This window comes from Arachis hypogaea, chromosome 1 (genome assembly GCF_003086295.3).
Source record: "Arachis hypogaea cultivar Tifrunner chromosome 1, arahy.Tifrunner.gnm2.J5K5, whole genome shotgun sequence".
Classification (NCBI taxonomy): Eukaryota; Viridiplantae; Streptophyta; class Magnoliopsida; order Fabales; family Fabaceae; genus Arachis; species Arachis hypogaea.
The window spans coordinates 100,820,498-100,961,991 of record NC_092036.1 but is presented as its reverse complement, the minus strand read 5'-3'; the positions used below and the strand labels follow the sequence as shown (position 1 = coordinate 100,961,991).

General features: G+C 34.4%; 15 protein-coding genes, 2 non-coding genes and 1 pseudogene across 20 annotated transcripts in view; 6 read left to right on the top strand and 12 right to left on the bottom strand.

The window, feature by feature from the left end:
- The window catches only part of LOC112703398 ((S)-8-oxocitronellyl enol synthase CYC2), a 1,387-nt gene extending 1,294 nt beyond the window's left edge, over window positions 1-93 (bottom strand). The window contains exon 1 of the mRNA XM_025754825.3: window positions 1-93. This exon is cut by the window's left edge and continues 1,294 nt beyond it. The gene's annotated coding sequence lies outside the window, so the exon portion shown is untranslated.
- Window positions 94-8,565: 8,472 nt separating this feature from the next.
- LOC112703390 (acetate--CoA ligase CCL3) lies at window positions 8,566-11,867 on the bottom strand. The gene is made up of 3 exons (XM_025754815.3): window positions 11,467-11,867; window positions 10,107-10,694; window positions 8,566-9,642 (listed from the first exon to the last, which is right to left on the bottom strand). The coding sequence occupies exons 1-3, from the start codon at window positions 11,677-11,679 to the stop codon at window positions 8,746-8,748; spliced, it is 1,698 nt and encodes a 565-aa protein (XP_025610600.1). The 5' UTR covers window positions 11,680-11,867; the 3' UTR covers window positions 8,566-8,745.
- Window positions 11,868-45,339: 33,472 nt separating this feature from the next.
- Window positions 45,340-52,447, top strand: LOC112703351 (calmodulin-binding transcription activator 5-like; annotated as a pseudogene).
- A 491-nt stretch (window positions 52,448-52,938) lies between these two features.
- LOC112703364 (small COPII coat GTPase SAR1A) lies at window positions 52,939-54,611 on the bottom strand. The gene is made up of 3 exons (XM_025754785.2): window positions 54,207-54,611; window positions 53,882-54,013; window positions 52,939-53,525 (listed from the first exon to the last, which is right to left on the bottom strand). Exons 1-3 carry the CDS (start codon window positions 54,333-54,335, stop codon window positions 53,205-53,207), a joined length of 582 nt encoding a protein of 193 aa, XP_025610570.1. The 5' UTR covers window positions 54,336-54,611; the 3' UTR covers window positions 52,939-53,204.
- A 1,446-nt stretch (window positions 54,612-56,057) lies between these two features.
- Window positions 56,058-59,093, bottom strand: LOC112703375 (small COPII coat GTPase SAR1A). Its single transcript, XM_025754798.3, has 3 exons — window positions 58,742-59,093; window positions 58,510-58,641; window positions 56,058-56,679 (listed from the first exon to the last, which is right to left on the bottom strand). Exons 1-3 carry the CDS (start codon window positions 58,868-58,870, stop codon window positions 56,359-56,361), a joined length of 582 nt encoding a protein of 193 aa, XP_025610583.1. The 5' UTR covers window positions 58,871-59,093; the 3' UTR covers window positions 56,058-56,358.
- LOC112714751 (small nucleolar RNA snoR83) lies at window positions 57,359-57,482 on the bottom strand. The gene has a single exon (XR_003159345.1). It is a non-coding gene; the product is annotated as a small nucleolar RNA snoR83 (small nucleolar RNA).
- A 566-nt stretch (window positions 59,094-59,659) lies between the features above and the next one.
- On the top strand, window positions 59,660-60,410 carry LOC112703382 (large ribosomal subunit protein eL29z). The gene is made up of 3 exons (XM_025754805.2): window positions 59,660-59,778; window positions 59,874-59,977; window positions 60,092-60,410. The coding sequence occupies exons 2-3, from the start codon at window positions 59,876-59,878 to the stop codon at window positions 60,173-60,175; spliced, it is 186 nt and encodes a 61-aa protein (XP_025610590.1). The 5' UTR covers window positions 59,660-59,778; window positions 59,874-59,875; the 3' UTR covers window positions 60,176-60,410.
- Window positions 60,411-61,685: 1,275 nt separating this feature from the next.
- LOC112703358 (dihydrolipoyl dehydrogenase 2, chloroplastic) lies at window positions 61,686-67,152 on the bottom strand. The gene is made up of 15 exons (XM_025754779.3): window positions 66,575-67,152; window positions 66,221-66,367; window positions 65,921-66,055; window positions 65,649-65,757; window positions 64,898-65,022; window positions 64,511-64,636; window positions 64,348-64,428; window positions 63,710-63,772; window positions 63,549-63,623; window positions 63,388-63,466; window positions 63,142-63,242; window positions 62,805-62,918; window positions 62,534-62,647; window positions 62,293-62,364; window positions 61,686-62,072 (listed from the first exon to the last, which is right to left on the bottom strand). Exons 1-15 carry the CDS (start codon window positions 66,887-66,889, stop codon window positions 62,025-62,027), a joined length of 1,704 nt encoding a protein of 567 aa, XP_025610564.1. The 5' UTR covers window positions 66,890-67,152; the 3' UTR covers window positions 61,686-62,024.
- Window positions 67,153-79,256: 12,104 nt separating this feature from the next.
- On the top strand, window positions 79,257-91,594 carry LOC112703332 (uncharacterized). Its single transcript, XM_025754739.3, has 24 exons — window positions 79,257-79,569; window positions 82,131-82,211; window positions 82,546-82,645; window positions 82,752-82,836; window positions 82,950-82,999; window positions 83,518-83,597; window positions 83,860-83,919; window positions 84,742-84,841; window positions 84,931-85,008; window positions 85,252-85,319; window positions 85,416-85,484; window positions 85,582-85,659; window positions 85,753-85,848; window positions 86,997-87,067; window positions 87,336-87,413; window positions 87,519-87,612; window positions 87,708-87,806; window positions 88,705-88,922; window positions 89,011-89,125; window positions 89,626-89,757; window positions 89,833-89,940; window positions 90,024-90,133; window positions 90,212-90,313; window positions 90,406-91,594. The coding sequence occupies exons 1-24, from the start codon at window positions 79,525-79,527 to the stop codon at window positions 90,929-90,931; spliced, it is 2,643 nt and encodes an 880-aa protein (XP_025610524.1). The 5' UTR covers window positions 79,257-79,524; the 3' UTR covers window positions 90,932-91,594.
- Window positions 91,595-92,353: 759 nt separating this feature from the next.
- On the bottom strand, window positions 92,354-94,022 carry LOC112703342 (uncharacterized). Its single transcript, XM_025754761.2, has 2 exons — window positions 93,839-94,022; window positions 92,354-93,561 (listed from the first exon to the last, which is right to left on the bottom strand). The coding sequence occupies exon 2, from the start codon at window positions 93,486-93,488 to the stop codon at window positions 92,703-92,705; it is 786 nt and encodes a 261-aa protein (XP_025610546.1). The 5' UTR covers window positions 93,489-93,561; window positions 93,839-94,022; the 3' UTR covers window positions 92,354-92,702.
- A 2,241-nt stretch (window positions 94,023-96,263) lies between these two features.
- LOC112703310 (outer envelope pore protein 16-2, chloroplastic) lies at window positions 96,264-99,241 on the bottom strand. Its single transcript, XM_025754711.2, has 7 exons — window positions 98,620-99,241; window positions 98,479-98,530; window positions 98,297-98,374; window positions 98,114-98,145; window positions 97,942-97,975; window positions 96,988-97,055; window positions 96,264-96,671 (listed from the first exon to the last, which is right to left on the bottom strand). Exons 1-7 carry the CDS (start codon window positions 98,752-98,754, stop codon window positions 96,528-96,530), a joined length of 543 nt encoding a protein of 180 aa, XP_025610496.1. The 5' UTR covers window positions 98,755-99,241; the 3' UTR covers window positions 96,264-96,527.
- An 83-nt stretch (window positions 99,242-99,324) lies between these two features.
- Window positions 99,325-101,598, top strand: LOC112703317 (DNA-directed RNA polymerases II, IV and V subunit 9A). Of its 2 annotated transcripts, none has more exons than XM_025754728.2 (4): window positions 99,325-99,463; window positions 99,826-99,901; window positions 100,309-100,464; window positions 100,941-101,598. In XM_025754728.2, exons 1-4 carry the CDS (start codon window positions 99,435-99,437, stop codon window positions 101,028-101,030), a joined length of 351 nt encoding a protein of 116 aa, XP_025610513.1. In that variant the 5' UTR covers window positions 99,325-99,434; the 3' UTR covers window positions 101,031-101,598. The 2 variants fall into 2 exon arrangements, with proteins under 2 accessions (XP_025610513.1, XP_025610506.1); XM_025754721.3 differs by having other exon boundaries at window positions 100,306-100,464.
- Window positions 101,599-105,271: 3,673 nt separating this feature from the next.
- Window positions 105,272-105,343, bottom strand: TRNAH-GUG (transfer RNA histidin (anticodon GUG)). Its single transcript has one exon. It is a non-coding gene; the product is annotated as a tRNA-His (tRNA).
- Window positions 105,344-105,506: 163 nt separating this feature from the next.
- On the bottom strand, window positions 105,507-107,355 carry LOC112703302 (probable bifunctional TENA-E protein). The gene is made up of 3 exons (XM_025754703.2): window positions 106,918-107,355; window positions 106,390-106,607; window positions 105,507-106,000 (listed from the first exon to the last, which is right to left on the bottom strand). The coding sequence occupies exons 1-3, from the start codon at window positions 107,071-107,073 to the stop codon at window positions 105,685-105,687; spliced, it is 690 nt and encodes a 229-aa protein (XP_025610488.1). The 5' UTR covers window positions 107,074-107,355; the 3' UTR covers window positions 105,507-105,684.
- A 171-nt stretch (window positions 107,356-107,526) lies between these two features.
- Window positions 107,527-110,009, top strand: LOC112703292 (ubiquitin-conjugating enzyme E2 32). Its single transcript, XM_025754687.3, has 5 exons — window positions 107,527-107,841; window positions 108,428-108,559; window positions 108,689-108,773; window positions 109,162-109,325; window positions 109,410-110,009. Exons 1-5 carry the CDS (start codon window positions 107,734-107,736, stop codon window positions 109,857-109,859), a joined length of 939 nt encoding a protein of 312 aa, XP_025610472.1. The 5' UTR covers window positions 107,527-107,733; the 3' UTR covers window positions 109,860-110,009.
- On the bottom strand, window positions 109,951-111,996 carry LOC112703284 (UPF0481 protein At3g47200-like). The gene is made up of 2 exons (XM_025754677.3): window positions 111,849-111,996; window positions 109,951-111,496 (listed from the first exon to the last, which is right to left on the bottom strand). Exon 2 carries the CDS (start codon window positions 111,474-111,476, stop codon window positions 110,196-110,198), a length of 1,281 nt encoding a protein of 426 aa, XP_025610462.1. The 5' UTR covers window positions 111,477-111,496; window positions 111,849-111,996; the 3' UTR covers window positions 109,951-110,195.
- Window positions 111,997-114,299: 2,303 nt separating this feature from the next.
- LOC112703272 (aldehyde dehydrogenase 22A1) lies at window positions 114,300-120,069 on the top strand. 3 transcript variants are annotated; one of them, XR_003154537.2, is made up of 15 exons: window positions 114,583-115,063; window positions 115,162-115,205; window positions 115,494-115,598; window positions 116,108-116,235; window positions 116,514-116,636; window positions 116,759-116,912; window positions 117,379-117,482; window positions 117,581-117,659; window positions 117,861-117,956; window positions 118,103-118,240; window positions 118,553-118,768; window positions 118,943-119,134; window positions 119,268-119,411; window positions 119,496-119,807; window positions 119,931-120,069. XR_003154537.2 is itself a non-coding variant. In XM_072200939.1 (14 exons), exons 1-14 carry the CDS (start codon window positions 114,952-114,954, stop codon window positions 119,652-119,654), a joined length of 1,794 nt encoding a protein of 597 aa, XP_072057040.1. In that variant the 5' UTR covers window positions 114,300-114,951; the 3' UTR covers window positions 119,655-120,069. The 3 variants fall into 3 exon arrangements, 2 of the variants coding, with proteins under 2 accessions (XP_072057040.1, XP_025610450.1); XM_072200939.1 differs by having other exon boundaries at window positions 114,300-115,063; window positions 119,496-120,069; XM_025754665.3 differs by lacking the exons at window positions 114,583-115,063; window positions 115,162-115,205 and having other exon boundaries at window positions 116,019-116,235; window positions 119,496-120,069.
- Window positions 120,070-122,725: 2,656 nt separating this feature from the next.
- Window positions 122,726-128,914, bottom strand: LOC112703266 (uncharacterized). The gene is made up of 13 exons (XM_025754650.3): window positions 128,486-128,914; window positions 128,045-128,231; window positions 127,754-127,826; window positions 127,248-127,395; window positions 127,047-127,156; window positions 126,611-126,751; window positions 126,389-126,530; window positions 126,161-126,304; window positions 125,547-125,707; window positions 125,354-125,428; window positions 124,481-124,619; window positions 124,124-124,393; window positions 122,726-123,354 (listed from the first exon to the last, which is right to left on the bottom strand). Exons 1-13 carry the CDS (start codon window positions 128,771-128,773, stop codon window positions 123,226-123,228), a joined length of 2,007 nt encoding a protein of 668 aa, XP_025610435.1. The 5' UTR covers window positions 128,774-128,914; the 3' UTR covers window positions 122,726-123,225.
- Between the last annotated feature and the right edge of the window lie 12,580 nt (window positions 128,915-141,494).

The window sequence follows — 141,494 nt, the reverse complement described above, 5'->3', positions numbered from 1 at the left end:
GTAAATACCTAAGTGGAGAAAAGCCAAGCGAAGTACAAGGAAGTCCAACTCTTTACTCCTTACTTCGCACTTCGCAGCATAGAAGAGATAAGGAGCAGAGACCAGAAACAGAAAGTGTAGCCTTATAAATTATAATCCTTTTATTATTATTAGGAAAAGTCTAGGGGTCAGCAATTTCAATGAATTTTGGCCAGCATGTAACCAGCAGAAAAATATGAGTTATTGGATGAAAATTCACACCAATCTCACACCATCAAATCATCATTGATGGCTAGTTGATGGCTAACAATCTCAAAAGTTGCTGGCCCCTAGCATTGCTCTTATTATTATTATTATTATTATTATTATTATTATTATTATTATTATTATTATTATTATTATTATTATTTGGGGGATGTGTGTGAGAGCCGGAGGGAACTGGGGATGAAGATATAAAAAAACATCTGAATTTGTTATGAAGTGAAGGTCGTTTTTCTTTGTAGTTGTTGCCACAGCATACCTTTGTAAATTTTTTGAGGCCCCTTATCTCAACTTTTCACGGTATCATAAGTTCATAATTTTACAAAGGAGTGTGATGTGATTAGGATCAGGTAGAAATTTTTTATTTATTATTATCAAGGAGCACTTACCAAATCAGTTCGAAATTTTTAAATTTATACATTCTAATATCTCAAGTTTTAAAATATATAAAATAATTTTTAATTGTTTTTTCTATTAGATAATAGTAATACAATTTCCTTCATTTTCATTAGTTACGTGAAACATATATTCATCAAGTGTTTATGTCTGTGCTACAGTCCTTTAAAATTTTAAAGTAATATTTTGTATAGTCAAAAGTAATATATGGGCTCATTTATTTTAAACTATTTATATTTTTTGAAAAAACAGTATCTTTTTAAAATTAATTTATAATTTATTTAAAAAAAAGCAACGTGCAACTTAAAAGACATAATTAGATTAGCTGTGGATTCTTTTATCCACTAGTTTTTTTAGTATATAAAAATGGAAGTACTCTTGATTCAACATCGTTCGTTTGTTTTGTTCCACTGGAACTTAGTGTTTCGGGACAGAAGAAGGGTTGATAATCTAAATAATACACGATAAAATTCGAGTTGATTTTTGTTTTTTCAGGAACAAGTATGAAAGAGTAGTAAAAATTAATAAAATAAATTAGAACAATTTATTAAGTATCTTTTTTATAGAGAAAGCGAGAAGATAAAATTTGAGCGGTAAACAATAGTGAATTTTGTTGGAATTCATAAAAAAAACTATTGCAAGAAAAAATGTATTCTAGGATACAATACTAAATTTGTATAATTCAAAGAAAAAAAATGATTGGTATGCTGTTTTTTTTTAAACGATTTAAGATCCCTTAAGTAGATTTTGTATATAAATAATTAAATTTAAGAAATATAGATCAAAATTTTAGAAATTAAATTAAAATTTACTAATTTAAAAATAATTATATATAAATAATTTAAGAGGGACTATTTTAAATTTTTTTAAATTTTACAAGAAATTATTTTGGGATTATTTAAATGTTTGAAGATTGTTTTGTACTTCATTTTAAAGATTAATTTGTCCAAAGCAAACACGTGAACATTTAACGATCACATGCGTGAGTTACCATTTCAGCCATTGTTGTCATTGACTAACGAAAATAAATGTTAGAGACTGTGATACGGCAGAATGACAACTAATAATAAACAAGAAGATAAGAATTGAAATAGAAAAAGATGAATTGAAATTAAAAATAAAAAATAGAAAACAAAAAATAGGTTGAAATTGAATATAAAAAAAATCACTCTACTTTCTACCTAATTTCTTCATACAATAAGAAAGAGACTTCTCAACCTAACTTGTCCACACCATAGTTTGAGAATTGAATCGAAAGGTCTCATTTAACCTACCTTCTGCCCAATTCCAAGGTAGCGTTTGTTTTCATGTACTGAGACAGAGACTGAGAGACTGAGACTTAGTATCGTGTTTGTTAGTTCAGAGACTGGTACTAAAATTTCTGTCTCTGTCTCTAAAATTTCAGTATTTCAGTACCTCCAAAAAGTAGGGACACAGGAGACTGAAATTTTTAGAGATGGAGACTGAAACTTTAATAACATTTTATACCTAAAATACTTTTATTTCAATTAATTAATTCCAATTTTACCCTTTGTGTAAATTAAATTAGAGTTTCATTCTTGTTTCAATTCCTGTCTCCCATTTTGCACCAAACAGAATACTGAGATTTGTTTCAATCCCTGTCTCTTAGTCTCAGTCTCTCAGTCTCAGTCTTTCTGTCTCTATCTCTCCACCAAACGCTACCTAATATGTAACAAAAGAGGAACTCATTCAACCTTACTTGTTCATACTATGGTTTTATCACGAAATCAAAAAATACTTTGTCACTTCTCTAATCTCTCTGTATGATGACTACAATATTTTATGAGATATTTATAATCTCTTATTATGTTAAAACAAAAAAAAATTCTAAACTCACAAACGTAAAATCTAATTTAGTAACTAAACAAATAAAATTAAAATATATTAAATTAAATTGATTATTCTAAAAATATAAGCTAATAAATTTTAATAATACTTAAACTTTTTATATTACGAACATTTGAAGTGCATATTAAACTATTTTGTGCATTTTAAAATTTGAGAATTATAGATATTTGTCTATATAAAATATGTGCATAAATGTATATAGAATGACTGATTCACAACTGGCAACTTATAGTTTATTATTGTTGTTCTCCTTTTCACATAAAAGATAGTCAATTTTTTTTCTGTAATCATGATTATACTTGCATGTGTATTTTTCATTTATTTATAAAAAACAAGGATAAAGATATATATATATATATATATATATATATATATATATTCAAATTTATCTTTAATTCGTGAGCTTTAAATTCAATTAATTATTTATGAAAATAAATTTTTGTTTTGGTATTTTATTTTTACAAGAAATTTGATTTCTTTTGCTACGTGCTTTGATTATGTTAAAAGCAAATTCATAATTGGAGATTTAGATAAAAAAAAAAGAAAAAAAAAGTTATTATAATTGATTCTAGTGTGTTAATTACTAATACTTTAAATTTTAGTTTTATTATTATTATTATTATTTTATATGTGAATTTATTTGTAACTTCATCCTAAGTCTAGGTGCATGATTATAGAGAAACATTTAACTTTATTTTACAACAATGACAAAAATGAGTTAAATGTATAGATGAATTTTGGTATTGTGAATAATGAGATGATTGCTTATATTCTGGCGTCATGTTTTACGTTATTTATCTATTATTTATAGTTAAAAGCTAATAAATTTTATTCTAGTATACTTAATATTCAAGGTTATGACAATTAATTCAAACGGACTTTGTCAAAAAAATTCTAGATAAGAGAAAATGAACATGTTAATTTTTGTGGTAATTACTGTTTTTAATTTTCATAACTGTTCAATTGTCTTTTTAAAAGGTGCGGTCAAATCTTCAATTAGTTGTTTGCTTTGTTCTTCTATTATTGTCTTTATCTTGTTGTTTGGAATTTTGATTTACACTTATTGTGGGTATTTTATTTACGTTATATGTTTGTTGCTGTTTAGTTTTCCTTGCCTATAGTACTGTTGCTTCTTATTGTTTTCTTTAACTTCATTTGTCCTAGTATTCTTATTTTGGTCTATAAATATTATAAATTTTAGGCCTTATATGTTCTTCCTCTTCTTTGATTCTCAAAGATTGTGTCTTTGATTGTGTTCTTAGTCATTCTCTTAAATCTTTGTGAACATTGTCATGGACTATAGTGGCCATCTCTTGTGAACTTTGCACTTATTTGATTCAACTTAAACTTGTTTCGATCTACTACTTCATTTTTTCTTTTATTGTTTTTATCAAAGTTTCTTGATTCAAATTTTCTTGTTATAATGTAGTTGACTCTCTTTCTAGCACACTTCATTATTTTTGTATATCATTGCTTTATTATGATCTTACGCATCCTTCCAAATTGTTGCGAACCTCATTTGTGATGTTACCATTTTCTTCCTAAGTTTTGTATCATTTTGGATAAACTTGAGCTTGTTTCGATATCACGTGCGATTTTTAGATATAACAAGCGATACGCTAGTTTTTTAGGACACAGCTTATCAATGCCGAAATTCGAAAAAAGTTGTAATTCTAAGGTTTGACATAAGATTGTTGCTACCATGGATATAGACAACAGAACTAAAGAAATTATGAAGTAAGATTGTATTTTGAGGAGATTGACGAACAAAGTAAAAAGTACTTTGTATATCTGAGTTGTTAAGAGAATGAGAGTAGATGAATGCCAACCGTATTGTTTTAACATAAACTTATCTTGTAACTTTTGCACCTCATTATACTTGCCTCATATTGGTAAAATGCTAACAGCATGTAAGATTTTGCATATTGTAACAATTTTCGAGGGCAAAAATTTTTGTAAATGGGCTAGAATGTAACGTCTTGAATTTTTTTTGAAACATTTTACATATAATTTCTTTTATTACTATTCAACCATCTAATTTTATTAAAATTCCTACATTACCCTTATTTTCTCTTCCCAGCCCTAACCCTAATTTTATCCATACTAACCCTCTTCTAACACACTCTCACCTCAGAGAGAGAGGGGCACTGGTCTCGTGCTGCCGTGCCTTGTTTCTATCGCCGAATAGCATCCATTGTCGCTGCGGTTGCTTGGGTCATCATCGAAGGGAGCCGTTGCTAAACTTGAGAGAGCAAATGAGGGAGCTTCTTAGAGAGAGAAGGGGGTTCGTAGAGGAGAAAGAACTGCGACAAGGGAGAAGGGGGCCGCCTCCATCGCGGACAAGCTATCACCATTGAGGCCGCCACCTTCTCTATTGGGGTCGCCGTCATTGCTGAATGACGAGAGAGAATTTGAGTTGGCCAGAGACGGGAGGAAGAGAGAGTCGCGATGGAGGAGCTGTTCACCATCGTCGTGTTTGCTGTTGCCATCAACGGAGCTCGTCGTCAAGGGAGCATCATCGACGTCACTGCTAATGAACTATCTCAGTCCCTGTTTTGGTCTTACTCAGCCTCACACCCCCTTCATTTTTGTCTCTAAATTAGCACCATTTTTCCTTGTTCTGACTCCATTTGTGAAACTATAATACTTCTACCTCTAATCTGCTGTATTTTGTTCTTTTCTTACATGCTCTTGTTTTAATTGCAATAATATATGTCTCTGTTTTAGTACTATCACTCTACTTTTGTTGTGTTTCTGCTGTAAATTATCTTGAATACTGGTATTGGTGCTGTCATAGAACAGTTAGAGATGTTGATGTTATGATTACATCTGTGATGTAGTCATGGAAGTTGCTGCCACCGTCTCGGTCCAAATTCTATGCTCTTTCGGTCCATTCTATTCCAACCTCTCTCACCTTTTAACTTGGCACTCCGGGTTCGGTTTCTTTGATCCCTTAAGACCAATTTGTAAGTAGGCTTTATATTTATAATTATTTGGCTTTATATCTATAATTATTTTGATATATGCTGCTTGAATTATGACTATACTTATAATTTAACAACAAAGGATTTGAATTTGATTTTAATAATGGATTTATTAGAACTAAATATTTATTTGTATGAAAATTTAGATTTTCAATCTGCACATGAGACTGTATACATGTTTGATGACGTTTTGTATTATTTTAGAATATTCAATTTTATTTGAATATGTGTTTTTGGAACATTGAATTATTATTGATACTCACTTATATACTCTGAATTTGTAAAGTATATTCGACATTTCATATGATTGAAAAAGATTTTTGATGAGAAAGTATTATTTGATTTGATTTGATACTGTATGTATTTGAAAGATCAAAGATTGGTTGTCATTGAAATTATATGTTTTGAATTGGTTTGGGAGGCTCGTATTAGAAAATTGTAGTTAACGACGGTTATGACGTTAACCTAGATGTATCTGGCTCTGATCTCAACTAGTAAGGGCGTTGCTAGCCTAACGTGTAGGCCACACGTTGGATCTGTTATTCCTTACGAACACACGAGAGGAAAGGGCTACCCTTATAGGTGGAGTCGCCCAAGTGTGGACTTTTGATTTTATTTCTATTTGAGAACTCTCTAATTGATTCACTTATTACTATCAATTACTATTTTCTAATTAAAGTTACTTTGATAATAATGTTTATATGATCTCATGTGGATTATAGATGTATTGTCTAGTCACTGAGTTGCAAAACTCACCCTATTTTTCTAAAAATATTTTTCAAGAATAAAATACTTGACTACGTGAGATTTTCTATTCAAGAGTCACGATCTGCAATAAGTACCTATTCTTTCTCGAGTTCCTAGATGTATATACTCCATATATCACAGGCAGGATCCAACCATTCTTAATTATTTTAATTTTGTTAAAAATGTACAATTATTTATTTTAGAACTTGAAAAAAATATTTGTAACTTTCTTATTCAACTTATATTTGAGACAGTTAGGCTTGCTAGGAGACTATTTTTCTGAGCGCTGGTCATGACTTATTTTGGGTCGGGTTAGTTCGAGTTGAAGGTAAAATTAGAACCGAACCAAAATTCAATTGGTTCGGATTTACGTTTTTTTGTATATGTACCTTAACCAAACCAAACCGATTAAGAACGGATTGGTTCGGTTCGAGTAATTGTATACCCAATGAAACAGAAATTAAAAAAAAAACAAAATTTTTATTTTAAAAATTTTGTAAGTACAATAAACATATAAATTAATAGAAATAATCAAAACATGTTAAACATATTAAACATCAAACACATTAAAAACCAAACAAATTAAACACTAAACACATTAAAATCCAAACATGTTAAACAAATAAACACCAAACACATTAAAAGCTAAATATAAAAGTGCAATGGAGAGAAACTCAAAATCATTAAAAGGCATATATATATATTTTAAATTTTTATTTTTTTATTTAGTTAATACATAGTTGGGTCCACGGATTGATTTGAATTCGGTACTCCTAGAACCGTTATCCGAACCAATTACTAGAAAGAGTCATTGGTTTGGTTCGGATCGACCCGATTACCTATGAGTTCCAGAATCAATTTAATTAATTCGATTCGGGTTCGGACGGATAATCGGATACCCGCTACCCGTGCTCAGAGGATATAATTAAAATAAAATTGGTAAAAAAATTAATCAATAAAAGTTATTTTTAAACTCTTTTTTCTTTGAGAAGTGCTACACATAAAAGTCATTTTTGTTTACAAGTCTTACAAGTTGAACTTAACACGCGCGTTACTGAATCATCTTCACGTGTTTTATCTTCGTTTCCTTTTTTACGAAAAAGAAGAAGAAGAGACATAGAGAAAGAAGAAGCACAAAAAAAACGTGAAAACGGCGTGAATATAAATGACTTGTATGGAAAAGCGTTCTCTCTTTGTCTTCGATCTCCTTCTGTTTTTTCTCGATTTTCATAGTTTCTGAAATCAAGTTTTGAAATTGTTTTGAAGATGATGGAATTTCAGAAATACACTCGAACGATTACAAAAATACATCCAAACGATTACAGAAATACATCCAAAGGATTACAGAAATATACCCAAACAGTTACAGAAATACACCCAAAGGATTACAGAAATACACCCAAAGGATTTAAGAAATACACCCAATATAGGAGGAGACAATATATTTCTTCTTGAAATCTTTTAATGTTTTGCTGGTTAAGGATGAGACACATGACAGAGACAATCTAGAAAAAAAATTTAGAAGAACAGTAAAACCGTACCTTGAATAATGTATCTTCGTTTTTCTAGTGATTTTGATGAAGGAGAAAGAGAAAACGAAAAGTGAAGAAAAAATTTCAATAAAAAAAGAGGGAGGAAGAGGTGGTGTTTATGACGATGATAACGAGAGAGAAAAATTACGAAAAAGAAGAAAAAGAGACACGGAGGAAGAGGAAGAAGAAAAAGAGGAAGAGGAAGAGGAAGCACGGAAAAAGAAGAAAAAAAAAAGGCACAAAAAAAACGTAAAACAGCGTAAATATAAATGACTTGTATGACTTATATTAAAAATCACTTGTACGTGGAGAATTACTCTTTTTCTTTTGTTTAAGTTATCACCAGCCAGGCGCTCCCTTCCCATATACCTAGGTCATGGTCAAGCAAATTCTAGTATGCAGAGAGGATAACTTTCAATCAATAAACTAGTGCCCTGTACCTCCCATGTAATTTGGCCAGCTTGCTAGATTGATTATCTAATACGCAATTGTCATTCCATTTTTTAAAAATTTCCCGAGTACACCGGAACTTCGAGAATCGAGATGTTAATTGTTACACGACATTGCCGAAATGCCTTCAACGTTTATTGAAAAACAATTTATTTGTTCTTGATTCTTCTCCCTCGTGAAATAATATGGAATTTATCGTTTAAGTCAAGCAACTGTGGGGTAGGGACAAGAGTGTTAGTTAAATTAAAACTCTCGGTGATTACTAAACCATTATTATATATAGTTCATAACAAAAAAATTATTATTTTCAATACTTAAATACATAACTTCTTAATTTAAACTTATCATTTTCAATAAACTTACATTTATTATTGTTATTATTATTATTATTACACGAGTTTAATTTATAAAAGGTGTACACTAATTATTATGACAAAGAAACCTTAACTAATTAGTACATTCTTGAAAACACAAAGCAAGGACTAATAGCAACGTTTATTTCGTCATGATCTCTGTTATAATGTGACTTACAACTTGCTGATCTTAACAGGTCCCATCTCTTTAGCCTTGGCCCTCAGCAAATGCTTCTGAATCTTCCCAGTAGCTGTCTTAGGTAAGGGTCCGAAAACCACTGATTTTGGGACCCAATAAGCAGGCATCTTGGCCCTACAGAACTTCATTATATCCTCAACAAGACGCTGCTCGTTGCTAGCATCCACTCCTGGCTTCAATGTCACAAAAGCACAAGGAGACTCACCCCATTTCTCATCTGGTCTTGCAACCACTGATGCCTCAAGAATTGCAGGGTGTGTATACATAACATTCTCAATCTCCACACTGCTGATATTCTCAGCACCCGAGATGATTATGTCCTTTGATCTGTCCTTGATTTCTATGTATCCATCTGGGTGCTTTACGGCGAGATCACCCGAGTGAAACCATCCATTTGCAAAGGTCTCTTCATTGGCTTTGGGATTCTTTAAGTATCCTTTCATCACAACATTGCCACGCATCACAATCTCGCCAATGGTTTTGCCATCAGCAGGAACAGGTTGCATTGTTGTTGTGTTAACCACTTCTAGGCCTTCCAAGCCAATGTACCGAACCCCTTGCCTTGCGTTGAGCCTGGCTTGGGTTTCAGGGGGAAGCGATTCCCACTCTGGCTTCCAGGCACAGACTGTGGAGGGGCCATAGGTTTCTGAGAGGCCATAAGTGTGAGTGACGCGAAATCCTCTTTGGGACATTGCGGCCAGAACAGAAGGAGGAGGAGCAGCTCCAGCTGTATTAACATGAACAACATGAGGCAGAGGAAGGATGGTGTCTTCGGGTGGTGCATTCACTATTGTATTGAGAACCACTGGTGCTGCACAAAAATGAGTCACTTTGTACTTGGCAATGGCTTCATACACTGCCTTAGCTGCTACCTGGTTAAAAAACACAAAAAAACTATTTGATATCAATATCCATAACAATAATCTCAATTAGCTAGATTTAAAGAAAACAATAACTATATGTATATCATAGATGCAAAACAGCATAGGCACAATTTTCAACTAGCATTAGTGATAAGCTTAAACTAGAATCAATAAGGCATGTGTAACAAGTTAACTTCATTTTATTCTGGTAGAAACTCATGTGCAATTGTCTTCATACGAAGTTAATAGTTGAGAATCGTTAGATAACAATTTATTCAAACTTGTCAAATCACTTAACAGTTCTCCGCTATCAACTTCACACGAAGACAACTGCATCTAAGTCTTCATCATGTTTCCCTCACTCAAATAAAAGCATTAGACATTCCCTCACTCATATTTGAATGCAATTTACATTCAAGGACATAAATTCGTGGAAAACGACACATTTTGAAACAGAAAGAATATTAGTTTACCTGACGAAGGCATATGTTAGTACCACATAGAGCAGCAAGGGTCCAAGTGTAGCACCAACCATTGCAATGAAACATAGGTAGTGTCCAAAGATACACAGCTCCTTCATTCATTCCCCAAATAACAGCACCACTTAGAGACATAAGATATGCTCCTCTATGGTGTAACACCACACCCTTAGGACTAGCAGTTGTACCAGAAGTGTAACCTAATGCAATACTTTGCCACTCATCCTCCGGGGGTTTCCATGCATATCCAGGGTCACCACTCTCAAGAAAATCCTCATATTCAATTGCTCCTTTTCCCTTAGCATATCTTAGTTGCTTAGGATCACAGTTCTCATCACCAATCACAACTAAAAGTGGAGGCTTGAAGCCTTTGGTTTTATCAGACCATATTTTCAAAGCTTCCTCTGCTAAGGTAAAGAACTCTTGATCCACAATTACCGCTGATGCGGAGGAATGACCAAGAAGGAATGCTATGGTGGATGCATTCAACCTAATGTTAACAGGGTTCAATACTGCTCCTGCCATTGGAATTCCAAAATGAGCTTCATACAGAGCTGGAATGTTGGGTGCAATAACAGCAACCTGCTTTCACATTGGTATAAGAAATTAAACTTGGCATTAGTATTGATATTGATTAATCATCAACGAAAGAAGAAAAAACACGACAACGGAACGCCAGCATGGAACAATATCGGGTAAATTAGGATTATATAGTGCTTCCATTAGCATTAAACATTGGACTTTTAGAGTAGTGTGATTATTATTCCAAGTCTTAGTTGTTGAACTTTCATTAAGGATAATAAATGTGCAGAACATGTTCGCTTTATCAACTTTATTTTCTAAAATGTTACAAATTTTAAAAATTAAACTTATAATTTATAAATAATTTATTACAATGTTATTTAAAAGAAATGAAAAATATTATTCGATCAGTACTTTTTTCTTCAATACTAACTAATTTTCTATTTTTTATGCTAAAAATTATAGTCTCAATTATTATTTAGATTAGCTCTTAAAAAATTACTGCAATACGGTACAACAGAACAGAGCTATTTGTTGATCTCTTATCTATGTAAACATTGATGTTACCTAGATTATTTTTTTATTTGTATTTTTTTATATAGTAGGAGTACATAAAGAGTACATAGTATATAAAAAAATAATCTAGGTAACAATTGATAAAAAAAATTGCGGCAAATTGACATACTATTGATTCCGTGAACACTAAAAATAAGAATTTACCGGAATGAGATGACAAAATATAAATCCGAGCAAAGCAAAGCGAAAAGCGAAAATCTCACAAACTGTTTATGCAGAGAGAGTAAAGAAGTTGAAGTTAAGAGAGAATACTTACGGTGTTGCCGAGACCGATGGAACGATTGTTGAGAGCAGATGCGAATCGACGGCAACGGTGGTAAGTCTGTTGCCACGTGTAGCGACGGGATCCATGGATGAGGGAGGCTCTGGTGGGGTGCACCTGAGCTGCTCTCTCCAGGAACCACATCGGCGTCAACGCTGTGTAGTTGGCAGCGTTCTTGGGCAATTCGTCTATGTCGCGCGCCACCATCGTCGCCTATGCACTGCACCTCGCTCTTGCTCTTTCTTTTTGGCGCTCTGTGTGTGTGTGTGTGATTTTTTGCAAGTAAAAATGATTAAGACAGAGATGAATGGCAAATTGATTGTTAACTCGTTATATATATATGAGAAGAAAATATTTCTTTGTTTATTATATTATCGGCGGCGTTGCCATGCTGCGGCTTAGAATAAGTATGATTTTTCATTATATTGAGAAAAATATTCAAAGGATAAGTGAAATTAATAGTTAAATTAATTAAATTATTTAATAATTTTTAAATATTAATTTTATTATATAAGTAACTAATAAAAATAAAAGTTATCATATATTATTTTTACTTGTTATGATGTTTTGTTTATTAAAAATATATACTAAAATTAGGTATAAATATAAAATATATTAAAAAAATTAAATACATATATAATAAATGATTTTAGTATAAAAATTTTTTTTTATATTATATTACTGTATAAATGGATTTTTTTGGCCATGTCAAGTAATAAAAAATGGTAATTGATAATCTATTTTAATGACTACATAAAAATAAAAATACATATATTTAAATATTTTAAGAATGACACCTTTAAAATGGCATGATGCCTATTTATTTATTTTGGTGAAAAGTATGATAGCTATTGGCAAATCTTGTTATTACTTTCATTTAGGGGTGGCAAACGGGCCTAAACCCGCCGGGCCGGCCCGCATAACCCGCCAAATAAGGCGGGCTGGGCTGAAAAATTGGGACCGCCAAATAGTAAAAGCCCGCCTAACCCGCACCGCTTAAACCGCGAGCTTTGGCGGGCTTTGGCGGGGCGGGGCGGGCTTCCCCGCCGGGCTTGAGATTTTTTTAGCCTAGGGTATTTTTACAATTTTTTTACCAAAATCCAACTTTCCCCAACCCAAACTTACAAAAGAATGAAGATGAAAATTGAGTATTTTGGATTATATTTATTTTATTTTAGAGACAATATTTATAATTATGTCTTGGATTATCTTTATTTTATTTTGGGAACAATATTTATAATTATGTTTTGGATGAAAACTTGGTTTATAATTATATTTATTATATATTTATAATTACAAAGATTTTAATGTTTGTGAATATAAAAATTATAATTTGTTTATACTTTTAGAAATTATAATAGTTAAAAGTAAAAAATAGGAGAGATTTTTTTATGCCTTTATATATATTATTTAATAGTTAAAAATAAAAAAAAATATAATTTGGCGGGCTTAGCCCGCCGGCCCGCCAGCCCGCCGTTAGGCGGGGCGGGCTAGAATTTTGGGACCGCCTCATTAGACGGGGCGGGGCGGGGCGGGCTTCCCCGCTTGCCATCCCTACTTTCATTCATGATAAACGTAGTTTATCAAATTTATATTTTACCCTTTTACCGAAAAAAAAATTATATTTTACCCGTAGTTATAATTTTCCAACTTCACCAATCCATTTATATATTGAAAACAAAAATATTATTTACACGTTAAAATTAGTTATCAAAATTAATTATTATAAAATTATGTGTAAATATATATAATTTAAATTATTTTTAATATGTATTTTATATTTTAATATATATTTTATTTTAATAATTAATTTTAGTAACTAATTTTAATATATATAACATATTTGTATTAAAAAACACTACTTACTTTTTTTTGAAAAAGAATTTTATGGGTTATTGCCTAAGCAAAACTTAGCGCGTTTTATTGTAATTTTTAATTATATTGTTGTGATAAAATAGCCTAAGGTGGATACCCATTTTTTATAAGACTTATAGAAGCTTATGTCTCTGATGATATTACACACAAAAATAATAAACAATTTTCTCTTTTTATATTTCTTTATTTTATATTTGTTACCACTTCTTTATTTGTTTATTTAGTTATTTTATAACACGTTATCAGCACGAAACTCTAACGAAATTTTAGGAAGATTCCAGGTAACAAATTTTCATTATGTCAAAACTCTCCCATCTTGAATATAATGCTTTTGATATATTTAAAAATAATTATTTATTATGAATATAGATGCTGAAATCCATCTTGATTCGATGAATCTTGGAGATACCATTGAGGCTGAAAATAATACATCCCAAAAGGATAAAGCCAAAGCCATAATTTTTCTTTATCATCATCTTGACGTATGATTGAAAAATGAATATCCCACATTAAAAGATCCAGCAGATCTGTGGAAAGACCTTGAAGAAAGGTACAATCATCAAAAGACGATGATACTTTCTCAAGCCCGATATGTTAGAGAAAATTTTCTCGACCTTTCATGTCTCGAATGTGCTCCTGCAGCAGCAGTATCGAGAAAAAGAATTTAAAAATATTTTGAGTTAATCTTGCTTTTTCTTGTTGCTGAACGCAACAATGAGTTACTTTTGAGAAATCATGAAGCGCGCTCAACTGGTGCCGCCTCATTTCCTGAAGTAAATGCGGCAAATCATTACCCCAAAAGAGGTAAATGGCAAAATTTTAGTAACGAGAAAAATTATGGAAGGAAAATGAATTACGTTCACAAAGGATCTCACTAGAAGTGGGATAAAGAAAGAAACAATGGGTAAAGTATATCAATTGAGGATAAATGCTTCCGTTGTGGTGGAAAGGGTCATTGGTCACGTACCTGTCGTACCCCAAGGCACCTAGTTGATCTTTATCAAGCATCCATGAAAAAGGATGACAAAAGAAAGGAAACAAATTTTGTTTCAAATGATAAAAATTTCACCACTCATTATGATGTATCTAATTTTTTTAAGGATTCTGAAGGAAATATTGACTATTTGATCAATGATGAAATAGTTTGATATGTGTATGTGTTTGTTAAGTATTCATGTGAATAATTTTACTGTGCATGTACTTTTACTCATTTTATTATTATCATTTGTCTTTGAAGAAAAATAACAAGGACATATTCTGAAGATATTTGCCTTGCACATAGTGCAAGTTCACACACTATTCTTAAAAGTGATATATTTTATCCATCTTGTGCCAAAAGAGGAATATGTTAATACTATTATTGGCTCAGAAAATGTGATAGAAGGCTCCGGAAGAGCTATAATTTTGTTTCCTAGAGGAACAAAATTCATAATAAATAATGCACTATTGTCTACCAAGTCTCGAAGAAACTTGTTGAGTTTTAAAGATATTCGGCGAAATGGATATCATATTGAGACTATGAATAAGGAAAATCATGAGTATTTATGTACCACAACTCATGATTTAAATAAAAAGGTTATATTAGAAAAGTTACCCTCACTTTCATCTGGATTGTATTATACTAAGATTAGCGCAATTGAATCAGATGCCATTGTAAACTAGAAGTTTACTAACCCAAATGATTCATAACTTGGCATGATAGATTGGGTTATCCGGGAACAACCATGATGAGGAGAATTATTGAAAACTCTCACGGACATTCACTAAAGAACCAAAAGATTCTTAAATCTAATGAATTTTATTGTGCTGCATGTTCTCAAGGAAAGTTAATTTTAAAGCCATCACCAGTAAAGATTGGATTTGAGTCCCCTGAATTCCTAGAAAGAATTCAAGGTGATATATGTAGATCTATTCATCCACCATGTGGATATTTTAGATATTTAATGGTCCTGATAGACGCATCTTCGAGATGGTCACATGTGTGCTTATTATCTTCTCGCAACTTGGCATTTGTGAGATTATTGACTCAAATTATTCTATTAAAAGCACAATTTCCAGAAAATCCAATCAAAGCAATTCGTCTTGATAATACTGGTGAATTTACTTCCCAAGCTTTTGATGATTATTGTATGGTTAATGAAATAAGTGTTGAACATCCAGTAGCTTATATTCACACACAAAATGGGTTAGCATAATCGCTTATTAAACGCCTCCAATTAATTGCTAGACCCTTACTTATGAGAACAAATCTTCCAACCTCGGTTTGGGAGCATGCTATTTTACATACCGCAGCACTTATTCGTTTGAAGCCAACGAGTTACCATCAGTTCTCTCCTATGCAATTAGCTTTTGGCCAACAGCCAAATGTTTTCCATTTAAGAAATATTTGGGTGTGTGATATATGTTCCCGATGCACCACCTAATAGCACCAAAATGGGACCCTAAAAAAGATTGGGGATATATGTTGGATATGATTCTCTCTCTATAGTGAGGTATCTTGAGATACAAACTGGAGATGTATTTAAAGCCCGGTTTGCAGATTGTCATTTTGATGAATCAAAATTTCTAACATTAGGGGGAGAGAATAAGTTTCATGAAAAGAAACTTAATTGGAATGTATCATCCTTGATGCATTTAGATCCTCGATAAGGGCAATGTGAACTAGAAGTTCAAAAGATTATACATTTGCAAAGAATAGCAAATGAATTGCCTGATACATTTTTCGATACAAAGAGAATAACCAAATCTTATATACCAGCGAAAAATTCTCCAATTCGAATTGATGTCCCAGTTGGACAAATTGCCACCAAAGCAAATACATGCCAGAAGTGTCGCAGGCCTGTTGGTTCCAAAGACAAAAATTTTTGAAAGGGAAAAGAGGTAAATACTATTCCTGTTAGAAAATACATAGTAGAGACACCTATAGTTGTCTAAAATTCTGATATAATTTTAACGCCAGAAGACGTTCAGGTACCTGAAAGTTGTGAAAATGACGAGATCTCGATAAATTATGTCTTTACAGGAGAGAAATGGGACCAAAATAAGACAATTGTCAATAAAATATTTGCATATAACGTGGCATTAAATATCATACATGAAAGTAAGGATCTTGAGCCAAGATCAATCGAAGAATGTCGACAAAGGAATGATTGGCCAAAATGGAAAGAAGCCATGAAGGCTGAGTTAGACTCACTTGCAAAACGTGAAGTCTTTGGACCTGTAGTCCGTACACCAGAAGATGTAAAACCTGTTGGATGCCGGTGGGTATTTGCGAGAAAATGAAATGAGAAAAATGAAGTTGTGCGCTATAAAGCCCGAATTGTGGCACAAGATTTTTCACAAAGGCCCGGTATAGATTTGTTGGGAATAAGACACCATTCCCCCTTGAGAAAACACCTTTGACAGAGAAATAAAATAGACACAATCACAACACAAGAATTTAACGTGGAAACTCCAATTACCGGAGAAAAAACCACGGCCGTTGTCAAATGACAACCAGAGAATATCACTATGTGAAAATTGTTACAACACATAGACTTCTTTCTCTCACCGGCACCCCAGTACGCCCACACTCTCTCAAAGCAAATATCTAACTACACCTCACAACACTCTCTAATCAAAGAGTACAGAGGAAAAGAAAAATCAGATACAAGCTTAAAGTGTTTCTGACTGGTGCAAAAACAAATGGAGAACTTAGCCTCATATTTATAGCCTAGGCCACCCACTCCATTTGCTATCCTAAGCAATGTGGGACTAATTCAACCAAATCCTAACAAGATTATGAAGAAACGTATTTCCCTGTAGTGGATGCGATAACATTGCGTTATTTGGTCAGTTTATCTGCATATCATAAACTGCAGATGCATTTAATGGATGTGGTAACAGCCTATTTATACGGCTCATTAGATCGGGATATCTATATGAAAGTCCCTGAATGACTAAAGATATCTAAACCATCCGATGAATATTCGCAAGGGTTATACCCAGTCAAATTGCAAAGATCTTTATATGGTCTAAAGCAATCTGGACAAATGTGGTATAATTGTCTTATTGAGTATCTGGCAAAAAATGGATTCAAGAATGATGATATATGTCCATGTGTTTTCATAAAGAAAACTGCATTTGGATTCATTATAATTACTGTGGAACTCCTAAAGAGATTTCAACAATTATAAAAACTCTAAAAGAAGAGTTTGAGATGAAAGATCTTGGAAAGACTAAATTTTGTCTCGGTCTGCAGATCGAGCATATAAAAAATGGGATCTTTATTCATCAAGCAACATAAACAGAAAAGATCTTGAAAAGATTTTATATGGATAAGTCACATCCCTTGAGTACCACAATGATCGTAAGATCTTTGGATGTGGAAAATGATCAATTCCGTCCTAAGGAAGAAAATGAAGATATCTTTGGTCCTGAAGTACCCTATCTTAGTGTCATTGGAGCACTAATGTATCTTGCTAATAATACACGACCTGATATATCATTTGCTGTGAATTTACTAGCAATATATAGTTCCTCTCCAACCAAAAGACATTGGAGTGGAATCAAACAGATCTTTTGATATCTTCATGGAACGACTGATATATGATTATTTTATCCCTATGGATCCAAGTCACAATTAGTTGGCTATGCAGATGCTGGCTACTTGTCTGATCTACATAAAGGGAGATCTTAAACAGGATACCTGTTCACATATGGTGGTACAGCTATATCATGGAGGTCCACGAAATAGACGATAACAGCAACCTCCTCTAATCATGCTGAAATACTGACGATTCATGAAGCTAGTCGCGAGTGTTTTTGGCTGAGGAGTCTGATTCAATATATTCTGTCATCATGTGGACTGATTGATCATAAGATAGCTCAAACTGTCCTGTTTGAAGATAATACAGCATGCATTGCTCAACTTAAAGGCGGATACATCAAAGGTGATAGAACAAAGCATATTTCTCCTAAATTCTTCTTCACTCATGATCTTCAAAATCAATGGACAATTGATATCCAACAGATCCGCTCAAGTGATAATCTGGTCACTCCCAAAATCCTCCTTTGAAAGATTGGTACATGAGATTGGGATGCGTCGATTTCGAGATATTAAATGATGTCGGCAAGAGGGGAAGATTGTACTCTTTTTTCCTTGGTCAAGTTTTTTTCCCATTGGGTTTTTCTTGACAAGGTTTTTAATGAGGCAGTCTCTATCACAAAGGATATTGTACTTTTTTTCCTTCACTAAAATTTTTTTCACTGAGTTTTTCTTTAGTAAGGTTTTAACGAGGCAATAATCCTAAATGATCATTCAAATGGGAGTGTTGTGATAAGATAGCCTGAGGTGAATGCCCATTTTTCACAAAATTTATGTTTCCAAAGAGAATCTTATTTAATGTAGTTTGAAAAACTACTATTATATACGCCCATAAATAGAGGCTTATGCCTTTGATGATACTACACACAAAAACAATAAATAATTATCTCTCTTTTTATGTTGTAATACTTCTTTCTCTTTCTTTATATTTCTTTATTTTATATTTGTTACCTCTTATTTATTTATTTATTTATTTATTTTATAACATATATCTATTAGACATAAATTTTTGCTTCTTAGTTTAGTTATCTTTTACTTTTATAAGTCAAAGATTATTAATAATAAATATAATAATAAAAAGTAAATATTTAATTCACACAATCACAAAGGTCGAATAAGTGACAAACATTTAATTTAATTTAGTCGAATTATCGATTTATTCGTCTATCTATATAAATGTGAATTTTTATAAAATAATTTATTAACCAATAATAAATTTATTAACAATTTTAGTTCTTAATGGATTGGATGAGAATACAAGTCAACAACACAAATAAATAAAGAGAAAAATAAATAAGTGGCAAACAAGTTTGGTTAGTGCCTTAGTGGGCTTCTCAAATATCAGCTTCAGCGGTTGTTGTCCACAAATTTGAAAGAGATTCGTTTGTGATGTGTGTATGGCGTTATGCCGTTATCTATCTCTTTACCTAAAAAAATGTTTGAGCACTGACCTTCACCCAATTATCCCTAGTCTTTTGGAACGAACTTGTTTTTCTACGCCATACGAAGTTTGGGTAATGTTGGGCCTAAGTTGGGCCTAAGTTGGGCCAGGACATTTTTTCTACATTTGTTCAGGTTATACAATCATATATCTTTATGACAAAAAAAATCATATATCTTTTCTTATATCTTCTTTTTTTTTTTGGCCAAACGGATTAAACAGCCCCAATCCTAGGCATTATACTCATATTTCACACGACCACACAACACATTCACATATATTACCATGGGTACTATGAATTTTTAAACAACAACTAACCTCAGCTGAGATTTAAACCTGGTACATCTTAGAGTAAGACAAATATAATTGCCACTCAACCAAACCTTGGGTGCATCTTATATCTTCTAAACACAAATTCACCGTTAATCGAAAACTAAATATGTAAAATCTACCATATTCAAGACCCAAAAAATAAAAAATAAAAAATAAAAAATAACATTAAATGCGTCTTTTTTCGAATTTTATTGTAGTTCTGGACGCAACAAAAAAAAAAGAAAAGAAATATTATTGATGTAATTTGTAATTAGAATTAAAACAAAGTGAATATCAATGTGGAATAGAGAGAAGTATTAAGTTAAGGAAGTCTCCCACCCGTGAATGCTAACGTGATTCGGAAAAAATAAATATTACAATGCTTTATAAAATTAATATGTTATTATAAGTGTAAAATATAAAAAATATGTTTTTAAATTAGAAATATTCATATAAAATATAGAAAATGATAAATTAAATTGTTTAATTAATAAAAAGTGTATTGCTCTTACTTAATAAGAACCGATTAAAGATGAGTTGAGTTTTTTTTCAGAATTTATTTTTCACAAAAAGTATAATAATATTTTTGTCTAATATTGACAATTAGAATATTTTGAAAATTTATGGGTGAATTTAATATGCGAAGAGCGTGTTAGCATAGTGTCGTTAGAGTGAGCTAGAGTTTCTCACCAACGTGAATGCTCTTTGACAACATGCGAGAGGTGTACTGAGTAGAGATGCCAATCAGTAATCACAGATTTCGTCGCAGACATGCTGCTCAGTAATTGTATATAACTTTCGCGGAAATTTTCACATGTTTTTAAGAAATTGCATAGTCCTGTGCAACACAAAAATGGCATATTTAAGTTATATTTGCATACAGAAGACATAGTCTTTTTCTAAGAAAAAGTAACATAGGTTGAAGCTCTTTAAATTGAGCTCAACCCTCTTCACGACAATAAAATTTGGAGAAGAGAAGAAGTTAGTTCGTTCAGAGAGGAATTTGGGAAGGAGAATCTTAGAAGAAGAAGAGAATTAGTAAATGTGCTGAGAAAAAAAAATAAGAGTGATTTCATACATTAAAAAAAATATAAATTTGTATTGACTAAAAATGGTTCATAATTATATGGTATTCGAAAAACATATTAGCAATTATTTGAATCATTCAATTTATGTAAGTTGATAAAAAAAAATTTATGTATTTAAATTTTTTAATTTTAATTAATGTTATTTTTTAGTGTTAGATGATGATGATATAGCATTGTTATTTTAATATTATTATTTTTACTTGTATTTAATATTATTTATTAAATTTAATAAATAATATAAATATTTTTATTTCTTCAGTATAATATTATTTTATTTTATATTTGTAATTAATAGATTTAATAAATAATTTAAAATATTAATAAATAAATAAATATTATTATTAAACAAATTTCTAATACTGTATTTTAATAAATTTTGATATTTTTTATTTTTAAAAATAAATATTTTATTTATTTTTTAATATTTAAATAAATAAATGTTGTTTTATTTATGATTAGTAATAAAAATATTAATAAATATTTTTTATTTACACCAATAAATAAATAATATAAACATCGGAAAAAAATAATTTTTTTCGGTTACTCGTTACAATAATTATTTGAGGATAATTATTATTATATTTTTATTGTGGGTTTATTAAAAGTAATAAATAATATAATTTTTAATAAATAAATTTTTTAGTTAGGTATTTACATTATTAAATAAATAGTATAATATAATATTTTTATTCTATTTTATATTGATGTAAATTAGTATAATAAATAATTATTTGTTATAAGCTTCATTCATATAAACTAATAAATATATTTAGCGAATGAATATATTTTTGTTGTACCAGCTTAACAGGAATTTTATGATTCCTAAACTTGATCCACCGTAGACGTGGATTTTGATGGTAGAAGATGCTTTACAAGCAATGAAATTCTACCACATTTCGAGAATCGGGGATGATCAGGAAATTTTATCCTTTACTATTTGCTCTTGTGGAAAAATGGAGACCGGAGACTCACACCTTTGTATTGTCGGTGAGGGAGGTTATCGTTGCATTGGAAGACGTGGCTCATATATTTGGCCTACCTGATTAATGGAGAAGTTGTGAGCGGCTGAACAGATAGCAATCAAGAATTCTTGCAGAGTCAGAGCATCGCAATTTTCGGCAGCAAATCCATTGTGAGTAGTTCCTCCAAATTTTTTGTTTGCTGGGTTCGACCCTATTCGCGGATAAGTCCACAACATATGTCCACGCGAAATATCTATCGTTGCTCCGCGATTTTCAGCGGATCCACACTTACAGTTGGGGACAGCATGTCTCGCGCATCTTTACAAGACACATGTCATGCATCATGGTATGATACTAAGGAGATAGATGGCCCTCTTAATCTTTTGTTTGTTTGGACACGGGAGCAAATGTCGTGTATTGCACCCGTTCTGAGGCAGTACCTTCCAGCGGCTGACGTACCAGTTGCTCGAAAGTAGCAGTTCCTATTTTAGTTGTGTATTCTATTTATGCTGCATATTTGAATGACGTCACATTTTTTAAATTTTTCAATGTTATGTTTGCAGGTTGAGTCATTCCGAACGATCCACAGTGTGGTTATCTAAGACCGCAGCGACATTTAGGCAGAAAATTGACTACATGGACGAGGTTAATGTTTTTGCTTTGTGTGTGTTAATATCCAATACTAATATTATGTTTTCAATTTTCTAATAACATGTTGCAGTTTGTCTGACGGCTGTACAAAGGATTGATCATACCCAACAAGTTATATGGACACCTTGAGGTGTGTGACACCGTTGCTCTATTATTGACGTTTAAGTCTGTCACATGAGACCCTATGAACTGAGTAATGCGTCAGTTTAGGTATGCACAACCCGTCCCGGAGCTAGCAAAAGTCATTCTACCGGAAGAGCATTGCATCACTATTCACGGAGTGCAGCTTCATGACGGGAGAGTTTTATATGCGGAATGGGACAATTGTCGTAACACTCAGTTGCGAGATCTGCACCCCCTTCCGACTTGGGACTTTAGACCATCGGCTGAGTACCGTAATTGGTACATGGGTTTGTTCAGGCATAAGGTAAAATTGTTAGAGCAAGTTCCTCAGTATCCGCCTCAGCCACCAGCACCATAACCAACAGCACCTCAAGGACCACCTCAGTATGCAGTGTTTGAACCGTTTTCTTATTATGGAGCATATCAACTAGACCACAGTTAGCACAGCCGACACAGTAATCACAGACACCATAGCTAGTCCAGTAACCACGACGAGCCCAGCCGTCATAGTCAGCACAGCCATCACAGCCAGTCCAAAGACCATGGCGAGCCCAACCGTCGCGGTCAGCATAGTGGGCATAGTCAGCACACCCGTCAGGGTCAGTCAACCAGCAGATTAAGCCCACACAGCACATTCAGCCCAGACGGCAATGGGTTGACTTTCCGCCGATCCAATCGCAGATTCCCGTTGATGGGGATGGGAATGATCATATATAGCAATGGATTGATACTGCTGTGGGTCATTTCCAGATTTAAGTACTATCCCTTCACCACCAAAGTCTGGTTGACAGGAGTCTGCTTCTGATCGCACTTCAAGGCAGGTGTGAGTGATTCCTGACAGAGTGGTTTCTTCGCTTCGCATATGGTATTCGATACTGCTCGTCTCGATCTACCAGATACTGGGCCGAGCACTTTTGAGCATGAAGTTGTTGGAGAGTACAACCCCAGTGCATCTGCACCGACAGAGGCAAGTGGGTCAGCCACCTTGGATGTCGGTGATTCAGTTCGGAGTCATCCATATAACCTACGGACGGAAAGTAATCCATCTGATAGGTTTACTTCGTCGTGGTTCGGTCAGTGCACGATGGGCAAAGGACTTATTTGGATGCTTGGAAATAAGTAATAGTAATTAAGTTTAATGTAATTTTTAATTAATCTTTTGTAAGTTTACCTTATCGAACTTTAAGTTATGGTTTTAGAATTAAGTTAATGCAATTTTTAATTAATCTTTTGTAAAGTTATTGTATCAAATTTGAAATCATCTCAAAAACTGTCAACTGTAACAACTCACACAAGTTAACATCTAACTTAATAATACAAACACAACAACCCACATAGACATTAAATTATAAAATTAACTTAAAAATACAAACAAGACGAACCTCAAAAATATTAATTGATAAAATTAACCTAAACATACAAACACGATCAACAAAGATCTAGGGACCATCATCATCACCAACTCCACTCGGTCCAACACGCTGAGGACATCGACTCCGACTATGACCCTGTATACCACAGAGATAGCATATCCGTGGACCACACATTTTTCGTGAATCCATTTCATTCAGGTATTAGGTCAATTTGGAACGAACTTTAGACATTTACCGCAAGGCAGGATTAGCGACCAATGTTGGTCCCAGATAAGCAAGCCATGTCTTTGAATCGCTTAATGGTACAAACTCAAATCTGTGGACCTTACAAACTTCTGTCATCTTATACACATCATTCATATACAACTGCCAATCGAGATGCTAGTTAGAACAGCAAGTAATAACATGGCAACATGGTAGTCATTCCACTTGAAAGTGCCCACAATCACACATCTGCCGTGCAAGATCAACTGCCAACACCTTTTCATTAGGCATTTTACGCACCTTAAACACCTCATTTCATTTATCAAATTGGTGCACAACTATATTTCCAGCACATTGCATGTTTGCTTCTATCCGCTGTTGTGTAAATACATAGTAAATAAATCCAACACGCTTGCGATCGTGAGCCTCAGCACACTTCCGCATAAATAGCTCGTTTAACCAATAATATGTTGCTTGGACGAGTGCCAACACAGGGAGGTTTCAGGCACCCTTTAGCACTAAATTATACATTCAACAAAGTTCGTCATCATGTGGCCCCATCGATGTTCCTCGTCAAATGCCAATACCTAGTTTCTAAGTCTAATGGCATTACACCACCGGGCATATGCCTCGCCTCATTTTTGTAACCTCTTATAATTGATGTACTCCTCCACCATCCTTGAATACCCTATGTTGACGACAACTTTTTGCAAATGCAAAACTTTGAATGCTCTTAAGAAGTTGCTACCGATGTGCCTAATACAAAATATTCACCATGCTTTTGGAGGTTGCCAATCACCTCCGAAACGATTTACTACTGCTCGGATTGACTTGTCAGTCTGAGATTATACTCATGTCATCTCTTCTAACAACATGCCTTCGTAAATTACTGAGAAAAAAGTGTCACGCATCAGCGATCTCCCCCTCCATGAGGGAAAAAGCGATAGGCATAATATTATGGTTCCTATCTTGTGCAACAGCAACAAAAAATGCACCTTTGCATTTTTTGTAAAGATGTGTGCCGTCAACCTGAACCAGAGGCTTGCAATGCTTGAATGCTCTAATACGTAGATTGAAACTCCAAATACGTGGTGAAATATCCTGACACTTTCTGCCTCCTCATTCGCGTTGTACAGGAGTTATGTTTCTATTTGAACAATCGAACCAGGCATCTTCCGAACCATGACCAAGAACTACCATGGCAAAGTTTGGTAAGAATATTTCCAACCATCAAAAACTTTGGCTATGGACTTCTGCTTTGCCAACCAATAAGCCTTTCGGTAACTAATGGTGTAATTGAACCTTGACTGAACTTCCGCAATTATAGATTTTACCTTGATAGACGGGTCAGTCTCAACCATTGGCCTTATAGCCTCAGCAATTGTGTCCAAGTCAAACTTGAAATGATCCTGTAAAATCATTTCCATGGTGCATGTGTGCTTACCATTATATCTGCGTATGTCCCAACAACCTTTTTTTATATCAAGCTGGCTCGGATAAGCCAGTCGCACCCACGCCCATACGTCTTGCATTTTGCACAGAACGTTTGTGGCTCAGACTCATACATATTGTAGTCGACTCTTCTAGAGATAGTGTAACTTCTAATTACTGCGATGACTGACTTTCTAGAATTATATTCCATTCTGATCCTGAACTCCCTGTCCTCAAGATCAGCAACACCTACACAAAATAAAAATCGTCACTCATTGATCCATCTAAAATATAAATTAAGAAAAATGTATTATTCACTCATCACGTACCTATGTTTGCATATTCAGAGAATTCCGGTACATGCATGACGTTAAGATCCAACTTATGCATAAAAGGTGAAATATCCGTCGGTTGACTAACTACAGGAAGACCACTACATTCTCTGCTGCTGCCTCACCTCTTATATCACCATCCCTGTCTTCGTCGCCGACTTCATAAGTAGCTTCGAAGTCCTCTTAGCTATCATTGTTCATTCCTTCGTACACTTCAGCTCTATTATTCTCTATATCTGAATCATTTTGAATCACATCTTTCTGTATATTTTCAAACTCAACATACAGCTCAATCTTTAGTTGTTGCACTTGTAACACCTTATATTTTTAAAACTTTAATTATTGTTAATTTATTTTAAGTTATGATTTATTTATTAATTAAATTGAACTCATTATTTTTAGATATTATTTTAATAAAGTAATTAAATTAATTTGATAACTATTTGAATTTAATTAAATTCAGATTCTTATATATATTTTTATTATGATAAAATATTTTACATAATTGAAACTATAATTTTAGTAATTTATAAGTAATGAAAATTATATATATATATATATATATAATTTGATTAAATGATATTTTTAATTTAAAAATAGAGTTTAGTTAACGATATTATTATCAAGCTCGATATCCGCCGATATGAGTAAATATCGGTATTCTTTGGTGAACTTAGCTTTGCTAATGATTTATCGTATATCTTTTATCATTATGTTACCGATCTCATATATATTAGTAACTCATATATATTCTTACTTGTGTTTTAATATATCCAACTTTCATAGTTATCCGTTTAAGATATTTATAGTTTGAATCGTTGACTTAGTAGCCTTAACACGCGACACCCAATCCCTCATTAAACACATCATCACTTATCATTAATCATTATCATCAATCAGCCGTGCATGCTTCCTTTTTGGAGAAAGAAAAGAAAGGAAGGTCGTGAGAGAGAGAATGAGAAACCATGGAATATCCAACCTTCGGTGTTTGATTTTTTGAGCTTTGTAATTCCAATAAAAAATTTAATCCGATTAAAGTGTTCGTATCTTTCTCCTCTTCACGTTGACGTCACTTTTGTTCGGGAGAAGTTGCCAAAGGGAGCCACTGAACCTTCCATAGCCGCAGTCATGAGGAGCGTCGCCGTCGAGCTGCCGCGAGAAGAGTCAGACGAGATAGAGAGAGGACGCGATGGAGAATAGAGTAAGATGTGGTGGTTTCCTTCACCACCGTTGCAGCCATCAGAGCCGTCAAGAGCCGCCACCATTGCTATTTGAGGCTGATCGGAAGAGTGGAGATGATGGTGGCGCTACTGCGTGTGACAACAAGCGGCTGTGTTGCCATTGAAGCTCTATGCCGCTGTTTTGCTCGTCAAAAATCATCACCAGAGCTGCACCTGCTCTATTCCTTGGTTCTTCTTTAAGTACAGGTTGAGTTTCGGTCCTTGCATGTCATGTTTGGAGTTGTCGTTGTTGTTGTGAAAGCGATATGGAGCTGTGGTTGCAGCTGCCTCTATTGTTGGACAAGAGAAATAATGTTTTTAGATGCGTTTGGTTTTATGGGTTCAACTATTCCAGGTAGGAGCGCTTTTCTTAAACTTATTTTACTTTTAAAGAATTGTTATAAGATGAAATTAATGCAAAAAATGTATGTTTATGATTTTCGTAAGTCTTATGGACTGAAATGAGTTGCTTTGACTAAATGTAATTGCTTGTCTGGTTAGTTATCGTTGAATTGGGTTTTCTTGAATTACTGAAAGTGATTTAATACCGGAATTAGTTTAATTTTGGAAAAGATTTGATTTTAGAAAAGATTTAATATTGAAATTTGGTTTGATATTGAACCCGATTTGATATCGGAATTTGGTTTAAAATAATTTTGAAAAGGATTTGCTATTTGAAAATAAGTGATAAGGGTTTGAGGGATATTTGGATAGGACCCTTGAAGGATGGCAAGGTCCGAATTTTAGAGGAGATGCTACCCAAATTTTTATAAAAATTGGAGGCTTCATTTGAAATGGTTATTTAAAAAGATTTGGATTTAAGGATTATATGGTTTGATTTATTTAGAAAAGAATGAAGCTGAAATTGGTTCTCGTTTAAGTGATTTGGTTTTGGTTTATATGATTTGATTTTGATTCCGAATCGATTATGTTTGATGGTGAATATGGATGGAATGAGATTATGATAGATGTTGTGAGGACGGTGGTTTTGTCCCACTCACGGATTTGGCAAGTTGAAGATGAAGGACTCCCTCTCTTGCTGTGATGTGAGTATGGGGAAGGTGGAAATGCACGCTCCTTCGTATTATTTTTCCCACATCTTTCTTTGGTTTTAAGGTGGAAATGCACACTCATTCGATGTGGAAAGACACTCTCCTTCGTAATTCCTCTAGGAGAATGTGGAAAGACACTCTCCTTCGTTTGTGGTTCTCCGGGGATATGCAATCTAGAGACAATATCCGGGTTAGCTACCAGATGTGTCGAGTTTTGGCGATTTAACCGATACGTGAGCTCACGGTCAGTAGGACAGGCTCATAGGCATGCATCATACTGCATTTGTTTGCTTTGTCTGGGTGTGCTTAAGTGTTTTAGTTTGCATATCTGATGATTTTTATCTAATATTTATTTGTTGTACTTACTGTAATTGCTCTCTGATTGTGTTTGACTTGCATTATTTTGTACCTATGATTGATTCTGTTTTGTGATTGAGTGTTGATGGTGATTTGTTTTGAATTGAACCGTAGGTCGAGTTGATTTGATTTTGGGGCAAAGGCCAAGTTGATTTAATTTGGATTGGAGGCCGTGATTGGTTGGATCAGTAGCAAAATTTTGGTTAAAATATTTTCTTAGTAAGCGGTGAAATGTGTGGAATGTTATTTTGCATAAAATTTTTACAAGAAAAATATGAGTTTTAAATTTGGATAATGAACTGACGATCACTGCGATTGAAAATAATTTTATTTAAAATATTTTCTTATAACAATTCTTAAACCCTCAACTGAGAACCAGTGAGGACGATGTTCTCAACCTCCTACAGACTTCTCTTTTCAAAACCAACGAGGAAGCTTGTGGAATTTTTGTTAAGTTTTTAGATGCGCTACTTCTGTTTGTATACATATGTTATAAATTTTCCTCGCCTTTATTATTATAATCTTGTAAGAGGGATAGGAGTTATATATTTTGTATGTATATTATATTTATAAGCTACTTGTGTAAGAAGTTTTTTATATATGTATATGCATATTTGTATTAGTGAAAACGAGCTTTCGGTTTTTTCAAATAAAACAATACGATTTCGAGTCAAAGGCTCTTATTTTATTATTAAATATATGAAGTCATTGTAATACTTTTTGCTATTAGAGTGGCGTAGGCGAAAGCGTGACATTCTGATACTAAGGGTGTTACAGCACCTGAGTCTATCGGTGAATATGGAACATATTCTACATACTCGCTTCGTCAATGATCGGCAATTCGGCATAATATCAAACTGTATTAGACCACCAAAAACTATAACGGGATTTCGGTACAGAATACTGCTCACTCTCCTCAACATATTGTTCTCCATGCTTTGACAGAGACCGTTCTGAAGCTCCATGAACGTCATGGTGCATGGAACCACAAACAAAAATGGATTCTCACACGCAAAACTCACTCCATCATGAGTATTTCGTATAATCTCACCGTTGTGATATATCACCAAATTTGCAGTACCCTCCATCATACCAGAAACACACTCAAACAACTCTCCTCTTCGCAATGAAATGGTTCCGAACTTTGCCTTATATAGGGAGAGCATTCAACATGTAGACCACGTGTTGCATCGCCATCAAATAAGAGAGCGACACGTCGCCATCACGCCCTCTATGTACTGAGTCAACACGCCCTCCACGTATTGACAGCACGCCCTTACGTGTTGCGTCAACACGCCCTCTACGTGTTACAGCTGCCCAACTGACACGTCACCATTCTACAAATACACTAAATATTCTCAATAAAATACACTAAATATTCTCATTTCTATTGAAAATACCAATAATATTTTTATATGAAAAAAAATGAGCCAATTTTTTTATATTATATAAAATAAATAAATAAAATAAAACAAAGCTGAATAAAATTCCCGCACAGACACAGTTGGGGTCTTTGGGAGCAAATTTAGGCTAAACCTACAATGATAAGTACAAATAGTTAGTTTCTACAGTTATGGAAATGCGGTACCAAAAAAAAAAAAAAAGTTATGGAAATTGTGCTTGCGTGTTATCAAATGCGACGTAACAATGAATCCACTAGATTGTTCAAAAGATGAAAATAATTATGGTAATTCAGTTGGACACGACCGATTATAAGTTCTAAAAGGATCTATTATAATCCAACGCGTGCTACCCGTTTATGGTTAAGCTCGGTTGAATCTTGAAAACACGCAAATAGTAAAGAGATTGATTTTTTATTTTAAGATAAATTATATATATATTTTTTAAAGTTTAACAACAAATTTAAAAATATTTTTAAATTTTTATTTTGTTTCAGTTTCATCTATTTTTAATTTACATCAAATATATTTTTCACAGTTAAATTTTTAAAAAATTTAAAATTAATCTAACAAAAATACATAAAAATTATACTTAACTTATTTACATTAAAAGTTATTTTTATGAAATTGTTGTTGAATTAGTCTTAAATTTTAAAAAATTAATCATCAAAAAATATATTTAATACAAATAAAAATTTTGAGACCAAATTAAAATAAAATAAAATTTAAAAATATTTTTTAAATTTTTTATCAAATTTTAAAAATAAAAAATATATATTATCTATATAATTTTTATATAATATAATTATTGACTTAACATACATATTATAAATTATAAATTATAAATTAAAATTTATTAATTTTTTATTATATTATATAATGTTTTTAATTTATTTTATGGTTAATTTGTTCCCGCTCATATAAAATTTCTGGTTACGCCGTTAAACTTAACATATTAGTACTGATCAAACAGCTGCAGAAACAATCAGTTTGATGAGTTCAATCTCTTAAATACAGTGCTTTACTAACTAGAGGACGAAGTACGAACCCAAAAAATTAAAACATAATAAAATGAGCATCTCCTAAATAATCACAGATTAATCTCCTTATCCCATATCCAAAAAATAAAATCTGGACAAAATAAAATGAGCAACATACTTTAAGATTTTAATATTTTTGAACTTTTTTTTATAATAACTTCATATAACTAAAATAAACAGTATCTGAAATAAATTTTAAAATAATTTTCTTTTAAGTATATATACTAATATAATTTATTAAAAAATTGTATTTATTTTTGTTTAAAACCTTGTTTAATAATTCATAATTGAAAAAAATACATTTAATTGTTATTGTCATATGAAATAAAAAAAATTAATATTTTTACAGAGAATGCATAAGAAAATATGAAAGAATAAAATTTAATTAAAAATAAATTGTAACTTTAATTTGTTTGGATTATCTTAATTTTTAAATGAACTAACTTATTATTTTTATTTAACCCATATTTATTACAAATTTATTATATATTTATACATAATATAATTGTTCATACCCTGGCCCAATACCAAGGCCCAGGCCCAACTAAAAGGCCTAATCTAAAGGATTAAGCCTAGCTAAGCGCCGCCTTCCACATAAGAAGTCGGTGCCATTCACGACTTGGTCTGAAGAGGTCGGATGTGGGATTAGCTGGCAGATGAACACTCATTCAAATGAGTAACTGCCCCTAAAATCTCTCTAACCGCCTCATAAAGCCATATCTTAACCTCCCCAAGATAATAGGGACGGTTACTACCCTAAAGATACGGCACTACACCAACGGTGGTTATTGGCTCACCTCTATAAATACACTGACACCCCTCAGGTATCTCTAAGTCCAATACTCTCTAAGACCTGCTTACACTCTTGCTAACTTAGGCATCGGAGTGTCTTTGCAGGTACCACCCCCCATTCACACGCGAGCACAAGTCGGACGGAGCCTCCCGAGTTGCGGACCTACCTGGAGTTCTCCTCCATCATACGCTTGGGCCGCCAAACGCCATCCTTAGCATTAATCTCCGGTTACCTACCGTAACATTGGCGCCGTTGCCGGGGACCCGAGAGATCATTCAACGATGGCGGATAGATCCCACGAAGAGGGCCATGTGGAAACAGATTCTGAACAAGAGAATCTGGACATGGGTAATGACAATGAAGACACAGCCCAGCAACAAGATAACGACCAACACAGAGAGGGTACCTCCGGAATGAAGAATCTGAAGGTAAACTCCTCAGAAGGACGTGAGTCCGAAAAGGGCGGACCATCCCATGTAACTGAATTAATGGGACTAGTCCATAGCCGCCTGGAGCAATTGGAACAAGAGCGCGAGAGGCAAAAGGAAACCGAAAGGTACCTTAAAGAGGAGATGGAACGGCAAAAAGAGTTAGAAAGAAAACTCTTGCAGCTAGAATCCTCCCTCAAGAACTCCCGCGATGAAGGAGAAGACCAACTCCCGGGCGGAGAAGATCCTTTCAGCGAGGACATAATGAGGGCAAAAGTTCCAAGGAACTTCAAAAGCCCTGATATGGACCTCTATGATGGAACTACGGATCCAAAGCATCATCTTAGCAACTTCAAAAGTCGGATGTATCTAGCTGATGCCTCCGACGCTACGAGATGCAAGGCTTTCCCGACCACTTTATCGAAGGCAGCGATGAAGTGGTTCGATAGCCTCCCCCCGAGATCCATCACTAGTTTTGAGGACCTCTCAAGGAAATTCTTGACGAGGTTCTCAATCCAAAAAGATAAAGTAAAACATGCACCGAGCCTCCTGGGAATAAAACAGGAGGTCGGAGAGTCTTTACGAGCCTATATGGAAAGGTTCAATAAGGCATGTTTAGAGATTCAAGATCTGCCGACAGAGGCAGTAATAATGGGGTTAGTCAATGGACTTAGAGAAGGCCCCTTCTCACAGTCCATATCTAAAAGAAACCCCGTTTCTCTAAGTGATGTACAAGAAAGGGCCGAAAAGTACATCAATATGGAAGAGAATGCAAGACTAAGAGACTTGAGTTCACGGCCTGGACCTACTTCCTCCTCTAGGGAAAGAGAAAGGGAAGTCAGGAAAAAGGAAGAACCCGGTCTCGAAAGGCCCAGAAAGTATCACTCTTATACTCCTCTAAAGACTTCTATAGTGGATGTATACAGAGAGATTTGCAACACTGAAAGGCTGCCACCCCCAAGACCTATCAAAAATAAAAAAGGGGGAAGCCGCAGCGAGTATTGCGAGTACCATAAAATATATGGTCACTCCACCAACGACTGTTACGACCTCGAAAATGTGATAGAAAAGCTGGCTAGAGAAGGTCGGCTTGACAGATATCTCATGGAGAGGTCGGACACCCATGGAAAAAGAAAGCGAGACGATATGGACAGAAGAGATCCACCGCCACAGACTCCTGAGAGACATATCCATATGATCTCAGGAGGATTTGCGGGAGGCGGAGTCACTAAATCTTCTCGCAAAAGACATCTCAAGAGAGTTTATCAGGTCGGGGAAGAAACACCCGACCTCCCCACTATCTCATTCACAAAAGAAGATGGGCAAGGGATAATCCCCGGGCATGATGATCCCGTGGTGATAACCATGATCCTAGCCAACGCCCATCTCCACAGAACCCTAGTAGACCAGGGAAGCTCGGCGGACATCCTCTTCAAGCCCGCCTTCGACAAGCTAGGGTTGGAGGAAAAAGAATTGAGAGCTTACCCCGACACCCTATATGGGTTAGGGGATACGCCAATAAAACCATTGGGATTTTTACCCCTTCACACCACCTTTGGAAAAGGGGAAAAATCAAGGACTCTGAGCATAGACTTCATAGTCATCGATGAAGGGTCAGCCTACAATGCCCTAATTGGCAGGACTACCCTTAATCGTCTTGGAGCAGTGGTATCAACTCCCCACCTTTGCATGAAATTCCCGACTCCAGGAGGAATAGCAACGGTAAGGGGAGATCAAAAATTGGCAAGGAAGTGCTATAACGAAAGCCTAAATCTGAGAGGGAAGGGCAAAGAAGTCCACACTATAGAGCTAGGCGGCGCAAGAACCAGAGAAGAGCTACGACCCCAGCCGGGAGGAAAAACCGAGGAGATACAAGTCGGAGAGGAGGAAGGAAAAAACACTTACATAGGAGCCAACCTAGGGGAAACCCTGAAACAAAGGTTGGGTGAACTCCTAAGAGCTAATTCCGACCTCTTCGCCTGGAAGGCTTCCGACATGCCCGGGATTGATCCCGAGCTCATGTCTCACAGGCTCTCGGTTTACCCAGGATCCCGACCTGTACAGCAAAGAAGACGCAAACTCAGCCCAGAAAGGGCCTCCATAGTAGAAGAGCAAGTACAGGCGCTCCTGGAAGCCGGCTTTATCAGAGAGGTCAAATACCCAACATGGCTAGCCAATGTAGTGCTAGTCAAAAAACAAAATGGTAAATGGAGAATGTGCGTCGACTATACCGACTTGAATAAGGCATGTCCTAAGGACCCTTATCCCCTACCGAGTATTGATACCCTGGTGGACTCCAGCTCAGGGTACCAATACCTATCGTTCATGGATGCCTACTCGGGGTATAATCAAATCCCGATGCATGAACCCGACCAGGAAAAAACATCGTTCATCACACCAAAAGCCAATTACTGCTACGTGGTCATGCCATTCGGACTGAAGAATGCAGGAGCCACGTACCAAAGGCTGATGAACAAAGTGTTTTCCCCCCATCTAGGGAACTTAATGGAGGTATACGTCGACGACATGTTAGTGAAAACCAAGCAAGAAGTCGACCTCTTAACCGACCTCTCACAAGTCTTCGACACTATAAGGTTGCATGGGATGAGACTAAATCCCGCAAAATGCGCCTTCGCAGTAGAAGCAGGAAAATTTCTAGGGTTCATGCTAACACAAAGAGGGATTGAAGCCAATCCCGACAAATGCAGAGCCATCCTAGAAATGAAAAGTCCGACTTGTTTGAGAGAGGTTCAACAGCTAAATGGCCGACTTGCAGCCCTCTCCAGATTTTTGGCAGGATCGGCACTAAAATCCCTTCCACTATTTTCCCTATTAAGGAAGGGATGCCAGTTTGAATGGACTCCGGAATGTGAGGAGGCGTTCCAAGAGTTCAAAAAATTCTTAAGCCAACCTCCTATCTTAACCCGACCAGAACCGGGAAAAGACCTCGTCCTATACCTATCCGTCGCAAACAGGGCTGTCTCATCAGCCCTGGTCAGAGAAGACGAGGTCGGGCAACACCCGGTCTATTTCACCAGTAAGGTCCTACAAGGTCCTGAGCTAAGGTACCACAAACTAGAGAAGTTTGCCTACTCCTTAGTGATAGCCTCACGAAGGCTACGACCTTACTTTCAGGCTCACACAATAAGAGTTCGTACGAACCAGCCCATGAAGCAAATCCTCCAAAAGACGGATGTTGCAGGGAGGATGGTTCAGTGGGCGATAGAGCTCTCCGAGTTTGATTTGAGATACGAAACTCGGACTACAATTAAAGCCCAGTGCCTCGCCGACTTCATTGCAGAATACGCAGGTGAACAAGAGGAAAAACCGACTACATGGGAACTCTATGTAGACGGATCCTCCAACAAAACAGGGAGCGGCGCAGGCATAATATTGGTAGATGGAAAAGGAACCCAGATAGAGGACTCCTTAAAATTTGAATTTCCGGCTTCAAACAATCAGGCAGAATATGAAGCCTTGATTGCAGGATTAAAGTTAGCAGAAGAAGTTGGCGCCGCAAAGGTGATGATCTACAGCGACTCACAAGTGGTGACTTCCCAAATAAGTGGAGAATATCAGGCAAAGGACCCCAATATGAAGAAATACTTGGAAAAAACCTTGGAACACCTAGGGCACTTTGCGGAAACCGAGGTCAAGCATGTAACTCGGGATCTAAATAGCAGAGCTGACGCCCTATCCAAGTTAGCAAGTACCAAACCCGGGGGGAACAACAGAAGCCTGATTCAAGAAACCCTCCAAGAGCCCTCGGTATCAAAAGCAGAAGATGAACGAGAGGTACTTGAGGTAGTCGGCCTAAACCTCGGATGGATGAATCCCTTAGTCGAATACCTAAAATTCGACATCCTCCCTAAAGAGGAGAAAGAAGCTAAAAAGATCCGAAGGGAAGCACAACATTATACTTTGGTGAAAAATGTCCTTTATAGAAGAGGGATATCAACACCATTGCTGAAGTGCGTACCGACCTTAAGAACCGCCGAGGTGTTGGAGGAAGTACATAGTGGGATCTGCGGAAACCATCTCGGAGCAAGGTCGCTGGCCAGAAAAGTAATCCGAGCAGGATTCTATTGGCCGACCTTGCAGAAAGATGCCACAGACTTTGTGAAAAAATGCCAGCCATGCCAGATGCATGCAAATTTCCACGTGGCTCCACCAGAAAAGCTCATTAGTATAACTTCCCCCTGGCCTTTCGCAAAATGGGGAATGGATTTGTTAGGTCCTTTTCCCCAAGCACCAGGGCAAGTTAAATACTTAATCGTGGGAATAGATTACTTCACAAAGTGGATAGAAGCAGAACCATTAGCCACTATCACCGCTCAAAGAAGTCGCAGGTTCCTCTACAAAAACATCATCACAAGGTACGGGATACCTTATTCCATCACCACAGATAATGGAACCCAATTCACCGACGCCACCTTCAGGAGCCTGGTAGCCAGTATGAAAATCAAACATCAATTCACCTCGGTAGAACACCCACAAGCCAATGGGCAAGCCGAGGCAGCTAACAAGGTCATACTGGCAGGTTTGAAGAAAAGATTACAGGAAGCAAAGGGAGCTTGGGCTGAAGAGCTCCCTCAAGTGTTATGGGCTTATAGGACAACCCCCCAATCCGCCACAGGAGAAATACCCTTCCGACTAGTATACGGCGTGGAAGCCATGATTCCTATAGAAATCAGTGAGCAAAGCCCAAGGGTAATTCTCCATGATGGGGTCGGAAATGTACAGGGGCACAAAGAGGAACTCGACTTGCTCCCCGAAGTCCGAGAGAACGCCCAGATAAGAGAAGCGGCATTAAAGCAAAGAATGACTACCAGATACAACAAGAAAGTCATTCGAAGAACATTTGCCGTAGATGACTTGGTCTTAATCAGAAACGACATTGGAGTCAACAAGTCAGGAGATGGAAAGCTCGCCGCAAATTGGAAAGGGCCATACAAAATCAAGGAAGTGTTAGGGAAAGGTTATTATAAAGTAACCGACCTGCATGGCACTGAGTTACCAAGGTCGTGGCATGCTTGTAATATGAAAAGGTACTACAGTTAGAAGCGAACTCTACTCCCTGATGTACTCTTTTCCCAGCTTCATGATTTTTTCCCGAAAAAGGGTTTTTTTCTGGAGAGGGGTTTTTAATGAGGCATCATAGTAGAGGCTAAGGGAAAATATGCTGTCAAGACCCTTAGTAGCAAAAAGGTACCTTCCCGATTAATAAAGATCTTTTTTATCACTATATTTCTCTTAAATATCCTCCTCTATTTCTTATAAGTCTTTCTACGAAACGCGCCGACTTAAGCTCGACAAAGCGTGAAAATCCCATGAATCGACCTAACATGGTCGTCAGGATGAAACGACGAGGTACAAGTCGGTGTAAAGAGGTTATACAAGCTGATCGTATTAAACTCGGAAACTATCCGACTCTTAAGTCGAAAGGAAATCCGAGTAAAACAAACTCGAAAAGAGCTCCGAGTAAAAGAAAACCGAGCTCCGAGTGGATGAAAAACGCATCGCAAAAATAACCTAAGTCATAAAAACTCACTAAAGCAAAGTTGAGTATAAAGGATAACAAAAGAGACATGAAAACCTGAAAAGTTTAAAGTTTGCATACAAGCCTTTGCACGAAAAAGGCTCGAGAAAACAATGCAAGCTAACAAAAGGTTTCTCCGAAAAAGATCAAACATATTCAAAACAGAAAAGCATGTGCACGCGTAAAGTAACTTAAACCCTTATCCAAAAAAGGGCACCTACTTCGATTAGAAAACCCTTATCCAAAAAGGGCATTTATTTTGTTTAAAACCCTTATCCAAAAAGGGCACCAAACAGATCATTTTGTTTACGGCCTCAAAAGGCCAAGAAGCAAATTGTTCACAACCATCAACGAATAAATAGAAGTTTAAAAAAGGGGGGACCCACAGGCCGGGCCCCCATATAGCCACAAAAATAAAGAAGTCATTTTTTGGACGGAGTAGAGGAATCACCACCACCAGGAGGAACACCACCAGGACCGGGAGGAGGAGCCAAAGAGGAAGTCGGAGCGGGGGTTGAAGAACTCGGAGCATCTCTGGAATGAAGAGGAGACTCTATAATCCTCTGCCCCCGAGTCTTTAGGTCTGACTCGGAAAGAACCTCGGGAGCAGGAGGATCAACAATGGCGCCGTCAATCACCACTTTGTCAGGATGAAGTGGAGAAAGATCCAAGTCGGGGGCTATAACCCTAACCTGCTCCAGGAAAATTCTCCAAGACTCCTCGGCGCCATCGGCGATAGAGTCCTCCAAGTCAGCATAAGCATTCCGAGAGTTCAGCAAATCCTTCTTCACCTCCACCATATCTTTAAATAGGCTTTGATAGCTCTCCTGGGCCGCCTTCCTCAGATTCACCTCCATTGTGCATTGGGCTCGCAGCTGGCTCTCCTTCTCCCGGAGGTCATCTCTCTCCTTCCTCAACTTATCCCTCTCCTCCTTTAACTCCCTCTCATGTTTTTCAAACACGAGAAGCCTCCCCTCCAGCTCCTCAACCTTAGGGGAAGTCCCCAAGGAGCTGAGGGGAGTCTTCTCGAATATATCCAAAAGTTTGCCACAAACTCCCGCCGCCCTAAAGCTCTCCTCGGCCAGAGCGGTAAGGTGGTTCCGAACAGAAACATCATCCATACTTATAAGAGGATAGATGTTCTTTCGGACGAATGCAAGAGCATCCGCCTTAACACCACCTTCCCAAGAAGGGCCAGACTCTGAAGTCTTGCGCTTCTTCTTCTCCGGCTCGGAGAGTAGTTGGGCAGAAGGGAGTGGTCGAGCCAAACTTGAGGAGGAGATGATAATAGGTTGAGAGGGAGTACCAACATTTCTAGGAGGAGGAGGAGGAGGAGGAGGAGAGACGACCGCCTTGCCACTCCCGGACCTAGCCCGGGACTTTGCCTTGGCTTCCTGCACCCTCTGGTAGGACTCTTGAGCATTCTTTTTTGCCATATCTACAAAAGAAACAACCAAGTCACAAGTCGGCAAGATACAAGTCGGTAAAATACAAGTCGGAAATAGGGAATGCATGCGCTACCTATGCAAGACTGAACAAAAGTCGACGTCCCCTGAAGGATTTTTCTCGTATCTAAGTATGGGGCCCTCCCCCATGCTTCTCGGAAAAACCCCACAATGGCCGCCTCCACCTCGTCTAGGTCATCTAGACCAATTTTTTCACAAGGGGTGGCCGGCAGCCAGTAAAGGGGAAAGCGAGGGGAGGAATGCTCGTCCAGAAAAAAGGGGTGGTGACCCTCTACAGCCTGAACCTTGAAGAAGAAGTTTTTGAAGTCATGGAAAGATTCGTCAAAAAGGGTGAAAATCCTCCGACCTTGAATGGCTCGGAAGGATACCCATTGTTGTTTGTTGTTTAGCCCACTAAAGGGCTTAGTCATATGGAAAAGATAAAAGAAGATTCTCAAGGAAGTCGGGAAGTCCAGAGCGTGGCTTATAAACTGGTAAATCTTCAAAAAACCCCAAGAATTGGGGTGGAGTTGAGTAGGGGCAACCTTACAGTGGTGCAAAACGGATATCTCGAAATCTGAGAAAGGAAGAAAAACACCCAAACGGGTGATCATACACTCATACATGAAGAAAAAATGAGGGGCCGCCTCATTAACTCTCCCAAAACAGACCCGGTCTTCAGGACCCGGGATTATCAGTTCATATTTGGGCTCGTCCTCGTCCGAAGTACAGAGCCTATGATGAGTACGAAGGTGAGTGATGAACTCAGCGTCGACCAACGGTTCCTCCCCAAGGACCGTATCGTCAACCCACTGAGAAAGAACGTCTACAGAAGCCATTTTTTATATAAAGAAAAGTGGCAGAAAACCTACAAAAAGGAAAAAGGAAAAGAAAATCAAAAAACACGGCCACTAAAGAAGAGAGATTCGAAACTAGAATCTACGGGCCAACCTATCTACTCGCAAAACAAAACATGCAAACAAAAAGCATGACATGGAAAAAGCAAAACTAACCTTTATCCGAAAGTGAAGGTTGGAGAGAAACAGAAGTCTTCGAACGCAAGGATGTAGTACGAACAAGATAAGGAGAAGTTTGAAGGATTGCAGAAACGGAAAATGGAAAGAGAGGGAAAGTATTTATAAAAAAGGCCAAGGGGCATAATGGTAAAAAGCGAGGCAGTCATTAATGAGACTGCACCGTTACCAAAGCCCTCAATCCCTAAATAATCCCTCAAACGGACACGACGCTTGAATTGACGTAATTGTCAGAAACTAAAAGTCGCGAAAATCACGTCGGTTTCCAAGATCCGTGTTCTTTCAAACAAGTCGACTACGCACCCGAGTTGAATACTTGAACCCAAACTTTAAAGAAAATTTGGGCTCAAGTAGGGGCACTGTTCATACCCTGGCCCAATACCAAGGCCCAGGCCCAACTAAAAGGCCTAATCTAAAGGATTAAGCCTAGCTAAGCGCCGCCTTCCACATAAGAAGTCGGTGCCATTCACGACTTGGTCTGAAGAGGTCGGATGTGGGATTAGCTGGCAGATGAACACTCATTCAAATGAGTAACTGCCCCTAAAATCTCTCTAACCGCCTCATAAAGCCATATCTTAACCTCCCCAAGATAATAGGGACGGTTACTACCCTAAAGATACGGCACTACACCAACGGTGGTTATTGGCTCACCTCTATAAATACACTGACACCCCTCAGGTATCTCTAAGTCCAATACTCTCTAAAACCTGCTTACACTCTTGCTAACTTAGGCATCGGAGTGTCTTTGCAGGTACCACCCCCCATTCACACGCGAGCACAAGTCGGACGGAGCCTCCCGAGTTGCGGACCTACCTGGAGTTCTCCTCCATCATACGCTTGGGCCGCCAAACGCCATCCTTAGCATTAATCTCCGATTACCTACCGTAACAATAATTATTCCACATTATTATTATTATTATTATTATTATTATTATTATTATTATTATTATTATTATTATTATTATTATTATTATTAACACTACTTGCTATCAATATATTGTAATACACATTATATATAATGAGTTATTTAAACATAATTTTTTTATATATAATATACTAACATATACTAATTGACTAACAGTATACATATTACATATATTACTAATATATTATTTTAAAAAAATTGGGGACCATGACCATTTTAGGTGCCCATAAATTCGTCACTCGCTAAGTTGGAAACCATATTTATTTAAAGGAAATATATATATAATTAAGAGACGATATCAGGCATAATATAAAGGAATTTTATTAGAGAATATTTTAAAGAAATTCTTTAAGCTGCGAATACTTGTTAGGATTGAGAATAAAATAAGGGAATTGAAACGTATTATGTTTGATTATTAGATATTAAAATTAAAATTTTAATTTCAGCACATAAAATTTTAGTTTTTTAGTATTTTAAAAAAATAAAAACACAAAAATTAAAATTTTTAAGAATAAAAATTAAATTTAAATAATATTTTTTAAAATATTTTTATTCAACTTTTAAAATTTTAAATTTATTTTTTTGTGTGAAATTAGAAAAGAGGATAGAAGAGAAAAAGAGGGAAGAGCCCACGATGTGGAGAGTCATCGTTCTGGTTGTCGTCATGTGGTGCGAAGAGAGAGAGAAAAAGAAGAGAAGAAGCTAGAGAAGGAAGAGAAAAAGAAGATTATTTTTATTTTTTTATTTAATATTAATACTTAACTTTTTAATTTATTTTTAAGGATATTTAATTAATTTTGTTTGTTTTAGTTTTTATATTTATCTTGAACTAAATATAATACTAAGATGTAATTTAATTTTATACATTTTATATCAATATAACATAAAGACAGAAATTATTTTTAATATAGAAAAAGAGATGGTGTTTTGGTTGAATATTGATATTTGAAGTGTATTACAGTACTTTAAGCAGTGTTTGGTTGTTGTCTCAAAAAAATAGAGACATAGACACAAAGACACAAATACACATGAACACAAAGATACACAAATTTTATAACATGTTTGGTGATAATACACAAGACACATGTATTTAATTCAAAAGTCTATTTTATCCCCAAACTAAAACAACTCAAGTGTTAAAAGATAAAGGACAATGGTTGGAATTTTAAAAAATAATTAGGGATAGAATTGGAAAAATCTGTGTCTCATAGATTGTGTCTTAGTGTCACAGCTTGAAAGAGATACACTAAATACATGTCTTTAATGTACATCTGTGTGTAACCGTGTCTTTTAAAATTTTATGTCTCAGCAAACAAACGGTGTACACGTACCACCGTGTCCATGTCTTTGATGGACATGAACATTAACCAAACGGATAGAAATCATTCAACACGTTCCCATGTGATGCAACACGCTCCCCATGTATTGGCCAATATGTTGTCATGTGTCCAACACGCTCCCCACGTGTTGGCCAGAATGCTGCCATATGTAGGGGTGTCCATGGATCGGATCCGATCCGCATATCCGCGGTGTTTATCCGAATCCGATCCAAAAATTGCGGATATGGATCCGATCCGCAAGGCTTTCGGATCGGATCGGATCGGATCCGCACACTAATCGGATCGGATTGCGGATTTTGTGTTGGTATCCGCATATCCGCGTATCCGCAAAATTAAATAAATAAATAAATAAATATTCTTTTTATGTTTTATTTTAATTAATAATTATCATATATGTTATATTATTTTAATTTATTATTTAAAAAAGTATGTTTAATATTATTTTAAGAGTAAACATATTTAAAAGAATAGAAAAAATGAATTTTATTGATATTTTTTTAATAAAAATAAGCCTTTAAAAATAATTTTGTGTTTTGCGGATATATCCGATATCCGATCCGATCCGATCCGCAAATGTGCGGATCGGATCCAACCTTAAAAGTTGCGGATATTGGATCCGATCCGATCCGATGATTTTAATGCGGATCGGATCGAATTTTTGGCCATATCCGATCCGATCTGATCCGCGGACACCCCTAGCCATATGTCCAACACGCACCCACGTGTTGCAACACGCTTCCCACATGTTGACTTCTCTTTTACAACATCCAAAATTTTTTTAATCTCATTTCTAAAAAAAACACAAATTTTTTTAATCTTATTTAATAATTATACTAAATAATCTCATTTCTTAAAAAACCACCAAAATTTTTTCCACACAAAAAAATCAGCCACATCAATCTTACTCTCTCAATCTCTAACTCTCACTCTCTTTTTTAAACGCAACCTTAAGAAATTAAAAGAAAATAATTTTTTTATAAATAAATTTTTAATATAATGAATGCATTAATATCCTTTTGTATGTCAATTTTAAATAGTATTGTTTTGATACTTAGTAATAAAAGTATTGTTTTGATTGGTTAAAAAAATTAAACCAATGACAAAAAGAGAGGTAGTGGTACTCAATTTGACTAATGAAATTTGTAATTTGATAGTTAAAATTATAAAATTGGACTTCAAAATTTATAATCGTAATTCACATTAATTTATGAGTTGATATCCGTTAACAGTGTGTTAATTTTATACATTAATATGTTATGATTTGAATTCTTCATCCAGGTTTCATGTAATCGAAATCTATTAGATCTTCTAAAAATTTAAAGATTGTTCTCAAAGTCCTAATTTTTCCAAATTAAACTTATTATTATCGTTTTCATGAAGATGTTAGAGAAATAAACAAATTTTTAAGAAGATATAGGAGATTTCAATTATATGAAACTTAGACGAAGAGTCCAAATTTTGGCAAGTTAACATGTAAAACCAACACATTATTCATAAAAATTAACTTAAGAACTAACACGAGTTATTATTGTAAATTTTAAGTCTAAATTGAGTCTATTATAATTTTAGACGTCAAATTGAACTCGACTTCAAATTTTAGAGACTAAATTAAATATAAAACCTAAAAAAAAGTACTTATCAAGAATATAAGGAAAATAAAATAAATATTACTCTAGTTTGTATTTAATTAGGACATTTAGGACACTAGACTTGATGTTGTTAGGGCACGATGAGAAATTCTTAGGTCTGCCTTACATATAAAATTTTAAAATAGAGATACTTTATATTTTTAAAAAATAAAGAGAATAAATATTGTCAATCTTATTTTAATAATCTTATTTTTCTTATAAAGTTTATTAAATATATAATATAAAAAATAATGTATAGAATGACACTATTATTATCTATAAATAAATAAACACATAAATATCACCTCAATATTAATTTCTCGGGCATATGCATATGGGTCCAATAGACAGAGGCGAAACAAAATCTCATATTTTGCTTCGTTCATTGCATTCTACGTAGAAGAATCATAAAATACACAAAACCAGTCAATTGTGTTGAAGTTTCATTGGTTTTGTCTTTTTTTGGCACTTTCATTTTAATTCATAAACTTGATTTAGGATGTTGATGTGAATAAGGGTTTCTGGACGAAAAGGATGGTTTGGAAAACAAACGGGGGCTATTTTGTTTTTCAAGCCTTTTTTTCATTCCTTTTTATTAAAAATAAAATATATCGTTCCACTAGGGTGTTTTTATGTAGCCTTTTTTTCCGCTCCAATAATAAAACTATCATGGAAATATGTTCAAAAGAATGAATAGGAGATAAAAGAAAAGTTTTAATCGGTTTGTGAAAAAATATTTAGCTTTTTTTTTGTTTTAAAAATTCTAATAGAAAAAGTAAAATATATAAAAAAATAGTCTTAATTTTTTCTTTCAAAAGATTAACAAAAACACAATAAATTTTTTTTATATCTTTAAAGAAAAAAAAATAAAAATATATAACCTGTATGGAAAATTAGATACTATTACACCAATGTAATAAAATATATGACTTATATCTATATATAAAAAAACACTAAAATACATTAAAAATTAATTTTTCATATATTTGTGAAAATATATGTATTATTTATTTAATTTATTTATTAATGTATATTTTATATTTTAATATATATTTTATATTAATATTAATTTAGTGAGTAATTTTTGTATCTGTGTAACATGATTATATAAAAAATACTATACTCTTACACCAATATAAAGTTTTGTTTTTTTTTTTCCACCTAATTATTCCCCTACCAAATCAAACTCGAATTGATTTTGAATGGTGATACAAATTTATTTATTCTGTTAACGTGTAACACCAAACATTATATAAAAATAAAAATCAATTATTATTGAGCAGCCGGTCAAGAACAATATATCTATTTATTAATAATATTTTCAATCCTACTCCATATAATAATAAAAATAAAAATAAAAATAAAATGCATAATGTGATCACTATCTTCTGAGTTGTGAGTGAGACAGAAAGGAGAAAACAGCTGACTGGAGAACAGAGTGGTGTTCAGCTTCGTCTCCACGATCATTTCTCTCATCCTTCTTCTAATCCCAATTCCCAACACACGCTTCTCTGTAATCGGGTAAAGTTAACACCTTTTCCGTTTTTTCTCACTGCCCTTTTTAATATTTGATCACGCTGTTTGCGAATTTTGATCGGGTTTGTTCTTTGTTGCTGCTCTTTTCTGTTGTATCTGCTGAATTCTTCTTCTTTAATGCTGTGAGGTAATTTAACTGCTGATTTTTTGGTGACATAAAAAGGTGTTTGGAATTTCGCAGAGGCTTATATGATGATGGCAAATAACTTTGCGGGCCGGTTGGTAGGCTCAGAGATTCATGGATTCCACACATTGCAAGGTACCCTTTTTTTTTATGTATACCCTTTTCCCCTCTCTTTTTATTTTATTTTATGAATCTTGAATTATGCAGTATGCTTTGTTAGTTTGTTTAGCTAAGATATGTTGTTTCAGTATAGTTCTGAAAGTTACCATCATGTTCTCTGGATGGTTAAACAAAGTTTTAACTTTCAATGTTTGTTTTCTGATCACATGTATGAGCAGTTCTTGTTTTGTTTTTTACCTGGTACAAATGCATCCATGCAAGTTTGTCACTTTCAAATTTCAGTATAGCCTTGGAATGAAAAAGACAGTTAATTGTGTCTTCAGTTCCACCGTGATTATGTTTCTAATACTGTTTGGTGTTGGGGTTGTTGTGACAACAATCCTATTTGTTTCTCGTGGTAAGATATAGTGTATTATTACCTGTTAGTACAGAGTTTATTAATTTGGTGAGTTGAGTCAGATGTTAAAATCTTTGTCTTAATATGGAGGGCTACAGAGAACATTATCTTGATCCCAAGATGCAACAAAACATGTGTGAACTGTGAAGTCTTCTACCCTAGAAATATTAGGTTTTGATAGGCCTCCTCATTAGAAGGAACTAATAGATGAATCTAAAATCGTGGATACGGAAAGTGGCTTTAAATTTTTGTTAAGTATGATTTTTTGGCATAGAAACCACCATTTTTTCAAGATTTGGATAAAAGAAAACTAACAATTTATATTTACGCCATTCACTTCTCTCTTGTTTGCTTCCCATAGCAAATCTTATATGGAATACCAATTGTTTGGCTACTGATATATTAATCGTCTCTTTTTTTTTTTTTTGTCATTGTGAAATACATAGACTTGGATTTGGGAAACATAATGGAGGAAGCAAGAACCAGATGGCTTCGTCCCAATGAGATTCACGCCATACTTTGCAATTCCAAGTACTTCACAATCAATGTCAAGCCAGTGAATTTGCCCACATGTAGTTATCTTTGCCTGTCGCAGTGACCTGATATTTCTGAAATGGATATGCATAGTTTTCATAAATACTTACGGCTGATAGAAATCTTTCCATGTTAATCTGCATAGTTTCTAAAGATTTGTAGTCTTCGTAGTAAATTTTGTGAAATTCTAGATGCTCTGATTCTTGTTGGAGTCTCACTGTGAATAGTTTTCGTTGCATGTATGATGTATCTACTAATAAATTTCATGAGTTATTTTGCATTTAAGAGAAATCTCAAGTAGTAATGTTATATTATTATTGGAACTACTACTTTTGTGCAAACAGGTGGTACTATTGTATTATTTGACCGCAAGATGCTTAGGAACTTTCGGAAAGATGGGCACAACTGGAAAAAGAAAAAGGATGGTAAAACTGTTAAAGAAGCTCATGAGCACTTAAAGGTAAGTAATTTCATTTTCTGATTGTTTAAAATGGTGTTAACTTGAATTTTGTGCGGGCAATTTGTACAAAATATTTTTGGATGAGAAAATTTGACATTTTTTTGGTTCGCATGGAATGTGAAGGCAATACATGAGCATCAAGTATTTTGGTTAGGTTAAATCTTGAATTAAACAAGGCTTTCAGGATCTCAGTTTCTACTATACCTGTTCTCTTGTAACTGTGTTCAATTTTCTCCAAAAGTGCTAATATTTATTATGCATTTGATAGACCTAGATAGCATACATAGAGGTACTGAAGTAACTAATTCAGTCTTAATTGATAGATAAATTTGTCTCTGCTTTGTATGTTGTGCAGTTTTGGACTTCATACATAATTATTTTCATTCAAATTTTTATCATTATTTCGGGTTAATATTTTAGTAATTAGTACTGAACTATTATTTCGGATTATTTTCTTATTGTGATTGTAATAAATTGAGTCATTAATGTCTTATCTGATATCTGACAAGCTTTATGGTCATTATTTTCTTTTCCCCATGAACCAGGTTGGTAACGAAGAAAGGATCCATGTCTATTATGCACATGGACAAGATAACCCAGGCTTTGTTCGTAGATGTTATTGGTTACTTGACAAGTATGTATATTAATAGCTAAGCTAACTCCTTAGTCCCCAATTCAACATGTTATGCATGTCCATATTTCTGAACTATGATTTAGTAATGGTCCTTCTTTAGTTATTGTAAATATTGGTTAGAGCAAAGACTTATAGTAACTTTGCAAAAATTAATAAGACTTACATCTGTTATTATTTTCCTTTCAGGAGTTTGGAACACATAGTCCTTGTTCATTATCGTGAAACACAGGAGGTATCATTTGCTTTGTTATTTTTCCTTTATGATGTTTTACACGTCACAGACCATGGTTAAAAAAAAAGACCATGTAAATATATCATCATTCACTTTTCTGATCCCGAGCCATTAACCTGGTTTTACTTAATTTGAACATGAGCGGATTCTCCACACAATTTGTCTATAAGAAATTTGTTATGGCAACAATGTGAAAAAATACACTCAACTAATATTCCATCAATTAGTTTCAGTTTGTGGATGATTCTTAATCTAAATACATCTTTGTAATCAGTGATAGACTAATGTTTAAGGTATCATTTATACCTTGCCATTTGATCATGACAAGGAATATAACCTGGATTTGCACTTGTTTTTGCATTGTGGTGTGGTTTATGATACAGTTGCAAGCTTCTCCTGCCGCACCCATAAATTCGCACTCTAGTTCTGGCTCTGACCCAAATGCCCCATGGATTTTATCCGAAGAAATAGATTCCGGGATCAAAACTACAAATGCTGGTGGTGAAAATTTACTTTTTTGTGATTGTGGTCTTATCTTCTTAAAACATATATTGATAGTAGATATTAGTACGAAAGACATATCCCATTAGTGTTTTATTTGAAACAATTATCTCTTAACTTTGAAGATTTTAAGGGATGGTTTGGAAACAATAAGTAGCAGAGTTATTAATTCAAAGGAAAGAATATGTGCCACGTCCATTACTCTACATGCTGCACATTTTTCTTCATTTTTATTTATTTCATGATCCTTTCTGCATGTTGTCCATTTTGTACCCATTCGATCTTTTATGATTTTTTTTTCCTTTCAAAAAATTGTTGATGTCTAGTTTTATAGAAGTTTTTTGATAAAATGAATACATTAGTTGTCTTTACTTGACAAGGTAATATCCTAATCCCGATTGGTGATTAGCAGAGATTAATAACAATATAACCGTCAAGAATCACGAGCAAAGGCTTCATGAGATTAATACACTTGAATGGGATGACCTAGTGGTTGCAAATGATCCTAACACGTCGACTATTAATGGAGGTAACTGATTGTCCTTTAGCACATTGAAACCTTGTCTAGAAAGCATCGTAATATTTTTTAACTTTCACTTCCTTTTTTAGGAGGCAAAGTTCCACATTTTGATCAACAGAATCAAAGTAATCTCAGCAATGTAAGTTGATATCATCTTCATTGTTCTATTGTTTTGAATAGCTCTGTATTTTTTTTCACAGTTTGTTTCTTTTGGTTAACTCATGGCTGGGACAATTGCTCCCCAACCCCTCCCCACTTCCTTTCTTTCCTTTTTGCGGCGATTCTTGCTTTGTATTATCTGCTTAGCCTGCATAGTTGTTTTATCAGCAGGTAGCCAACAATCTTTCTGCAGAAATCCCTTCTTTTGATAATCTAACGCAACCAATTGCTGGGAGTCACACTTTTCCGGAGAATCTTAATCTTCAGACAGACAATCAAATGAATCCAAATGAGCAGATAAATCATAATGTCTTAGTTAATGGTGTTTCCTTGGACACTTTGGGCAATGGTGGATTGCAAAGTCAGGATAGCTTTGGAATGTGGGTGAACCATATGTTGTCGGATTCGCCATGTTCAGTAGATGAGTCAGCTGTTGAATCATCAGTGTCATCCATTCACGAATCATATTCATCTCTAGTAGGGATGATAAGCAAACTTCTTTGCCAGAACAAGTATTTAATCTCACTGATGTGTCACCTGCATGGGTGCCTTCTACTGAGAAATCAAAGGTTTGCTTTGCTATTCTCATCTACCTACTTTACTAGCCATCGCTTTCTGGTAAAATGTATTTTTCGTTTAACACTAATTTATTATCTGCTTTCCTACTTTATACATCATTCTTCTTCCATTTTGTGCAATCAATCTTAAATTCTTATAGAATTTATTATCTGCTTTCCTACTTTATACATCATTCTTCTTCCATTTTGTGCAATCAATCTTAAATTCTTATAGAACTCCCAAGCTATAAAGCAAGGGTTAATTGTCGGGTGATCGATCAATGTGTTTACCGCCCTCTATTTTGCAAATTGTTTGACTTTCTCTAAGTTTGTTTACTTGTTGCAGATCCTCGTGACTGGATTCTTTCATAAGGATGCTGACCTTTCAAAGTCCAATCTATTGTGTGTCTGTGGTGATGTAAGTGTTCCTGTAGAATGTGTTCAGGTTGGGGTCTACCGATGTTGGGTACCTCCACATTCTCCTGGATTTGTGAATCTCTACTTGAGCTTTGATGGCCATAAACCTATCAGCCAAGTTGTTAATTTTGAGTATCGTACTCCTATTCTGCATGATCCTGTGGCTTTTATGGAAAACAATGACAACTGGGACAAGTTCCAATTCGAGATGAGGCTTTCTTATCTACTTTTTACCAAAAAGAATAGTCTTGATGTTTTCTCGTGTACAGTATCACCTAAGAGACTAAAGGAGGCGAGAAACTTTGCCATCAGAACGTCGTTTATTTCCAATAGTTGGCAATACTTGATGAAGTCAACTCAATACAACAGAATTCCGTATTCACAAGCAAAAGAAGACCTATTTGGAATTTCTTTAAGAAGCAGACTAAAGGAATGGATTTTGGAAAGAATTATTTTAGGCTGTAAGACTACTGAATATGATGCACAAGGCCAAAGTGTAATCCATTTGTGCGCGATTCTGGATTATACTTGGGCTGTTTCCCTATTTTCATGGTCAGGCTTGTCACTGGATTTCCGTGACAAGCTTGGGTGGACAGCTCTTCATTGGGCAGCATATTATGGAAGGTAAAATGGTTAAACGACCCAATTCTTTAAACCCCTGTCCATGCTTCAACTACGTTGATCTCCACATTTTTTACATGTTTATAACCAACTAAGTACTTTTGTTTCTTTCCACCCTACACAACCAGATATTAACATTATTTGAATTCAGCATGACTTTTGGTAAATTTAATGAAAACTTTGTTGTTTATTTGATTTGAAATTTGTGTTCGTTGGTAGGGAGAAAATGGTTGCAACTCTTTTGTCGGCTGGGGCAAAGCCAAATTTGGTTACAGATCCAACTCCACAAAATCCTGGTGGACAAACTGCTGCTGATCTCGCATATATGAACGGTTATGATGGCTTAGCAGCATATCTTTCAGAAAAGGCTCTGGTGAGGCAGTTCAATGACATGAGCTTAGCTGGAAATATCAGTGGCCAGCTAGAAACCAACACAACTGACCCAGAAGATCCTGAGAACCTTTCAGAGGACCAGCTGTACCTGAAGGATACATTGGCAGCTTACCGAACAGCTGCTCAGGCAGCAGCACGCATACAAGCTGCATTTAGGGAGCATTCCCTAAAACTGCAAACTGAAACCATTGAGCTTTTGACACCAGAGGCTGAAGCACGCAAAATAGTTGCAGCAATGAAGATTCAGCACGCCTTTAGGAACTTCGAGTCAAGGAAAATGATGAAAGCTGCTGCTCGCATTCAGTACACATATCGCACATGGAAGATTCGCAGAGAATTCCTCAACATGCGTCATCAGGCAATTAAAATTCAAGTAAATTGCTGCTCTTCCTGCTCCATTTATTTCATGTTTTTGCAATTTACTTGCAAGAGAATGACCATATATATACAATACAGGCTGCTTTCCGGTGCTTTCAATTGAGGAAGCATTATCGTAAAATTTTGTGGTCTGTCGGGGTGGTCGAGAAAGCACTATTGCGTTGGCGTTTAAAGAGAAAAGGTTTGCGTGGGCTGCATGTTAACAATGCCGATCAGAAGGAGGAAGGTGATGGAGAGGAGGAATTCTTTCGAATTGGTAGGAAGCAAGCTGAAGAGCGTGTTGAGAGATCTGTAGTGCGTGTGCAGGCCATGTTCCGTTCAAAGAAGGCACAACAAGATTATAGGAGGATGAAGCTGGCCCTTAATCAAGCAAATGTAAGTGACTAATGTATGCAAAGATTATTGGTGATAGGTTATGTTTTACATGTGTATTGACGTGTATATTTCGTTTGTGCAGCTGGATCGGGAATATGAAGAATTCCTTGGTACGGAAGATAACATGGAAATTTAAGACATAGGTTCTCAAAAAAAAAAAAAAAAGAAAAAAAGATAGGTTCCTAAAATGTTGGGAAAAGATTAAAAAGGGTCCTTGTTTTTTCTTTGGATGCAGCCAACACCCCAAGACAATTGACAAACTAGTAATGTGTAAGGGGAGGTTTGTGCTGTTTTTGTATATTGTATAGTTTCTAGATTACCTAGGGTAGATATAAACCCTTTGACCCTTTGAACAAGATATATACTCAAGACTCAAACAACGTGCCTTCCCAAATTTGAATGGAAGGAATAGTAATCTAATCTATCATTCTATCTTTCATACTGATTCATGTGGTCCTTGTTTGCTGCATTAGTAAAAAAGACCTGTGTTTGCGCTTTGCAGCGAACATAGCTATCATGATTTTTAACCCCCAAAGGGTAAATGACATGGCATTTGTGCAGATGATCCAAAAGTGAAAAAGGCAATGGTTAAGGGTGCATTATTATGACTGAGAAAACGTGTTTATTTCTCTTTCTACATGTCCTTTGAAAATGTAACAAAATTTCCCAGTTTAGCAAGGGTATTCTCCTTCCTATTAGGGGAAAAAAAATAATTCCTAGTTTAGCATAGTAAGACTAAGTTTTCAAATAATGTTTTCCCTGAGAATGGAACCAAATTCTTTCTGAAATCATAAAACTCCTCTATCACTATCAGCATGTCTCTTATCATACTGGAACCATGCAGTTAATTACTCTCCGAATGAATTGATCTCTGAAGCTCTGCCATTTCACATTCTCATTCTACTCAAAGCATATATATAGATGGAGCCATTTCACACATTCAAAACACACTATTAGATAGGCAATTTTAGTAACCAATATAGACAGAAACACAAGCTTCTCAACCCCTACCAAAAATAGAAACAAGCGAGTCTCATAACTAAGTACAAATAAAAATAGAAAACATTATAGTATATCCAATTTACATGAGACGTCTAAAACGTACAACTGCTAATGTTGAGATTGCATCAGCACCATGAGAAGTTGAGAACCAAACCAGGAGCACACTGCACACTTGTGGTCTATTTGTCTTCCCTCTACTTAATGTACTGAGAGAGCCACTTGAAGCCTTCACCATACCCCATCTTGCGGACGATACTGCACATGAACACCTCAAGAGGTCTGACTCCAGTGTCTGCCAGATTCACATTGCCCTTGCCAGTAGTGAAGTTACTCAGTCCCATATTATATCGCAATTCTTCCTCCGATGCTGCATAAGGTATGTCAATCTTGTTTCCCAAGATAAGAAAAGGTACATTTGCTAGTGACTCATCAGAAAGAAGGGCATCCAGCTCCCTCTTTGATTCTGCAAACCTCTCCTTGTCATATGCATCTACCAGGTAGACTACAGCATCCACCTACATGGCATCAACTTCAGAGTTAACAGGTAAATTCACACGAATTAGGAAACTACAAATGTTATTGCTTGGGAATGGGAACAAATACTGAATTGACACTACACAATAAACATTAACGACTCTTGCAATGCACCATGAAGACCATAAACAATCTAACAATCCTACCAAAATTCAATGCCATGGGGTTCATGTATACTAAATTGGACGTTCTAAATGCATGTTTTGAATCATATAATGAATGATCTTGCACTTAACCCTACCATGTCTCTCTACTAAGGCAGTAAAAACCTGTGTCTCGCATTCACAGACATAAAAATAACAGAAGAAAATTTTATTTCTAATAAAAGTTAACAAACCTTAGCATAATAATCCTTCCAGACCCTGCGAGCAATTTGATGGCCACCCAAATCAAAGGCCTTGAATTTTATCTTCCCAATACTCAACTCTTCAGAAGTTGGATATTGAGTAGGCTGATGCTGAACTAATCTCTGCAAAACTCAGGTTTTCTTAATCACTACAAGAAGGTATTCATCACACCAAAAACATAAACAAATAAAACGAAGATAATCAAATAAATTTGATATTTTTCGATCGCAGAGAAAACAATAAAACTAGATGCAGGATAAGATCGAAAAAGGAGAAAAGGGACGAAATAATAATAATGATAATAATAATAATAACCTCGTCTTTGAGCATGTGAAGCAAGGTGGTCTTCCCAGCATTATCTAACCCAAGGAATAAAATCTTTGCCTCTTTTTGCCACAGACCCAGCGATGCAAGAACTCCATAGAACCAATCGACAAGAAACATTTTTTTTTCCTATAAAAGATTAATAATTCGGTGGAAAAATAAACAGCGATAAAAATCCGCCGCCGACGAGTTCGTCGGAAACTCCAACCGGCGTAGCCAACAGAGTAAGCTAGACGATGATATTAACTGAGAGCGATAAGATGAATCAACAAAGAGAGAACAAGAAAACGCAACAGAAGAAAACGAAATCAGTGATTTTTTCTTCTTCCTAGGTTACTTATTTTCGCTGATTTTTTTGTGGAGTTTATTTATTTATTTATTTTTCACTCAATTTATAATACTGAATACCGGCGTAGCCAGTGAAGTAGGCGGGAAGCTTTCGTGCGGGCAGGTTGTGGAAACCGGAGTAGCCAGTCATTGGGTGGATATTCCAGTTGTGGGTATTTGATTGGTTAGTACGCGTCATTTTGATTTGTTATTTGAAACATCCGTATGAATGTAGAACCAACCGCTGGGTTTCTGAGTCTATTGGCTTCGCTATAGAAAAAAAAGCTAAGGAAAATAAATAAATAGAATTTCTAGATAAAATTTACAAAAATGTTATTTGTACACTAAAATTAGTCTTTAAAATCAGCCACTAATATATATAAATATATGTGTGGTTTAATTTATTTTCAATATGTATTTATATTTCAACATATATTTTATACTGATGATTGACTTTAGTAACTAATTTTGGTGTATATATAGCATTACTCAAAAATTTATTATCTAAAAAAAATCTAAACAAAATAACCGTGTAAAATTTTTTAGAATATATATATCAAAATTAAAAGTTAAATAAAAATGTAAAAAATTAATTTTTTAAGATAATTATTTATATAAAATATTTTTATATAAAAATAATAATTAATAATTATTAAATAATTTAATATATTTAAAATTAATTTGGGTTGATAAATTGAGTAATTAGTTCATTTTTTTTGTTTTTTTTTTTTGTTTTTTTTGTTTAAACAAGTGTTTAAAAGTTTAAATTTTATCTTTTATATATGACAACTCTTTAAATAAAATTTATATTGGTCACCAAAAAAAAATAAAATTTATATTGATGACCGATTAATTATTGACATATCGACCAAAGTACATAACTGTCTTAATCTTAACTATTATGTTCACATTTCATGTGGATAGCACCATTCACAGGCATGGCAATAAGTCAAAAGTCAAAACTTAATAAGACATCAACAAAGAATGGTGGATGACAATTAAACTTGATGAAAAACCGAAAATGGAAAAGGGTAAGACAACAAAGTTAGACGTATGTGAAAATTACTTGTATGTGAATGAAAAGTACTTGTGGAATCCCGGCAAGATGAATCACTTGTACGAAAAGCACTTCTATATATTCTTTCCAACGGGTAAATGAAGTATGTACAGTTGCAGCCTGATTGTGTTCCAGCCTCGGAGGAATTAATTGAATTGATTCTACAAGCTATGTTTTTGCATGTGACCTGTTTGCATGTAATTTTGATGAGGCACTATTAAATAAAGTAATTTAAATAAAGTAATTATTGTGTTTTGGTTTTGCTATGATCATTGTCTCCATGAATATGATGCACAACCAATAATACTTCAATACATTACAACAAAAGGCGATTAGTTATTCTATTTGGCATTTTTGTGTGTTTTACTGTTTTAGTCATCAACTCAATTTCAGAACATGCTAACATGCGAAACGATGTTGATATATTAGATTTCTCTCTATTTCAAAATCAACAACACAGAGTGGAATATAATTTTTTTTTTCTTTCTAAATTTATTGGTGACTTCTCTGTTTCTCCTCGGTCATACCACCTTACAACAGAATCCAATGTTTCAAAGGAGAATGAATATGCCCCAGCCCACAAAAGAATCCCTAAGGATACAAATTGTAATCCATAATAGTACTGCAGTTGTATCAAATAATCCAATTAAATCCAAATCACCAAAACCAAACAAAGATAAAGCCTCTTCTGATGTAACTGCAGACAGTGAGTGCTTGTTTGTTAACCTGGGAAAGGGGAAGAAAAATGATGCACAGGCTCTACTTTATATATTGAGAGACCCATTTGAAACCATCGCCGTACCCCATCTTGCGGACAATGCTGCACATGAACACTTCAAGAGGCCGAACATTGGACTCTGTAAGATTGACCTTTCCCTTCCCCGTGGTGAAATTGGTCAGGCCTAGATGATATCGTAGCTCTTCTTCCGAAGCAGCATATGGAATGTCAATCTTGTTGCCTAGCACAAGAAATGGAACATTTGCTAAGGCTTCATCTGAAAGCAATGCATCCAGTTCCTTCTTTGATTCAGCAAACCTCTCCTTGTCATAGGCATCAACTAGGTAAACTACAGCATCAACCTGTAAAGACAACATACATGTGATGTCACAAGCAATAATAATGAAAAAGAAAAAGAATTATTATTATGCAGCATTGCAGTCATCGCAGATAAGGCATGGCACACATGTTTCCGTATAGTGAATACATCTATCCAAGAGCGCTTGTTCTTTGTTGATAAAGAGATCACCAACCTCAAGAGGTCAGATTATAGCACATTTGACATGCAAGTAATGCCAGACGAGGCAAGGAAAGATGACTGAATCACAACCTGTCGATGAACATGGTGTGCTGACAGCTGATTTATCTAAACGCTATTAGTCCCTTAAATTATTTTCTACAAATAGTTTAATCCTAAATTTTAAATCGTAGTACACTACTCTCTGAATGTATAAACTCATATCAAGTAAGTCCCTTTTAGGGACAAAAAATAATATGAAAAGGACATTTGATGATGTGTTTTATAATTCATATGCAAACTCACTAAATTTCAGAGAGTAAACCGCAAGGGCAGAATGTCGGGGAGTTGGATCATGTTAATAACCTAAAATATTAAAATAACTGCTTCTTGGAATACTTCAGTAGGTTATATCAATTTATTAGAAAATCTAACAACTAGATGGTTATAGTTCCATGCATCTCATTTATTCCTCCTACTCTTCTGTGTGCTCTTCTATATCCAACTGATCTGGAAGAACTTGGACATATTAGGAAAGCCTAGTAAAATACATTCTGCAAGTTTAAAAGAGTGTTAACAAGTTCAATTTCCACTGTCAGTATTTGCCTCCCATGAATCAGAAAAAACACAAAAGGTTCCACCTGGGATTATGAAGGCATAACTGGCTGAATCAGGAAAAACATATGAATATCAAGCAAGTTGTAAGTTGGTTACAATATATATTAAAGGTGAGTTTGGTTTAGGGTATCAAAATAGTGAATTTATAAATTGGATTTTCATATATATGAAAATACGGTAAACAGAGAATATTTTAGAAGCTAAGCTAACTTTTCAACTTATAAGAAGAGCTGAACATTTTTTTTTTGTGTTGGGGGGATGTGAGTTCATAAGATAAAACAAACTAATAAACAGAGTCCAACAAGTGAAAATTAAAGCAGAAAATATTGCAAAGAGCCATAACCTTAGAAAATCAACCAGTTATTTTCCGTTAGAATAGATGAGCATTATGTCTTGTTGTAAAGCATGTCTACATGGATCAATCTACATCATTGTGTCCTATCAATAGATAAATAGGCTAAAAAATTTCAAATGTCCCAAGAAAGTGAGGGCAGCCAGAAAAAGAATTCAAGAAAAGCTGGTCTATGAATCTATGATGAGGAAACCAACCAGAGTTAGAAGTTAAAAGAAAGGCATTAGCCAATCATATCAAAAGCAATTGGTATCCAGGCTGAAGATTAGCACGTCTCAGGCTTCAATTGAAAATCAATCTAAGAAGCACAATTGCTACATCACATCCAACTGAAAAGGAAATTCCACTACGGCTCTAACCAAAACACTTGTAAACCATGCACTCTCTGGAAACAACATAATGCGGATAAAATTTAAGCTTAGTATGTTTCTCATCGAAGATTTGACAGGAATCTCTACACAAATAACAATAAAAAACAACAAATCTGCACATAAAAAGCAGGATATGCATGCATCATATAGACATCTATATTAAATGACAACCAAGTACACATTAATCCCTATTATAAATACCCTCCCGCAAGCCACATAAAGATATCCCATTTTCAAAAACTAAAAGCATTTTAAAGCTGCATTATCTTAAAATTTTTTATTTGAGAGAGGAAAAAAGTCAAAAATTGATAAACACAAAGGATTGATTAATGACCTTGGCGTAATAATCTTTCCAGACTCTGCGGGCAACTTGGTGACCGCCCAAATCGAAAGCTTTGAACTTGATCTTCCCAATGCTCAATTCCTCCGAAGTGGGGTGTTGGGTTGGTTGATGTTGAACTAATCTCTGCAATGACATGGAAAGAAAAATTAAATTTCATTTTTAAACCATTCAGAATCACACACAAAAAAAATTAGGAGAGAGGGAAATTGTTTGATGTTGTTACCTCATCTTTGAGCATGTGAAGGAGGGTGGTTTTTCCGGCATTATCGAGACCGAGGAAAAGAATCTTAGCTTCTTTCTGCCAAAGACCGAGGGAAGCTAGAATGCCGTAGAACCAGTCAAAGAGAAACATGGTTTTGCTTTCAGCGTTGAGATCCAAAGGGAAAGTGGGAAATTGAGAGAAAGTTGTGTATGAATCTGGGGAGAAGAGAGTGTCACAGATCGCTGCTTAGTTCACGAAATTATGTGAATGACAAAAACGAAAGGAAGCCACGCGATCGATGAGATCCCACACCACCATAAGTCCTTAATTGTCTTTTCACATCTTACATTTGCATTTGCTACCCCCATTAGCCAATTACCAATTTGCCACCAATACAAATCATCCGCATGTCCTGCTCTGCAAATTTACAATGCGTATTTTTTTTTTTATGGTATTTGTTTAAAGCTATAGTAAGGGTGTATCAGTGTATGACGATGGTATTTTAACTTTTAAGTTCTACATTCTAATTAATAAAAAACAAAAATAGGCTTCTTACTATTAGTTTTTCAATTTATGGATTTTAATTTCAATAAATCTATTATATATTACTAATTTTACAATAAAAATATGTCATATATTACTTCTTTTATTATAATTAAACTTAAATTTTTTTTCCAATTAAAATTAAATATGTCATACATTAATCCCAAATGGGCTATATTCTCATAATATTGTTATGGACAAAAATCTAGTAATGTATGAAAATTTGTTGGGCTTGGATTAATGGATGAATTAAGTGCATACTACAAACATATTAAAAAAATAAGTTTTTTACAAAGCTCTTTTTTTTAAATATGATTTTTAGGCGTCTTCATATTTTTATTTGACATAAATTGGGCCTAACTATCTGTCTCCGGCCCGGAAGGGCATTATTGTAATTAAGAAGATAAAATGTCCTAGGGTTTTCGCTCACGTATATAAACATCCCATTTGCTTCGTTCCTAATTTCCTGTTCCGCAGAAAACCCTAGAGCTCAGCACTCCCTCTGTTTTTTCACGGTTCGTTTTTTCTTCTTCTTCTTCAATTTCTCTGCCGTAATTTCTCACCCATTTTCTTCTCCTTATTTCTAATTTGTTCTGTTTTGTGGATTCAGAGATGGCAAAGTCGAAGAACCACACAGCTCACAACCAGTCCTACAAGGCCCACAAGAATGGCATCAAGAAGCCAAAGAAGCACCGCCACACTTCCACCAAAGGGGTACTGTTCTTTCCTCACCCTTTCTTATTTCAAATTTCCCTTTAAACATTCTCAGTTAATCTGTTTCCATTCATTTTTGTTCTAATAATATTGTGTTGTCGGCAATTACTGTAGATGGATCCAAAGTTTTTGAGGAACCAGAGGTATGCAAGGAAGCATAACAAGAAGAGCGACGAGGGATCCGCTGAGGAAGAGTAAACTGCTACTATCGAATGGAGCTATTAGGGTTTTTCATTTAGATTCCTTATTCAAGCTCTATATATGTTTTGGTGTTAACATTTTGTTTTAATCTAAATTCAGTAGTATAGTTCAATTTTATGGATACTTATGGGTTTTAATTAATCCAGAGATAATGATGTGCTTTGTTGGTGATTTCTGTTAAAGACCATTTAAAGTTTTTCAGTGAAATATTTAGTTCCATGTGTTTTTCTCCTGTTTGATTGTTTCACTGCCGTAGAAATGCGGATATCAGAAGCCATAAGCAAAAGTAGTGGGTTTCTAGGGAAATGTATTTAGGCATAATTTAGCTTTCATCGAATCTAAATTAACAAGCTATGAATAATCCTTTGTTATAATTTTCAGAGTCTTGTGATATCTCCTCCTACTCTTATAATATTATGAAGAATAAATTACCAACAAATGCCGATAAATATTTCCATATAAGAATAAAAAGATCCACGGAAGAGAGCTGTGCGCCAAGAATACATTAACGCACTAATTGTGTAACCAATGTCTGGGCTCCGTGGTTATAGTTATTTTATTCGTACATTTATTAGCATCTGAATCTTTTATGGGCACAAATAGTAATTTATTGATATTATGGAATGATCGTAGAATGGGTAGCGTGGCAAGCATGTCATAGGTTTACTCTGCAAATCTAATCTGGCATGTCTTTATCGGCTTCCCACTTTTTCTGTTACGTTTTATCATAAAAGTTTATTCGCGTTAATATCGACTACAGAATGATTATCAAAAAAAAGTTCCCGACTACAGAATATTTGTATCCGGTATTCCGATGTCTACCTGTACTAAGGGCCATTTTTCATTTGGAAATTTAATCTTTTTTTCTCATGTTGATCATCATTAGCGATCTTGTTTAACTTTCGAAAAAATATTCATTACGGATTTTTTGACGACTTGACATAGCTAGATCGAGAAGAGTTATTCAAAATTAGAGGGTTTGTTAGCATTTAATTTTAATGTAAATGAAAGGAAGGATGGAATAGCAAGATAATAAAAGAATGATGAAATGGTCTAAAATAATACTACTCAGTACATGGTAACATTTTTCGGTAGTTCAAAAGCGTTTTGTAAACTTCAGCGTTTACAAGAAGAAAAAGTAGCCAAATAAAAAATTAAAGGGTTCAACACAAACCACTTCAGCGAAACTTAAACGTGCTTTTTACCTTTGAAACGCAAAAACAAAAACACAATCTAAACGTTAGTTGTTTGTCAGGTTAAACAGAAATAAACTTTTCTTATTACTTTTTAAGGTTGAATTCTGACAAGGCTATGATTTCGGGGCTATCATTGATCATTTTGGAACGGGAGCAAACTTCATTCTCTTCCCAAGCCAATTAATAATCGATAGTAGATTTGGCAAATCTATTCGAGCCCACGAAAACCTAGAATGGAACACGTTGGGAGCTAATTAGTTTGACGAAGATGTCGATCGGGATTAATTTTATCAACTAGTTTGGCCAAGTACTTATGAGGAAAAAATGGGTACATTATTTTTGGGTGCAAAAACCAAGAGCTTTGTAAAGTATACCACTCTAAAGAAGACTATAATTATGAGAAGCAAATCAGTTTGAGAAATGCAACATTGAAGCTAAGCATCTCTGGAATGCACTAAAAAAACTAAGAAAAAGTGATAATACTACATCTAATACTCCGCGGCTATTCATTCCATGGCTGTCCGTGGTCTCCTTCCAGCGGTTCCCTACTACAGGCTTCTGAATGTGCCCAAGTCTTCCGCTTGAAGATGAGTATTCCGGAGGTTCCTAGTACAAGCAAATTTCTTCAAAATTTATACTTTTGGGGAAGATTACACTGCAACTGGTTCACTTACTGGGATGGAAGCATGTGCTTTAACCTGCCTCAGTAATTGAAGATGGCGTGTATCAATTTACAAGATACAATAAACTAGCTGTGCATTAATAGAATTTAACCTTAAATTCACCACTTTCAGAAAGAAGTTTAGATTGAAAACCATGAACAACTTGATGCCTATCTTCACATTTTCACCATTATAAATTAGGTATGCTGGAATGGTCATATGCTTAATATGATGTTTTAAGTAAAGGATAGCTCACCTTTGCTGACTTGAACAGCTCATCAAGAACCTCTGACAAAGTTGGATGAGCATGAACTGCAAGTTTTATGTCCTGCATTGTGGCGAAATATGATGAAATATCAAATAAACAGTACGACAGCAAAACACATGGTTGGCCAATAACACGAACATTAATAGACTAAAAACTTTATTGATAACAAAATGTGGTGGGGGAAAAAAGAAAAACTCTAAACTAAAAAGTCAATCTGAACAAATTTTACCTGAATACGTGTTCCTAATGCTATTGCATTTGATGCTTCGTGGATGAGATCTGCTGCATGCAGACCAAAAATATGAACACCTAGTATCTCTCCATTGTCAGGTCTATATATCAACTGCATTAAAGCATAAATGACAGTTAGCAATGTGTAGCAAGTCTCACACAGAGACAACAAACTTGTTCAGCACCGCAAGTTATAACTTAGAAAAGATGTAAAACTTATCTATCATTTCGTACGCAAATAGCATCAAAGAGAAATACAGAAGTAGAACCTTGGCAAGTCCCTCTCCTTCATTTTCTGCTAGTGCCTTTGTGTTAGCTTTAAAACTTGTTTTGGCAACACTTACTTCAAAACCCTCTTTTTCACCTTTCTCCCTTGCTTGAGGCTGCAGATTTTATGTTGGTCACAAAATATAAGATCTTGATCTTCCAAATTCAAGACAAAAAGCAGAAATATTATAGTATAATATTGGGGGGAAAAGGGTGTTAGACCAGAAAACTGGAAGGAAAGTTAAGTACATATATGAAAGAGAAGATTCAGAAGAAGTCCATTACTGTAACATTACTGCAGAGAATGACACATAAAATAAAAAGAAAATTCTGATATACCTCTGTTAGTCCAACCATGCTGATTTCAGGATGAGTGAAACAAGCAGCCGGAACACTTAAATGATTGAGTATGTGATCTCTTCCAGTAACTTGTTCAACAACTGTCAAAAAAAGAAATTATCGAGTGAAACGAAGCAAAATACTAATACAACAACAACAACAACAACAAAGCCTTGTCCCACTAAGTGGGGTCGGCTGAAGCAAAATACTAATAATTTCTAGAAAATTACATCAGTTGCCAGTTACCTGAAATTCCTTGAGCACTGGCAGCATGAGCAAGCATCATTTTGCCATTTGCATCACCAATGCAATATAAATGCGGTACCTAACATTCCAAATCCTATATCAGTAGCCATAGATCAGATAAAGATAATTGCTTGATTAGCACCTGAGAAACTTAGACAAACCAGCTTTCCATTTGAATCAATTACTCGCATGCGCTCATCCACAGGAACGAAACCTCTCTGTGTTACCACATCAATCTGTAGGAACAACATGCCAAATTTTATAATCATTTCTTTAAGGGAAAACATTCTGTCCTAAAAACATTTCTGTTAGAAATGCATACATTCTCCAACCCAAGACCTTGTGTGAATGGAGCCCTGCCAGTTGCTATTAGTGCAGCATCCACCTATACCAAAGCAGATAAGAACTTGTCAGGTTGTGATGAATCCATATGAACCGGTATGAAACAAATAAAGAGATCATTTAACTTTGAGATTTCCAGATAGTTCAAGGATTCCACAAAACCTAGCACTACAATTAGTTAAGGATTTCAGCTCATAACCTCACAGTGCTAAGTTCAAGGGGACTGCTATCTCTAAAGCTAAGCATAGACAAGAAAGAAAAGTAATTTGGTTATCAATCATCATAGACTTGAATTGCCTGCCTCAGTGCAGCTTCATGCACTTATTTTGTTGATTTTATGCAAAATTGATGTGCAGTGCATCAACCACTTCTGGCTTTTGAATATGTGATTCAAGTTAAGTGGCAAGTCCTCTTGTCATGAGTGTGTTGGTGCCTTACAAAGTACATGATCAGACACAGTTACTACTAATGAAACTAATAGTTAAATATGAGTACATTCTTGTCCATGTTTACTCCATCTCAAATTCCAATTTTGCAATTAATAACCTTCTCTCTCCTTCCCATGGGATGATGGGAGAAATATTTACATCAAGGAGATAAAATTTTCGGGTAAATTACCTCCAAAGTGTCCTTTGGTTCCTTGGTCTTTGCATCAATGAGTTCAATCCTGACAGGTTTTCCATCCCTTGCCGGCGTGATCTATGGAAAACATCAGGACTGTGATTCATGAAAGTAGCCAACCAACAAAAATCTAAATCAATAAATTACAAGATGTAATTACCTTGCTTGCAAAAACTCCCGTTTGATAATCAATATTCCGGGGGTTAATAAGAACCCTCTGAGCCAATTTTCCAATTTCTGGATCAAATCCAGGCATAAGCTGATCTAAAGCTTCAACAAAAGTAACCTGCAGAATATCATTACAACTAAATTACTAGCCTTAATAAATTAAATATTTGTATAAATTTTGTATATCGAGGGATGTGGTTGTACGACACTCAATTATTTGTAATACTTCTCAGAATAAAAAGTATCGAGAAAGAAAAAAGCATGCCAAATATCTAGTATCTCTCTTTCAAGATCTGTACAAGGTTGAACAACAGTCAACTATTTGTAATATTTCTCAAGTATAAAAGATAATGAAAAATGTATGCCAAAGATGTACTACCTCACTTCCAAGTGCAGTATATACATCACTGAATTCAAGGCCAATGTAACCACTTCCAACAATTGCTATCCAATCAGGAACAAACTCCAGTTTGAGTGCATGGTCACTGGTAATCACAGTCTTCCCTGAAGGTGATCAATTGGCAAATTTTCATTAGGAAAAAATAAGTAATTATACCGAATGTCTGAATATATCTTATAAGAAATCAGGAGATGACAAACAAGGACAATACAAGGTTGAATTTATGGACAAAAGCTAATTATAAACTGAAAAGAGAACAAATTAGGATATATGGCATTTCTGAGTTTTTCAATTTCGAAGAGATACGACTGTTTCAGTCCACTTGATGAACTCAAGTGTCAGGAGCGTTAACCATTAAATAGAACACAGCCCTATCCCCTCTTCTAAAGATTGAATACAGACAGTGAGTCTACATGAATCATCAAACTGACATGTTGAGAGATTAGAAAGCTATGTTTTATTGATAAATGTTTTGTTTGTTTTGCATTTGTATAGGGAAACCGTAATCCCCAATTTTTATTATCCTCCTCCTCATCTTAATAAAATCCTCTTTTTTTCTAAAATATGAATCATTTTGACATTTGAGATCATAAATAGAATGTACTATTGTAATATACTGACCGACAATCTCATCATATAAATTCTAATGGAGACGAATAAGTTAAATACTAGTAATCAATAAAAATATCTCCAATCCAAATACTAGTGTTGTGAAGTAATTGATACATACCATCAATTTCAATTCCCTTGGGAACAAAAGGAACAGATCCAGTTGCAATAATGATATCTTTTGCAGTTACTATTTTGTCTGAGGAGCCAATTTGCACTTTTTGAGGACCCTAAACAAATCCATAAAGCAAATGAATGTCAAGAACTCGGAATCTTTTGAAGTTTAAGGATAGCCTTGCTTAATAAACAAATGGTTCATTTTTCCCAAGCAATTAGGCATGACAAAAATATGGATCCACAGCCCAAAATATTAACTATAGATTCATGACATACCAAAATTTTTCCAAAACCAGTAAGTATATCTACTCCAAGTGCTTTCATTGAGTTGGTTAAGTTATTGCGGATTTTTGACGCAAGATTTATAGCATGGTCAGCAACTCCTTGTCTGTCATACCCAGCAGCAGAAACCTAGATCAAGCAAAACAAAGGAAACCAATTTACTCGTGTATCTGATCGGCCCACTGCTCTACCATGGGGCAAATACCAGTATTCCATTGCCATCACAGCAATTGACAGCACCACAGATTCAAATTTCGAAACCAAATTAACTAAGATATTATATAGCATTGTTACCTGCAAGCCCAAGGACTTCAAATGGTGATCATTCTGCAGTTCTCGCATACGACCAGCCACAGCCAAAAGAGCCTTTGAAGGAACACAGCCTCTGTTCACACACGTCCCTCCCACCACGTCTCCCTCCACAATTGCCGTTTTCAAACCCTGTAATGTACATGTGATCCTTAAGATAGTTATACACTTATACATAACAAGTAATTTACAGTACGGTACAGTGCACCACTATTGAACCTTATCAATCTAATTATATTAAACAATTATTAGTCCCAGGTGAACCCTGTCCTGCTAAGCTTACTTTTGTAAGATACTATTAAACATTAAATAATTGAGATCAAGTTTGGGAGATCGGACCTTCTCTACAGCGTGAAGCGCAGCGCCGTGGCCGCCGACGCCAGCGCCAATAATCAACAAATCATAGTCGAAGAATTTGGGAGGGCTGCCATTGGCGGAGAGCGCAGCTGAGATGGCTTGAGAGCGGGGACGGGACGGGAGCTTAGAGGAACGATGGTTGCCGGAAGCATTGAAAGCTAATGCCTGAGGCCTGAGGCCGCAGAAGCGGAGATTGAGGGGCGTGGAAGTGTTTAGTGAGAATCTGGTGGTGTGTGATCTGGAAACTGCTGCGGCGGAGGAAGAAGGAGAGAAGGAGAGTGAGAGAGTCGACTGCATTTTGGAGAGAGAGAGAGAGAGAGAGAGAGAACGGAGAATGGGAATGGCGAAAATGGAAATAAAAGGGAGAAGGGAGATCTGAGAAGATATAAGACAGAAAGAAAAGGTGTCTCTCGATGAATCCGTTGGGAGTTAGGAGGAGCAAGTGAGAGAGGCGGAGAAACCAAAGAGTGGCGGATTAACCACTTTTCTTTGCTTTGTCATTACCCTGCCTTAACTTCGCCACTAGAGTGGGACTAGTCATTAGTGGTCGGAAATGAATCATCTCAATTTTCTTTTTTTAATTATTTAATAAAATATAATTTTTTATTTTTTTATTTTATAAATGACTAAAAATATATATATAAAAATCAAATAATTAAAACTACATTTTATAAAATAATTATTAATTAAGAGAAAATTTTGAGAAAATTCACTCCCACACCTATAAAAGTGTTTAAGAAAATTAAAATATCCGGACAAAAATGTATTTATTATAATTTGATGCTTAAATTGATATTCGTTCTGCATTCTTTTTAGTGAGTCCAAGTGTCCAACTAATATGGAATAGTAGCCAGCTATCAACAAGTATCCTACTGGGCGAATGTGTTTAACTGTTTATGGTAAGGTCTAGTCATGTATTGCTGTTTAGATATACATTTTTGTGGCACCTAACATTACTTGAAGATGTACTGGCTATTTTGTACGGTGAAAACTCAAGTACAGTCGACTTCACGTGAAGTTGATATTTGAAAGCTGTTAAATGATTTGATTGATTTGATTAAATTTTTATTTAACAACTCTGAGGTATCAACTTCACGTGAAATCGTCTTCACCTGAGTTTTCATAATTTTGTATTTATTGTTTTGTATTGAAAGTTGAAACAGGCCAGAATCCATTTTTGATGTACTTTTAATTTATATTTTTGGATTGGACTTTTATTTAAGTTTTATTCTTTGGTTATGTGGACTTTTTTATTTAGTTTATAAAAATGGTATCATCCAAAATATTGGCTCAATGGGCCACCTCAAACCCAAGAATTTTAGTCAAAAGTAGAAAGTCTTACCTCAAATTTGTTCAATATCCTAGCAGAAAACAATTGGTACAATATTTTCTTATTTGATGGCATAAGCCCAAGATCACATATACAGATCAGAAATCATTCGTGGTGCAATTTAGGTTTTAGCTCAAATGATAAGTCATGTATCTCTGCAGCTGAGGCCCAGCACAGTTGGCATACCTGTCCGCCTCATATAATGCTGCACCCGGGTTCAAATCCCAGCTGAGGCTGGTTGTTGGTTTAAGAACCCATGATACCCATGGTAGTGTGTGTGTGTGAAACATGGGTGTAATGCCTAGGATTGGGGGCTGTCCAATCCACTTGACCAAAAAAAAAAAAAAAAAATAATTTGAATATTGACAAATATCAAGTTGTGAATAAAAATCCTCAAGTATTGTGTAAACGAGTGTATAATGTGTTTGAATTGCAATGATGTAATGCTTAATATTAAAAATGTCCAATCCATATAAATAAAAAAAAATTATTAGGATAAAAGAATTCTTCTTACATTATCATTGATAAGCAGCTTATGTTTAGATAGTGAAATATCTAAAAATTATTCAATATAATGTAATGCAATGTAACGAAACGAATGAAATTTAAAATGAAAATAGCTGATTTGAAGTAAATATATTATATAATAGCTTCAAAGGCCCAAAAAACGAAGAAGAAGTAGTACATTAAATTTGATAAAAAATAGTAATATTGTCAGGTGAAGAAAATAATAATATCATTCTTTATTTTTTATAAATTTAATTATTTTATTGATCCTTATATTTTATTAAATTTTTAATTAAATTTTTATATTTTTTAATTGAATTTTTAAATTATTTTTAATTTTATAATTATATTATTTTTATGCTAAAAATGTTAAAATCAAGAAAAAAATATTTTTTCAAAAAATATCTAATTATAATTTTAATCATGGATATTTTAATTTATAAAAAAATGTTAACTCTACTTTTTATACTAAAAACTAAAAAAGACCAAAATACAAAATTAAAATAATATAAAAATTCAATTAAAAAAATATAAAAATTTAACTATAAATTTAATAAAATTATAAAAACTAATAAAATAATCAAATTTTTTTTACAATACTGTTTTACATATAATATTTTATATTATATTTTTGCATAAATTTATAGACAAAATGAGTGACACTATTAAAGTAAGAATGCCAGTATATATTCTCAATTTAACAATTCTAAATTGAACCACACACATTTTCGGATTGATAAAATTTGGTTTTTTCAAAATAACTTATTAAAATAATTTTATAAAATTTATAATAATTATATTTGTTAAATTAAAATAAAATAAATATTAATAAGTACACATTACTAATAAAATTATTTTTAATATTTTCAATAAAAATAAATGTACTAAAAAAGTAAAAAATATATAATAATATAAAATTGTATTAGATTTTTTTATTAAAGACTAACCTATCAAAACAATATTCAAAAGATTTTAGTATTCGCAAAACAATTTTAAAAAGCATGGAAGCTAAATTAATCTTTAAAAAAATTCTTAATTTTGATAAAAATAACTAAACATCCAATGAAGTTGTTTTTATTAATGAAAATATTGAGTTGGCTAATAGAAAAGTTGAGATGACTCACCACATGGACTTTCCTCTCTTTTTTATTCTCTCTTTTTTTGGCCTTTTCATCTCCACTCACTTCTTCTACAACCTCATCTTTCTCTTCGTCCTCTTCTGTGAAAATGGTATTTAAAAAAATGATGACACCGACAAAAAAAAAATACAAAATACAAAAAAGACAAAAGAATCCTAAAAAATTTAATGAATTTGACAAAATGATCAAATGTCAATTAATCAAATTTTTGTTAACAAAAAATGCTTATATGTAACTAACAGTGTAAATGACATAGCAAACTGTGTTAATAATTTATTACATAATACTATGAATTATTTTGAAATGTTAGAAATTAGAAAAATAAAATTTCCAAATCAAAGTAGAGTTTATTTTGATGCATTAATAGTATAAAACGTTTTACACAATTTTGCAATCATAATCATTTTTTTGGATGACTATTCACATGATTAATATAAAAGATAATTAGTTTTGCTAATATGATGTTATGTGATTAGATGCATATATAAAACGGTTTTACAGTATATCTAAATTAAATTCATCAAAGTAATACAAACAGTAATTTCTCAATATGGTAAAATACTAAATTGGTCTCTTATGTTTGGAGTGAATCCTATTTTAATCCCTAACGTTTAAAGTGTCCTATTTATATGCAAAATAGTTGAAAACAAGATAAAAAAAAAGAAAAATAAATTAGGGTCAACAAGTAAATCCTAAACCACCATATTGTTGATCATCGTCTTCTGAGAATGACTCCTCCATCGTTTTCTCAAGGTTTGCATAGCAGTAGCAAAACTCGTGGGAGAAGGAGGACGTGTTTTTGTGAGGAGATACTAGTGTTGCAAACATCCTCTATAGTGGAGAACCCTAGAAGAATATTTTGGGAATGCGTCAACTATCATGTAAGTGTCCTATTTGCAATCTCTTCTTTCGAATTCATCGTTAGTTGTTAGTGTATAGAACTTTTTAACTGTTTGATGTATTCTTTTTTATCTTCTAATAACAAATCGGAGAAGAATGTGAGTATTTTACTTGGGCAGAGGCTGAAGGGCAAGACCCACAAATTAAAAATCTGGGGAAAAAAGCAAGTGTGTTGAAGGAAAACTTGCAGAAAGTTGAAAGATAATTTGCATTGGCACTTGCTCCTAGAGTTCTTAGATGGATAACAGCTGGGTTGTTGCTATATGATCGATTTAGTTATGCAAGATATATGAGTTTGACATACATTTGAATTACTGCAAGATTTAGAATTGTGGTTTAGGGTGATATTATATATGTTTATCTATTTTGCTAAATTTGTCCCTAATTTGATATGAATGTGTAAAGGTACGTGCTGTAAACATTGTCAACTATTAAATGAAATAAAAAAATATGAGTTTTTGAATCTATGAACATACATTTTTGGGCATTGTAACATTTTAAATCAATTTGACAACCAATAAGTAGAAGGCTAAAATGCTTAAAGAAACAGTTCACATAATTATACTCTTGAAAATAAGTTTTAGTCATTGATACTGAAAAAGTCCTAAAGTAGCTTCTCTAAAGCATTACAATATCAAAATAAGTCTTAAAGTATCTTAACATAACCAGAAAAATAACAACACAAAAGATAACTATCAAAATAGAAGTCTTAACGTAGCTTCTCTAAAGTATCACAAGTCCAAAAGTCCTTGGTCATTGCTATTTTCATTACAATACTTTAAATTCATCCCAATGTTTTCCATGCCTTGGGTGATGTTTTGGCCATGTACTTCAAGGTCTTTTTTGATAGACTATTAATTGTTATTGTAGATGGCTGGGATTGATTGTTGCTGCTGGTGCATTTAGCTCTCTTGGAAGAGATTTGTGATTGTTGAGTCCCTACAGCTTTGCATTGCTCTTTCTCTTTGGCTGAGTTTTTGTTGTTGTTTTTGTTGTTGGCTTTGCTATTATCTTGATGGGGTTTCTAGTCCTAGTTGTGCCAACACTCTTCTTGGATGGTTGAACCGCATTATGCTACAACTAATAACAAAAAGCAGAGATATCAACAAATTGATATTAATCCAATATTAGTTTCAACTAGTTTCAATATATACAGTTAATTATAATTCTTACAATTAGACGAGATCCGTGCAATTTTTACCTTTTTTGCCAAGGTCTCCACCTTATATTTTCTAGGGCAAGTTCTTTAGTTGTGATCAAGTATAAAACAGTAGAAATATTTTTGTTGTTGTCTTTTCCTGGATAATTTCGACAGTAGTCCAGTATTTCATGGCTCATCACCACCCTTATTCCTGCTTAATTTAGGGCACCCTATTGGTTTCCTAAAGATTGGTGGCAGCACATCATCATTTTGAGTTTGCTCCCACAAATTTGATCCATTAACAGGGTAGATAACATGTTGATAGCAATGCATATAGGTCTCTGATGAGCGGATATTTTATACGCTTTTTGGGGGTAATTTCATGTAGATTTTAGTATGTTTTAGTTAGTTTTTTAGTAGATTTTTATTAGTTTTTAGGAAAAAATCATATTTCTGGACTTTACTATGAGTTTGTGTATTTTTTTGTAATTTCAGGTATTTTTTGGCTGAAATTGAGGGGGTGGAGCAAAAATCTGATTTAAGCTGAAAAAGGACTGCTGATGCTGTTGGATTCTGACGTCCCTGCACTCGGAATGGATTTTTTGGAGCTACAGAAGTCCAATTGGCGCGCTCTCAATTGGGTTGAAAAGTAGACATTCAGGGCTTTCTAGCAATATATAATAGTCCATACTTTGTGCGAAGATAGATGACATAAACTAGCGTTCAACGCCAGTTCCATGTTGCATTATGGCGTTCAGCGCCAGAAACAGGTTGCAAGTTAGAGTTCAATGCCAGAAACAGGTTACAACCTGGCGTTCAACTCCAGAAACAGCCCAGGCACATGAGAAGCTTAAATCTCAGTCCCAGCATACATCAAGTGGGTCCCAGAAGTGGATTTCTGCATTATCCATCTTATTTTACTCATTTTCTGTAAATCTAGGTTACTAGTTTAGTATTTAAACAACTTTTAGAGACTTATTTTGTATCGCATGACATTTTTAGATCTGAACTTTGTACTTTTTGACGGCATGAGTCTCTAAACTCCATTATTGGGGGTGAGGAGCTCTGCAGCATCTCGATGAATTAATGCAAAGATTTCTGTTTTCCATTCAAACACGCTTGTTCCTATCTAAGATGTTCATTCGCGCTTCGCTATGAAGAAGGTGATGATCCGTGACACTCATCACCTTCCTCAATCCATGAATGTGTTCCTGACAACCACCTCCGTTCTACATTAGATTGAATGAGTATCTCTTAGATTCCTTAATCAGAATTTTCGTGGTATAAGCTAGAATCCATTGGCAGCATCCTTGAGAATCCGAAAAGTCTAAACTTTGTCTGTGGTATTTCGAGTAGGATTTCGGTATTGGATGACTGTGACGAGCTTAAAACTCGTGAGTATTAGGCGTAGTGACAGACGCAAAATGATCAATGGATCTTATTCCGACATGATCGAGAACTGACAGATGATTAGCCGTGCTATGACAGCGCATTTGGACCATTTTCACTGAGAGGATGGGAAGTAGCCATTGACAACGGCGATGCCCTACATACAGCTTGCCATGGAAAGAGCCTTGCATTTATGAAAGTGAGAAAGCATTATGTTGCAGGAATTCAGAGGACAAAGCATCTCCAAAATTCCAACATATTCTCCATTACTGCATAATAAGTATTTATTTCATGCTCTTTTACTTTTTATAATTAAAACTAAAAATTATTATTGATATTATATCCTGACTAAGAATAATAAGATAACCATAGCTTGCTTCAAGCCAACAATCTCCGTGGGATTCGACCCTTACTCACGTAAGGTATTACTTGGACGACCCAGTGCACTTGCTGGTTAGTTGTGCGGATTGCAAAAGTGTGATTGCAATTTCGTGCACCAGTCTCTTTCTTATAATAGTTGTTCACATAACTCTTAACATTTAAACTCATTTTTCTAATGCAACTCATAGCATGCTCACAAGGATAACCTGTTAGCCGAAACTTTCTACAGGAGCACTCATAGTTCATTAAGTCCACAACAAATTTGTCTCTATTACCTTGGCTGCTGGACACCTCATACTTGTCTCTACCCACATAGATGGTCATCCGCTCCCCACCCTTATCAAACTCTCTTTTAATTTTTTTTGTTTATTTTTTCCAAAATATCTCCAGCATATATTAGTATACTTTGTCTATTATCATCCCACCTATTCATAAGATAAACCCTAATATCTTCTAACATAAACACTATGGGTTTCTCTCTAGCCTCTACTATAACAGAGTTAAAACATTCACACATATTGTTTACAAGTGCATCACATATGGGTAAGTAACTAGACCTGGACTTGCTCCAAAGCTTAGCAGGAATCTCCATGAGATGCTTATAAGCTCCTTGATCAACCATCTGAATCTTCTTCATTCTTCTTTCCCACTCCTGGACATATGTTGTCTTTGTAGCTTTCTTCATCATCAATTTCAGCTGAACACCTAGGTACTTTTATATAAAATTGCTATATAAATACCTGACACAAAACCTATAATTTATGCCAGGTAGCAACTCATCAAAGGTAGGAATCAATCCTTTGGACACAAAATTTAAAAATAGAAGAAGTCAACAACATCACAATTTGAAGTAAATATCTATGACATAAACAAGATCCAAGTAATCAGATTAAATGAGAGTTACCTTTTGTTGATCGCTCATGAATGTACACCTTCTGATTATATCAACATCCAAATCATCACACAAATTCTATAAAAACCAAGTCCATGGGTCTTCTGTTCTACTTCAACAACATCATAGATAATTGGCAAAATATGATCATTGAAGTCCCATCTAATAGCCGTTAAAAGTTGACCTCCATATGGAGTCTTGATGAAGTATCCATCAAGATCAATAATGGGTCTACACACCATGAAGCTCTTTTTGCAAGTATCCAAGCAGATATATATCCTCTTAAAAGTTGGTCTTGTATCCTTACCAGGTATTGGTGTCTTTAATTCAAACTCAGGAGGTCTTTGAACTTGTATACGAACATTGATATCTGGATTCGACCTTAGTAACTCGACAGCATAGTCATATATTCTCCTATATTGCTCTCTATAAGTACCATTAATCTCATCTAATGTTAACTGTTTGACTCTGGCGGCTTTGGACTTTGTGAAGTTAACATTCTACTTACTATGAGCTTTCTTCATAAAAGTTCTCAACTTGATCTTTGAGTTCTCACAAGTCTTCTTCATCAATATGCCTTGCTAAGCCATTGGAAACTCATGATTCCAATTTTGGTGTCCTTACTACATGTGTGTTTTTATAACAACTGGTCAACTGTCATGTATCCTCCCTTTTCATCTTATGGTAGTATGCAAACCACTTGCATCATTCTTAGCATACCTTCTTACACATACGACTATCAAACTTTGAGAACCATAATTCTCTATCACTGTGCACAGCATAACTAGTTACACATTCCTTAAAAGCATTCCTGTTCATGTACATTATGCCAACCTCTCATTTATACTCCTTCATATTCTTCAACTGTTTGTGCAAAGGATACTTCCTCAATAAGAGATCCCATTCATCATCGCTTACAGAGACATCCCATAATTCCTCACTGTCATATCTACCATCTTCATCCCTTAGTCCAGCAACCACCACTTTCTCCTTTTCATTAGAAAAACTGGCACTGAATTCTACTTCTACTCTTTTAGCTGCAACATTTTCTTTCATCTTTTGAGAATCCTTTATAGTTGTGATATCAACATAAAACAAACTCCGTCACCATTCCAATTATTATCAATATTATCAAAAGCTACTTCCATTGCACTATCTTCAGAGATGAATTCACTCCACCGTCATCACTATTTCCATCATCACTCTTTGGCTGATAGTCATCATCCTCAAATTCATCATTATATGAAGAATCTGATCTCTCTGCAGATATACAATCCTCCTTCAACATAGAACATGTCCCCACACTCTTTTAAAGTATCTCAAAAACTTTGGGCTTTTTACCCACCTTGGCCTCTATAGATGATTGGGCCTTATGCACCACAATTGGACTAGACCCAACAGTCTTCATAATGGGTGCACCAGCCTCACCACCATCTATATCTTAAACTTTCTCAATGGTACAAGCTTTTCTAGTAGTAGTACCATCTTTGTGAACAACAAAAAACTCTATTATGTTGTCCCTCAATCCAATCTTGGCCATCTCTATTGCATCTTTGTCTATTTGAAGCATCATAATTCCTTTCTCTATTTCTTATTTCGGAGACTTATACTACATCGCATCGATGTTCTCTGCCAAATACCCTTGTTTGACTACTATCTTAGTAGCCTCGAACCTACCCCACCTATCTTCATCACAATAGTCCACTATAAAAGTCTCACCCCCACCTCCCCACATAGTATAAAAGTTCACCGTCAAACCCAAACTTTTTCTATGATGTATCTTGACACTAAAATAACTCATTATCTCAATAACCTGTCAGACAAACATAACATACTCAATAAAATTCTCATATTAATCAACAACAATAGAAAGGCATACATTTAATCACTAGGGAAAAATAAAAACTTCAAAAATAAAATAAGAAAACGAATATTGAACTATAAAATAATACAATCACACACGCAGTATCGTCACCTATCATCATGCATTAAGATGAAAACCAAATGGGTAGAGGAGATTTGATAAATGAATACCTGACACAATCTTCTTCAGGAGATGAATGGTTTCAAACTAACTGCTGTGGTGGAACTTGAATATTAGTGAACGACAAGGTCACCTATCTACATTCGAATCGTAACTTTTGAATGACGATCGGTAGGGTTTGTAGGTCTTTTCATTTCGTGCTTCACGAGAAGAGGCAGTGTTGGAGTATTCGTTCTGTCTCAATGTGGGAACGCTTACACGTCTATTAACCCCTACCCCTTCAAATGGCCACGTCAAACACGTCGTTACCAATTTCACTATAACTTAACGGTAGGATTTGATTGAGACTAATCAAAACTATTTTGGATATATAAGACACTTTAAACATTAGAGATTAAAATAGGAGTCACCCCAAATGTAGGAGACCAATTTAATCCTTTACCCTTCTCAATATCTAAACTAGACAACCAGTAGAACTTACCCTGATATACATAGCAATCTTTCCCAAATTCCTAATTTGAAGGTGAAACCAATGGGTGGACAGGGTGGTGTAAGATTGTGCATAAGCACATGTTCAAGAAATCAAATCAGATAATGATCTCGTTCTACAAGCTTTGGGTGAGGATTGAAGGCAAACACAATAATTTTGCATATGTCGGATGTTGAAAACTCTTAGGATTCGAAGAAATCAAAATTTTGGCTGCAAAGTTCGTTTGGCATTTGCAATGAATAATTTGGGTGCCAATCAGAAGACTTTAAATGCCGTCATTTTCGATAAACCAATGCAATCACATTGTTTGGTTTTTACTAGTTTCGAAATTCATGTGATTGGAAATCGAAGTGATGACTTTTGGTGGGAAGCCACAGGTGATGATTAGGTACGAGAGTATGAAAGATTTGTTGTTGGAAGTTGAATATTAAAGAGGTGAGGTTGAGAATAGTCTCAAAGAAAGCATGACCATGAATAACTATAAGAAAATGCAACTTCAAATGATCAAACTGCATCTCCTTGAATTTCCTAGAAGGAGCCTTCAACATTTACGGAAAGCATATAAACTTAATAATATGATTTAGGACCTCCATCACTTATAGATTGCCTTTGGACAGAGAAATTAAGATTGAAAGACAGAGGTTAAGAAATATAAATTAAAAGACAGAGACTAAATTAAATTTAAATATTATGCTTAGTGTATTCTGTTTATTTTCTTAAATAAAGAAAGTCTAGGAGGCCAGTAGATTTTGTGATTTTTAGCCATCAATTAACCATCAATAATATTCTTAATGGTGTGAGATTGTATCTAATGGTGTAGAATCATTCAATTTTCGTTTGATGGTTAAGTATTGGCCAAAATTTAACAAAAGTGCTAGCGCCTTATCACTCCTCTTTAAAAAAAAAATAAGAGATGGAAATTATTAAAGTTACTAAAATATCTTTATTTATACTTCAACTTTAAAATAAAATCCTAATCCCTTAAATTCAATTTTCAGGAACCCTTTCTCCCCTTTTCTCACTGACCCTATTCTGGAACTGCGTCGGAGCATTGAAGACTACCTCCATTCAATCATGTCGTTGGCAAGTTCACGAACGTCGACATAAAAGGCGATTCCCTTCAGCAAAGCGTGTGACAGTGGCTGTAACGCTTCTCAATCACGCCAAAATTCTCGAGATTGTGATTTCAGTGCCGCTTATTCCCACGTCCTTGGAGCGCCACCGTCTTTACTCAGAGCGTCGTATCACCCTCTTCACTCTCCTTTTCTCTTTCCATTGCCGTCGCTTAGCATCCACGGTTCACTTCGATTCAACACCCGTTGGCAGCTCCTCTTTTTACACCATTGTCTCCTCTATTCTTTCTCTATTTTCTTATCTTCTCTTCTTTTTTCCCTCAATTATAATTTTGAGATATATTTATGATATTATTTTTCGTATTATTGTTGATGGTAGAGACGAGAGATGGGATGGAGTTAGGAGGTGAGAGGTGGTGGTTCTGGTGGCGCCATTAAAGCAGAAGTGGTGGTAAAAGAATTGAATGAGGATAAACTTAGAATTAAAGTATTTTGAGAAGGAGTTATTTGTTAGAGTTTTTCAATATCTATCTTTAAAATTTCAAATTTCTCTACCTTAATTTTATAAAAATATTGAAGTAATTGAAATTTTGTATTTAAATTTTAATTTCTAACTATTAAAATAACACTGAATTTAAATTTTCCAATTTTAGTTCCAACACTATAGTAAATGCTATCTTAGCATTAAACCGTTTAAAATTAGGTATAATATAATTTTTAATGTCACAAAAACACATCAAATAACTAATCACAATTCTCACAAAATTTTCCCAAAAATTGAGGAAGATAGTTACGAATATTATGGTTAGGTCTACTAGCTCGGATAATAATTATTTGATTTAAAAATTTTATTTTATCCAACTTATAACATTTTAAAATAATTTAGAATGTCATGTAATTATATTGTTAACACAGTTTGTCATTTCATATACTTTGCTAATTATATAAACGTTTTTCTTTAACAAAAACATGGTTTTTGTCAAATTTGTTAATTTTTCCGAATATTTGTTGTCTTTTGCGTATTTTAAGATTATTTTTGTTGTGATAAGAATTTTTTGGATAATATTTTATTATTTTAAAATTTTTTAAAATATTTCTGATTTTACGAAACTAAAAACATAAACACATAACAATCCTTTTATTTACTAAATATAACATTAAATATAAAAAATATAAATATATTTCCATTACTAATCCGGATTTAAATCTTTTTGTGCTGTGGGATTAGAACTTTAGCGGGGATCGTATGATAGACCCTAAACGGCTTGGCATTTACTGATTTTACTTTGGGATTGAAAATTGGCGAAACAAAACAAACCGCGAAATCGCATGGAACAGCGCGGGCCTTGAGTCAATGGGCTGTTCGTAGTTTGATACAACTCCAGGGGCATCACTGTCATTCCACACCTTAATACAAAGTGTTAATAGTTTTCTACTTCTTTCTATGCTTAATCCAAGGTCGGGGTCACATTTTTGCATAGAAAAAATATTAAAAGGGAAGAGAGAGAAAAAGAGGAGAGAGAGAGAGGAGAAAGTTCACGCTGTTACGTCAATGGCGGTTAGGGTTTCCTTTTGATCCCGCGAAGCTTAATTCCTTCACTGTAATTAATTTCTCTCTCATTCTCCTTCTTCACAAAAACCCTAATCTCAAGGCCCCCCGAGGTTGAGTTATGCCCCTTCCCTGCTTTTGAATTTGAGGAGCTGAGATGGGCGCGCCAGAGAAATCACAGGCTAACGCCAATTCGATGCAGGCAAGTAATTGGAAACTTCCACCTCAGCTATGTAATCTTAGTCCTATGTGTTTTGTTTTGCTATTTGATTATTTTTGGAGTTGAAGTTTCTATCTAATTTATTGGTGCGGGAGCTCGAGGTTCTTCATGGAGTCTGATGCTATCGTTGTAGATTCCGTTGGACTTGTCCTGTTTTGCTTTTTCTGTGGACTTCTTAAATAACTTTTTTTTGGCACTTGTTATTTCTCTTCATCCCCAATTGAATTGAATCGTTCTCTGCTGTAAGCCTGTAACAGGACCCATTTCTGAAATTTGCTGAGAATGCATTTATTTGTGCTGGAGTTTTGATATTTGTGGTTCTTTTAATTCGCATGAGCTTTTGTCGCGACTATGACTTACTTATTTTGGCTATGGCTGTCAAATAGAGATAGTGCATCTCACAATGATTCACTTGAGAGTAATCTAGGATTGCTTATGCAAGAAATGTAGTGTTTTGTGGAACGGGTTGCTAGGTGTCAATTAACTAGACGTAGCTAGTAGTAGAAAAGCAGCTAACAATTTAACATTCCATTAATGGAATTGCACAATGCTAAAAGAGATGGAGTTGCTGTGAAGTGTTAAAATTGGAATTTACTCAAATGCTCAATCAACATTGTCTTGAAAATTTGGGAGCAAAGTGTTCCAGATTTGAGAGAAAAAAAAAGGTAATTCATATATATAGAATGCTGGGTATTTTTTACTGGCACAACCTGAATCATAGTTAAGAACTAACTTCTCTCAAAAACTGCATGTCTTATATCAAATTTTTATAGTATTGACATTTAATTGTGTTCTTCTTTAGCTATTTTTGTCTATTTACATTTATCAGATTAAGTGTTTTTTGCTCTTTTATATAAACTACCATGTTAATCATTTATAAATTCATCAATTTTAATCATGAATCAAAATTTACAATATACTAAAAGTTCGGTATACTATATTTTTTCTCAGTAATAAAACACGATTTATATTAAAGGGTAAAGTAGTGTTTTGGTCTCCAACGTCTGGGGTGAATCCTATTTTGGTCCCTAACGTTTTAATCGGCCTATTTTTATCCCAAAATGTTTAAAATGACATCAATGTTATTCCACCGTTAAATCCTTCACTAACACTTAACGAAATTGATGTACTATTAATAATGCTTTTGTTAAAACTACATTTGCTCAACCCCTCTCTCCCACCTTCACCCTCTTAACAAGTCCAACTCCCATTCTCCTACTCCCTTCTTCTTCCTTCTCAAACCCCTCTTGGAGAATTAATAGTGTAAAAGGGAGAGGAAGAAGGGAGTAGGAGAATGAGATTTGGGCTTGTTGAGAGGGTGAAGGTAGGAGAAGGGGGTTGAGCAAACATAGCTTTAACAAAAACATTATTAACAGTACATCAAATCCGTTAATTGTTAGTGAAGAATTTGACGGTGGGATAACATTGATGCCATTTTAAACGTTTTGGAATAAAAATAGGACGACTAAAATGTTAGGGACCAAAATAGGATTCACCGCAAACGTTGGGGACTAAAACAGTACTTTGCCCTATATTAGAAGTTCCATAATACTATATTTTTTCTAGTGCTGAAGTTTTATTTAGGCATCACGTCATATCCTTACAAGATAACATGATAATAAATTTAATATTGGCTGCACCTTTTTACAAAAAGATGAAGGCAGGAGTTATTTGACCATAGAACTTCTAGTTGCAATTTTATTTATTCGAGGTTTGAACCTAGAACCCTAAGACCAAGAGGCCACTACTAGTGGCTTTGCAACTTTTTATTTGTTTTGTAACAATTGTTTTAGTTGTCATATTAACAAGAAAACACATATCTGGATTTACAGTAGAACACATAAGAAGACACATAAATGGGATTTACAGCAAATAATGTTTTATGAATGGTATCAGCTTTTTAGTGCTATCTTGTTTAACTTGAATTAACTAAATTCTATCCTATCTGTCATCTAACAAGAAGGGGGAAAACCTCCACTTTCCTGCCTATTGTCAGTTGTTGTTAGCAATTGCAAATCTACTATCTAACATCCTATGTTGACCTTCTTATACATTAATGTAAAAATGATCCTATCTGGTTCTGATATTTGCTTGAGAGATAGGTTTAGATTCTGTTCTGATATTTGTGACCATATTCTGCCCCCCCCCTCCCCCCCAGCGCACGCGCACTCCTTTCTTTTTTTAGTTTTATTTCAGTCAAATAAAAAACAAGGAAACAGGATGATTGGAAACCTTTATTTTATGTGGGACTTATAGAAACCATTCCCCTCATTGAAGCCATTACTATTAAAGTAAAGAAAAGAAAGCTAAAAGAATGCATTATACTTCACATGTTAGTGACTGATAACAGGATATTGCAGCCTTGTAGGTGGGCTGCATAGAGATGATCTAATGTAGTTTATGTGTATCTTTGTTCCTTACATACAAGTTCTCCTGTTGGGACTTTTTTGCATGATGCATGAAATGTGTTCTTAATCCTTTTCTTTTACATTGATGCCATCAATGATCCTTATTTCGTAATCTGTTGTGTTACTGGTTTTCAGCGTGTCAAGGTCTATCGTCTTAATGATGACGGGAAATGGGATGACCAGGGTACTGGACATGTTGTTGTTGATTATATAGAGGTTTGTACATGTTCCTAATGAAACTTTTGTTTGTGATTACTGACTAGCTTGGTTCTTGTATCGAGTCCAACCATATAGTATCTATTAATAAGTCATGATTCTCAAGGGTTGATGAATGTGTTAATTTTGCTGAGACCACTGTTTTCTTCTGGTATATGATTACCATTACATTCCCCTTTTCTCACATAAATGTTTACAGTTTGGAGTTAATGTGGTGTGGATATTGAAAAGAATAAGTGGTCATTGGGCATATTACTGTATTCAAATGCGTATTTACAGTTATGGTTGATTTTCCTTTATTGGACAAGATTTGAGATTCCTTGCATTTAAACAGCGATCGGAAGATCTGGGTTTACATGTTTTTGATGAAGACGACAATGATCAGATACTTGTGCACCGCATCAATGCTGAAGATATTTATAGGAAACAAGAAGGTAATTGGTAGTTTCTTGTGCTCTGTTTCTTGTGCTCATTCATTTACTCTGGTAATGTATCAGTGTTCTTCGTATTTGTTAATTTGATGGATGTTCTATTCCTTAGATACAATTATCTCGTGGAGAGATCCAGAATATGGTACAGATTTGGCACTAAGTTTTCAAGAGACTAGTGGCTGCTCTTACATATGGTAATGAATAGAATAACTAGTGATTTTAATTAATTTACATGTTGCTCTGGGTTTTGTTCTTGGCTTCTTGCTACTTTGGAATTGAACGTAATTACTGTCCATGTTTCATTCAGGGATCATATTTGCAATGTGCGGAGGAATATGCATTTTAATACAATAAATAGTAAGTAATGAAGATTCTTACAACTATATTAGTTTTTTAAGCAGGAAATGCTCACGTGTTGCACTGTTGTTTGCTAGTTAATGATTTTTGTTTTGTAAATGATTTGAATATTAACTCTATCATCTATCTAAAATTGTTTTTTAGGATGTAATGCACACACCATCAATGATAGATTTTCTGACAAATGTCTAATGGGAGATAGGGTTATACGCTTAGCATTTATTTGGTGAAAAGCTCATGATCTATATAATAGGACGATCCTTCTCAAACATGTTGAGAGATTGGAAAGCTTTGCTTTATAGATAATTTTTTTTTTCGTGTTTTGCTCGTAAAAGGGAACTCTTACCCCTTTCCTTTTCCTCATCTTAATAAAGTTCTTTTTCTAATTAAAAAAAGATTCTTAGGAGCTGATGATTATTTCTGCTAGTTGAAATGCACCACTATTTACATAGTTGAAATGCACCACTATTAATAAAGTTCTTTTTTCTGATGATTATTTCTCCCTCCCTCCCCATTAGGTGAGCCATTTCACAGCGTCAACAGTGAGTTAAGGGAGTTGCCTGCTGTACAGCTATCCACACTTCCTATGATTCTTAAGGTCTGCCATATCCCTTCATCTTATTTTTTGCTTAGCTTTTGCTTACCTATTCCCCCCCCCCCTCTTTTTAATTATTCTTATGCAAGCTATTTACGTCTATTTTGCATTTGTCCTCTGCGTTTTTTTTTCACAATTTCATTCTTGTCAGAATCCTTTTTCATTTCTAACCTAGAAGATATAAACGAATGAAATGTATGAATAGTTACTTGATATGGAGAGTTTGCTGTGCTGTAAATAATCAATTTGGCTGTTTTCTTTGCAGATTGTGGTTGACAGTGGCATTACAGATCAGTTGCGGCTTACAGATCTAATTTTAAGTGATGTAAGCTGACATAAACTTTTGGAATTTATATCTGATGTATATTCATAGGGATGGTCAGTGACTTTCATTCTGCATACTCTGGTGATCTCTTACCATTGCTACTATTCATTTAAAGTTTGTATTTTTGCCAAAAACCTGTCCTTTTCTACAGTAATGAATTGAGTAAATTCTAAACTTGTTTGCTGTGGAGAGTATGCAGTCTATGGTGCATGCATAGACCTGGGACTTTCTTATGTCAATTCCCAATAATATACAAACCCATGCAATTATTTTAACACTAACAATGTTAGATAGAATAAACCTTCAACTCAATTGGAGCTTAAATGGATGATGACATGAAGCATAATGTTATATGTTCTCATCTGTGCAATGTGTCAAGATTTTCTTTGCAATTTGCATATCTTGTAAGCAACAAATCTCTCTGAATAATTTGGACGAAGTTATTGAAGTGTCTCATGTAAAAATGTAAGATATTTGTTTTAATGGTTTTCAAATTTAAATCATATTTCCCGATGATAATGTGTCTTTCTCATGATGAACGAATTTAAGTTTAGGACGGCATATTATGTTAATATTTAATGTGTTTAAATTCTAATTTCCACTACTGATATAGTGTTCTGCTAATTACTTATTTTACCTTGTTCACATCATAAACTTGCTTGCCTATTGCTTTCTGTTTTGCTTATCTATTATAAAGTCTATATATCACATCATTCATCTGTATGGCTGAATGCTCTTTAAAATTTTTGTAAACTCCATCTTTTTGGTCCATGCATATTTTAAGATTTTTCAACTTTTCCCTCTCTTGTGTCTATAATGCAGCAAGAATTTGTTCGGAAGCTGATGGAAGTATTTCGACTATGTGAAGACTTAGAAAATATAGATGGCCTTCACATGATTTATAAAATAGTCAAAGGGATCAGTAAGTATTGATTACTGTGTCATTGTGTTAGATCCTTTTGTTGTCATTTATTTCTTCCTTCATAACAGGAATATGTTTGTCTCTTGCAGTTTTACTTAACAGCACACAGATTTTTGAGAGGATTTTTAGTGATGAATATATAGTGGACATTATTGGTGCACTTGAGTGTAAGTTTCATTCGTCAGAAATTTATTTCCTGTTTACGTGAACCGGTGCCTCTCATACACTTATTTTTTCTAAATGAAAATTCTTTTATCATATCGTGATTGTATATTGGTATTCCTTACCTGGTAATAGGGGTTCTAGTTCCAATGTAATTGATTTTAGATGGTTTCATTCCATATTTCCCTTTCCATCTTACAGTTTTAGGTTCCTTAATCACTTGTTTTTTACCCTTTTTTAATATGCAGATGATCCAGAGCTTCCGTGTGTTCAACATCACCGTAAATTCTTAAAGGAGCATGTAATTTTTAAGGAGGTAAGTCCTCCTGCCTCTTCTCTTCAAGATGGTAGCTATATCTGTAGATGTGCCTGGAAGTTCTACCTTACTGTATTTTTTTCTCGCTTCTTGTAGGCCATACCTATAAAAGATCCCTTTGTCTTGTCAAAGATCCATCAGACATATAGAGTTGGTTTTTTGAAGGTTTGTCTTAATTAGTTAATTTTCATCTTGTTAATGCTGACTGGCAGACCGATTTCTTCCTTAATGCAATTTTTATTTTACTACTTTCCACATTCAGGATGTTGTTTTGGCTAGGGTATTGGATGAGGCTACTAGTGCAAATCTCAACTCCATAATACATGCAAATAATGCCATGGTAAGCTTCAATTAGTAGTACAAGACAACTTGGTTAAATATTGAGTTTTTAACTATTTTATCTTCATTATTAACTGCCCTGTCAATATTTTAGGTTGTTTCTTTGTTGAAGGATGACAACACATTTATCCAGGAGTTGTTTGCTAGGTTAAAATTGCCTTCCACCTCTCCTGAATCGAAGAAAAACTTGGTAGGTCTTGATTAAGACATTGTTTTATTTGCTTCTTGTAGGCTGTAGTCAGAACTTGTATGAAATAGAAAGACTGACTGGCATTTCCTTTACCTTTTCTGAATATTAAAGAGGGAAAGTGGGATAATTAAAAGATCGAATTTTTTAATTTAATCAAATATGGGTTAAAACAGTAAATCAGAAGACAAATTTTTAAAAAGTGAGGTTGTGCATGCGTTAGATTCCCTTTCCAGTTCCATCCTTCTGAATATTTCTGATAGTCGTTGGAACAAACACAACCATGACAGTTCTACTGTGAAATTTCCATCATGAAAAACTTTTACAATGTGAATTTGCCCTTACCAGTAGATGACACTAACTATATACATGCAGTGCGAATGGTGCCTCTTGATGACTTTTAGGATCCTTGCATGAGTTTATACTGATAGATGCTCCCTATTGAACACTTCTTTCTTTCTCCCCCATCATCTGATCTTTCAAAACTTAAGAAATTTATTGCTCAGAGTATTAAACTTTTTGCTGTGCTCTTGTCCCCTTGGATGGGCTTTTACACAGATCTCAGGCTCCCTTGTTCTCTAGCTTTCAACTTGGCCACAGATTTAAATTTACCAACATTTGATCGATAAGATATTGGTAGAATGTATTTTCATAAATGTTGCCACATGTGATGAATAAGATATTGGTAGAATGTATTTTTGTAAATGTTGCCATTCTACTCTAGAATTACATTTGTAATTGGAAAGTGCAGAAAGTCAAAATTGTTTCTCCTTTTCATCTTAGCTTTCTGGTCAGAAGAGCCACAGAAATCCTTCTAAAATTAATATTTCATTTTATCAATGCTTATAATTGGCAAAATGTTATTTGTTTAATAGTTGTAAATGTCAAGATACCTGAAAAAGAGTGATTTGATTAATAATTGAACAAATATATTGATATTAGAATAAGGGCGATGTTTCTCCTTCTAAATGAATCATAGTTATTAAATTTGAATTTTATCATATATTGATATGCTACATTAGTGAGGATATTATCCTAACTTGTATCATTATAACTACTAAATTTTAAAGCTGTATTGCTTAATAATTGTTGTCTTTGTTGGTGCTGATTCTTATTTTAAACTTGATATGCATCGTTTATGGGATGAATAGGTATATTTCCTGCACGAGTTTTGTACCTTAAGCAAGAGCTTACAGATGGTCCAGCAGCTTCGGCTCTTTAGGTAATTACATGTGATATTGTGATCATGGAACTACTTAGAGCTTTTCCACCAAGATTATAGCACTGGTATTATGTAATCTTTCACATTCTATGTAATAATGTGCAACTGTAGTATGGTATTATAATCATTTATAATACTTTTCTGACTTGCAGCACTGATGTTTAAATCTTAATTATTTTTATTTGATTTATTCTAGCTAGGTTTGCAGGTTTGCAGGTTTTATGAACCCTGTTGGTTCTCAGCTTTTAATTTTTATGCATGTTTTTAGGGATCTAATGAATGAAGGCGTCTTTGATGTCATCACCCAGGTTTTGCAAAGTCAAGATAAGAAGTTGGTGCTAATTGGGTATTGATTCCCCTTTGTCACCTTGATCTGTTCATGATTCAGTTTTGGGTGTTCATGCATTTCTTATGGTTAATTTCTAATGTGAACTCATTATGATGGTTGCAGAACAGATATCCTGATTCTCTTCTTGAATCAAGATCCTAATCTTTTGCGATCCTATGTTGTTCGGCAGGAAGGAATAACACTTCTTGGACTTCTGGTATGCTTTGCATGCGAATGAGGTCATATTTTTCTTATGACATGAATGTATAAAATTACTCAGAAGGTATTTATTAGACAAGTTATCCTGTACAGGTTAAGGGAATGATAACAGATTTTGGGGACAACATGCATTGCCAGTTTCTTGAGATCCTTCGCAGTCTATTGGATTCATGTACATTATCTGGACCACAGGTACCTGTTACTGATATTTTCTTTAATTTCAATTGTTTAACTGTATTTGTCACTGCTATGGATATGATAATAATTGTTATATATGACATTTATTTTCAAGGTTTCCTTTGGTACCCTTGTTTATATAGGGTATTGTTACCTTTTCAATAATAACATTTAACGGTTGTGAATGTTTTTGGGTAAACTTTCTGTTTTTTTTTTTTTAATTTAATTATAAATAAATAGTGAGGTGAACTTTTTTTATTTTATTACGAGTTTTATAGATATGGAAACATAGTGATTTGAGTTAACACATGATTGATTCTTAGCCTTTAGCCACAAATAAGTAAAGTGTTTTGGTACAAGAAAGTTACTTATATTTGTAGTAGTTTGAGGTTTAATTTCTTCTTGAGTGTAACAGAAACCTTGTGTTGGATTAGCAATTTGTTTATTCATTCATTATCCTGACATGACATGACTATTCTTGATTTTTAAGTTTAAAATGGAGGGGAGAGAGAGAAGCCTCCAAGCATAGTACGGGTGTATTCAGTTTTAGATTGTAATCTCTCTGCTAAAATAAAATTTTGATCTTTTTAGTTGGTAATGTAGTTTGTCTAGGGTTGATGTTGCTATCATATACCAAAAAATCACTGGAACTGATGCAGTTGAATTTATTCTTGCTAGTTTGTATTCTGAATTGTGTATCTTCTAATTATTGGAGATGTCAGTTAGTAGTCTTATTTTGCATTTGAAGTCGACTTGTTAAAAAGATAAGTTTGGATGTTGAGTAGTAATTTATTACATATCCTCTGAATTGTTGGAAAAAACTTCTTTTACATAAGATGGAAGTCCTTTTCTAGGTTAATAAGATATGCATTCCTGGACTTGTTTTATTGATTGTTTCAGTTCTATCTGGCAGAGGGACACAGTTATTGATATTTTCTTTGAGAAGCATTTGGGTCAACTGGTTGAAGTTGTTGCAGAATCTTGTCCTTCAGAAAGTATGGTTGATGCAAGCAGCAAGTTAATAGGCTCTAGAAGAAGAGCTCAATGTCAGAATGTGACAAAGCCAGAGATACTGTCCAATATATGTGAATTGCTATGCTTTTGTGTCCTACATCACCCTTACAGGATAAAGTATTACCTCTTGCTCTGCAGTTAGTAGAATTTTCTTTTCAGTGTGTCATGACAATTCTGATCATGGATCTCTCTTTGCTGCTTTCAGGTGCAATTTTCTTCTTAACAATGTGATTGAAAAAATTTTGCTACTGATACAGAGAAGAGAAAGATACTTAGTTGTTGGTGCTGTCCGTTTTGTTCGTACTATACTTTCCCGCCATGTAAGTTCATAAGTTGCCTGAAATGGTGACTAAAATTTGAATTTATTCTGAGTTCTTTGACATTATTTCTTGTTGCCCAAAGGGATCTAGTTGAAATTCATGAAATTCAACATATTGTTGGTTGTGAGATGGCTGAACCTTTTTAATTTATGAAGCACCAGGTTAAGATACAATACTGATACGATCTGGTGCCAATTCAGGATATAATGAAGTTTAAAATAACTCTATGGGCCCTATATCTGAAGGCGAGTTTTTAAGAAAATAATAATATATGCCGTATCCTGTATGCTTTTAAAGTTGCTGTGTCCCAATATGGGTCACGTCTCACATCCGTGCTTCCTAGGTGATTAGCCTATTGTTAGCTTGTTGCTTTGAGCTTTTACTGTCATTCTCTTTATTTTTTGTATTTTCTTTCTGATGCCATTGTTGTTTCTGGTAAATTTTCAATGGTTTCCTCCTTAGATACTATACAACTAACAGTTCAGAGTGCTAACCTGCAGGATGAGCATCTTATAAACTATTTTGTGCGGAACAATGTTCTCAAACCAATTATAGATGCCTTTGTTGCTAATGGCAACCGCTACAATCTGCTCCATTCTGCTGTTCTGGAACTTTTGGACTATATACGGAAGGTGCCTGTTCTTATTGGTATTCATTTCAATACTAATGCTGCAAGTATTTTGCACTGATATCATTGCATCGTGTAGGAGAATATGAAATCATTGTTGAAATATATAATTGATTCCTTCTGGGACAAGTTGGTGAAATTTGAGAATTTGGCATGCATTCACTCTCTCAGAGTGAAATATGAGCAGGTATTGTTATCTTAAATTATCCACTAGTCCTCGGGATAGGTGTGCCACATAGGTTTGAGCTTTACTTATATGCATGCTTGCAGTCTATGGATAATGGTGGCACAAAAGATGCTGCTAATGTGGTGGATCTGCGAAGAAGAACTGATGAGCGTGCTCTGGAGGAGGAGGAGGAACATTACTTTAATGAGGACAGGTACGCCTCTCTTCTCATAGTTATTGAAGGAGGTTTTATACAAGCAGGATAAAGTCTCATGGCTATTTTGTGATGCAGTGATGAGGAGGATGCAGCCTCTGCATCCATTCCACCTAATCAGAAAAGGGAACGACAACCTAGTTTATCTAATGGAGTTGCTACAAGCTATTCACAAACAAGGTAGACTGGTGTTTCTTTGACTTTTTGGTTTGGATTTTGGAAGTCAATATAATGTAAATGTAAATATCTAATATGTTCATCTTGATTTTCAGTCCAAGGTCCGGTGGACTGGTTGACTATGATGATGATGAGGATGATGAAGATTACAGGCCACCGCCAAAGAAGCAGAAAGAAGCTTCTGAAGATGACGGGGAAATGGAGTTTCTCCGGCTCAAAAGGAATCTGCCTTCAAAGGACAAGGAATCAGAACATGTGAAGAAGCAGAAGTCATTCAAGAATACAAAATCTAAAGATAGTGTTTTTGCTGCTTTGTGTTCAACCTTAAGCCAAGCTGTGCTACCTGGTAACAAAACTACAAACAACGTTCATACAGGTGGTGCACCAACGATGAACTCAAGTGAAGACAATCAGGGAGAGGGGGCAAATGTTTCTACAAGTAGCTCTGAAAATAATAGCAAGGAAGCAGCTGAAGATAACCATGTAGAAAAAGAAACCGCAGCCTCCAGAGGATTTTCTGATCGCTTGCATGGAACGTCAGATAACATACAATTGAGTGGAGAGGAACGTCCATTGGTTCCGCCAAAATCGTCGCCAGAGATGACCGTAAATGGATCATAAGCTTTTAGAATCACAAGCAGGAAAGCAGATCATTTGTTCCATTTGACGTATATTGCTGTTGACCGACTGCCAAAGCAATACCTTTGCCTTCAGGGGGTGATAAATTCTGATTATGAATTCCAATATTCCATCGAGGACATGTGGAGAGATATACTGTACAGGCCACTACGGCAGGAAGACATTAATACAGCTGCGTGCGAGGATCTGCTCTTATCCTTCAGTTTCCTATTTCAGGCTTTGAGCTTAGTAATTGTTGCTTTTGTATAACGTTTCCTCGGAGTAATAATCTTATGTTTCTCTCTCCTTTCCCACCCCCTTCCCCTTTCTTTCTGATTTTTATCCCCCGAGCTCCTTTACTTTGATAGCGCCTTGCAGAGGATCCAGGATGCGGGTAAGGGGTGATCATGTTATGATTTCCTTTGTCAGAGTTAGTTGAACTTCGTGATATAGGGCACCAAATATATGCCCAACACAGGTTTTCCTATTTTTTTTTTCATTTTTGTCATGGGGTTGTGGATGTGACGGTAGTAGGGATATGTGCAGCGAGTTTGTTGGGTCAATTTTTCAGTAGTGTTGTAGGGGTCATCATCCATTGTAAATGTGTATTCAACTGTTACCTATGCAATGGACTTCTCTTGATGAGTTGATTCTCTTCCGTTGGAACTCGATTTTCATGGGCTTGTGTTACCTAGGCTTTGCCTTAGTCGCGTGTTTTGGTTTAATATCAATATTTGTGGTGTGTTATATATGCTGTGTATTGAAACTCGGTGCTTGGGCTAAGGAGAGAACTACTTAACCGCGAACTGATCCCTCTACTTGATCTGGAATTCGGTGTAGAACAGCTCAGCTATGTGCCCTTCTCGAGAGATTAGGTGAGAATGTGAGTAAACATTTTATTTACGTCCTGCAAACGTGTTTTGCTAAGAATAATCTACAATAGACATGTTTTGTGGTATCGTTGTTGCCGTTGACTGCTCTGGCTGTGTTCGTTCCGCCGATGGATATGGAAGCTTTTGCGAAGGAATCCATTACCTACTCGAGATAAAACTCTATAAAAGCCCGAGTCAAGTGTCGCCTGATCAAATATATACTTTATATTCCCTCTACTGTGTTATTGAGTCTCTGATAGCATGTTCTTAAATAAAAGAACTATTTCAATTAAAGTTGAAGTAGTATTTCTCCTAGCGAAGTAGCATTGCAATACTAACACCAATAATAATAATAATGACGATAATAATTTGTTAACCCCCTTCTGCAGTTTTACTTTCCTCATTTGCATTGCACATATATTACGTGATTCACGTCTAAATTTGAGCCGGCATGGATATTTTAAATATCCTGTAAAATTAATAGACCGAGGAGATTCATGCCAATACTTGTGATAAGCAACGGCATTTAAACAGAACCATAAAAATGACTAAATTAACAAAGTCCTAATACTCTCATGACAATAGAAACTGGAGCTTACACAACTTGCAAAAATCAACTATGTAAACATCTCCCAACACATGGCATCTCCATAGTTTAGTCTAATGCAAAAAGCTTAAATCAACTTCAGAGTACGTTCAGAACAAAAAACTAGTCGCAGAAAAGAAACACAAGCCAGGGCCATCTATAGCAAAAACCTTATTGTACATTAACATATCATAATAAAGGACGGTATCTGCTTAAACTCTTGTTGATTGCATATGAATGTAGAGATGGAAACATCCTCAGATCGTGACTTGCACTCACTAAATCGTTTGTTGCTCCACACAATCTTCACTCACATTCAGCGTCTTCGATTGTGCTGCTTTTTCCGTCGACGACTCCTGTCATCACTATCAGAGTCTGATTCTGAATCTGAATCAGATGATTCTGAAGACGTACTATACCTCCTGCGCCTTCCGCCCTTCTTCTGCTTCTTCTTCCTCCTTCGCCTTCTTTCTTCCTCTGAATCAGATGAGGAACTGTACCCTGAACTACTTCCGGAAGACTCTGATCCTGTAACCGATGAAGATTCGCTGCCACTATCAGTCTCAAATACTGAATCCTCGCTATCACTGCCCGAATCAGAGTCAGATTGATATTTCCTTTTGGTTTTCTTAGAACTCACTTTGGCCTTCTCATCCTTAGTAGCATCGGGATTATTATCATCCATATCCAAGCTCACAGAAATATTCAGCCTCAACTTGGGATTCTTAAGTTGCTGTGTCCTGGATGGCCTCGACATGTAAACCCGCTCGTTCTTACATTCGTAGGTCCAGTGACCACTTTGGAAGCACTTCTGGCACTGCGCTGATCCGCCAATGGCAGACATTGTAGGCTTAAGGTCTTTCCTTTCACCCAATCTAACAGCTTTCTCAGTACTCATCAAATACATCTGCCTTTTGGCTTCCCTCTTCTCCTGCCATCTGCTAGGCCCTTCTTCCTTCTGACCATAAGCATTCACATTCCGGGCAGCTGCAGCGGCGGCCCTTTCAGCTTGGGCACGACTAAGCCCTTTTGCGGCACTCAATGCCGCAGCTTTGATTCTATCAGCTGCGGCCTGAGATTTCTCATCCTTCTTGCTCGACATGTTCTACGTATAGAATTATCTTCTACAAAATGGTTCCAGAGAAAACTAATTGCAATCTATTGAAAGCCAAAACCTGCGATAAAGAGAAGCAAAATCATTTAAAAATTTAGATTAAACAATCTACCAAAAACACATCATTGCAAATCCGAACAGACTCGAATAATAATGAATTTAGCTGTACACTGTTAGGGTTCGGTTACCCTTAAAAGAACAGAAAATCGAGGGGGACAAAAAGGTACGAAACGACATGCAAGAATTTTAGAGACTACAAACTAAAGGGTAAAAATTAAGAGAAGCGAAACTAAAATAAACACAGAGGATCTGGAAAATGAGAAAATTTTAGCGCTAACCTTGGCAGTCTTGAAGGTGGATAATTGATTCGAATTTCGAAGTAGATGGGAATGGTACGGCTGCGATCTCTTCAACCAGAGCTGCTCGTATTTGGATTTTGGAGGCGAAAGGAAATTAGGGTTCACACGCTTATCAGATCAGATCGAATATAAAACATGAACAAAATTTGAGCTGTTGAGCAGCATAACGGGGCTTATTTATAGTTAAGATAAAGTACTATTTTAAACAGGATTAATGTGATTTTACGGTTAAAATTAATACTAATAGTTAACGAAATAAATAATATAAATATTAATAATGTTATTAGTTAGGTTAAAAAAATATAACTAAAATTTTTTTGTAATATCTTTTTTTTTATTTTTTTAACTGTATAAAACTCTAAATCCTAACAATCAATTATTAATGTTTAAAAATTAAAGAAAACATTTTGTATTAGTGATCGATGATTCATTGATTTTGTTTACGTACTAAAATCGCATATTATTTGTTCATTATGCGAATTGTTTGTATCAAATTTAACGATAAGACAATATTAAACTCACTTAAAACTTTTTTAAAATTAAAATAAGAAATTTAAAAATTTTTAAGACCAAAATAAAATGTTTAAAATATTAAAGATCAAATTAAAATTTAGTTCAAATATTAAAGATCAAAATAATTTATTTTTATATGTATTTTTAAAATTTTGGGTAACAAATGAATAATTATGTTAAATAATCAAATAAATATATTTTTTTTGTAGACTTGTGTTTCTTAAAAAGAATGAGAATAATTGTTATATGAAATTATAACACTATTTTATTGTAGTATGACTATTTTTTAAGATAAAAAAATGTGCAGTTGAAATTTTAAATTACCATATTTTTGCAAAATATGTTATCAACACATAACAGAGTGTCAATGAGTTATAGTTTGGCATGGTCTCCCTCTAGGGATGTCAATGGGGCGGGGCGGGGGCGGGGGATGCCTCCCTGCTTCCCGTTTTCGCCCCCAGAATTAATCCCCATCCCCGCTCCGATCCCCGCCATGGGGAGATAATTGTCCCCATCCCCATTTCCCGCATTCCTCATATTCCCCGCGGGGCCCAATTCCCCATCCCCTTATATTTAATATTCATATGAAAATTATAGTAAAAAATATTAAAAAATAAAAAATAAACTACAAAATACTATTACAAACACACAAACATATCTTATCCAAGATTATAAGTCCAAAAATATAACATAGTAAATTATAATCCATAAAATAAAATCTTAAAATACAACTTTTATTCTAAAAAAAAGCAAGAAGATATAGTCTTTAACATCAAGCATTCTTTGATGATCAGCATATTCAGCAAGAGAAATCATAATTGCTTTAGATACATAGAAGGAGAGAAAATCAAGCAACTATTTCAAAATCAAACCGTAACTATTTCAAAATTATAAACCTATATGTCTAATTGCTTTAGATACATAGAAAGAGAGAAAATCAAAATTATACAACACAGTGAGTAGGGAAGACTGAAAAATAGGGTTAGAATTTTTTAATTGGTGAAATTACTAAAAGACCCACCTATGTTAGAAATAAAGTAAGGAAATTTAAAATATTCGGGGAATTATTGGGGATGGGGCGGGGATCCCCGCTCGGGTCCCCGCGTCTGTCTCGGGGGAATTTTGCTCCCTATCCCCATCCCACGGAGAAAATTCCCCACCAACGGGGCCCCATTCGAGGCGATCCCCGCGGGGATCCCCGCCTCCTGGAGATTTTTAACACCCCTATCTCCCTCTCTCCATATTCATCCAAAAAAATCCAAAAAAAATTAAGAATTCGAATTTTCTCATCCTTAGTAAAAATAAAAGAACACAATCAATTACTAATATATAATTTATATATAAATACATATATAATTTAATTTATTTTTAATATATATTTATATTTTAATATATATTTTGTACTAATAACTAATTTTTACGATTAATTTTAATGTCCACGTTACAAATCAAATTTAAGATAAACAAAATCACTGTAAAAGAAAACAATAATTAAATTAATTATTATATATTTATATATAAACATATATTGATTAATTTATTTTTAATATTTTATATTTTAAAAATGAGAGAATTTAAGAAAAAATTACCACTAAGCTAGTTTAAGGCGTAATTTTTTATGTCATAAATTTATTTATTGTTTAATTTATTTATTTATATATAAGACCCAATAAGGATAAAATCCACCCAATAAATATATTTTATTTATTGTTTTTATATTTTAAACATATATTGTTTAATTTATTTATTTTTAATATTTTGCCGAAAGCTTTGCTTCATATTTAAGCAGTAAACAGTTATATCTATATTGCGTTTGAGTGACCTCTGAGTTATATTGATACACAATGATTAACAATCTCTTAACAGAATATTTTAGGAACTGTTCATGTAATTACTGCTAAAACTAGTGTCACGTTTAATTCAGATGCTCCTTGTAAGGGAAGAAGCTTGTTAATTCGAAAGGCCTTTAACAGGGAGGCCATGTCCAACACTACAAATTCGAGTTAAGACGGAAAAACTTGCCAAGTAGTTCAAAAACATGTCCTAACTAGTAACTAGAACAATCCATAAATCCACCAAGACAACACAAGAGGGTTTTCAATTATCAATTTCAAAAGTAGAATCATTAAGAGGGTGGTCATCACTAATATTCTGTCTAGAATATTCCGGTAAGAAGATTTGCTGCGGTCGAGATTGCAGCTCCAGTAATAGCACATTGCACAATCTGTTCATGAGATGTGTCTTCTGATGTCAGTGCAAGTGTTGCCCCCGTTACTGCTCCTGCAATTACACTGTTTTTCTGCATCATACAGAAATCAAATGGTCATGTCAACTTTGTAGCAACCAACATAACATCTACCACTATAAGCAGCTAAAGAAAATAATAGTTACTACTAACCAGAAGTTTGATCCTTAATACTTGATACCCAAATATTTTTAATTAGTCAGAATGCTATTAGGCTAGTAAGCATGTTACATGTATTAGTTATCTGGAAATGAACATCTAAACTATTGGAAACTCCGCCAGAGATCTCTTACCAGTGTAATATCACTACAAAATAGATAAAAATAAATAGACCAAATAATAAAAAAAAAAGTGTTGGGGTATTCATTACCCAATCATGAGCTCCACGAGCTTCCTTCAGCCCATATGTGAGACCAGAGTATATCCCAGCAGCCAGTCCTGCATTTTAGAAAAACAAAAAATTCTCTTTACAAGAGTGGAAGTAGGTAAACACAACACACCTAAACGTTTGGTTCCAAACATACTGGCTGTCAAACGGGCTAACCCAACCCATTTAGGTCCGACCTGTTGAGCCCGCGGGTTAAATAGGTTGGACCATTTAAACTCGCATCATTTGCGGGCCATATTTTGTTAGCCCGGATCATTTATGGTCAGTTCGAAGGGTTAAACGGGCCAGTCCGTTTATGTTTTTATTTTATTTTTTGAAAAATATTTTGACAAAAAATATCAGTTTGACCTAAAAAATAACAATATTTTTTAGTTGATAAGTCGAATTTCCGGATCGAATTGGGAGAAATATCGGCTAAAAATGCTGTCTTTTTTGAAAAAAATGAAAAAAAAAATGTAAAAAAAATTAACGGGCCACCCATTTAGCCCGCGGACTAGCCCATTTAACCTGTCATTTTTCGGGTTAATCGGACTCGACCCGTTTAGCTTGAAAATTGAACAGACTTAATTTTAAAGACAAAACCCGTCCATATTTAAATGAGTAAACGGGCTGACCCGATGAGTTTGGTCCATTTTGACAACTCTTTATATAGTTGTAATAATCAATGGAAAAGTCTAGGGGACCAGCAGTTTTATTGAATTTTGGCCAGCATGTAACCAGCAGAAGAATGTGAGCCATTGGATAAAATCTCACACCAATCTCACACCATCAAATCATCATTGATGACTAGTTGATGACTAACAATCACAAAAATTACTGGCCCGCTAGCATTGCTCATAATCAATTTTGCCTGAATACAAAGGCAAAAAGAAACAGTAGTAATTGGATAATTGGAAAATTCACATATGATAAAAGCATATTGACATGTATCATTACCCCATTGCAAGGACTCTTTCCCCGTATTCTTCACCTGAGCAAGAAAAAAATAAAGCCGTCAAGGGAAAAGAACTCTAGGATATGAAAGGCTAGTTCACTAATCTCTTATGGAATGTACAAAGGGAATGTACCAGAAATACATATACAGCATTCGAAGTTTTTATGAACTCACCATGGCCTCAAGGGATTTGCTGCTGGTCTCTCCTGCATGCACAAAAGCAAATGGGAAACAAATATTACCATTTTTTCCAACTAATAACAGATTCACTCCCAACCCAATCACCATAAATGGCCACAATTTCTCCTTTTCTTTTACTATGTTTCAAAATTATTCATACGGGCATGTTTGATGTACCTCTGAGACCGGGCAAGCGATGTTTCTTGGCGCCAGAAACTTCGGGAGGCATGCCACCGGTATTATCAAGCCCTGAACCTATACATATCATTTCATGAAATCAGAAACTGAGAGAAGGAAATGAAAGCAGCAATTGGCATTCAAATAATAATAAGGAAAATAGGAAGGGAACATGGTATTACTTTCAATAGCAGTGAAATAAGCCTCACGGGACACGGCTTGAACCGCTCCTATCTGCAACAAATGAAGAATAATGATGAGAACGAGAATGAGAGAGAGAGAAAGAGAGATCAAGTTAATTAGTTGTTAGAAAGAGAACGCACTCCAGCAGCTTTGACGAAACTTTCAGCAATACGGTTGAGGAGAGGGTGACCGAAGTCGAAGAGCCCCCCTTGGTTGAAGCTGCTAAGCTCATCAAGCAGTGAACGGGTCTCCAAATTGCTGCTTTTAGAATTCATCTTCCACTTGCACTTACAACACCCAACTGATAAGATAGGTAACAAGGAGAAGAAGAAGAAGAAGAGAGGAGGTGACTGGTAAGATCAGTGGGAGGTATGAAGAAGAAGTAGTAATGGAAATGGAGAACACGTGTTTGTATGATCCACACGTGGATGCCCCTAAAAGTGCCAGAGTCCGCAATAGCTGGCAACTTATTTGCAAAAGAGTAACACCTGTCCTCTCACACACTGACATTTTCTCCTCATATATTCAATTAAGCGCAGCTTAATTAAAAAAAAAAACAAAATAGTATATAAATTCCTTTCGTAATTTCACTTTCTTGCATGTAGATACATATTATATTTGTGATTTAATTATATTTACGCAAATACACTTTATATTTGGTGGGTCCATGGGCTGTTGAGGTGTCGAGTGAAAATGAAACTAAAATGATAAGCAACTTTTCTAGTTTAGTATGCATAATGATAATGATGGGTTCGTTTGTTCTGTGCCTATCGTTTTGTTCCTGTAGAAAATGGTAGAAAGAACTACATAACATTTATTTCGTTCTACCTAGTTATTTTGGCCAAAATTGACTAGAGTATTTTAAAGACTATGCATTTGTTTAGCCCAAAGTTAAACCTGGCGAAATTTATCTACGATTAGCAAGTGGGAGTTTGCAGGAGAAGAAGGTCTTAAGATGACTGTGTACAAGTTCTGCCCTGAATGGTAGATCATTTTTCTCTCTTGTTTGAAGAGAATTTGGTTCTTTCCCTCCCTACTCACTTTCATTTTCGATTATAGGGAACTTTTTAATAATCAATGCCGTGGTTAATAAGCTTTGAGATGATAAGCTTCAATAGCATAAATATCCACCAACTAATAACGTAAAGTATGTAGTTTCAGTTTGTGTATAATTGTTTCCTATCAAGTTTGAACCAACACAATTAACTCAGTTAGCATAAAGTAGTAGAATGCAAAATACCAGCCAAAACATAAGAGCGATGGAGAAATATAACAAGGAAACTAAGTTCCACTGGTTTTATTGATTCAACCATTTTCATTTTATTTATGTGTATCCATATCTGCAGCAACAATATTCTTTATCCTAAGGAAGACAGGGAGCATAAAATTCTCTTCTTCGCTTGCCGCACCTGTGATCATCAGGTTCTTCTCTTTTCTTACTCTATATCTGAAATAAAATTTTACAAAACCATATTTAAAGATAGTCATTCTCCTAAATCACCGGTTCTTTTAGAAGTAGCCTTTCAGCATTACCATCGGGATAGTATTGGATGACCTTATTGAATTCTTGTTTTCTACATGGCCAATTTGTGACCCTTGTTTTTTGTTATTCAGATTCAGACCCAGTTGCTTTATTTGGATGAAAAATACAGGGAACTAACCTTTAGTTAGCTTAAGTGTTTATAATTTAGGGTCTAGAATTTAAGATAATTTAAAAAAAAAATGGTTAATGATAGCTGAAAAAAGTTGGTCATCTAGCATTACCCTATTTGAATATGTCTGTTGGAACTGTTATAATATAACTAACAGTTATTTCTTTTGTTCAGGAGGTTGCTGACAATAACTGTGTGTATAGAAATGAGATATATCATTCGGCTGAGGAGCGAACTCAAGTGTTGGAAGATGTAGCTTCAGATCCAACTCTTCCTCGTACCAAGTCTGTTCGTTGCGCTCAATGCAATCATGGAGAAGCTCTCTTCTTCCAGGTTAACTCATTAGGCCCACTTTGGATAAACAAGTTAATTAAGTCACTTTTAAAAAATAGTTTAAACAATAAATGATTATATTAAAAATAACTTATAAATAAGTTATTTTGTGTTTAGGTTTTTAGTTCTAAAAGTATTTATTTTATAGAAATGTGATAAAATAGTAGCATTATGAGAGAAGTAATTTTTTTAAATTTTTCTATAAACTCCTAAATAGTTTTTTAGAAAACTGTAATCTGGTTTTGAAAATTACACCAAATATTAATACTACTACTTTTCATAAATCAGAAGCTAAAAAAAGTTATTTTTAAAGCTTTTCAACCGGACTCTTAGTTGTACCACCTATATTGAATTGACTATGGCATGGTTGAATGAACCATATTTATGCTGGTTAGTAGAATAAAATCTTGTGGTATATTATAGTTAGCAGTTAGGTGGGTAAGATGTTAAGTATTTGATTCGCATGCAATATGCAGGCAACTATTAGAAGGGAAGAAGGTATGACACTTTCTTATGTTTGCTGCAACCCAAACTGTGGCTACCGATGGCGAGATCAAGATTCATAACCTTCACTCTAATCCATCTTCTCATAAAAGATATCAAATCCTTTCATCCTGGATAGCAGCATAGGGAATTAGTATATGGAGTGATATAGAATTAGATATGTAACACGACCAAAATGATGAGATGAAAGCATAATATTGTTATTATATATATTATAACGTACATACATAGGATATTACAGGGAACATGTTAAATATAAAACAGAATCAACCTCTCTTTTATTGGAAATTAAAGATATAATCTTAGTCCCGATCAGTTGCGACGCTTAACAGAAGTGTAGGTGGTGGAGGAATCAAAGCCACCGAAGATGATGGAGCCATTACCATTTCCCTCAGCATGGCCAGTGTTGTTTATAAGACCTTTCAAGTTTTGTGTCTCTGTTTTGTTCAACGAGTTTCGTGGTTTGGTGCTCTTCCTTGATGAAGCAACACCACCACCTTGGTTGTGTAGCGGCCTTGGCTCAAGGTCAGATTCGTCCTCATCGTCAATGAGGCCAAACAACCGGAAAAGAGAATCTGCCATTGATATTTGGGTATATGGAGCTTTTTTTTTTGTTTTTTGGCTTAGGCTAGAGAGTTTAGGAAATATAGTATGGCTTTATATCCTGGGCAAGGAATATGTGGTAGCAGCTTGAACACTAAGCTAAGCAAATACAGTACTAAGTTTCTCCTACCATATATGGGTGTGGTATAAGATTCATATATTCTAATATTCAAATTATTTTCCATTGAATAAATTTATACCCGGTAAAAATATTTCAAGAAGTAAGCATGTTAGATATTTTATGAAACTGAATTTAATTATTTGTATATAATCAGAAATTGTGTCTTTAATAACTGCGATTTCGTTTAATTTTTGGTGAGTTTAAAAACAAAATTACATCTTTTGTTAGTTAATTTATCAGATTTATTAATGAATAAAATGACTGAACTGTATAACTACTAATCATGCATATGAATTTGATCCTTCAACTTCAAACGTTAAGAATATGGTTGAGTGAAGCAAGTCAGAATTTCCAAATCAAAGGTTTAAACTCCCTACTCATGTCTTTGAGCTCGTAGACTTTCCTTCCCTTGAATTAAATTGGCCAGGTCGTGATTCTTTCTCTTTTTTCCTCGTGTTATGTTTTATTTCAGTGTAAATACTGTCTAATATTTTGGTCCGTCATGTCAAACTTTGCAATTTCAAATCCCCGATACTCACATTTAATATATGACATGAATTTGATTTCACCAACTAAGTTGGGTTGGTTTAATAGTTGGCTCACTAATTTGCTTAAACAAGTGTGAGGTTAGAATCCCGTCTTGTGCATGCATCAATTTATTAGTCAACGACAAACCCTTAAACGGAGTTTCGATCTCCGATCCGCGACGGGTTAGCCTTTAGTCTGCTAGATTAAGAGATACCGTCGGAAACCAAATGAATTTGATTTCACCTAACTAGCTTGCGAGATGCTGCTGTTAAAGACTTAAAGTTCCATATTGGACAGTAACATGAATCTTATTATATTATTATGAGTACGATACATGCATGAGTTTAGTACGATATTATTATTATACATAATCTTGTTTGCATATTATCAAAGGATTAATTAGATCATGGCTTCCGCTGGGCTTCAAGGATTGCTAGTCAAGGTGCCAAAGTTGATGACACCATTAGCGTTGCCCTTCACAAATCCGGTCTGATTTGTTAGACCTTTTATATTTTGAGACCTTGTTTTGCAGCAGTTTTTCCTCTCCTGCTCTTCACATGGAGTAGGAGTAGTGGTGGCGGCAACGGCGGCGGTAGTGGTGTTCCTGTTAGGCCTAGAAGCAGCTTGTGTTGGTCTTCGAGCATCACTCGTGCCAAGAGCAATATTGCAGATTCCGGACGCAATCCCTGCCATTATTGAAATATGATGTTGGTATAATCTGCTTCTTCAATTAGGTTTAGATTAGTTTGGTGTGGCTGAGGAGGAATAAGCGTTCTTTTTATAGCTGCAGCTTGAAGGGAATTTGAATGAGCATGAAATGTAAATACAGTTTTTAATTTGCTTTGGTTATTTGTCCTTCTCTATCTTGTCCAAAATCGTATAAGATGCTCCAATAATAATCAAGTGGCGCCTATACTCTGTACTCATATATGGACGAATAATAAAAGAAGAAGATTATTATTCATTCCTCATCTTCACCTTATCTTGGGTGTACATCAAAATCAGTCATTAAGATAAAATATATATTAAAATATAAATACACATTGAAAATAAATTAAACTACGTATATATAATTATACACAAATATATTAGTGATTGATTTTAATAGCTGATTTTGGTGTACGAATATTATTTTTATTCCTCATCTAAAGCTGTATTGATAAGGGAATCAATGCAAAGGAGACAGAGTCCTAACTTTGATTCATATTCCTTTTATATCGAATGTTATATAGAATGGATCATTTCTGATAGAGTAGTTAACCCTTTTGTTTCTTTCTCTCTTCGTAAGATTATTTCAAGGTCACTTAAAATTTTTAAGTATTTGATTCATTAATGGTGCATTATTATTAAGAGTATCGGTTTATTTTTTATCCTTGAAAAAAAAAAGCATTGCACGGGAACAAGAAAATTATACATTTGGCAAAAATCATGTCATGCAATTAATAGAGGGAAGAAATTATACTACCATTTTTCGAAGGCTAGCTTTTAAGTTTCAACACCTCACTCACAAACACACATGGACATAGGCCCCCACTTACTGCTATAGCTAGCATAATATATAAGTATCATACGAAAAAATGTTTCTGGATAAAAAAAATTGTTAGATGATAAATATCTTTTTCTTTATATTTATCTTGTACAATACTAATATTAATATTAGTCAACTTTTTTTTCTTTTGTACTAAGAGTGTTAGCCTTCTAGTATTTTCTTTTTTGATGTATATTTTCTTTTTTCTTTTTTTTGTCTAAGTTAACAAGGGATTAAGCAGGTTTAGAGTGTATTAGAACATGATTTTACTTGAGTGTGTCAATGTATTTATAGATTATAATTTAATAAGTTGGATAGGTGGTAAAGGCCAACCTTTGGATTGGACATTTTTTAGCCTACTGGACCTGTGTCATAATATTTGGGCCAGGACATAAACAATATTTATGATGGATCCGAGTTTAAAATTGCAGATATAGTCAGAGTCTTGCAGGTACCTCCTATGTTGCTCATTAAATTTACCCGGTTGATTATTCTTTGTGTGTTTATTTGGAGCTTGAAACCAATGAATCTTCTTGTAATGTATATTAGCTAATGTATTATTTCTTCTTTTAACTAAAGAAGAAGTCACGTACAACAACGAGAGAGTTTATTCTAACATGTATTTAGTATTTACTCATTCATCATATAATACATGACTTTATGATTAATTCTCCGTTTGAGTGGCTTACACATGCAAGTCGCCAAAGTTGATGGCTCCGTTAGCATTGCCTTCAATGCGACCTGTTTGGTTACTGAGTCCTTTTATGCTCTGGCGAGTGTAACATTCTCCAGACATGCGATAATTTCTTCCGGGAACCGGCCTCGGACATGATTGTGGTGGTGGCGGCGGCGATGACGGAGGAGCACTTTGAGTTTCACCATCATCTATGCTATTTAGCACACCTACCAGGCCCTTGAGTGCATTAATCTTTTGTTGCAAGTCAGCCATATATGGATACTATGTTGCTAATGAATGCGTTATGACTTATGAGAAGAGATTGGATCTCCTTATATATATAGATGAATGGGAGGAAATTAAATATTTCTGCCCATTAATGAAATGTAAACTAATAGCAAAGAATGACCATTGTGGCTGGAATAGAATAATCTATATATCAAATAAAGTGCACTCTCGGTGGAGTATCATGTTCCATTTTAATTTGATGCTTTATACTTATTCTTTCATAATCAAAATTTGTTAAGACGAAAGCATCTTATCGTGATAATTCCACAAATGCCATTAAATAGCTATCTGTTAAAAACTTGGATTTTTTAATTTTCTTATTCTCATAAATTTATTGGCATTTCTTTACTCTGCATCCATCTGGCTAAGATTTTAAGCATTCAAAGCGATAGTGCACTTATTATTAATAAAACTAAAACTTTGGACCGTAGTGAGTAGTAGTGAAGATAAACCAGACTCTATTGACAACAATAGTTCCTTCTTGTGATTCAGCACAAGAAACAGATTGAGAATGTTCAACTTTCTTCGAAGAAGAATACAATATGGAAAAATAAAAACATGTGGCTGCTGGGATTCGAGCCCAGGTCTCCACGGCCACAACGTGGAATTCTTACCACTAAACTACAGCCACTTTGTTGTTCAAGTTGCTTAAACAATAAAATACTAAACAAGCGTTAAACCGTTGAGCCGTTTACGTACAATCTACTAACTATTAACAAAACATAATTAGACTAAAGCATGTGGATGACTATAATTGAAAGCCTGATTTTCTTAAGAATTTGCTATGCAGTAGCTTTCCTTAAACAAACTTTCTCAGTATTATTATTCATTCCAGTAGCTTGTTTAAGCTTACACCATTCTTTTATTTTTTATTTCCCTACGAAACACGTAACATTTCATACAATATATTAAACAATAAACAAGCACTTATAAAAGCTTTAAAAGCTTGTTGGAAGTTGGAACAAAATCAGTTCAGACACTTGCACAGCTCATGTTCCAAAACTCAACCTCATGCTCAAGAACACTTAGTAGAGCAACTTCAGCATTCTTCAGCTCATCGTCAGAAGCTTTCTGCAGGTGTAGATTGGCAATGTTCTGAAGAGATTGGCAATACTGACCAAAACCCTCATTTCCCCATCTTTCACAAGTCTCCTTCAATTCTTGTGGGGTTTGGGATCCTTCTCCAAGACAGTGAGCAAAGCTCTCTTGATACACTGCTTCAATGGCCCAAAATGCTGTAATAGCCACAGAATATTCCACCTCTGGCCTCGTCAAACTATCCAGCAACCTGTCACAGCATCCATGTCATAAGACTTAGCTATGTTAAGTTAATGTGATTAGCTATGTTAAGTTAATGTGACAAAACATCATTAAATGATTTTCATCAATATTAAGTTCCATAAAAATATATCTGTGTTAGAAAAAATCCAAATACAAACTTGGTCTTAGAAAGACTGAGTCCTATAGGAATACTGTGCTCTTTCAAATTACATATTTTGCTACTATTTAAATTCATGTTTTAAGTCCTTTATGATATTACCAAATGTATATCTTTGGACCTTTAATCCCAATCCAAAACCATACCTTCCATAAAATTTTTGTCCACCACTTATTGTGTTTCCACTTTCCATATAATAGTACAAATGGACTATGATGATATATGATTAATATACTTACCCACAGTAGTTTTTGTTTGGCTTTTGAGGGACAACATTAGAAAGTGAAATGCCCCACTTGTTGGCTTCGTTCTTAAACCATGATATCTCATCCTTGAGAGCAGCCACACCCCCCAATATCACTTCCATGTCAGTGTTGTCATCTGATTCCTTATAAGCTTTTATCAGAACACTTGCAGCAAAAGGAACAAAAGCTCTTACGAACAAGTAGTCCTGTGCCTGCATAATGTGTACTATTATGTATATTATATTTATATATAAAATAAAAATAGCAACCGGTAAATTGAAGGCTCAATTACCCGAGCCATGTAACTAATAACTACTACTACATTGAAATCGTGACCATATAATAATCAATCATGCTCATCATGCTATCAGCCACCAAAAATCAGCTACGCTTATAGAAAAATATAATAATAATTGCTTGATCATTGAACATGAACAGAAAGAGTCAAATAAAATACCAATCAGGGAAAGGAAGCTAAAATCAGAACCTTGCAAAAGGAAATAAATAATAATAATATCTTACGAGCCATGTTTTGAAGGCAGCAATGTCGACGGTGCCATCACGAATACTAAGAATGAAAGGGTGTCTAGTCGCTCCAGTGTAAAGAAGACGGTGCTTCCTCAACCAAGCCTCGGTCATGCCGATTTTCTTCTCTTCGGCTTTTAACTTTTCTTCCATCTTCTCGTTTCTTCTGTATGTTTCTCTCACCTCACATGTAATCGGTTGTGCACTTTTTCATCTTTGACTTTGTAACTAGCAAGATTAGCATAGTAAAGCATATATATAGAGTGAGTAGTAGGAATTTTCCAGTGACCAGTGGGGAATTCGGAGAGGCAGTGGCAGACACAAAAACTATGGGCCTCAACTTAACCAATCGTGGCATTAATATTGGGCTTTCACACCCTAAAGCCCAATTAGAATTAGAGAAGATGAGTGGAAAAATAAGGTGTAGTGAGATCCGAAGGAAGAGCTACTTCGTTCCAATAGAAGCGAGACACGTAAGAAAAGAAGCGCATCGTGACGTGTCCATCGAGGAGCGAATTCCCTCGGTGAATATAATTAGGTCCCCGCGATAATTTCCATTTCTAATCCTTAATCTGATTATATCGTCTCTCTGCATTTCATAACACCAATCATTTCCCCAACCTCTGAGCTATGATCTCTGTTTAAGTATCTGTCAACCACGCAACTCTAACTAACCAGAGAGAGAGAGAGAGAGAGAAGCCGCGTCAACGGTGTCGGTGACTGTGTGGTTGGTGGTTTTTGGTTACATCAATCTCAACGAGAGAGAGAGAGAGAGAGAGAGAGAGAGAGAGAGAGAGAGAGATCGCATCGGAAATGGCGGACAAGTACAACCTCAAGAACCCTGCTGTCAAGCGCATTCTCCAGGAGGTCAAGGAGATGCAATCCAACCCTTCTGATGATTTCATGAGCCTCCCGCTTGAGGTTTCTTTCTCTTAATTTAGTTTTAGGTTTTATCTCTTGCTTTATTCTTGAATTCCAGTTAATCACATGGCTATCGGATAATTATTGATACATGAAAGGGAGATTCAACGGTGAGATCTCGATATTATCGGTAGCAATTCAATTTTGTCATGTTCTATCCCCAATAAAAAATTGGTTGCCGTAATTGCTAATAATATTATCAGGTGATTCAATAGATTGATTTAGCTTGTTGATGTTTGCGAGTTGTGAATTAAAAAGGTAATTAGAAAAAAGAATTCCATTCTTGAGTGAATTCATTCCAAACATACTCTTAGAACGTCTAAATAATTTAGCTCATCGCTCTCAAGCTATGGTGTAAATTCATGCACACCAGATTAGGGAAACCTCTATCGCTATGAATATTTTCTTATATTGTGTTCTCTATGGTTTCTGATTGTTTGCTCACTCACCTATTTTTTTTTTTTCCCGCATAGTTTGCATCTTTACATACTTATTTGGAACTTGGCATCTGCTAATTAATTCTTATTGTTTTGTTTTTGGGATCTTATATGTTTTTCCTGAACAACTTTATTATGTTTATTTTCAGGAAAATATATTTGAATGGCAATTTGCCATTAGGGGGCCTCGTGATACTGAATTTGAGGGTGGTATTTATCATGGGCGGATTCAGTTGCCAGCAGAATATCCATTCAAACCTCCTTCATTTATGCTTTTGACAGTAAGATCTTACTTAACCCTCTAGATCGAGTAGAATTTTATTTTATTTTTCATGTTGATCAGCGTATCTTGAACTTAAAAGCTCAATTCCAACATGCTTATAAATAAGTTTCACTGTTTTCCTTTTCAGCCTAATGGTCGTTTTGAGACCCAAACCAAGATTTGCTTGAGCATCTCTAATCATCACCCTGAGCATTGGCAACCATCATGGAGCGGTAAGTTCTCCTTTCCACTCTTGACTCACCTAAATGATGCTTGACATCTCATATAGTATCTCGGTTCGCCTCTTGTATTTGTTTAATATTTCTTGTAATTTTCACGTTGAATATATTGTCTTGTATTTACTCTGTTGCCATTAGTTCGTCTCTATTTTTAATTATCCAGCGCCAACTTATTGGGAAAATACTGAACAAACTAAGTGATTGTACTGAAGGAATATTTATCAGTTTAGAAGGTGATTGTAAGCATCATTTTCATTACTTGATTGTTTCCTCATTTGCAATTTTCATTACCTTAATGAACCATAACTATAACCATTAATGCTTCACACTTTGCCTTTAATAGGAAGCTTTGTATGTTGCTGATGTGAATTTCTTTTGGCAGTAAGGACTGCTCTAGTTGCACTGATTGCATTCATGCCAACCAACCCAAATGGTGCATTGGGCTCATTAGACTACAAGAAAGAAGAGAGGCGTACATTGGCAATTAAATCCCGTGATGCAGCTCCAAGGTTTGGGACTCCTGAGCGGCAAAAACTGATTGATGAGGTAGAACAATTCTTATTATTTTCTCCCTAGTACATTATTCTGTAATATACCATGCTGATTGCTGAGTGTACCCTGTTGTCTCAGATACATGAGTATATGCTAAGCAAGGCGCCCCCAGTTCCTGAACTTAGCCCCTCACAGACTTCCGAAGAACAAGAACAACCCAGAATTGAAGAGGCCAAGGCCGAGGTTGATGTGCAAAATCCTGAGTCTTTACCTGCTGGAGAGGAGATTGTAGATCAAGCAGCTGACGAAATTGTTGAAGAACAAGAACTTCCTCTCGATGCTAATCCTAATCCTGCAGGAACTGAAGCTTCAACAGAGATTCCATCGGCTATCTCTAGCACTCAGTCTCTCCAAAAGTCAAATACAATGATACAAAATCTGAAACCAGAGACGAGGGTCCAAAAGCCTGATGATCGCTTGTTCACACTGGCAGCTATTGGACTTACTATAGCAATTGTTGTCCTTTTGCTGAAGAAGTTCATCAAATCCACAGAATATGGTGCGGTTTTCATGAATGGTGGGTCGTAGATGTATACGTTGCTCATGTTTTCTCCAAGATAAAGATTATTAGCCCCACGTAGTTCATAGGGTATATCAAGCTCATTAAACTCGAGTTAAATTTTATAAACCAAGTCTTGTAATTATGCTAATATGAAATATATTGCATTTCTTGTATAATATGCGGTGTCAGATATTCCTCTCGGCCACTATATGATTGGCCTATGACTTTCATGAACTTTGTATTTACCCAGGATGATGACAATTATTAGGATAAACAATTTCATGGTTTACAGTTGAAAAATAGGCAAATAAAAAAAGCTTTGTTAGAGTGAGCACAAGTAAAATTGCAACACTAATCCAGAATCATGTACAAGTGCAAGTTTTGAGACAATTGCTCTTCACTTTCTTCCACCATGATCTTCGATTTGTGTTATACTCAGTTATTTGTTCATGAAGCCCCGCAAAATAGAACTTTTCCGCCACATATTCCACTCCCTCGCAAAGCCCCTTAAATAGATCACAAACATTTTTCTCCGTGCCCTTCTCACTCGCGACAATCCTTAGATGGCGAACGAGCTTCGCATCATTTTCATCGCTGATGATGTTTTTCATTAGGAACGCATAAGAAGTGAATGGCTGAACATCTTTCTGATGCTGCTCCAATGCTATCAGATTTGAGAACAGTATTTCCGTGAATTGATGAGTAATGAGTGGAGCAATTTCAAGAACACCATTGTGAAAATCTATATCCAACAAGCTCTTGGCTGTGAACCTCATCAACTTAATGCCATACTTCCGAAGCTTGGTGGCACAGATATACTTGAGATCCTCTACAGTCGGGAGTTTTTTCGACTGCGCCCTTGCATAGGTTGGTAGGTAACACTGTTGGAATAAGTCAAGCAAATGATTACCTTCTTGTCCAAACCTCATAGTAACACATTCCTTGTCTCCTGGGAGCATGTTTCTAAAGAAACGGATTGCAAGTTCCGGGAGGGTATGATTGCATTTCACTGGAATGGGTACAATCTCAAACAACCTTTGAAGAATGATCAATGGTATTTGGTTTTCTAATAAGATCAAGTCACAACGGATATCATATAGCAACCTTGGCGTGGCGAATATGGGGTCAGCAAGGCGTCTCACACTCTTTATAGCATATTTCAACAAAAGCTCAATGATGAAACAACCATCAAGTAACATAATCTCCACAAATTCATCACTTGTGAGGTTGAGTTCTTCTGCATAGAAATTCCGTGCTGTCTTCTCTGACTCTCTCAATGCCTTCAAACATTCATGCAAACTTGCTTCCATGTTCGGCTCGCGGCTGAGCAATGTGTAGAGGTAATGCCACTTATGATCTTGCATATCTTTGAGATTTTCGTTACCATGGTGAAGAGGTCCAATTGACACTTTAGTAGGGACGTACACCTTCTGGTTTGCTTGTAGAAGCTTCCTAGGGACTCTGAAGATGGATTTCAAAGATGTAATCGCTTCGAGTTTTTCCTTAATTGATGCCACAAGATCTTTGTTAACTTCTGACATAGTTATATCTGAAACATGGCCATGGTCCATGCTTTTCAAAAGCTCCTTGGATTTGTTAATGCTGGTTTCCATGAAGTTCTTCCTTCTCTTATGCATATCCATTGATGGACACAACTCACAAGCTAAAAGGAAAAGGAAAATTGTTAGCTGAAAAAAATTTCATCATAAGGTATTGATGATAGGAAATCAGGAGTTATGGCTGAACAAAATTCAATTTCAGTTGATATTTTATACATCAAGGTTTCCGATCAATCATATTTCAAATTTGTCAGTTACATGTTAAGAATAACAGATTTAGACGATGTTAATTTTCAAAATTGTATATAGTTACTATATATTATTACATGGAAAAATTCATGGTAGAAAACAGAAACCTAAGTAACAAAAATTGGGATATTCTGTTGGAGAAGATTAAGATTTTTTTTCTCTAACAGATTAAATAAATTTGAGAGAAAAAAAAAATAGTGCATAAACCTGGAGGTGGGGTCTAATTTCAATTATCTAAATTCTAAATTTCTGTTCTGCGAATCTGTTTGTTTCTTCCCTATATATCATGTGCTATACCGTTGCATTGGTTAATTTTATATCTTAGAAACCTCAAAGAATTTTTTTTCGCGAATCCACTGCAGCTGTTGTTAACTTGTTATATTATGTTAACCAAGTAAACTTTGGAATACTGGATAACTTGACAAGGATGATAAGGGAAAATAATACGATAAAACAATGAATTAATAGAAAAACATAATTCCAAGAACTGCATAGGCGAAGATTGATTACTTGACAAACAAATTTAGAATTGTTTACAGTAATAGATACGAGCGGTTTCCCTTTTTCATGAGATATATAAATTAACAGTTTTTTTGTCTTTAACATTTACAAAAAATTTAAAAATATTTATAAATTTTATTTTATTTTAATTTTATTTTTAAAATTTTTTATTTGTATTAAATTAAATATATTCTGACAATTAAATTTTTAGAAAAATTCATATTAACTCAATAATAATGTATGATAAGTTAATAATTATGTCTAATTTTATTTATAATGAAAGTTGTTCTTGTAAAATTATTATTAAATTATTTTTAATTTTTTTAAAAAAATTAACCATTAAAAATATATTTAATGTAATTTAAAAATTTTAAAATATAATTTATACAAAACTATTTTTAAAATTTTTAACAAATTTTAATAACAAAAAATATACTTTATCCAAATTAATAATTTCTTAATTGTTATGATTATTATATGGCATTTTAATTTGATCCTTTTCTTGATGATGATTGAGATGCTTCAAATAACTCTTCCACTTTCACGTGCCAACGAGAAGTTCTCAAATAGCCTTGTCCATAGGATCCTTTTTTTTGTAATTTTTGGGTTGTCCACAGCATTCCAAACCTTACCGGTCAAGGATTAATTTGTCGCAGATTTAAACTCTTTAAAAATTTATTATTGGCCAATAAGTTGCTATATGTATAAAGCAAAATTTAAACCTCCGAAACTTACTTAAGCAGATAAGTAAACTGACCACCTGACCACTCAACCAATCCAAGTTAAGAGGATCATTTTTATTAGCCGCAAAAATGCTCACTGATGAAAAACTTGAAAGGGCTTAATATGGCTCGTTTGGCCTGAGTAAGTGTTAACAAAAATGTTAGTACTTTCCTAAAGAAGATATTTATACATTTTTGAGTGAGTATTCAATCCGACTTTTGATAATCTTTTTAAAAGAATTACAAAATTTTTAAACAAAAAAATATTATTTTCGATTTTTGATCTTTATTTTTATAAGATTGATTAATTTCTGTGTTAATAATAAAAAAATATTTATAAAATAACTAATCAATTTCATAAAAAATATCAAATATAAAAAAAATATTTTTTTATTAAAATTTTTATTATTTTTTAAAATAATTATCAAGGTCAGAATTTTTTTTTAAATTTTTTGTTCACTTACATGTAAAGTGATTCTTTGTGGTGTAACTTGCGGGGCACTCTGAGTATGAAATTAACAATCAACGAAAAGCCAATAAAGAGATTAAAGTAATATTCAAAACTTTTTAAAGCAGAGATTATTGAACAGTTGAAAACATTACAGTTTCATTTACTAAAATAACTTTCCTATGCAAATCACAGTCCCTTTATTTACCTGTTCAGCAATAGTCAAAGTGCTGACCAAGACAGAAATGCACTTTAGGCACCTAGTAAAAGAAAAGAGTAAATAAATAAATAAAGGAATTGTTTGTCATATATTATGTAAAGTTTTATAAAGGAGTTTATCAAGCCTTACTGCATGAGGATTAAAATATCAATATAATACTTTGTTGAGTTATTATATTTAGTGTTAAATACAATATTTGTTTCAAATACGTATTTTCTGTGTTCAAGTAATTTAAAAATAAATAAATAAATAAAATAACTTAAGGTGAATTTAACAATTCTTGACCAATAAATAAATTTTAAAATAGTACATAGTGTTAATCATTAATATAAAGAATTATTTGAAATAATTTATATAATTACAAAATATTAAAAATTTTAAAGATTGATTTATATTTTAATATTAATAAAATTTTAAAATATTATTATAGTACTCTCTTAATATTTTCTCTCTCTCTCTCTCTCTATATATATATATATATATATATATATATAATTTATCTAAAAAAATTAATTTATATATCATGTGTAACAAAAATTTAAATGAATAGACTCGTATATTTTGTGTCGTGTTGTGACTTGTGACTGATTGTGTGTGTCTTAGCTCAATTCTTTTCGTACAAAAATTCCTGTTTAAAACACGACATTTTATTTCTAGTTAACAGCTGTCGCTATGTTATTCGTTATAAGTAGATAGGGAAATTGAAAAAGATACCTTGCATGTTAGCGAGATCAGTTCCATGTTAGTCGTCAGAGTAGTCATCAGCCGGGTGAAAATAGGATAGTAATAGACTCTAGCATAATGTACAAAGATGCCTTTATTTTAAAAATTTTGTGTTATTTAATTGTAAGCCAATTTTATAGTACTTTTTATTTGGTATTTAATTTTTGTTTAATTTATTTTTATAATAAATTTTAAATATTTAAATTTTTTAATTTTTATATTTTAAATTTTAAAATTAATTATTTTATTTTTTTTTAGTAATTGGACGATAATTTTTAGACAACGCAACCATCTCATTTCATAAAATGGGAAAAGGGACAGAACCAATGAGCCAACAACTTTATTATGACTCCTCGAGTTATGCCAGACCCGATAGAGAAGTAAAGTGCGATAAAAAAAAGACGAACGGAATTGGAATCTGATTTTGTTTCTTTCCTTGGTGCTATGAGCGACCTCCAATTTTAATTGTGATTTCAATGCTATAAATAGTTCAAAACGCTGCTTGTTCTCAAAAATTGAAAATTCTCAAATATACAAGACTAAGCCACTTCCACAGTTCCACGCATTTTCACTTCACTGACTTTGGAGCTTTGTCTTGAAAAGAACTCTCCAGAAACTTTAGGCGCTAGTAAGAGCTTCTTCCGAAGCCCTAGCGAGCAAGTAGAAAGATATTCGCGCTGAATCTGCGAGTTTCCGATGGCGTTTTGGTGGCCATTGCTTGTCTTAGCATTCGCGTACGGACTCTGCAGGTTCCTTTTCATGCTTATTCCTCCCAAGGTTCCTTCCATCGATGTTGAAGCTTCCGACGGTACTTCTCTCTCTCTCTCTCTCTCTCTCTCTGTTCGCTTTCTCGCTCGGAAATTTGTGGTAACGGTGAAAGTGTGATGTGAATTTTGATAATGACAGTGTTGGATGATGGAAACCAAGCGCAGGAGAATAGCTTCATATATGTGAGTGCTATTATAGCTTAAATCTTTCAAATCGCTGCATGCTTAGTTATACTCTGCTTCTGCTTTTGCTCGATAGGTAGGAATTTTGTTTTTCCTCTATTTCAAAATTGATATTTAGTATCATTTTAAAAATCGATTACGTATTGAGGTAAATATCGATCGATGCATTCAGGAACTACGTTTTCTTGTGAAGCAACGTGAGTTTTATGAGTTGCAAGTTTTGTGAAAGATGCTATGCATTAAATTATTGTTAGATTCACTCGCATCTTGTTGAATATTTTGATTCAGGTTCCTCCGAGAGGAACGTCACAGCAATCTGGAAAGATAGTTCAGTGCTATGAGCCTGCGACTATGAAATATTTAGGATATGTTCCTGCATTGACGCGTGATGAGGTCAGTGATGCATATAGTATTTGTATCTATTTCTCAAATATGAAAACAAGTAGCTATTAAGAAGCACATTTTATTTTTGAATGAACATATTCTGTTTCTATGCGAGTGAACCTGTATATGCTTGTTGTGCTGAATAAATCTGGCATGTCACAGCATGTAGGTAAACGTGTAAGTTATTAATTTATTATTCCCCCTCCCTTTTCTCTCCTGATACGGATACCTGTAATGATGAATTACGCATTTAACGGAAAGCCTAGTTGAGTCCAATGTCGTGAAGTTGACTATATTTATCCTTTTAATGATTTATAAATGGGTGCATATATATACCTGTCCTTATGTTAAAAGATGAATTAATTGTCTCCCTGGCATTCTACAAGGAGAGGACTATTCGTTCAATGAATCAATTTTTGCAATTTGCAGATCTTAGAATACCGATTCCAAGATTTTGAATAAATTCAGAAGTAAAGCCTTGCCATATTAACTAGAAGTAACTTGCATAATATGAATAGGTCAAGGATCGTGTGGCAAAAGTAAGAAAGGCTCAAAAAATGTGGGCAAAGACCAGCTTCAAGCAAAGACGCACGTTTTTGCGTATACTGTTGAAATATATAATCAAACATCAAACGCTCATATGCGAGTAAGGACTCTTTTTTGTCATGGTCATTAGAGGAGTTTCACATGTTAGTTTTTTGTCATGATTTTTTCTTTTACACACTGCTTGGAAATGTTAGTGGTACCGGCTGAACTTATAGTGTTGCATATTTTAGAATATTTGAAACTTGCACATTTTTAGTCATTACTGATTACCCTCTATTTTTGGTTATCCCATTGTCTATTTCATTTAGTTCAAGTAGACATGAATTGTTCTTACTGCATGAGAATTTTAACATATTCTAATTTGAGTGCTCTTATCAGAATATCTTCGCGTGATACTGGAAAGACCATGGTAGATGCCTCTTTAGGAGAAATTATGACAACTTGTGAAAAGATCAATTGGCTACTGTCAGAAGGCGAACAGTGGCTAAAGCCTGAATACCGGTAATTGCTTTAAAATAACAGAACTTAATTTACGACTTGCAATATCTACGGTCAAATTTCAGTTCATCTAAACTCATTTCCATGACCTTTCTCTTTTTGCTTTTCATGATCAAATTTTGTAGGTCTTCTGGAAGATCAATGCTTCACAAGAGAGCAAAAGTAGAATTCCACCCCCTTGGTGTTATTGGTGCCATCGTTTCATGGAATTATCCTTTCCACAATATTTTTAATCCAATGCTGACAGCTGTTTTTTCTGGAAATGGCATTGTGATTAAGGTACAAAATGTTATGCTATTAACCCATCTACAATCTTTCATGGCGAAGATGCATTGTGTTGCTGCTGATATTTTTACTTGAATGCAAATAAATATTCCCCGATAATAAGAGATGTTAAAAGTTGAGAACCTTAAAAGATCGCATTCCTACTATTATAGAAGCTTTCATGAGCTTTGACCTGATTACTTAAACTTTCAGAAACATTGGTTCCTGATGCGGAATTTGTATTAATTAATATAAGCCTAGAAAAGCACTTGATGGAGATAATTTCAGCAAATTTAAAATTGGCATGTGCGTTGTCAGTTTGAGTCCCAAAGCGCTGTTGCATGGGGGCCATGTTAAAGATTTCGATGCAATTTTGAGTTTGGACCCAATACAGCTTGAAACTTTAAGGGAGTTAAAACTCCTATAGAATTTGTTTTTATGCTTTTCAATATGAAAGAAAACCATGTGCTTCTGATTGTAGATATCAGAACATGCAAGTTGGTCTGGATGCTTTTACTTCCGGATAATCCAATCTGCCCTTGCTGCAATAGGAGCGCCTGAGGACCTTGTTGAGGTCATAACAGGGTAGAACCTTCTGACTTACCATTACTCTGTCCTTTTTCCTTTTGTTCCATGGTCATGTTTGCATGTATTTATGAGCTAGATTGGTCCTTTCTTTTCAGATTTGCTGAAACTGGAGAAGCGTTGGTATCTTCTGTTGATAAAGTCATATTTGTTGGATCACCTGGTGCGGGGAAGATGGTATGATTCCTCTGCCAAATCATACGACTTCACAGTGTGTTCTCATCTGATCTAATAACTGTACTATAAGTCAACTTCCATAATTTCATTTGGATTTCTATGAAACCATTTGATATGTCATTTTATTTATATATCCAATTTCCGATTTTTTTCTTAAAAAATAAATTGCTCTATTAATATGATGTTTTATTTTTTATGCAGATAATGAGAAATGCTGCTGAGACACTTATTCCAGTTACTCTAGAGCTTGGTGGCAAAGATGTATTTATTGTTTGTGATGATGTAGATGTGGACCATGTATGATTCCCCTTCATCTGATCTAATTCCTAAAGGCTTGGGTGTTTTACCATTAATAATTGACTATTAATTGCAGATCTTATCCTTAATGCTTAATGGAATCTTCATCTTGAGAGTTATAACAGCCATTTGTCTGCTGAATATAGGTTGCGCAAATTGCTGTCAGGGCTGTTCTTCAGTCAAGTGGACAGAACTGTGCTGGGGCTGAGAGATTTTATGTCCACAGGGAGATTTATTCTTCTTTTGTCAGTAAAGTTACCAAAATCATAAAATCAGTTAGAGCTGTAAGTTTTTGACGTGTGTGTGTGTGTGTGTTTTTTTTTTCTTTCCTGGAACATTTCACTAGCCAAAGTCTTATTATGCTCAAGCAACTTTCTAATAAATCAGCATAGGATCTTGAGATAGGCATCTATAGAGTTCAGGATACGTGGATTTGATATTCTATTTTGTTGAGCTTCTGCATTAGCGTTGAAGAGCAGTGAAGCACTATGCTACTAGAACTTTGCTCACTGCTTATTGAAGAAAATGCCGTTGTCGAAAACTGATATTTTTGTTGATACATGCATTTTTCACTTGATATTATTAATTTCTTGCAGGGCCCACCACTTGCTGGAAAGTATGATATGGGAGCTTTATGCATGCATGAGCATTCTGAAAAGCTTGAGGGCCTTATCAATGATGCTTTAGACAAAGGAGCCGAGATCGTTGCTCGTGGAAGTTTTGGACATATAGGTGAAGATGCTGTTGATCAATATTTTCCCCCTACTGTGATTGTGAATGTGAACCACTCAATGAGACTGATGCAAGAAGAGGTAACATAGCAACACTAATTATCTTATCAACTTTATTAGAGCTAACTTCAATGGTACTTTCCATATTTAGACTGTAACAACTTGACATTTAAATTCAAAAATTTTCTCTCTATCTTTTATGCTTCGTCAACTGCTTACCCACTACATTCATCCGTGTACTTGAATCACATCTAGGCATTTGGACCAATCATGCCAATAATGAAATTTAGCTCTGACGAGGAGGTTGTCAAGCTCGCAAATGACTCAAAATATGGGCTTGGCTGCGCTGTTTTCTCAGGTTCTCAGGACCGTGCTAGAGATATAGCTTCACAAATACATTGTGGGGTTGCTGCCGTTAATGACTTTGCAGCAACGTACATGTGTCAGGTAAATTTAGTCTGAGTCTCTTGCATTTAGTTGCATACTTGTATTAACCTTTCTATAGACTCGTAGTAGTTACTCAGCCTAGATTATACTTTTCTAACTTCCATTTAAGTAAAGATGCATTACGATATTGTAGTCCCTGCCATTCGGCGGCGTAAAACATAGTGGATTTGGACGATTCGGTGGTGTAGAAGGTTTGCGAGCCTGCTGTCTTGTCAAGGCAGTTGTCGAAGATAGATGGTGGCCATTTGTCAAAACCAAGATACCTAAACCTATTCAGGTCAGTCCTGAAATCCTTTCACCATAACATTATTTTTGTAATTCACCACGAATAGAAAGAAACTACGGGCATTGTCTGCCACAGTATCCTGTCGCAGAGAATGCATTCGAATTTCAGGAATCACTGGTGGAAGCACTTTATGGACTCAACATATGGGAACGTTTGCAAGCATTAGTAAATGTTTTGAAGATGCTTACTGAGCAGAACCCTGCCGCTGAAAGCATTAAGAAGAAAAATAACTAGGTGCGAGGTATCTTAATATAGTAAAGTGGTGGTTACTTGCTAATTGCTATTGCCATTTACAAATCATGTCGAAGAGACGAAATGAATGGGGAGCATGGGGTTTACCATTTACCTGGAGATTTGGGTTGTCATTTGTCTCCAATCTTCCCCTGGGTACTCTCCTGTCCATGTCTCGTCATTTTTAACGTGCATTAGTTGGGTGCCCATTAGTTGCGGTGAATAATGATATCAGTTTTAAATCATCATATTAAGCATTTTCTTTGGATGCGCTTTCAGGTTGGGATTGAGAGTGGAGGAAGTGGCCTGCATAAGTAAAATGGAATTTACTATATAAGTCATTCCTTTCTCTTCTTTTCTTTGCAAAATCTCGATTCATAAACTCATTCTTAATTTCAACAAAAAATAGTTTTTTATATTTTAAGATATTAAATTTACTTAACTTTTAGGCTTTATTTTGCTTAATAATAATAATAATAATAATAAGAAGAAGAAGAAGAAGAAGAAGAAGAATCAATAAGAGATATATTTGTTACTCTAGTTGCAAATTTTCTAAAAAAATTATGTCATTTGAGATATAATTCTTTTACTCTTTGATAGACAATTTCGTGAAACGGTAATACAAATACTCTATCCAATTGGATTAAATGAGTTCCGTAACTAATCAACTTTATTTTAGTATACAGGTAGAGTTAATAATAAATGATACATATGTAATCTTTTTTGAGAGCGGATCTTTTTTGGTGGAAAAAAAATTAGATAGTGTTCAATGTGTGATTTCACTATTTATTATTCTCTCTTTTATTAATTTTTGATCCCACTTATAGAATTAAAGGTGAGAGATTATATTTTATTTTTTCTAATAAAAAAAATGGAGATGATTTATTTTTATCTTTTCTCTTTTATTTTTTAAGAGAAATATTGCTTTCGTGTTGAACTAATTGTAATTTATTTTTTGGTTAAAAAAAGCGATGTATTTAAACCTTTTCTTATATACAAATACATTAATTTTTTAGTATAACAAAAATATATACTTTTTCGGTTTAACAGTTAAATTACAATTACGTTTAATGGTCATTTATGTTAAATTTCATCGAAATTGATAATCAAGTAGGTCATGAAACAAAATTTTTTCGTATTTCCAAAAAAAAAGTTATGTTCGATTAACGTGTATAGAAAACAAACAAAGCAAATTTTCTTAATAAAATATTTTATAGTTGATCTATGAAGTATGAATTTTTAAGTTAAGCTTGGTTTTTTATTCGTATCTAGTTAGAAAAACGATAGTTCTTTTTATTTGACTATCTTTTCGGCGTATAAACACTTTAACGTTTACATTTTATGTATAACTATATATAGATCTAAAAATATTGATATAATAGAAGAAAAATACTAGATAATTAATAGTTTTTCTTATATTTAAGTAAATATTAATTAATTTCTTGTTTTTTACTAAATATTAATTTCTAACATCCTATCAAAAGATATTATATTTTTAAATTTAACTTTAAAATTAAGAGTATTTTTAAAATCTAACTTACATTTATGTCTATTACTATTATAAATATTAAATTTTTTTATCAAATTTAATTTTATAATTTATACTTATTAAAAGTTATTTTTATTTTAATTTACAAAATATGACTATTGTAACTTTTAGTGTTTATTCAAATGTTCTTGAGATTTTTAATATTGTACATCTTAGTTTCTTAAGATTCAAAATATACAAAATAATTTTTAATGTTGACCTCTTTTAGACAATACTATTTTTCTCTAATTTGATCTATTTAATTATAATTGTTTTTTTAGAATTTTTAAAATTTTTCAAAGATTGTTACAATATTTTGGGTAAAAATATTTAGAATTAGTCATTAAAAATATCAGAGTTAGTTTAAATTAAAAATATTTTATTTTATAATTAATTTTAATATAAATCTAAAATGATTATATTTGGACAATTACTCTAACTTTTAATATTTTTTCGTACTCCAAATGACAGCATAAAAAATAGCAAGAGACTTAGATATAAATGCAGAATAATTTTACTGAAGTGTCTGAAAATACTTTATTAAAATTATGAAAATGGTTACTAATTAACATTTACGAACCAATTTAATAGGGTTAATGAATAGGCAGGCAGGTGTAATCCTCTAACACTATCCACTTGTTTAGTGTTATAATGGATAATCGGAGATTGATGGATGGGCTTGTAAGGGAGGCCCAAATGTTAAGATGAGATAGACTCCGATTGTGTGTATGAAAGAATAGGGGTAATATCTGTAAAGACACATAATGGAAGTAGTACCTGCAAAGACACTCTAATGCCTAAGTCAGCAAAGGTGTAAGTAGGTTTTAGAGAGTATTGAAACTTAGAGATACGTGAGGAGTCTCAATATATTTATAATGATGAACCAATAATCACCGTTGAAATAATTCCGCCATTTAAAGTGGGTAACCATCCCTTTATCTTAGAGGAGTTGAGATATGGCTCTTACAAGTGGGTTGAGCAATTTTAAGGGTAGTTACTTATTTGAATAAGTGTTATCTGCTAGCTATCTCTCGAGCCTGATTTCTTTCAAGTGAAGTCTGTATCAAATTCGATCTCTTTTAAGGAGATTAATATACAATAAAGGCCAATTTTTTTATTAGACCTTTTTAAGTTATTTGGACCTAAACTCTAATACTGAGTTAGGACATAAACATTTAATAATATACATAACTGTAATGTTTGGACAAAAAACAATAAAATTTTAATTTAATTTACATAAAAAATTAAAAAATTAATTAATTAAAATAAAAATATTTTAAATATAAAATATTATTAAAATTTTATTCTTCTATATTTTATTTTTTTAAAATATTAAAATATTAAAATTTTAGACGATAAAAACTAAAATAATAAATTTTATTCTTATAATTTTCGTCTCAATACTTCAAAATAAATACAAACTAAAGTACTTAAAATGGAACTTAAAATAAAAATAAAAATTATGCCGCCGCACATTTTTTTATACACTAAGTTCCTGTGAGATTTTAAAGGAAAAGTTATATATATATATATATATTAAGGAAACTTTTAGACAAAATTCGCTAAAATTAACCGTGCAAAAATTAAGAATCCGGCACAAATTAATTGCCTATCAGATTTTTACAGTGAATACAAGGAAATAATGTGCTGCCTTTGGCTCTGCACAGTTTCTGACTTTCTGTCATTGATGACATATGAAATGGCCTTCTGCTTGGTGGGACAAACCCTAATCCAAGTTTCGTTGCAGCTTCTTTGGGTATTCACAAAAAGCCTTAGCAGTGCATAATCCGGTTACATCCACAAGTAATTTCCGATGAAATTTAATCGTCCGACTTAACACTTGCAACTTATCAGCACAATCTACCAAGACTCATTTTCTCACGACGACTCTGATTCATGAACAGGAAATATTGCGCTAGCTTGGCTTTTCACGAATCGACGTCAAAGATCTGAAACGTCTTATGCTTATCGGGGTAAACATTACCCAACTCCATGGCAAACTTATAGGAACTTTACAAATAGCCTTACGTGTGCATTATTCGACTCTTAATCACACTTGTATGCGCGAGTAATTTCCCATGAAACTGAGTCGTCTAACCCATCCCGCTCACAATTTACCAGCGCAACCATAAATTTCTCTTTTTCCAACGATGAACGATACATTACTTGTTCCACCTAAAACAGAATCATCTGTTATGTATAAAAACGGATAAATTCTGTTGGAACATAAATTAAAATGTAAACTATATTATGTACATCTCCGCAGAAAAAAGGGATAGAGGAAGGTAAGGAAAAACCAACACGTTTATTAGCATGTAATTCATCTAGAAATTCAGTGTAAAAATTTACACGTTAATCTAAATATCTAATTATATTTATGCATTTAAATAATTTCATTAAAAAATATATAAATTAATTACTTTTACTTATGTAATTAATAATACACAATTGATTATCTATATAAAATTCGTTTACAATGAAAATACATAAAAATTAAATTCATATTGTAAATCTAAAATTAAGGATTGAATATAAATATATGTAATAAAATAAAACTAGAGTTTAATTTTGATGTACTAATAATATAAAACGTTTTACTAATATGAAATTATATGATTGGATGTATGTCTAAAACAGTTTTACACTGACACACAGGGCATCAAAATTAAATTCATAAAACTATTAGTAACTATTTTATTTTGTTAGCATTTTATTATTTGTTATGGTCACACTGACAATTGGCTATAGAGAAAAAGCTATGAAGCTAAAGGAGTAATTAGTAAGTGAATTTGTTAGAAGCGGGTGTGCCTTGAGTTCAAAGCGCTAGTCCACACTTAAGTAATATTATTACGTTAATGCAGCTAGCTTTTCCCAGTTAGCAAAATGGTCATCTAAAAGTAACCTTGCTTTCAAGAGGCAAGTGATATCAAGTTTTAGATGTTACCTCGGGAAGTTCGTCAAATTCCTCAGGAGAAATTTGGAACAGATCCATAGCCGTTTGACCAGTACACCATGCTAGAACTTTCTTACTTTCATCTGCTAAAGTAATCTTCAGATCGAAAGTACGAACTACCTCAGCACCACAGATTTTATGACAAAAGCTGCATTCTAAAAATCCACTAGGCATCTTATTGACAAAGTGACCACATAGTGTATGTGAAAATCTTGTATGAACAGAATAATATTCAATCGGATCGAGCCAGACTCGACATACCTGAAACAACATTAAGGAACAGAACATATTCATTATTGAATGATGTGATGAACACGACAAGTAAAAGGGAAAGTAGCGAACTCTTACTTGCGCATAGCTTGTCTTGTTAAAAATATCAGATAGCTGGGACAGATTATGAAGGCAATATGAGTTTATCAATGCTGGTAAGCAACTGAGATTGATGAAAGAAGCGCCAATACCATTCTCAACCCAAGATACTTCGAGACTGTCAAGTCCAAAAAAAAGGGAGAAAGACTGCATCATGTGATGAAGACAATACTTGAACCAGGGAGAATAAAGACGCGCAAACTAAACTGTTCACTGATTTAAAAAAATAAAAACAAAAAACAAAAACAAAAGCTAACTGCTCAACAAGGTGTAGAAGACAACATTTTGGAGCATTAAAAAAAGTACGATCAGAAGGTCCATTTTCTTATTTTGGATACAGGACGCAATCTATTTTACATCACAAAAGTGACAACCGGAATTCGAAAACTGGAGCCGTAGAACTTGGGACCTCTCTTCTGATCACGCTAGCATAGAAGTCTCAGTGTTGTAGCAATGCTCTGAATACATTAATTACTAAAGGTTATCTTTCTTTTTGTCTTTTTTTCTTTTTTTATTCAGTACCCAAAAAGTTATTAATAGCTAATAATTATATATATAAGCAATAAAATTCATATATCATTTATATAAATTTAAATAATATGAAATAGTATTTTTAATCTTTGATGATATTATAATTATTTACTTTATCATTTAAATTTAATTTTGTTATAATTCTGTATATTTATTTATTATCGGATCAAATACTTCGATCGATAACTTACCAGTTAAACCAATAATCCATAATCCAATAACCTAATGACTTAATTAGTTCGATTTTGATAATCTGTGTCACAAATGGCCATCACCGGTTATAGGGAATCAATTTTAGCATTTGAGTTTGAATGTACTCACCGCTTTTGTTTGGACGAGATGCATGTCAAGCCAGATATAAATACAGTGTGGCCCACGCTTACTCTTCCTAATGACCTGAGATATTTAAATTAAAGAGAAATCAGATTTAGGCCTATCCTACCCTAACCCCAGTTCTGCTCAAGCATAGCTCATAGGCAACACATTAGTACTGCTTGTAAACTGTGGTAATTACCAGAACTCGGAAAAATGAAGCTTTGCCCAAATCGCTCCACTACTATCAGCAATTTTTAAAGAGAAAACAGTTTCTTGTTTAGTGTCTTCTTTGATGATATCTTTAACAACTCCATAAAGGCTGACACTTGTCATCTTGTTGCGAAGGTCGACCACAAATGACTGCAAACCTTAACAGAAGTAATGAGGTTACTAATCAATCGTAAGCAGCCTATACCGGGGATTGTGAAATATAAATAGCCAGATAGCAAAACCATCTGCAGCCACACGTTGGCACTATAAAAGGAGACCTATCTACATAGGCAAGGCATATAATGAAATCATTCATGTTGACCTATTTATGTACCATAGAAGTTAAAAAAAACTATACCACTGAGATTTAAAAAAACAAAGGGAAAAAAAAAAAGTTCCACGGCTTCTAGAAGGAAAACACGTAAAAAGCTCATAAATACTTGCCGACGAACTTATTCCAAACAATTTTTCATTCATATACTTAAAAAGGCTAAAACGTGAGAATTGAGATTCCTATTGAGATCATAACGGGTAGAAAATAGGGAAAACTTTCCCTTTTTGCGTGTGTGTTGTTTTGGGGGGGGGGGGGGGGGGGGAACTCACCCGAAAAGGATAATTACTGAAATCAATGGTACCCTGAGAATCGCGGGGCAAGCTCACTTGAGAAAGCCTGAGACCCTGGCTAGGATTACATGAACTCAAGGGCCTTGAATTTTGATGACGATTCGGCGTCAATGTTACACACACCTAATCAACATAGCCGTTTAATATCATCTCAAAATGACAATAGTTCATGTTGTACCACGGAAAAGAAAAGGCACCATGAATCACCTGTTCTTCATGTTGAATGTAAGGCACCAAGTATAGTTGTGTTGCAGTTCCATATTCAAGACAAAATTCCTCACTTACTTCAGTATCACACTCAGCGGAGATTGCAATATATGGTTTGTCCAGCGCAAGCATGCTTCCCACACTGTAACCAACCATAAAATGAATTTTGTACGCATATAACAAAATACTCGATTCAGAAGTCTAACACAGTGCAAGATTAACCTGAAGAGATTTGCAAGGACAATCTGCTCACCCCACAGGAAAAACTTGAATCTGACATCATCACCATCAACAAGAGTAATCCGTTTCCCTTGTAAGCTTCCATAGCTTCCTTGAATTTCCATAGATTCAATGCCTTCAATCCTAAAAATGTGGATTGAAAGAAGGAAAGGAAGGAAGGAAGAAAGGAAATAAAAGGAAAAAAAAATGGTAAAGTGATGCTTAACAAGATTAAAACATGTATAGAGAAGTACTAATGAACTAGTAGTAAATGGTTTAAAACCTCATATCTTCACTTACATATCGTTGTAGTATCCTCATGTACAAAAATTTTTTAAGTCACGGCACTGCTCAGTTAATAAATTTACAGTTTCCACAAATAACAAGAGCAAAATATATGTATATATGTATATATAACACGTATTAGCAAGCAGTTCACCTCGCATAAAATGAATATGAAGCTCCTGTGTTCACTGCATCAAGAGAAATCGAAGAGAATGAGTCCGAACAAAACTGAGCTGCTAATAGCATTGCATCATCGTCCTGATTCTGCAGTGTTAAAGAAAACAAAGTTTTATCCACAGGTGAACTACAATGATCAAATCTAAAGTGATAAAATTTAGTAGAAACTGCCAATTACCTCGTCCAGTAGAATTACAAGATACTCTGTAGGCAAAAGACGTGGATAACCGGAACCTTCAGAGGCACTTCGGAGATAACAACCAGTGAGGAAAATCTCCCTCCCTCTTTTCAGAATTCCATTCTGTAGGTCTGCCATGTCATAGAATCTGCAGACAAGATATGATGTTTTCTAAATTTAAATTACAAAATATACGCTACATGACAAGTATTCAACATGGACATCTTGTGCAAATAACAACTAGTACAAGAGAGAATACCATAAGATTGTTTCCCATGTATGTTGAATAAACTATGACCCCATGTATGTTGAATAAACTATGACACGATACATATGGCATAGAAGTACCTAACTTTTCAGTAATTCTAGGGTTAAAAATTTTCAACTGGAACAGAAACAAGCAGTATGTACTATGTAGTGAACAAATGGATAAATAGCTGGTAGTACAGATCAGAGATAGAGTTAGCTTTGACCTTGCTTGAATTAATATTACATACTGCATTTACCTACGGTGTAGATAAAGATCTATGATATTGGAGCTCCAATAATCCCCTAATGTAAGCATGTGGATGTTTGTGCCTGCAGAAAAAGCAGTTCACAATGATAAGCGTGAATCACTTAAAATGCAACTGTGCCTTTTCATTTTTAAGAGACAGATGCTCCTGTAGGCTCCAATAGACTCATAGTTCATCATTTGAATATCTCCGGTAAAGTGAACTTGGCTTTAGCTTTTCAAATGAATACACCATCAACATAATAAAAAATAATAAGAAAAATATACGGTTCAGCTCAAGCACCCGGAAGTACAAATGTATCAATAATAACAGCTTCCAGAACGCTATTCAAGGACAGGAACTTCTTCTGGTATATTGAATCAATGGTAACTGTATTTGGAAGCTTCACCCTACGATGTTCCTTCTTGAGCTGGTTGATTAACTCAAGCCTCTTCTTAGGAGCACCATTCCTGCGTTGTTCGCACCATGTCTGCAGTAACAAATTCAACAGTTTCACACACAGCATAGATCTAATTAAACTCAAAAATCATGTCGCGATAACAGATGAAATCATAACAAATCAACAATATATCGAATCAGACAGATCTCAAAAGATATAGACGAAATCAACAACTACAAATCCCTAATCTCTGCATTTCATAGCTCAAGAAACACTAGAGTTCCATGGAATCATATAATCCGAGAACGAAACTCAGCAAAATAAGGCAAAGAAATATGATGAACCTGAGAGAGTTCAGAGAGCAAGATCGCAGGAGTGACACCGCATGAATAAGCCTTGCAAGTCTTAAGGATCCGCAATACGATCCAGCTCCAGCCAGGTCCACTGGTTCCATCACCATCACCGTTTGGATCTCCTTCCAGTGACAACAGCTCTGATCTAGCGTAATCGACGAACTGGAGAAAAGGATCTTCCTCAACCTTCTCTTGATCTTCTTCGTTTTCTTCTTGACGCTGATCTACGTCCATGACAGAATCAACATCGACGTTGTAGCCACAGTCACGTCGCTCCATTATCGACTCACCGAGTTACGAGAGAACGAACTTCAAAGGAGAGGAGTCAGTTTCTGCGCTAGTGCAGTGAAAGGAGAATGTGATAGATTTTTGAATTTGTGATTGTGTTGTATCTGGCGGCTTTGGCGCGCTTTTCAATTGAAAATAAATAATGCTCGGCTTAGAAGTAGGTCTTCGTTATTTTGGCTTGCAAGTGTTTTTTTTTTTTTTTTGGTTATAGCTTGCAAGTGTTTAGTTGGGCCAACATGCTCCGAAGTCCGAACAACGTCTTGTAAGCCTGGCCCAATAATTTTAAATAAAATGTTGGAACACTTTTTTAATGAAATTAATTTTTAAATAACTAATATTTAATATTTTACATTTTAATATTATGTGAAATAATTTAATCATATAAATAACTAATATCAAATAGAATTTATTACTAACGAATTTTATTCTAAGTATTTTAGTTAAAAAATAACCAACTTAATAGTTTAAAATAAGAACAATGTTAGGGGGTCAGCAACTTTTGTGATTAGTAACCATCAAATAGCCATCAATAATAATTTAATGGTGTGAGATTTCATTCAATGACTCATCTTTCTCTGCTGGTTACATGCTGGCCAAAATTCAATAAAATTATTAACCCCCTAGATTTTTCTTTAAAATAATATTCAATATTTAAATATGATTTTTATAAGATACAAATATTTAATTTAAACTAGTCACCAAAAAAAATATTTAATTTAAACTGAAATAATCTTTGGGAGTGTGCTTTTTTGTGTACATATATTAGTTCAATTTATTTAGTTAATAGTAAAAATTTAGATTTGTCATTTTAAAAAATTATAATGATAGGGACAATAAGACATACAGAGAAGTGCCGATACTCTGAATCTGCGACTTGGTAAAGAAAGAAGGGAACCTAATGCAAAACAGAATAAAGCAAATCCAAAAAAGAGAAAGTTAAAATTGATCAAATAATGAAAATAAATTAAACTAGAATGAGATCCGCACTGGGACAGTAAACTAATGATAGTATATAATAAATAATAAAAATTATTATATTTTGTAGAAATAAATTAAATGTGTAAATTGAAACTAAATTTAAAAGGTGTTTTATTTTAAATAATTTATAGTACAAAAGATTTTGATGTTAGAGTTGTACAAAGGTGACATTTTTATTTGGTGATTTGATTTTCGCATTTGTTTTAGTTGATGGACTTAGTCATCTTATGTGGCGCTCGTCCTCCTTTTTTTTGTTGGTTGTTAAAGTTGGTATTTTCTTCTTTTTGTCATAGGTTCTTGGGAAGACATGTTGTTTATGAATTGTTGAATTTGATGTACTTTCTATTGTATTATTTGATTTCATCTTTATATGCATGTTCTTCTTTCGAAGATGTGTTTTGAATTTATATGGTTTTTTTTCTCCTTAATCTCTTGATGGAGTGGTGCTTCAATGTCATTATTTTTCTAAAATGTCATTAGATTTGAAACAGTTGTGCCCAATAAATTTTTTTGTGTCGCCATCAAATAGTACAAAAGTTGTTGTAACACTTTGATCTAAAGCCTTTAATTGAATTCTGAACCTAAAATAGTATTAGGCTAGCAACTAATAAATTGATAGATGAGATTATGAAAAGTATATAGAGTTACCTTATTGTTGAATATTATGGTGTTTGATTACATGTGCCACAAATGTAGTTGTTTCTTTTTTTTATATGCTTTCTTCTGACGCTTTTTACATTTAACATAGTTCCATCCTAATTTGACATCAATTTCGTTTATAGTTACTAAAATTGTGAATATCTTTTTCTATTCCAATATTCAATTTATGTTATCATTATGTATATGGTATTTGAGTAAATATGAATGTATGATGCATGTTGTGATTTTTTTGTCATACCTGATCATCAGATTCTCATTGCAGTTCGGAAATAAATTTTTTGGTGCTAAATTTGATGTTATGTGAAGGAATAGTGATAAGAAACTTATATATGTAGTTTAAATGGTATGGAATTTAAATACTTATAACGTAAAATTTATTATGATTAATAATATTATTATGACATTTGTAATATGGATGTTTATTACCTTTAGTGAGTTATTTATAAAAATTAATAAATTAATTGTTACGGTTATAAATTTATTGTATTGTTTATAACGGTAAGATATAATAAATATAGGAATATGAATTCAATGTATTTGGAGGTTACAAATTTGATACTCTTTTAATAAATTTGTTTTTTTTTTTAGTTTTCAAATATTCTTTTCAAAATTTATATTGGTAAAATAAAATAGAATTTGTTTTTAATAATAAGTAAAAACTACAATAATAGTTCTTTGTACATAGTGTTACTTCTAAAAATTAAAATGATTATTTTTTTTTACCAAAGATACAGAGATTCGAACTCGCGATCAATATGGAAGACTATGCCATTTGAGGTATAACTCATTGGCAAAAATTAAAATGATTATAATAAACATAATTATAATAATATAATATAATTTTCATTTTTTAAACTTTTAATTTATAAATTAATTGTTGCGGTTATAAATTTATTGTATTGTTTATAACAGTAAGATATAATAGATATAGGAATATAAATTTAATGTATTTGGAGGTTACAAAGTTATTGAATTCTATATTTTAGTTTTTTATTTGTATATTTTTTTTTTTTGCTGATTTGGAAATAATAGTTGATTTGGTAAAAATTGAGTGGTTGATTCTAAAATTGTGCCAAGTAAGTAATATTACATGACATTAGTAGGAGAAAAGAAATGTCTCAGAAATAATGTGGTGCATGCTTATGTATCTACTTTTATATATTAAGAAGAGCAATGCTAGAGGGCCAGCAATATTTGTTATTGGTAGCCATCAATTAGCCATCAATGATGATTTGATGGTGTGAAATTGGTGTGAGATTTCATCCAACCTTTCTCTGCTGGTTATATGTTGGCCAAAATACAATAAAATTGTTGGCCCCTAAACTTTTCCTATTAAGAATAGATTGAAATCTCTATATTAGCTGAACAATTGAGCTCATATTGGCGGAAGAAAGAAGAAGCGGCAAAAGATAAGATAAAGCAGAATGAGTGTGGGATTCGGAAAAATAGCTTGCGGCAACGGAAGGAGAAACTCAGCCTCGGAACATGGGTGTTATTACAAGGATGATAAAGGGTTGTTAAACTTGCAGAGTAAAGCCATTAAAGCTACAAGATGGATCATGTTTAGCATATGGAACACTTGTGAAGCCTATAATCTTCAACTTTAAAAGTCACAACCCCTTGAGTTTCTTCATACAACTTTAAACCAAGCAAGAGATAAGATCTTCCCTTGTCTCAGTCTGAGAATGTCAGCTAGTGATGATGACTCATCACTTGGTAGATCCTTTGGTTTCTCTTCATCTATGGACTCCATGGAGAGGGAGAAAATCTTGGGGAGCTAATAGAATCCATGTGGAAGTTCACATCAAGATTGGGAGAAAGTATTAAGGATTGTAGAATGGTTGTGACTGAGTTGGATTTAGTGATCCACTTGCAAACCATGTCCCTCATCTATGTCGTGCATCCATGATCTCTGGTTCACAAAAAAGCTTTCAAGCCACAGTGAGCAAAAGGTTGAACTTATTATGTTGCTGACAAGCTGGTTCTTGATGAGAATGAATAGACAACTGAAATGAAGCAATATATAGAAAATGATTTTCATAGAATTTGACATTTCGAGACACAAAAAAATTTTTTGAAATTAAATCAAGAAGCATATAACTTTTGGTACCCTCCTTGAAATTGAGGTGAACGCATTTTTTTGAACGAGGGTCCAATTTTGTTATGCTATTCTTGATCGTGCTTGCATATGCTAAACAACCAAATACTCTAAGGTGAGAGATATGGGGGAGCGATTTATGCAGTACTTCAAACGGAGATTTTTCATACAAACGAGGTGTGGAAATTCGGTTTATCAAATAGACTGCGTGGATCACTCCAAAACTCCAATAACACTTAAGTATTTGGACGTGGAACATAATGGCCCTTACCACAATCAAAATGTGTTGATGCTTTCGTTCAACAACACCATTTTGCTGTGGCGTCTCAATGCATGACCTTTGGTGCAAAATTTCAAATGAACCATAAAAGGTTGGCATTAAAAATTCAGGACCATTTTCAGTCCGAATAATGTTTACAGATTTTTCAAATTGGTTTTTGACAATGATAAGTTTGGAAAACTCTAATTTAATTTGATGATGAACAAACATTATTAAAAATAATTAATTATAAAATTATTAATTTGATCTTAATTCATACTTGCTTAATTAATAATTTTGCTGTGCAGATTTTGTGTCGAGCCGAAAAAAAATAGCAAGCCCAATGGAGAAATAAAATTCAGCCTTGTGCAAAAATATATCTAAGAACATGTAGCTGAATTTTTTATTGTGATAGTTGGGTCAGATTTAATGGTGTAAGCCCAAATCAATGGTTGGTGCAAGATCAAATAGGTTGGTCCAAAATTAAAAAGGAAATGGGGCCCAACGGTTAAACTATTCTTTTATCATAATGGTGAAATCCAATTTTTGTTATATAGCTGCATGTTTCCACGGACACCCATCTCCCACTAAGGAATGGATTTCAAATTTATTCAATTGTGTTTAATGTCTTGGAAACATGAAAGAGAAAAAGCAAAAGTGATTTGATGGCATTGATGGAAGTCTACACGTTGCCACACAAAACATGAAAAGTTGCACCTAATTTAATTTATCTTGATATCACTCATAGCTTTGCTTTTCTTTTCTCTTTCTCTACTCTTTCTTCTTTCTCTCTCTCTCGGTCATTTCCATCAGGAAACATGGAAGCATTAACAAGCTACCAACAAGAAGAAGAAGGAGCTAGTATCAAGACCATCATGATGATGGCAAGAAAATATAACAAAATAAAAGTATGCTGTGGCTGAGATTTTTACCAAATATGGTAAGATTTAGTAAGGTAATCTCGAGCTATTCATACTCAAAAAGAAAAGAGGAGATTCGGCCAGCAAGGAGGAGATTCTTGGAGGTATGACTTGTCTCTGGTTCTTCTCAACCACCACAGAAAGTAGCTAGAGTGGCGAAGTGATGGAAGAGGCAGAGATTGGAGCAGATGAAGCCATCATCATCATGAAGCATCATGGGCCAGAAATCCATCTTGGAGAGCAAGCCAAGGATGAAGCGCTCGGATTGATGAATAGTAATGACCAAGGAAGAACTAAAGGTATTTGCATATTGGGTTTTGCATGAGTTACTTCTTCTCTCTCTATGGCCGAACCGGATCTGTTTTGAAGGAAAAGAAGTTAAGCTTAGTTTTGGTTTCAACTGTGAAGGCTTCTCCTCTCTATAAAAGGGGTGAACAGTCACAGTTTGATTCAAGGAGAAAGTTTGAGAGTGCAAGACAGAAGTCTCATAGCTACCTAAGCTTACAGATTTTCTTATCCTTCAATGTATTCTGTTTAGTATTTTTCTGTTTAATTTTGTCATGTCTTGAGTCTCATGGAAAAAAGACAAATAGTGAGGTTTGTATGAAAAAGCCATATAGCGGAAAAAGGCAGAGAGTGCAAAATTAAAAGAAAAAGCCATAGATGTCTTAGAGTTCCTTTGTTCATCTATGTTGTGTTTCATGATTCTGTGGAAATCCCCTTGTAAGTTGGGTTAGCACTTTACAGTTTGTAATCTGGATGATTATAGTGAAATTCCATCATTGTTGTGATGGAGACTGGATGTAGGCTGCATTGCACTTAGCAGCTGAACCAGGATATATCTGGGTGTAATCTTTTCTCTCTACTACTCCATTTCTGTTTCTACTGTACATGAGCTAAAATAAAAAATATCTCGTGCCAAGTGACGAGACAAAAATAAAAAGTCTCGTGGCTAGGAACGAGACAAAAACAAAAAAGTCTCCTCAAAGACCAGAAAGTGTAATCTATAAAAAAGAGGCTAAGATTCAACCCCCCTTCTCTTAGCCATTGAAACCATCAATTGGTATCAGAGCTTGGTCTCAAAGAGACAAGCTTTGCAGCTTGAAGAAAAGATCCTCATGGCAAAAAACAGTGGCTCAAACATGGTGTCCTATAACCTTACAGAAGCACAGTCAAGCAACAGACCGCCTCTTTTCAATGGGAAAAACTACACCTATTGGAAGGAGAGAATGAAGATCTTTGTGCAAGAAGTGGACTACAGACTATGGAAGATCATCCTAGAGGGTCCTCAATTTCCTACCAACACAAGTGTTGAAGCAATATTCACTCTTAGGCATGAAGCAAGCTGGACCGAAGAAGATAGAAAGAAAATAGAGCTAAATGTCAAGGCTGTTAATCTACTCAACTGTGCTATCAGCTTTGAGGAGTACCGACGGGTATCACGATGCACAACGGCAAAGAAAATCTGGGACAAATTGCAAATCACTCATGAAGGAACCACCATTGTAAAGAAGACTTGGATATACATGTTAAACAGGGAGTATGAAATGTTTACAATGAAGGAAGGAGAATCCATTGATGAACTGTTCGAACGGTTCAACACCATCACTGTTGGCTTGGATGTTATGGGAGTAACACATTCTGATTCTGTGCTTGTGAGAAGAGTACTAAGATGTCTCACCAAAGAATGGGAAACAAAAGCTTTAATTATTTCTGAGAGCAGTAATCTTGATTCCATGACACTTGATGATTTGAGAGAAAACCTTCTTGTTTTTAAAAATACTTATTTGAAAAAAGAGTCAAAAAAGAAAGGAATTGCATTTTCTTCTGTAACTAACCCTTTGGATGATGAATCCAGTGATAACTCCTCTGAAAATGAATTTGTGTTGTTTGCCAAAAAATTCAGGAAAATGGTGAAGTTCAAAGGCAAAGGCGGCAGCTCAAGGAAAATGAAGAAAGATCTTAGCAAAGTGACTTGTTTCAACTGCAAGGAAATGGGGCATTTCAAATCTGATTGTCCCAAGCTAAAAAAGGAGGAAAAGAAAAAAAGAGGGAAGAAGAAGGGTCTGATGGCATCATGGGAAGACTTGAAAAATGACTCAGACAATGATGAAGAATCTGAGACCAAGTCACAGTCTTGTCTCATGGCAAATCATGTAGATCAGGTATTTTTTCAAAACCTTGACACTGAAGACCTTCATCTTATAATAGATCACCTCTCTGAAAAAATAAGATGTTTTCTGACTGATAATCATGATCTTGAACAACAAATTTTCATTCTTAAAGCTGAAAATAATTTTCTCAAAGAAAAGCTAAGGGAGGCCGAAGCTGCTTGTGATCTTGTGGAAGAAAATAAGCAGTTGAAAGCTCAACTTAGAAGTTGTGAAAGTGATCACTCAGTAGTTGCATATGTAAACTGTTTTAAGGAAAATGAAGAGTTGCTGAAAAAGGTTAAAAGTCTTGAAAATGACTTAGCCAAATTTACTCAAAGTTCTGAAAATCTAAATCAAATTTTGGCTAGTCAAAAACCACTATTTGATAAAGCTGGGTTGGGGTTTTATAAATCTGATAGGAAACCTTCTTTTAAAGATAAAGCTTCTTTATCCAATGACACAAGGTTTCAAGATCCCACCTACTTTAACAAAACAGCAACTCCAAGATTTTGTAGGTTGTGTAACCAAAGTGGTCACTTTTTCATTCAGTGTTTCTTTGGTGAAAGAATGATTGGTGATAAAGTTTACAAAGTTGTTTTTTATTACAATGATTTGGGACATAGGAGATGGTTTAACGTGAAAGGATCCAAAAAAATTTGGATACCTAAGGTCACTTAAGCTTATTTTGTAGGTATGCCTAACATCCAAGAGGAAGGAAAACATGTGGTACATGGACAGCGGATGCTCTAGGCATATGACCGGAAAGACAACCTTCTTCATAAAACTTGATGAATATGATGAGGACTTGTCACTTTCGGTGATAATGGAAAAGGAAAGATAGTGGCCGTTGGAAAAGTTGGTAAAAACTTTTCATCTTGTATAAATGATGTTCTTCTTGTAAATGGTTTGAAACATAATTTACTCAGTGTAAGTCAATTGTTGGATTTAGGATTTGAAGTAATTTTTAGAAAATCTGTGTGCTTGGTTGTTTGTGAAAAAACTGGGGATATTCTTTTTGAAGCTAAGAGATGCAACAATGTGTATGGATTAACTCTTGAGGACTTGAAAGAACAAAATGTAACATGTTTTACATCTCTTGAATCTGAAAAATGGCTATGGCATAGAAATTTGGGTCATGCTAGCATGTACCAAATTTCTAAGCTAGTGAAGAAAAATATGGTTAGAGGAATTCCTAAAATTAAATTTGATAAGGATCTTACTTGTGATGCTTGTCAATTAGGCAAACAAGTCAAATCCTCTTTTAAACCAAAAGATGGAATTTCAACCAAAAGGCCATTAGAGATGTTACACATTGACCTTTTTGGTCCAACTAGAACACAAAGTCTAGGAGGTAAATACTATGGTTTGGTAGTGGTAGATGATTACTCTAGATTTGGTTGGGTACTTTTTCTTGCTCATAAAAATGATGCTTTCCATGCTTTCTCAACCCTTTGCAAGAAAATTCAAAATGAAAAAGATTTAAAAGTAGCTCATTTGAGAAGTGATCACGGAAAAGAATTTGAAAACCAAGACTTTGAAAAATTCTGTGATGACTTTGGAATTTCTCATAATTTTTCATGCCCTAGAACACCTCAACAAAATGGGGTTGTTGAAAGAAGGAATATAAGCCTTCAAGAAATGACTAGGGCTATGTTATGTGAGAATGAGGTTCCTAAATTTCTATGGGCTGAAGCTGTAAATACAGCATGTTATATTTTGAATAGGGCAATAATTAGAAAAGGGTTGAAAAGAACTCCTTATGAGCTATGGAAAGGAACCCCTCCAAATCTTAAGTACTTTCATGTTTTTGGATGCAAATATTTTATGCTTAACAACAAAGAAAATCTTGGTAAGTTTGATCTAAAATCTTATGAAGGAATGTTTGTTGGATACTCCACCACTAGCAAGACCTATAAGATTTACCTTAAAGAACATAGAACCATAGAGGAATCCATACATGTTACTTTTTGTGATTCTAACTTAATTCCCAGTACTGTGATAGATATTGATTCATATTGGGAAGGAGCTGGAACAAGCAAAGAAAATCCCAAGTCTACCAAAATTGAATAATCTGCCAGTCCAGAATTGTCTCGTCAGATTGGAGGAGACATTTCCATTTTATCTCCTGAGCCAGCACGAGAAACTGAAACAGTGAGACCAACAGAAACTCATCAAAGCTCAACACCACAAAGGAAGCCTAGAGAATGGAAGTCTATGAGGGGTTATCCTCATGACTTTATCATTAGTAATCTCTCCCAAGGAGTGACAACAAGATCCTCAACCAAAAGACAATCCGAACCAAGCAACTTTGCATTTTTGTCACAAATGGAGCCCAATAATGTGAAAGAAGCTCTTGAAGACCCATCATGGGTCAAGGCCATAGAAGAGGAGCTTGCTCAATTCGACAAGAATGAGGTTTGGACATTAGTACCTCATCCGGATGGTAAGAAAGTTACGGGTACTAAGTGGGTGTTTAAAAATAAACTTGGTGAGGATGGACAAGTTGTTCGTAACAAGGCTAGATTAGTGGCCCAAGGTTACGATCAAGAAGAGGGAATAGATTTTGATGAGTCTTTTGCTCCGGTAGCTAGAATGGAAGCAATTAGATTACTTCTTGCCTATGCTGCCCATAAGGGTTTCAAAATGTTTCAAATGGATGTAAAATGTGCTTTCCTTAATGGCTTTATTGATAGTGAAGTATATGTGGCCCAACCCCCCGGTTTTGAACATAAAGATTTTCCAAATCATGTTTTCAAATTAACTAAGGCTCTTTATGGTCTTAGGCAAGCTCCAAGAACTTGGTATGAGAGGCTTAGTGCCTTTTTATTGGAAAATGAATTTCAAAGGGGTACCACGGACACAACTTTATTCATTAAAGTATCTAATGATGATATTCTTCTATTTTAAGTTTATGTGGATGACATTGTGTTTGGATCGGCCAATGAGTCCTTGTGTGAAGAGTTTGGAAAACTCATGACTAGTGAGTTTGAGATGAGTTTAATGGGAGAGCTAACCTTCTTTCTTGGCCTCCAAATTAAACAAACTCCTAGTGGTACTTTTATTCACCAAGGAAAGTATGCAAAAGAACTTATCAAAAAGTTTGGCCTAGAAAATTCTAAACCAATGGGAACACCAATGCATCCAAACAATAAACTTGAAAAAGATGATGATGGCAAAGATGTGGATGAAACACGGTATAGGAAAATGATTGGTTCATTAATGTATCTTACCTCCTCTAGACCGGATATTGTTCAAAGTGTGGGTGTATGTTCAAGATTTCAATCTTACCCAAAAGAATTCCATCTTTCGGCTGTTAAGCGCATCATTAGATATATTAAAGGAACATGTGATTATGCTTATGGTATCCAAAATCTGATAATTTTTGTGCAGTAGGGTTTTGTGATGCAGATTATGCGGGAGATAGAGTGGATAGAAGAAGCACCTCAGGCATGTGTTGCTTCCTTGGAAGCTCACTCAACATGTGGTCAAGCAAAAAATAAGCCACAGTAGCTATGTCCACAGCTGAAGCTGAATATATATCCGCATCTGCATGTTGCTCACAATTAATTTGGTTAAAAATACCATTGTAAGATTACAAATTAAAGATCAATAGTATACCATTATTTTGTGATAACATGAGTGCTATAAATATTTCAAAAAATCCTGTTTTGCACTCAAGAACAAAGCACATTGAGATCAAATATCATTTTATTAGAGAACATGTGCAAAAGGGTACTATTGATATTCAATTTATAAAATCTGAAGATCAACTTGCTGACATTTTTACAAAACCCCTCTGTGAAGACAGATTCTGTTCATTAAGAAAAAGCATGGGAATGATAGAATTAAGCTCTGTTGAAAATTTGTGAACTTTTTGATTCTGTTTGATTTTGTCTCATAGAAAAGCAGGAGACAAATTTCAGGATGTGTTGAACGGGCCATGATACAGGGGGAGACTGAACTGAAGTTAATTATTTTGGGCCCACCAAATCTCTTTGACCTCACTCTGACCCGTCCCTTATTTTTTTAAATTATACTTTTGGGAAGTTGTCAAATCAAATCTTTATCCTTCTTTCATCCCTTGATTCTAGGAACTATTTTCACTTGTCTTGAATTAGTATGGACTGCATTGTTTTTTCCTCATTTTTTGTAGGGTCCCTCCTCGATGACAAAAGGGAAAAAAAGGGGATGAATTGAAATTGTTATGTTTCATTGATTTGTTGCACTGTTTTGTAGACCTGTTTTGCTCTGTTTTGTGCTTTGATTTGGCTCTGTTTTGAACACTTTGTGTTAGTGGATTAATTTCGAGTTGAGCTTTGATTGTCATTTGCTCAAATGTATGCTGACTGGACCATTGTGTTTTGATGAAAAACAAATATTCTGCCTTTTGTATGTTGTTTTCATTTATTTAGCAGTGCCGCTTGATGACAAAACGGGAAGAAAGTGCTGAAAATTGAAATTATAAAAATAGGGGATGAAATCCTTGTGGATGGATTTATGATCACCCCTGTTATACATTGTGATGCATTTGTTTTAGTACTGTTCCTGCTGATATTTGGTTAGAAATATGTATCTGTGGAGGAAATTGATTTATCTTGATGAATATGCTTGCTTCTAGTGGAAAAGGAATATTCTGATTCATCTTGGTAAAAATGTTTGATGAATACTTTATTTTTGGCAGTTCCTTTAGTTCTTAATGATGAAAGTTGCTGTGTTTGGAAAGATTATATCTTGATTGAAAAATATTTTTCCTACCAAGATTGCTCTGATTTATTGAAAATTATCTTTGAACAGCAAGTCTTCTGCCAAAAACAGATTTTGATTGATTATGTTGAGTTTGAGCAGAAAATCAAATTTGTGATAACAAATGAGTTTTGATTATCATTCAACTCTGCTCATAAATCAAGCATTTAGCATCATGTAATGAATATGCTAAATAACATTGTTACTTGAAGCTTGATTTAAATGTTACAGGTTAGTGCTTCCTTTGGTAAAAACAGCATATATTAAGGGGGAGCCATGTGACAATTAGAAAGGGGGAGAAATTCAAATATTCAAAGGGAGTATTCTATACTCTAGTCTTTAATTTCTTTCCATTTCAATTTTTAATAATGTTTATCATCAAGGGGGAGATTGATGAGTTTGGAAAACTCTAATTTAATTTGATGATGAACAAACATTATTAAAAACAATTAATTATAAAATTATTAATTTGATCTTAATTCATACTTGCTTAATTAATAATTTTGTTGTGCAGATTTTATGTCAGGCCGAAAAAAATAGCAAGCCCAATGGAGAAATAAAATTCAGCCTTGTGCAAAAATATATCTAAGAACATGTGGCTGAATTTTTTATTGTGATAGTTGGGTCAGATTTAATGGTGTAAGCCCAAATCAATTGTTGGTACAAGACCAAATAGGTTGGTCCAAAATTAAAAAGGAAATGGGGCCCAACGGTTAAACTATTCTTTTATCATAATGGTGAAATCCAATTTTTGTTATATAGCTGCATGTTTCCACGGACACCCATCTCCCACTAAGGAATAGATTTCAAATTTATTCAACTGTGTTTAATGTCTTGGAAACATGAAAGAGAAAAAGCAAAAGTGATTTGATGGCATTGATAGAAGTCTACACGTTGCCAC

What these genes read in the sequence shown, in the direction of transcription:
- LOC112703390 (XM_025754815.3), bottom strand. Translation starts at nt 11,679, where the DNA reads ATGGTGGCGCGCGACATAGACGAATTGCCCAAGAACGCTGCCAACTAC. An exon ending in CCATCGGTCTCGGCAACACC is followed by an intron (nt 10,695 to 11,466) that starts GTAAGTATTCTC and finishes ATGTGAAAGCAG; the next exon opens with GTTGCTGTTATTGCACCCAA. An exon ending in CTAACATATGCCTTCGTCAG is followed by an intron (nt 9,643 to 10,106) that starts GTAAACTAATAT and finishes TTTTTTAACCAG; the next exon opens with GTAGCAGCTAAGGCAGTGTA.
- LOC112703364 (XM_025754785.2), bottom strand. Translation starts at nt 54,335, where the DNA reads ATGTTTCTTGTCGATTGGTTCTATGGAGTTCTTGCATCGCTGGGTCTG. An exon ending in TTCACATGCTCAAAGACGAG is followed by an intron (nt 54,014 to 54,206) that starts GTTATTATTATT and finishes TGAGTTTTGCAG; the next exon opens with AGATTAGTTCAGCATCAGCC. An exon ending in GGAAGGATTATTATGCTAAG is followed by an intron (nt 53,526 to 53,881) that starts GTTTGTTAACTT and finishes GATGCCATGTAG; the next exon opens with GTGGATGCTGTAGTCTACCT.
- LOC112703375 (XM_025754798.3), bottom strand. Translation starts at nt 58,870, where the DNA reads ATGTTTCTCTTTGACTGGTTCTACGGCATTCTAGCTTCCCTCGGTCTT. An exon ending in TTCACATGCTCAAAGATGAG is followed by an intron (nt 58,642 to 58,741) that starts GTAACAACATCA and finishes ATGTCATTGCAG; the next exon opens with AGATTAGTTCAACATCAACC. An exon ending in GGAAAGATTATTACGCCAAG is followed by an intron (nt 56,680 to 58,509) that starts GTCATTAATCAA and finishes TTGTCTTTACAG; the next exon opens with GTTGATGCTGTAGTTTACCT.
- LOC112703382 (XM_025754805.2), top strand. Translation starts at nt 59,876, where the DNA reads ATGGCAAAGTCGAAGAACCACACAGCTCACAACCAGTCCTACAAGGCC. An exon ending in GCCACACTTCCACCAAAGGG is followed by an intron (nt 59,978 to 60,091) that starts GTACTGTTCTTT and finishes CAATTACTGTAG; the next exon opens with ATGGATCCAAAGTTTTTGAG.
- LOC112703358 (XM_025754779.3), bottom strand. Translation starts at nt 66,889, where the DNA reads ATGCAGTCGACTCTCTCACTCTCCTTCTCTCCTTCTTCCTCCGCCGCA. An exon ending in TTGATTCAAATGGAAAGCTG is followed by an intron (nt 63,467 to 63,548) that starts GTTTGTCTAAGT and finishes TTGGAATGTTAG; the next exon opens with GTACCGCATTTATATTGCAT. An exon ending in AAGGAGAGGGACTTGCCAAG is followed by an intron (nt 62,648 to 62,804) that starts GTTCTACTTCTG and finishes GCTTTAATGCAG; the next exon opens with TTGATATATAGACCTGACAA.
- LOC112703332 (XM_025754739.3), top strand. Translation starts at nt 79,525, where the DNA reads ATGGGCGCGCCAGAGAAATCACAGGCTAACGCCAATTCGATGCAG. An exon ending in CAGATCTAATTTTAAGTGAT is followed by an intron (nt 83,920 to 84,741) that starts GTAAGCTGACAT and finishes TCTATAATGCAG; the next exon opens with CAAGAATTTGTTCGGAAGCT. An exon ending in GTACTATACTTTCCCGCCAT is followed by an intron (nt 89,126 to 89,625) that starts GTAAGTTCATAA and finishes GCTAACCTGCAG; the next exon opens with GATGAGCATCTTATAAACTA.
- LOC112703342 (XM_025754761.2), bottom strand. Translation starts at nt 93,488, where the DNA reads ATGTCGAGCAAGAAGGATGAGAAATCTCAGGCCGCAGCTGATAGAATC.
- LOC112703310 (XM_025754711.2), bottom strand. Translation starts at nt 98,754, where the DNA reads ATGAATTCTAAAAGCAGCAATTTGGAGACCCGTTCACTGCTTGATGAG. An exon ending in TCGCTTGCCCGGTCTCAGAG is followed by an intron (nt 98,146 to 98,296) that starts GTACATCAAACA and finishes TTGTGCATGCAG; the next exon opens with GAGAGACCAGCAGCAAATCC. An exon ending in CTCGTGGAGCTCATGATTGG is followed by an intron (nt 96,672 to 96,987) that starts GTAATGAATACC and finishes TGTATGATGCAG; the next exon opens with AAAAACAGTGTAATTGCAGG.
- LOC112703317 (XM_025754721.3), top strand. Translation starts at nt 99,435, where the DNA reads ATGACTGTGTACAAGTTCTGCCCTGAATG. An exon ending in GCCGCACCTGTGATCATCAG is followed by an intron (nt 99,902 to 100,305) that starts GTTCTTCTCTTT and finishes TCTTTTGTTCAG; the next exon opens with GAGGTTGCTGACAATAACTG. An exon ending in GAGAAGCTCTCTTCTTCCAG is followed by an intron (nt 100,465 to 100,940) that starts GTTAACTCATTA and finishes TGCAATATGCAG; the next exon opens with GCAACTATTAGAAGGGAAGA.
- LOC112703302 (XM_025754703.2), bottom strand. Translation starts at nt 107,073, where the DNA reads ATGGAAGAAAAGTTAAAAGCCGAAGAGAAGAAAATCGGCATGACCGAG. An exon ending in CTGCCTTCAAAACATGGCTC is followed by an intron (nt 106,608 to 106,917) that starts GTAAGATATTAT and finishes CACATTATGCAG; the next exon opens with GCACAGGACTACTTGTTCGT. An exon ending in CCAAACAAAAACTACTGTGG is followed by an intron (nt 106,001 to 106,389) that starts GTAAGTATATTA and finishes ATGCTGTGACAG; the next exon opens with GTTGCTGGATAGTTTGACGA.
- LOC112703292 (XM_025754687.3), top strand. Translation starts at nt 107,734, where the DNA reads ATGGCGGACAAGTACAACCTCAAGAACCCTGCTGTCAAGCGCATTCTC. An exon ending in CTTCATTTATGCTTTTGACA is followed by an intron (nt 108,560 to 108,688) that starts GTAAGATCTTAC and finishes TTTCCTTTTCAG; the next exon opens with CCTAATGGTCGTTTTGAGAC. An exon ending in TTGGCAACCATCATGGAGCG is followed by an intron (nt 108,774 to 109,161) that starts GTAAGTTCTCCT and finishes TTCTTTTGGCAG; the next exon opens with TAAGGACTGCTCTAGTTGCA.
- LOC112703284 (XM_025754677.3), bottom strand. Translation starts at nt 111,476, where the DNA reads ATGGATATGCATAAGAGAAGGAAGAACTTCATGGAAACCAGCATTAAC.
- LOC112703272 (XM_072200939.1), top strand. Translation starts at nt 114,952, where the DNA reads ATGGCGTTTTGGTGGCCATTGCTTGTCTTAGCATTCGCGTACGGACTC. An exon ending in TCATAAAATCAGTTAGAGCT is followed by an intron (nt 118,241 to 118,552) that starts GTAAGTTTTTGA and finishes AATTTCTTGCAG; the next exon opens with GGCCCACCACTTGCTGGAAA. An exon ending in TGAGACTGATGCAAGAAGAG is followed by an intron (nt 118,769 to 118,942) that starts GTAACATAGCAA and finishes AATCACATCTAG; the next exon opens with GCATTTGGACCAATCATGCC.
- LOC112703266 (XM_025754650.3), bottom strand. Translation starts at nt 128,773, where the DNA reads ATGGAGCGACGTGACTGTGGCTACAACGTCGATGTTGATTCTGTCATG. An exon ending in GTCCTTGCAAATCTCTTCAG is followed by an intron (nt 126,531 to 126,610) that starts GTTAATCTTGCA and finishes GGTTGGTTACAG; the next exon opens with TGTGGGAAGCATGCTTGCGC. An exon ending in TCAGTAATTATCCTTTTCGG is followed by an intron (nt 125,708 to 126,160) that starts GTGAGTTCCCCC and finishes TAAGGTTTGCAG; the next exon opens with TCATTTGTGGTCGACCTTCG.